The sequence below is a fragment of the Myotis nattereri genome (assembly GCF_964212035.1).
Source record: "Myotis nattereri genome assembly, chromosome: 21".
Classification (NCBI taxonomy): domain Eukaryota; kingdom Metazoa; phylum Chordata; class Mammalia; order Chiroptera; family Vespertilionidae; genus Myotis; species Myotis nattereri.
In genome coordinates this window covers 1804933-1945265 of record NC_138097.1, presented here as the reverse complement: position 1 = coordinate 1945265, position 140333 = coordinate 1804933, and the positions used below count along the sequence as shown (strand labels likewise).

At 55.7% G+C, this 140333-nt stretch overlaps 4 protein-coding genes across 5 annotated transcripts in view; 3 read left to right on the top strand and 1 right to left on the bottom strand.

Moving 5' to 3' along the window:
• ADAMTSL3 (ADAMTS like 3) overlaps window positions 1-29054 on the top strand; it is a gene marked incomplete at both ends in the record, with an annotated part of 105926 nt that extends 76872 nt beyond the window's left edge. The window contains 15 exon segments of the mRNA XM_081114674.1: window positions 2800-3080; window positions 7187-7316; window positions 8472-8664; window positions 8756-8935; window positions 12315-12468; window positions 16017-17055; window positions 17440-17567; window positions 18433-18561; window positions 22554-22736; window positions 25132-25315; window positions 26192-26387; window positions 27646-27740; window positions 28600-28785; window positions 28787-28871; window positions 28875-29054. Of these exon segments, the coding sequence (XP_080970800.1) occupies window positions 2800-3080; window positions 7187-7316; window positions 8472-8664; window positions 8756-8935; window positions 12315-12468; window positions 16017-17055; window positions 17440-17567; window positions 18433-18561; window positions 22554-22736; window positions 25132-25315; window positions 26192-26387; window positions 27646-27740; window positions 28600-28785; window positions 28787-28871; window positions 28875-29054 (3343 nt within the window).
• A 9164-nt stretch (window positions 29055-38218) lies between these two features.
• Window positions 38219-52087, bottom strand: SAXO2 (stabilizer of axonemal microtubules 2; the record flags this gene model as incomplete). The annotated part of the gene is made up of 4 exons (XM_081114880.1): window positions 51995-52087; window positions 48918-49097; window positions 42899-43101; window positions 38219-39174 (listed from the first exon to the last, which is right to left on the bottom strand). Exons 1-4 carry the CDS (start codon window positions 52030-52032, stop codon window positions 38219-38221), a joined length of 1377 nt encoding a protein of 458 aa, XP_080971006.1. The 5' UTR covers window positions 52033-52087.
• A 172-nt stretch (window positions 52088-52259) lies between these two features.
• Window positions 52260-116994, top strand: EFL1 (elongation factor like GTPase 1). The gene is made up of 20 exons (XM_081114673.1): window positions 52260-52546; window positions 52848-53016; window positions 53880-53947; window positions 57560-57644; window positions 60695-60828; window positions 61738-61875; window positions 62968-63182; window positions 64020-64143; window positions 66647-66723; window positions 67827-67963; window positions 68981-69103; window positions 70257-70356; window positions 70692-70843; window positions 71516-71694; window positions 72953-73091; window positions 98762-98893; window positions 103271-103418; window positions 104358-105322; window positions 113159-113343; window positions 116139-116994. Exons 2-20 carry the CDS (start codon window positions 52926-52928, stop codon window positions 116325-116327), a joined length of 3381 nt encoding a protein of 1126 aa, XP_080970799.1. The 5' UTR covers window positions 52260-52546; window positions 52848-52925; the 3' UTR covers window positions 116328-116994.
• Window positions 116995-134250: 17256 nt separating this feature from the next.
• On the top strand, window positions 134251-137423 carry MEX3B (mex-3 RNA binding family member B). 2 transcript variants are annotated; one of them, XR_013997310.1, is made up of 3 exons: window positions 134251-134634; window positions 135501-137085; window positions 137190-137423. XR_013997310.1 is itself a non-coding variant. In XM_081114875.1 (2 exons), the coding sequence occupies exons 1-2, from the start codon at window positions 134382-134384 to the stop codon at window positions 136991-136993; spliced, it is 1746 nt and encodes a 581-aa protein (XP_080971001.1). In that variant the 5' UTR covers window positions 134251-134381; the 3' UTR covers window positions 136994-137423. The 2 variants fall into 2 exon arrangements, 1 of the variants encoding a protein (XP_080971001.1); XM_081114875.1 differs by having other exon boundaries at window positions 135501-137423.
• The last annotated feature ends 2910 nt before the right edge of the window (window positions 137424-140333 follow it).

The window sequence follows — 140333 nt, the reverse complement described above, 5'->3', positions numbered from 1 at the left end:
GGTGCAGAGAGCCCACAGGTGCAGGGAGCTCACAGGTGCAGAAGCCCACAGGTGCAGGGAGCCCACAGGTGCAGGGAGCTCACAGGTGCAGAGAGCCCACAGGTGCAGGGAGCTCACAGGTGCAGAGAGCCCACAGGTGCACGGAGCCCACAGGTGGATGGAGCCCACAGGTGCAGTGAGCTCACATGTGCAGGGAGCCCACAGGTGCAGGGAGCCCACAGGTACAGGGAGCCCACAGGTGCAGGGAGACCACAGGTACAGGGAGCCCACAGGTACAGGGAGCCCACAGGTGCAGGGAGCCCACAGGTGCAGGGAGCCCACAGATGGATGGAGCCCACAGGTACAGGGAGCCCACAGGTACAGGGAGCCCACAGGTGCAGGGAGACCACAGGTGGATGGAGCCCACAGGTACAGGGAGCCCACAGGTACAGGGAGCCCACAGGTGCAGGGAGACCACAGGTGCAGGGAGCTCACAGGTACAGGGAGCTCACAGGTGCAGGAAGCCCACAGGTGGATGGAGCCCACAGGTACGGGGAGCCCACAGGTGCAGGGAGACCACAGGTGCAGGGAGCCCACAGGTGCAGGGAGACCACAGGTGCAGGGAGCTCACAGGTACAGGGAGCTCACAGGTGCAGGAAGCCCACAGGTGGATGGAGCCCACAGGTACGGGGAGCCCACAGGTGCAGGGAGACCACAGGTGCAGGGAGCTCACAGGTACAGGGAGCCCACAGGTACAGGGAGCCCACAGGTGCAGGGAGACCACAGGTGCAGGGAGCTCACAGGTGCAGGGAGACCACAGGTGCAGGGAGCTCACAGGTACAGGGAGCCCACAGGTACAGGGAGACCACAGGTGCAGGGAGACCACAGGTACAGGGAGCCCACAGGTACAGGGAGCCCACAGGTGCAGGGAGCCCACAGGTGCAGGGAGCCCACAGGTGCAGGGAGACCACAGGTGCAGGGAGCCCACAGGTGCAGGGAGCCCACAGGTACAGGGAGACCACAGGTGCAGGGAGACCACAGGTGCAGGGAGACCACAGGTGCAGGGAGCTCACAGGTGCAGGGAGCCCACAGGTGCAGGGAGCCCACAGGTACAGGGAGCCCACAGGTGCAGGGAGACCACAGGTGCAGGGAGCCCACAGGTGCAGGGAGCCCACAGGTGCAGGGAGACCACAGGTGCAGGGAGACCACAGGTGCAGGGAGCCCACAGGTGCAGGGAGCCCACAGGTGCAGGGAGCTCACAGGTGCAGGGAGACCACAGGTGCAGGGAGCCCTCAGGTGGACAGAGCCCCCCAGCACTTGTTCCCCAAGCAGAGCTACCCGGCCTCCCACCCTCACCCTCTCCTCTGTGGTCCCCTGACTTCCTGTGTCACTCCCACACTGAGTCCCAGGTGCTCCTGGCTGTGGAGTGTGAAGTCTGTGGGTCCCTCCTCCCCCCTGGCTGTGCATTCCCTGGATTTCCGAAAAAAACCGCAGCCCGGCTCGGCCTCCAGCCGCCCTGTAACCACGCCGTCGGTGTGGCCGGGAAGCTGCTGCTGGCCAGGGAGGAAGGGACGCGGATCTGAGCCGGCTCTCCCGGCCCCGAGGGAAGCCGCCGGAGTCCTGGGCGGAGATCACCATTTCTGGTCCGCGGCTGCCAGGGCCGGGCTCCGAACTGACACAGGGCGAGGGTGTTCAAGGGCCTTTGTTTGTTTGTTTTTAATTAGGAAAATAGAAATGATCGCTTCTGAGGCTGAGCCGAGGAACGCTCAGCGCTGGCCTCTTGGCTTTCAGCTGCGGACGTGTGGGCAGCGCATACGGCGCCTTCCCGTTTCATTATTTTTAAAAACAATTTGTAAAATATAATTTTATTGATTTCAGAGAGGAAGGGAGAGGGAGAGAAAGAGAGAAACATCCATGATGAGAGAGAATCATGGATCGGCTGCCTCCTGCACGCCCCCCACTGGGGATCGAGCCCGCAGCCCGGGCCTGTGCCCTGACCAGGAATCGAACCCGGGACCCTTCAGTCCGCAGGCCGACGCTGTAACCACTGAGCCACACCGGCCAGGGTGCCTCATGGTTTTAAAACAGTGGTTCTCAACCTTCTTAATGCCGCGACCCTTTAATACAGCTCCTCATGTTGTGGTGACCCCCAACCATAACATTATTTTCGTTGCTACTTCATAACTGTAATTTTGCTATAGTTATGAATCGTCATGTAAATATCTGATGTGCAGGATGTATTTTCATGGTTACACATTGAACATAATGAAAGCATCGTGATTAACCACAAAAACAATATGTAATTATAGGTGTGTTTCCGATCGATGGTCTTAGGCGACCCCTGTGAAAGGGTCGTTCGGCCCCCAAAGGGGTCGCGACCCTCAGGTTGAGAACCGCTGTTTTAAAAGCTCCTCCCTGGAGTCCCTGTGGTTTCTGAAATCAATAAAAAAATAATACATTTTTTAACATTTTTTTATTGACTTCCGAGAGGAAGGGAGAGGGAGAGATAGAAACATCAACGATGAGAGAGAATCACCCATTGGCTGCCCTCTGCACGCCCTCTACTGGGGATGGAGCCCACAACCCAGGCCTGTGCCCTTGACGGGAATCGAACCCTGGACCCCCTCCGTCCGCAGGCTGACGCTCTACCCACTGAGCCACACCGGCCGGGGCAAAAAACATATGTATTTTAACAACCTAGAGCATTCGGACCAGATTGGCTGTGGTGGGAATGAAGCTGTTTTTCCCCCCACAGGATGCTCGCCCCCACCCCCCCAGGGGCCTGCGAGTGACCCGTGTCCCCCCCTGGTGTCCCCGCAGGTTCATCCCGGAGCCCTGGTCCCCCTGCAGCGCCCCCTGCGGGCCGGGCGTGCAGGTGGGGGAGGTGCGGTGCCGCGTGCTGCTCGCCTTCGCGGAGACGGAGACGGAGCTGCCGGCCGAGGAGTGCGCGGGCCCCGCGCCGCCCACCCGGCGGCCCTGCCAGCGGCGGGCCTGTGGCCGCGGCGCCCCGGGCCCGGGCGCGCCCCTCCCCGCGGACGGCGGGCCGACCTTCCACTGGGAGTACGCGGGCTTCACCCCCTGCACGGCCACCTGCCTGGGAGGTACTGGCCTGGCTTCGGGTCGGGATGCTCGGGCGCCGCTGGTCGGAGAAAACTCCCCGTAGGAGCAGGGACGCGGGGCCCGGCCGGTGTGGCTCAGTGTGGAGCGCCGGAGCCGCTGGTGTCATTTCCCGGGTTGCGGGCTCGGTCCCCAGCAGGGGGCGCGCAGGAGGCAGCCGGTCCATGATTCTCGCCCAGCTAAAGGGTGTCCCAAAATTCACGCAAGAAGTACTTTTGATAGAAACACAGGTTTATAATTAAAAACTGTAAATTTTTTATTGATTCACAAAGTAGACAGTCTAGGGTTCTGTGTGGAATAGCACATCGGGTCCGTGGCCTCCCCGGCTTTGCTGGCACAGACGCAAAGTTGTGGTCTCCATGGGTCTCCCTTGCCCCTGCTCCTGGGCCATCATTGGTACTTGGGGATGCTTATCCAATGGGAGGGATTGGCATCCAAGGGCAACAGATATGAGAATCTGATTCAATAAACCAAGTCAAATTAGGCTTTTATTTGTTGTTGTTGTTGTTAATGCTCACGCAAAATGCAAATCTTGCGTGAATTTTGGGACACCCTTTATAATAATAAAAGCGTAATATACTCATTAGACTGGACATCCTTCTGGACATCCTTCCAGACAACCTTCCACACAAAGCCAGGGGTGCGAGGGAAGCTGGTGCCGGCAGCCGGGGAAAGGAAGGCCTCCGCTTGCACGAATTTCGTGCATCGGGCCCCTAGTCATTAATGTTTCTCTCTGCCTCTCCTTCCTCTCTGAAATCAATAAAAATATATATATATATAAAAAATAAACGCCGAAACCGGTTTGGCTCAGTGGATAGAGCGTCAGCCTGCGGACTGAAAGGTCCCAGGTTCGATTCCGGTCAAGGGCATGTACCTGGGTTGCAGGCACATCTCCAGTAGGGGGTGTGCAGGAGGCAGCTGATCGATGTTTCTCTCTCATCGATCTTTCTAACTCTCTATCTCTCTCCCTTCCTCTCTGTAAAAAATCAATAAAATATATTTAAAAAAATAAATAAATAAATAAACAATGGAACGCTCCAGAAGGAAAGGGAAAGGCAACGTAATCCACAGATTATCCTGAAAAGATGGAAGGGGAGGGAGTAGGAAGCGCCGTCGTGGAGATCAGCCTTAAAGAGTCAGAGGGGGCCCTGGCCGGTGTGGCTCAGTGGATAGAGCGTCAGTCTCCGGACCGAAGGGTCCCGGGTTCAATTCCCGGTCAAGGGCACGTGCCCAGGCTGCGGTCTCGATCCCCAGTGGGAGGCGTGCAGGAGGCAGCCGACCTTTGATGCTTTCTCATCACTGATGTTTCTCTCTCTTTCCCTCTCCCTTCCTCTCTGGAATCCATTTAAATAAATAAAGTTTTTAGAAAAGGGGCTGGAAGGGGAGGGGAGCTCCAGGTAGATAGAGTGGGGAGGGAAGGCTAGAGTGAGGGGCTCCCTTCGTGGCTGGGACTCGATAACACCCGAGAGCAGGGAGCTCCTATCTGGGGGTTCCTAGTCACCTGTGGGGGAACATGTGTGTGGGAACGGATTTGTAAGCGAAGGGACAGGCCTCTGAGGTCACGGGCTGGTATGCAGCTATGATACCGCTGACGGCAGTGCGTTCGGATCTAATGCAGGGTCATGCATAGACGTAGACGCGTGCCTGAGCGGTACTGATCCATGCAGGCCTACTCCATTCCCATGGTGGAGGCCAAGATGGCCGTCTTGGCCCCGGCTGGTGCGGCTCAGTGGATAGAGCGTCGGCCTGCGGACTGAAGGGTCCCGGGTTCAATTCCCGCTCCAGGGACATGTCCGGGTTGCGGGCTTGATCCCCAGTGTGGGGCGTGCAGGAGGCAGCCGATCCATGATTCTCTCTCATCATGGATGTTTCTTTCTCTCTCTCTCTCTCCCCCTCCCTTCCTCTCTGAAAACAATAAAAATATATTTAAAAAGAAAAAGACAGCCCTAGCTGGTGTTGCTCAGTGGATAGAGCGTCAGCCTACGGACAGAAGGGTCCTGGGTTCGATTCCCGGTCCAAGGCACATGCCTGGGTTGCGGGCTCCATCCCCAGTGGGGGGCGTGCAGGAGGCAGCCAGTCCATGATTCTCTCTCATGATGGATGTTTCTATCCCTCTCTCCCTCTCCCTTCCTCTCTGACATCAATAAAAATATATATTTTTTAACAACAACAAGTTGACGGACGATGCCTGGAGATTTCAGACTGGTCCTGCCATGGCCAGGAACCTAAGATTACAACCCAAGGAAGCAGGAAAGAGTTTAGTCAAAAAAACCTAAGCCTCACAGACACGTATTGGCTATCTCCTCTGGCAAACAAACACCGCGTTCTGTAAAACATTGTCGGGGGGCTGGATTGCAGCGTGGCGTTGGGAAAAAAGAACCGCAATCTCCCGACATAATGGGACCCACATTCCTGCCTGGAACTGGATACATTTGCGTATTTCCACCAGCCAGTCGGTTGCGGTGACAAATTTTCTCTGATTTTTTTTTTTTTTGTCGTCAAGCGTTTGATTTATCGTCTGTTCCGATCTGATTCCCCGATCATTCCTTCCATCGCGACGGACAAGGGGTGGCGGTGGGGGCGTGGGCTTTGGGGTGAGACACCCCTGTCTGGCCGGAAGGGAGTGAGGCCGGGAGGGTTTCTGTTTGGACGGGGAGGGGCCGCTGCTTGGGGGCGCCGGTGCCCGGTGGCTGTGTTGTATCTTGGAATCCTCTAGGACATGGAGAGACAGCGGAATTAGAAGGCAGGAAATCACTCCTTTAGTCTCCAATCGACCCCTTCTTTGGCGTCTTCATTTTGCCTCCAAACCTCAGTCTCCTTACTTTGTTTTGTGTGTGTGTGTGTGTGTGTGTGCGTGTGTGTGTGTGTGAGAGAGAGAGAGAGAGAGAGAGAGATTTTTTTAAAAAATATGTTTTTATTGATGTCAGAGAGGAAGGGAGAGGGAGAGAAACATCGATGATGAGAGAGAATCATGGACCAGCCGCCTCCTGCACGCCCCCCACTGGGGATGGAGCCCACAACCCGGGCCTGTGCCCCTGACCGGGAATCGAACCCTGACCTCCTGGTTCCTAGGTTGATGCTCCACCACTGAGCCACACGGGCCGGCTTGCTTTTTGTTTTTATGGTGTTTTAGTTTGTTAATCCTCCCCCCCAGGATTATTTTTCCATTGATTTTTAGAGAGAGCGGAAGGGAGAGGGGAGAGGGAGAGAGAGAGAGAGAGAGAGAGACAGAGACACGGATGTGAGAGAGACATGCGCCCCGACCAGGGCCGGGGATCGAGCCTGCAATGGAGGTACATGCCCTTGACCGGAATCAAACCCGGGACCCTTCGGTCCGAGGGCCAACGCGCTGTCCACTGAGCCACACCAGCCAGGGCCATGTCCTTCCTGTTAGAGGACCACCATGGAGATAGTGACCCTGCTCTTTTGACCTCACAAGGTGACGGTCGCCTCGAATCATCCGTTTGAAAGCCCTTTCCCCGCGGGAGGTATAGCAAGTAGACCAGCCGTTCTCAGCCTGTGGGTCATGACCCCTTTGGTGGTCACAGGGGTTGCCTAAGACCACCCTGCATATCAGATATTTACATGACGATTCATCACAGCAGCCACATGACAGCGATGAAGTGGCCACGGAAATAATGTTATGGGTGGGTCCCCACAGGAGGAACCGTATTAAAGGGCCAGAAGGTTGAGAACCACGGAAGGAGACGTATTGCTAATTACAGTGACAGTGAATGAGGAGGAACTCAGACATATGAGGACTTTGATGCAGGTTATGCATCCAAGTTAGCACCTGTGCAGTGATATGGAGAAAATGTTCATTTCAAAGAGGAAGGGGAAGGGAGAGAGGGAGAGAGGGAGAGAGGGAGAGAGAGAGAGAGAGAGACATCAGTGATGAGAGAGAATCATGGACCGGCTGCCTCCTGCCCGCCCCACACTGGGGATTGAACCCACAAACTGGGCCTGTGCCCTGACCGGGAATCGAACCCTAACCCTCTATCCCTCTCCCTTCCTCTCTGAAATCAATTAAAAAATTTTTTAAAAGACTTAAAAACAATCACTTGCACTTTTGTCTCTCTCCACCCTCCAGGCCACCAAGAGGCCATCGCGGTGTGTCTACACGTCCAGACCGGGCAGACGGTCAACGCCTCGCTGTGCGACTCGCTCCACCGCCCCCCTGCCATGAGCCAGGCCTGCAACACGGAGCCCTGCCCGCCGCGGTACGTCCCGTCTCCTGCGCCCGGGACGCGGGCCTGCGCGCGGAGCCATGGGGGTCTGCCCACGGCTGGCCTCCCGGCCTGCTCCCAGCTCTCCCTCCTCCGCTCAAGCTATGCTGCTGCCAGATTCATTTTTTAAAAATATATATATTTTTAAATGTATTTCTTTACTGATTTCAGAGAGGAAGGAAGAGGGAGAGAGAGATAGAAACATCCATGATGAGAGAGAATCACAGATCGGCTGCCTCCTCCACGCCCCAGGCTGGGGATGGAGCCCGCAATCTGGGCATGTGTCCTTGGCCGGAATCGAACCTGGGACCCTTCAGTCCGTAGGCCGATGCTCTAGCCACTGAGCCAAACTGGCCAGGGCTGTTTTTTTTTTATTATCCCTACCCAAGGAGTGAGACTACTTTTTTTCCATTGATTTTTTTTTTTTTAAGAGAGACTAGAGGGGGGAGAGAGAAACACGCCCCACACTGGGGATCGAGCCCGCAACCCGGGCCTGTGCCCTGACCGGGAGTTGAATGGGTGACCTACTCGTTCATGGGTTGGCGCTCAACCACTGAGCAACACCAGCTGGGCATGTCTTATTCTGTTTTTAAATTAAATATATTTTTATTGATGTCAGAGAGGAAGAGAGAGAGAGAGAGACATGATGAGAGAGAGTCATGGATCGGCTGCCTCCTGCACAGGGCCCACTGGGGATCGAGCCCTGTGCCCTGACCGGGAATCAAACCCTGACCTCCTGGTTCATAGGTCGATGCTCAACCACTGAGCCACATTGCCTGGGCCATTTCTTGCCTTTAAACCTCACCTTTGCCCTGGCCGGTTTGGCTCAATGGATAGTCAGCTTAGGACTGAAGGGTCCCAGGTTCGATTCCGGTCAGGGCACATGCCCAGGTTGTGGGCTCGATCCCCCGTGGGGGGCGTGCAGGAGGCAGCCAGTCCGTGATTCTCTCTCATCATGGATGTCTCTCTCTCTCCTTCTCCCTTCCTCTCTGAAATCAATACGAATATATATTTTTTAAAATAAACCTCACCTTTTTGCATCTGTGCTCCGGGTGTGACGTCTGCGCAGGATCTGAGGACCTGAGATCGTCCGCCTTTCACGTTGCACGCGGTCTCGTGGCACCGTCCAACCTCTCGCTTCTTCTCCAGGTGGCACACGGGCTCCTGGGGGCCCTGCTCCGCGACCTGCGGCGTGGGCATCCAGACGCGGGACGTGTACTGCCTGCACCCCGGGGAGACGCCCGTCCCGGCCGCCGAGTGTGGCGACGACAAGCCCCACGCCCTGCAGGCCTGCAATCAGTTCGACTGCCCTCCCGGCTGGCACATTGACGACTGGCAGCCGGTAGGCAGCCTGTACGCACTCCCCACCCCCCGCCCCCCGCCAGGCTCCTGGGGGTGAACCCCACCCCGACGCCCCTCCTCCGTCCCCTCAGTGTCCCAGGACGTGCGGCGGGGGCACCCAGCACCGGAGGGTCACCTGCCGGCAGCTGCTGACCGACGGCAGCTTCCTGACGCTCTCCGATGAGCTGTGCCACGGCCCCAAGGCCTCGTCCCGTAAGTCCTGCGCCAGGACCGACTGCCCTCCGCAGCTCTCCGTGGGCGACTGGTCCCAGGTGAGGGCCCTTCCCGGCTTCGCGGGCCCTGCTTTGTTTTATTAAAATGCTAGAGGCGCGGTGCATGGATTCGTGCACCGGTGGGTCCCTCGGCTGGGCCGAAATCCGCTCTCCAGCATCCCCCGAGGGGTCCCAGATTGCAAGAGGGCGCAGGCCAGGCTGAGGGACCCCACTGTTGCACCATTGGGGCCGGGGAGGGGCTGCAGGAGGGCTCCAGGGTGTGTCCAGCCCCTCTCACCCAGTCCCAATCAGCCGGACCCCAGCAGCAAGCTAACCTACTGGTGGGAGCGTCTGCCCCATGGTGGTCAGTGTACATCATAACGACTGGTCAAATGGTCGAACAGTCAAAGGGACAATTAGTATGTTGGGCTTTTATACATAGACTAGAGGCCCAGTGCATGAAATTTGTGCAAGAGCAGGCAGGCCTTCCTTCTCCCAGCTGCCGGTACCGGCTTCCCTCTGGCACCCGGGACCCGGGCTTCCCTCCGGCCGCCGGCAGAAACCCGGGACCCAGGCTTCCCTCGCAGCCCAGGTTTCGTCTGGAAGGTCATCCGGAAGGACGTCCGGAAGATGTCCGGTCTAATTAGCATATTATGCTTTTATTATTACAGACTAGGGGCCCGGTGCACGAAATTCATGCACTGGGTGTGTGTGGGGGGGAGTGTCCCTCAGCCCAGCCTGCCCCCTCTCACATACTGGGAGCCCTCAGGCATTGACCCCCATCACCCTCCGATCGCCTGATCGGCCCCTTGCCCAGGCCTGACGCCTCCACCAGAGGTGTCAGGCTTGGACAGGGAACCCCCATCTCCCCCCAATCACTGGCTCTGACCCCCGCCCAGGCCTGAGGCCTCTGGCCCAGGAATCATGCCTGGGCAGGGGACCCCCATCTCCCTCTGATCGCTTGCTCCACCCCCTGCCCAAGCCTGACGCCTCTGACCCAGGCTTCAGGCCTGGGCAAGGGGACCATCATATCCCCCCAATCCCCAGCTCTGCCCCCCACCCAGGCCTGATGCCTCGGCCAGAGGAGTTGACCCTCATCACCCTCCGATCACCAATCACCGGATCGGCCCCTTGACCAGGCCTGAGGCCTCCGGCAGAGGTGTCAGGCCTGGGCAGGGGACCCCCAGCTCCCCGTGGTTGCAGGCTCCACCCCTGCCCAGGCCTAATGCCTCTGGCCTAGGCGTCCGGCCCGGGCAGCGGGGACCCGCAGCTGCAGTGGGCCCGCGATCGTGGGCTCCGCTTTAGGCCCAGGCAAGGGGCCCCTAGCTCCTGGGACTGCCAGCTTCGACCATGCCCAGCTCCCATCGCTGGCTCCACCCCTACTTCCTGCTATCACTGGCCAGGGCGGCAAAGGCGCCTGATTCTCCGATCATGGCTGGGGGGCAGGGCCTTTGCCCTGCCCCCCAGCTCTTAGCTCCCCCCTGGGTTTCAGATCACTGTCAGTGGCAGGGGGCTTCTTCCTGCTTTCCCTTTCGCCTCCCTGCATTGTGCCTACATATGCAAATTAGCCGCCATCTTAGTTGTCAGTTAATTTGCATATAGCCCTGATTAGCCAATGAAAAGGGTAGCGCCGTACGCCAATTACCATTTTTCTCTTTTATTAGTGTAGATATTTTTATTTATTTCAGAGAGGAAGGGAGAGGGAGGGAGAGAGAGAAACATCCATTATGAGAGAGAATCATGGATCGTCTGCCTCCTGCACGCCCGCACACTGGGGATCAAGCCTGCAACCCGGGCATGTGCCCTGACTGGGAATTGAACCCATGACCCTTGGTCCTCGGGCCGATGTTCTAACCACTGAGCAGAACCAGCCAGGGCTCAGCCACTCTTTTAATTGAATTTCACTTTAATTTTTTTCCTAATAAAATTGCCTATATGCCTCATGGAAAATTTCTCATATAGGTCATTAAAACTTTAACTGGCAGGTACACACAATGATTATCAAATATCAATTTGCACAATGAGCATTCCATATTAATGATGTTTTATGTATAGCAGTTTGGATGATTTTTTAAAAAAAAAAACTTTCCTTTTATATACTTGTGTGTCTTTAATTCTTACCATTTTTTGAAATATGTTTTTATAGATTTCAGAGAGGAAGGGAGAGGGAAACATCCATGATGAGAGAGAATCATTGATTGGCTGCCTCCTCCTGATTCACGCTGGGGATCAAGCCTGCAACCCAGGCCTGTGCCCTGACCGGGAATCGAACGGTGACCTCCTGGTTCATAGGAGCATGCACAACCACTGAGCCACAATGGCCGGGAAATTCTTGGTCATTTTAATTTTTTTTAAAGCAGTCACCTTACTATATAAACAAATAGCTTAAAAATAAATTAGACATCAATTACAAGAGATGTTACAAAAGAAACATAACCCGACAATGAATTACAGGAAATTAATTACTATCAGGGAAAGAAAGAAGGGAGGGAAAGGAGAAGAGGAGAAAAGACAGGGAAACTATCCATGTCTTAAAAGATAATGGTGGCCCAGCTGGTGTGGCTCAGCGGTTGAGCATCAACCTAGGAACCAGGAGGTCACGGTTCGATTCCTGGACAGGGCACATGCCCGGGTTGCGGGCTCCATCCCCAGTAGGGGACATGCAGGAGGCAGCTGATCCATGATTCTCTCTCATCATGGATGTTTCTCTCTATCTCTCTCCCTTCCACTCTGAAATCAATAAAAATATATTTTAAGCCCTAGTCAGTTTGGCTCAGTGGATAGAGCGTCAGCCTGCGGACTGAAGGGTCCCGGGTTCGATTCTGGTCAAGGGCACATGTCTGGGTTGCCGGCTCAATCCCCAGTAATCGACATGCAGGAGGCAGCCGATCAATGATTCTCATGATTGGTATTTTTCCCTCTCAGCATCCCCCTTCCGCTCTGAAATCAATAAAAATATATTAAAATATATATATGTACTAGAGGCCCAGTGCTCACAATTCATGCACAGAGGGGTGGTCCCTTAGCCCAACCTGCACCCTCTCCAACCTGGGACCCCTCAGGGGATGTCCCACAGGGATCAGGCCTAAACCGGCAGTCGGACATCCCTCTTGCAATCCGGGACCGCTGGCTCCTAACCACTCATCTGCCAGCCTGCCTGATCGCCCCTAACCGCTCTCCCCTGCTGGCCTGATCGCCCCTAACTGCCTCTGCCTTGGCCCCTGCCACTGTGGCTTTTGTCCGGAAGGATGTCCGGAAGACGTCCGGTCTAATTAGCATGTTACCCTTTTATTAGTATAGATATGCATATGTATGTCTATTTAAAAACGATGGCGCTAGGGAACGGCCATGTGTCGACACTCCCGTGCCCGCAGTCCCCTCTGGCCTGGCTGTCTGCTGCGCAGGCTCCGTTCACGCTGTCGCCCCGTTCCCCCCGCAGTGCTCCGTCAGCTGTGGTGTGGGGACCCAGCGGAGGAAGCAGGTGTGCCAGAGGCTGACGGCCAAGGGCAGGCGGGTCCCCGTCAGCGAGGCCCTGTGCGGGGAGCTTCCGGGGCCCCCTCTCGTGCGGTCCTGCCAGATGCCGGCCTGCAGCAGTAAGTATGTGGACATCTGTGCGTCTTGTTCCAATGGCTTCCTATCATCCAAATAGCAACTGACTTTCATTGAGAGGAAGGGGGGGGGGGGGACAGGAGAGGGAAGGAGAGAGAGAGAAACATTGATTTGTTCTTCCACTTTTTAGAAAATATATATTGATGTCAGAGAGGAAGGGAGAGGGAGAGAGAGAGAGACATCCATGATGAGAGAGAATCAGGGATCGGCTGCCTCCTGCACGCCCCCCACTGGGGATCGAGCCCGCAACCCGGGCCTGTGCCCTGACCAGGAATTAAACCCAGGACCGTTCAGTCCCCAGACCAACGCTCTATCCACCGAGCCACACTGGCTAGAGCTATTGTTCCACTTCTTTATGCATTCATTGGTAGCTCCTTGTATGTGCCCTGACCGGGAATCGAACCTACAACCTTGGTGTAGTAGGCCGGCGCTCTAACCACTGACCTACCCAGCCAGGGCTCGATGGGGTATTTCTAATCTGTAGGTCAAGCGAGCCCATCAGAAGTTAGAATTGTTGTATGCAGCTTTAAGGACTACCTGCCCACAGGACAAATGTATTTTAGGTCTCTCTTTTAAAGAAATTACATCCTACGCCGGCCAGATGAGATAAGCATTTTTTTAAGTATTCAATTATTGCATTTTCAGGATACACGAGAGCATATGTGTTACATGTGCACATGTATGTTTGATGCACGAGGTTGACGAGAAAGGAATTGTGGGCTGTCCCTGCAGCACGTGAAAATAGGGCAGCACATGTGCAGGAAGGAGGTAGGGAGGGGGCCAGGTTTATCTTTCACCATCTTTCATTATTCACCTGGAAAGTGGCATTAATGATTTCAGGTACTTTACTGCGCTTATGGCAAGAAAAAAGAAATCCGAAACTGTTAATTTTTTTTAAATATACGTATTATTTTTTTAAGAGGAAGGGGAGAGAGAGAGAAATATCAATGATGAGAGAGAACCATGGGTCGGCCGCCTCCTGCACGCCCCACACTGGGGATGGAGCCCACAACCCGGGCCTGTGCCCTGACCGGGAATCACACTTCGACCTCCTGGTTCCTAGGTCGACGCTCAACCACGGAACCACACCGGCCTGGCAGTTAACTGTTATTTTAATACAGCTAGGGGAAATATATATATATATTTATTTATTTTCTTAAGTTCACCAGCAACTTGCAAAACAAAGCAAGAAACACAATACTAACCTTTAAAAAAGTAATAGCATTGCACCACCGGCGTGGCTCAGTGGTTGGGCATCGACCTAGGAACCAGGAGGTCACGGTTTGATTCCCGGTCACGGGCACATGCCCAGATTTCGGGCTCCATCCCCAGCATGGGGTGGGCAGGAGGCAGCCAATGCATGATTCTCTCTCATCATTAATGTTTCTCTCTCCCTCTCCCTCTCCCTTCTTGTCTGAAACCAACAAAAATATATTTTTTAAAAAAACTAATAGCACTTACTAAGCACTTGTTAAGTGGAGTTCCTTTTGAGCACCAAATCATTGATTTGGAGGCAGATATAGTCCTTGTTTAGAGACGAGGAATCCAAGATTTGGAGACGGTCTGAGACCTGACCAGGCCCCTGGCTGCCCGTTGGCCCCCGGGCCCGCTAACCACAGTCTGTCTGATCACTAAGCCCAGGCTCCTAGCCACCTCTCCCTGCTGACTCATGGATGACATGAATGGGGCCTTTTTTGGGGGGGCGGGGGGGCGGTGGTGCCCCTGGGAATTCTTTGAGAACAAATTTTCGAAATCTTGCGCTTCCGAGAATTTGCGATCCCCAGACGCCCGGTGCCCCGGGATCCTGGAATTCAGGACCGTCTGACCCGCCGTCGCGCTCCGAGCTGCGTCGTCTCGTTTTCGTGAGCTGTGGGTGGTTTTACAGCCCCGTGGCCAGACCACAGGCTGCCCAAGAGGAGGGAGGAATGAAAGCCATGCCGGCGGCTCCCGCTAAAATAACAGAATAACATGTGTGGAGACGGCGCGGTCAGGGGGGCGTGCCATGTGGTCCGAGATGACATCATACATGACTGTGGCAGCTGGCGGGGACCCGAGGAAGACGATAAGCCTTAAGGTGGAAAAAAGAAAGAAAATGACTAATATTTCTCCCGGCCCACGTGGCTAAGGGGTGGAGGGTTGAACCTATGAACCAGGAGATCAGGGTTTGATTCTGGTCAGGCCACAGGCCCGGGGTGCGGGCTTGATCCCCAGTGTGGGGCGTGCAGGAGGCAGACAATCCGTGATTCTCTCTCATCATGGATGTTTCTCTCTCTCTCCCCCTCTCCCTTCTTCTCTGCAATCAATTTTTTAAAAAAGGTTAGAATGGGAAATAAAAATTTAAAAAAGTCACCCAGTCCACCCATGCTGTGATCTGTATCCCACTCCCAGGAAACCATCCTAATCGGTGCGTTGGCTTTTAAACTTTTCCCGTGGAACCTCATGCCTCCCCAAACTGGGGCTTTGTAAAATAACACGTTTTCACGCATTGCATTGAAAGTTGCATTCTTTGCTGCTCAAGGCCTAAGATAGTTGTGCAACTTACTCTCAATACCTTTCGTTATTCAGGTTTTAATTCTCAGGTGGTTTTGTGTGTGCTTTGTTTTGTGTTTTATTGATTTCAGAGAGGCAGGGAGAAGGAGAGAGAGAGAGAGAGAGAGAGAGAGAAACATCCATGATGAGAGAGAATCATGGACCGGCTGCCTCCTGCACGCCCCACACTGGGGATCGAGCCCACAACCCGGGCCTGTGCCCTGACCGGGAATCGAACCCTGACTTCCTGGTTCCTAGGTCAACACTCAACCACTGAGCCCCATCAGCTGGGCTTCTGGTGTTTTCAAAGAGGAAAAAATATACATTTGTTGGACTGTGTCAGCCTTGAAATATTGCTGTTGAAAACTTTTATTCCTGAGATGTTTGTTGGTATTTTTTATTATTATTATTATTTTTATTAGAGGTCCGATGCATGAAATTCGTGCACAGACAGGGGGGTCCCTCAGCCCGGCCTGCACTCTCTCCTATCCGGTCCTACCTGATTGCCCCTAACCACTCTGCCTGCCTGCCTGATCAATCCCTAACCTCTCTGCCTGCCTGCCTGCCTGATCGCCCCTAACCACTCTGCATGCCTGCCTAATCCCCCTAACTGCTCCCCTGCCAGCCTGGTTGCCCCTAACTGCCCTCCCCTGCCGACCTGATCGTCCCTAACTGCCTCTGCCTCGGCCCCCACCACCATGGCTTTGTCTGGAAGGACGTCCAAAAGATGCCTGGTCTAATTAGCATACTACCCTTTTATTAGTATAGATTGATTGATTTCAGAGAGGAAGGGAGAGGGAGAGAGAGATAGAAACATCCATGATGAGAGAGTATCACGGACCGGCTGCCTCCTGCACGCCCCACACTGGGGATGGAGCCCGCAACCCGGGCCTGTGCCCTTGACCGGGAATCGAACCCGGGACCCTTCCATCCGCAGGCCGACGCTCTATCCACGGAGCCACACCAGCTAGGGGGGGCACTTGTTTCTTTGTTTTCCCCGCAGAGAGGAAAGCAGAGACACAGCCAACCCCCCGGGAGCAGGGTCCCCAGATCCTGGCCGTCCCGCGCGTGTACATCCAGACGCGGGAGGAGAGGCGCGTCCACCTGACGGTGGGCGGCAGGGCCTACCTGCTGCCCAACACGTCGGTGCTGATCCGGTGCCCGGTGCGCCGCTTCCAGAAGGCCCTGATCCAGTGGGAGAAGGACGGCCGCTGCCTGCAGCCCTCCGAGCGCCGGGGCGTCACCAAGTCGGGGTCCCTGAAGATCCACGGCCTGGCCGCCCCCGACGGCGGCGTGTACGGCTGCGTGGCCGGCCCCGCCCGGGAGACCTTGGTCCTCAAGCTCATCGGCACCGACAACCGGCTCATCGCGCCCCCGGCCCCCGGGGAGCGCTCCCGGGGACCCCCGGCCATGGGCCAGGGCCGAGCTGACACTGTGGGGGCCACCTGGCAGGCCATGAGGCAGATGTGGCAGGACCGCAATGAGCTGGATGGGCACGAGGGCCAGGTCCTCCGCGCCCTGCTGGGGCCCTGCCACCCCGGCCATGCAGGCCCCCCCGGGTCCTGGGAGCTGCAAGGCGAGCAGTTTGAAGCCGCCGTCCGGCAGGGCGCCTCCAGCATGGACACGGCCCGGTTCGACGGGCTGATCCGGAACCTGAGCCGGATGATGGAGGCCGGGCAGGTGAGCGACGACCTGGCGTCCAGGGTCATCTACCAGCTGGTGGCCGCGCGCCCCTGGAGGGCCAGCCCGGAGGAGGCGCCTGCCCAGGCTCCGGGGAGCGGGGACCCCGGGGGGCGTGCGCCCCAAGGCCCGAGGGGGAGACACGCGGGCGGGCTGACGGTCCCGCCGAAGGGACCGGAGCTGGTGAGGCGGCCGCAGCCCGCGTCGGTGTCATTCAATGCGACCGTCCGTGCCACGATCGGGAGCGCGGTGTACGTCACCAACAGGACGGCGGCCGTCCACCTGCTGTGCCAGCCGGTCGGCCCCGGCGAGGTCGCCTACGCGTGGACCAAGGACGGGGTGCCGCTGCAGCCGTCGGAAAAGTGAGTGGGGGGACCCGCTGCTTCCTTTCGCGAGGCCTGTGTGCTTCCTGTGTGTGTGTGTGAGGAAAATCTTCGTCTCCTGGCGAGAGAGATAGGCGATGGGATGGGGAAGCTCAGAGAGAAAGGGAGGGGGAGAGAGAGAGGAACATTGATGCAGCGCTGTCTGCCATTTCCACGCGTTTCAGCGAAAAAGAATGTCTTGTCCGCCCTCTCTGGCCTGTGCCACCCTCTGCCCGTTGGCAGGAGGCTCGCCGGGGTCCGCTTTGAGGATCCTTGCCCGCCGGTGTCTGCGGTGATGCCATCTCTTCTCTCTGTGTGACCGGCTGTGGTCCCAGGGCCCTGCAACGGGTCACGTGACTCCCGCCCCTTCTCTCTGTCCCCCAGGATCGTCCTGTCCGGAGCGGGGGTGCTGCAGATACGGAACCCCACGAGGGCCGAGCAGGGGCTGTACGGGTGCTCCGTGGCCAACCGGCTCGGCTCCGACGCGGCGAGCTCGCCCGTGCTGTTTGCAGGTAATGCCCCGCGGTGGCGCCTGGGCCGCCTGGGGCTGGGGTTTTGTTTGTTTGTTTGTTTTAATATAGTTTTATGGATGTCAGAGGGGAAGGAAGAGGGAGAGAGAGAAACATCCATGATGAGAATCATGGACCGGCTGCCTCCTGCACGCCCCCCACTGGGGATGGAGCCTGCAACCCGGGCCTGTGCTCTCAACTGGAATCGAACCCGGGACCCTTTGGTCCACAGGCCGACGCTCTATCCACTGAGCCGTGAGCCGGGGCCTGGTGCTGGTCCTGCTCGCCCACAGAGACATCATCCACGCCAGGCCTTCTCTCCGGAATTCCTTCCTTTATCAAATGTACCCGAGAGGGACTTGGCTATACCACCCCCATGCTCCCATGGCCCACCGATGGCCGTGGTCGTGCAGCCTTGTCAATATCTCTTTGTCTGTGTCCACCCATCTGTCCATCCATCCGTCTGTCTGTCCGCTAAGCCCCGCCCCTCCCGCCAGGTGTGCCTTTCCCTGCCACGAGGGTACCGAGCCAGCGGGGACCCGTCCCCGGCTCTCAGAGAGCGCGGCACAGTGGGCCCAATGCACACGTTTTACCCAAGAGCCAGAGCCCGAACCCAGCCCGGCCGGCGTGGCTCAGGGGTTGAGCGTCGGCCTAGGAACCAGGAGGTCAGGGTTCGATTCCCGGTCAGGGCACAGGCCCGGGGTGCGGGCTCCATCCCCAGTGGGGGGCGTGCAGGAGGCAGCCGATCCGTGATTCTCCCTCATCATGGATGTTCCTCTCTCTCTCCCTTCTCTGAAATCAATCAAAATATATTAAAAAAAAAAAAAAAGCCTGAACTAACATGGTTTCCTGTTGCCTTTGAATGAAGAGGCGCCCGTCATCTTGGTCAGGGGAAGGAACGTCACCGGATGGGAGCCTGGCCCGCTCTCCGTCGTGGTCGGAGGCACCGTGAGGGCGGCCCTGGGGGCAAACGTGACCATCCAGTGTCCCGTACGAGGTAAGTGTGGCCGCTCGCCATGGGAGGGCACGTGGCCTGTGGCCAGGAGATACCCTGACCATCTTTAAACACCTGATTGTCCAGCCCTGGCCGGTGTGGCTCAGTGGATAGAGCGACAGCCTGCGGACTGAAGGGTCCCGGGTTCAATTCCAGGTTGCGGGCTCGATCCACAGTGTGGGGCGTGCAGGAGGCAGCCGATCCATGATGCTCTCTCATCATTGATGTTTCTCTCTCTCTCTCTCTCTCCCTCTCCCTTTTTCTCTGAAATCAATCAAAAAATATATTTTTTAAAAATCCCTCTGGCCTCCCAACAAATGTGTGAGTTTTCTGGCAAAACGCACCCACCATTACCGAGTGGGCAGCGTCCCCTAGCCACAGGGAGGAGGGAGGCGGAGGGAGCTTTGCCGTGGCCACACCACAGACGCCTGGAGACCCCGCAGCCCTGCACCTGCGGGGGACGCTCCAGGGGAACTCTGACTTCCATGGAGAGAAACCTCAACGTTTAACATTAATTCTAAGCTAGAGCCCGGTGCATGAAATTCGTGCACAGGTGGGGTCCCTAGGCCTGGCCGGCAATCAGGGCCAATCAGGTTCCCTGTCTCCCTGCCTCCCCACCTCCCTGCCTCCTCCTTCCCTCGCTCCCTCAGCGGCCCCCCGCTGCTGGTCGCCGGCCATGTTCCGAGCCGCCGAAGGGCTGTGGTGGGGTCCTGGCTGCCCTAGGTCAGAGACGGGGGTGAGTGGAAACTGTTAGTTAGCGGAGCCGTCCCCATTCTGCCTGCCTCTGTCCTCTCCCCGCCTCCGCAGCCCCTCCGCCGTGGGCTGCAGCCCCGCCTCGCTCCCCCCCCCCCAGACCACCCCCCCCCCCCGACCCATTCAGCTTATTAGAAACTCGAGGCCCGATGCACAAAAATTTATGCAAGAGTAGGCCTTCCTTCCCCCGGCCGCCGGCACTGGCTTCCCTCTGGCACCTGGAACCTGGACTGCTTCCCTCCGGCTGCCACCCCCAGGCACCCGGGACCCAGGCTTTGCTCCGTCCCGGCTTCGTCCGGAATGCCGCCGGATGGACGTTCAGTCTAATTAGCACATTACCCTTTTATTATTATAAACTAGAGGCCCGGTGCACGAAATTCACGTACTTGGGGCGGGGTGGGGAGTCCCTCAGTCCGTTCTGCACCCGCTCGCAGTCCGGGAGCCCTCGGGGGATGTGCGACTGCCACAGAGGCGGGAGAGGCTCCTGCCACCGCCGCTGTGATCACCAGCGTGAGCCTGGCTTCTGGCTGAGCGGTGCTCCCCCTGTGGGAGCACACTGACCACCAGGGGGCAGCTCCTGCATTGACCATCTGTCCCCTGGTGCTCAGTGCATGTCATAGTGACTGGTCGACTGCCTGCCCCCTGGTGGTCAGTGCTCATCACAGCAAGCAGTTGAACGCCCTTAGCATATCATTAGCATATTACATTTTGATTGGTTGAACGGACAACTGGACGACCGGACGCTTAGCATATTAGGCTTTTATCATATAGGATGGCTCCATTTGGCCTTTTTTTTTTTTTTACGGTTAATCCTCACCTGAGGCTATTTTCCCATTGATTTTTAGAGAGAGTGGAAGGGAGAGGGAGAGACAGAGAGAAGCATCGATGTGAGAGAGAATCATGGACCGGCTGCCTCCTGCCCCCCCCCCCTACTGGGGATGGAGCCCACAACCCGGGAATCGAACCCTGACCTCCTGGTTCATAGGTTGACGCTCACCTGGTTGAACCCCTGAGCCACGCCGGCTCCGTGAGTGGAAGCAGGGACTCTACGTGATGTAGATGAGGGCGTCATCACTTTCACACGCTGGAACCCCGCTTTAGGACGTGGTGTGTTCGCGTTGCGAATGCAGATGAACCCCCTGCGTCGGTGGCATGCGCACCCCTGTCTGTGTCCTAGGTGCCCTTCGGACATTGCTCACGGCGAGTTACAATGAGCTCGCCGATGCGTCCCTCTTAGGCCAGCGGTTCTCAGCCTGCGGGTCGCGACCCCTTTGGGGGTCGAACGACCCTGTCACAGGGGTCGCCTAAGACCATCGGAAAACACATCTATAATGACATATTGTTTCTGTGATGAATCACTGTGCTTTACTGATGTTCAATTTGTAACCATGAAATTGGGGGTCACCACAGCATGAGGAGCTGTATGAAAGGGTCGCGGTGTGAGGAAGGTTGAGAACCGCTGCCTTAGACGGACTCACAGTCCTTCCCTACGGTCAGCTGTGCCGTATTTAACCGTGTGGTAGAGAGAGGAGTAGTGATGGTCTTCAGTCCCTGTGCGTTGAGAGTATTCGGACGTGCAGCTCTGTATTTCTAAAGCTTAAAAGGTCTAAGTCGCGAGAGTTATTCGTCTTGCTCTTAAAAAATTAGAGTGTCTGCCTTAGCCGGTGTGGCTCAGTGGATAGCGCGTCGGCCTGCAGACTGAAGGGTCCCGGGTTCGATTCCGGTCAAGGGCACTGACCTCGGTTGTAGGCTTGATCCCAGCCCTGGTTGGAGTGCATGGAGGAGGCAACCCATCGATATATCTCTCTCACACCCATGTTTCTCTCTCTCTCTCTCTCTCTCTCTCTCTCTCTCCTTTCCTTCCCTTCCCTTCCACTCTCTCTAGAAAAATATCCTCGGGTGAGGGTTAGAAAACAAATAGTTGCCCTGGCCAGTTTGGCTCAGTGGATAGAGCGTCGGCCTGCGGACCGAGGGGCCCCGGGTTCGATTCCGGCCAAGGGCACGTGCCTGGGTTGCGGGCTCGATCCCCAGTCGGGGGCGTGCAGGAGGCAGCCGATCAGTGATTCTCTCTCATCATTGATGTTCCATCTCTCTCTCCCTCTTCTTCCTCTCTGACGTCAATAAAGAAATATATATATTTAAAAAAAAAGAAAACCAATAGTTTCTGCCCCAGTCAGTGTAGCTCAGTGGGTAGAGCATAAGCCCTTGGACTGAAGGGTCCCGGGTTCGATGCCGGTCAAGGGCATGGACCTCAGTTGCAGGCTTGATCCCGGCCCTGGTAGGGGTGTGAGCGGGGAGGCACCCCAATCGATGGGTCTCTCTCACACCGATGTTTCTCTCTCTGTGTCTCTCCTCCTCCCTTCCCGTAGCTCAAAAAAATCAATGGAAAAATACCCTCAGGTGACGATTAACCAAAAAACAAAAAAATTTTTTTTTCTTCTAAATATGGATGTTTTAACCTCACCCTCTCTGCCCCCTGCTGGCGAGAAAGGGAAGTTCCTCCCTCTGAGAATCGATCGGTATCCGCATTACATCCCTCCCCCCACCCCCTGCCTGCCAACGCCCTATACGAGCATCATTTATCCCAATATCTCCGTCCCGCATGCATTCCCTCTGGCTTGTTTTTTGGCTCTTAAGCGCTTTGGAGATGCGGTCGACCTCGGCCTTTGCTTTAAAACGTTCTCGTGTCTGACTGGACTATTAGCTGTCTTCACGGGCCTTCATCACCCCCCTTCTGCGAGGGTGGGGAGGGCATTGTTGTGGCGCAGCGAGATTCTGTGGTCACACATTCCTCCTCGTCGCCTCGTCCCTGGCCCATGCTGCTCCCCGTCGGGTGGACGTGGGTTTTCATCATATAGTGGATGTGAGAGCCTGTGATTCAAGGTCTTGGTCGGAAATCCCTTTACCCACCACCCCCTTGCCCCCCAAAAAGGACCCTCTCTCCAGAAAAGTACATTTGCCCATGAAATCTTTTTTATTTAATCTATTTTTATTGATTTCAGAGAGGAAGGGAGAGGGAGAGAGAGAGAGAAACATCCATGATGAGAGAGAATCATGGATCGGCTGCCTCCTGCACGCCCCCCGCTGGGGATCGAGCCCCCAACCCGGGCCTGTGCCCTGAGCGGGAATCGAACCCTGACCTCCTGGTTCACAGGTCGATGCTCACCCCCTGAGCCATGCCGGCTGCCGTGGGCCTGTTCTTAAAGGCATCTGCCTCCGCCCTGTTTGCTTCCATCCCACAGGCGTCCCCCGGCCCACGGTGAGCTGGGTGAAGAGAGGCGGGCCGCTGGGGGACAACATCTCCGTGCTCCCCAATGGGTCCCTGCTGCTACAGAACGTCTCCCGGCAAAACAAAGGCACCTACGTCTGCAGGGCCTCCAGCGCGCTGGGGAAGGCGGCGGCCACGTCCGTCCTGCACCTGCTGGGTAAGTGTCCCGTCCGGGCTGGGCTTGGCGGGCCTCCCCGCCGACAGGGCACCCCGTTTGTGGGTTATGGCGCTGAGAAGTAGACGAGATGGGCGTGCGAGGCTTTGCACTATGAACTAAGGGCTGCTCGTCTCTCTCTGTTGATTTCAGAGAGGAAGGGAGAGGGAGAGAGAGAGACACACATCCATGATGAGAGAGGATCATGGATCGGCTGCCTCCTGCATGCCCCACACTGGGGATCGAGCCCGCAACCCAGGCATGTGCCCTTGACCGGAATCGAACCCCGGACCCTTCATCCGCAGGCCGACGCTCTATCCACTGGGCCACACCAGCCAGGGCTTTCCATTGATTTTTAGGGAGAGTGGGAGGGATGGGAGAGACAGAGAGAGAAACATCGACGTGAGAGAGACACACCGATCGGTTGCCTCCTGCACGCGCCCCATGCAGGGCCAGGATGGAGCCTGCAACCCAGATACATGCTCTTGACAGGAATCGAACCCGGGACCCTTTGGTCTGCAGGCCCGTGCTCTAGCCATTGAGCCACACCGGCCAGGGCAGAGCTGCTTGTCTCTTAGAAGGCGTAACTTTCCGCCTGAGAATCTAAGCTGGGGTGCAAATGCTCCCGTGCGGAATTGAGACCCTTCACGTTCGGCCTGGACACCCGCTTCCCTCCTGACCTTGACTGACCTTGACTGACCGTACCTTCCCCGCTCGCTGGGGAGTCCCGGCCTTCCCCTTGCTTCTCCCCTCTGCACGCCTCAGGCCCTTCCCCCCCACCCCCCCTCCCCATCCCGGATCTTCTGTGGTTCAACTTGTTCTCTCCAGATTGAAACATTTGTATTGTTAACCAGAGGCCCGATGCATGGAAATTCGTGCAAGAGTCGGCCTTCCTTCCCCCGGCTGCCGGCACCGCCTTCCCTCCTCCTGCCAGGCCCCAGCTTCGTCAGGAAGGACGTCCGGAATGACGTCCGGAAGATGTCCAGTCTAATTAGCATACTAGTATTACCCTTTTATTATTATAGATCCTCACCCGAGGATATTTTTAGAGAGAGTGGAAGAGAGAGGGGGAGACAGAGAGAAACCTGCATGTGAGAGAGACACATATCGATGGGTTGCCTCCTGCACACGCCCCGATCAGGAATTGAACCCGTGGCCCTTTGGTGCGCGAGCCAATGCTCTAACCACTGAGCAACAGTGGCCAGGGCCTAGAGCTCATCTTTTTTCTTTTTTAAAAAAAATATATGTTTATTGATTTCAGAGAACGAGAGAGAGACACATCCATGAGGAGAGAGAATCAGGGGTCGGCTGCCTCCTGCACGCCCCACACAGGGGATCGAGCCCACAACCCGGGCCTGTGCCCTGACGGGAATCGAACCCGGGACCTCCTGGTTCATAGGTCGACGTCCAACCACTGAGCCACCACGGCCGGGACTGATCCACTTTGCAGACATTGTCCCTGGAGAGGCCTCCCGCCTGTCCCTGGCTCCCCGCCCCTCCTCCCTCTGGCGGGGCGGGTCCTGGTGGGTCCCTCTGGCCTGCAGGGGCCCCTCCCCCGGGCTGTGGTCCAAGGGCCCGTCCTGGCCGCCGTTCCCACAGTTATTGCCATCGGTTCGTGAGGGAAATGGGGTTTAAAGGACCCCACTTGCAGGGAGCCAATGGGGGAAAGGGGACATATAGTGTCATACCTCTAACAATCAACAAGTACTTACAGTAAATAAAGTAAAGACAGTGAAGAATAAATGCATTAATTACACAAAAATAAAAAATGAAGGACCCCTTTGCTCTCCCTATGTGATGGCTGACTCTCTGTGCACCAGACACAGACAGGCTACACAGAACAGCTGGGGAGGGGGTTCCAGGCCGCTCAGTGGGACAGCTGGGGGGGGGGGGGAGGGTCCAGACCGCTCAGTGGGACAGCTGGGAGGGGGGAGGGTCCAGACCGCTCAGTGGGACAGCTGGGGGGGAGGGGTCCAGACCGCTCAGTGGGACAGCTGGGGGGGAGGGGTCCAGACCGCTCAGTGGGACAGCTGGGGGGGAGGGGTCCAGACCGCTCAGTGGGACAGCTGGGGGGGAGGGGTCCAGCCCGCTCAGTGGGACAGCTGGGGGGGGTCCTGCCCGCTCAGTGGGACAGCTGGGGGAGGGGTCCAGCCCGCTCAGTGGGACAGCTGGGGGAGGGGTCCTGCCCGCTCAGTGGGACAGCTGGGGGGGGTCCAGCCCGCTCAGTGGGACAGCTGGGGGGGGGGGTCCAGGCTGCTCAGTGGGACAGCTGGGGGGGGGGGGTCCAGCCCGCTCAGTGGGACAGCTGGGGGGGGGGGGGCCAGCCCGCTCAGTGGGACAGCTCTGGGAACCCTGATTGGCCATGCAGGCAGCATCACTCTCATCCTTCCCCCCCCAGAGCCCTCCTGGAGGCCGGGTCCCTGGACACCGTGTCCCGCCCCCTGCGGCCGCTCGGGAGCCCGCGTCCGGAGCCTCCGGTGCGTGGCGGCGGGCGGGCAGGAGGTGAGCGATGCCCTGTGCGGGCACCTCCCCAGGCCGCCGGTCCACTCGCAGCCCTGCCCCCGCCGGGACTGCCCCCCCAGGTACGTGCGGCCACAGCTTGACCTCATCGGGACCGGGTTCCTGCTGGTTTCAAAGGCACCGGAACCTGGACTAAGACTTCTTTAGCGGGGCCGGCCGGTGTTGCTCAGCGGTTAGCGTCGCCCCGGGAACCCAGAGGTTATGGGTTCGATTCCGGTCAAGGCCACGCACCTCGGTGGCAGGCTCCATCCCTGGCCCTGCTCAGGGCGTGTGCAAGAGGCAGCCGATCGATGTGTCTCTCTCACATCGATGTCTCTCTCTCTCTCTCTGTCTCCCCCCCCCCCTTCCGCTCTCTCTAAAAATCAATGGAAAAATATCCCTGGGTGAGGATTCAAATGCATATTTTTTTCTCCCCTTCAGTGAGTCGAAATCCACGTGGACACGTCCGCCCAATATTCCCCTCGCTCAGTCCTCGGGGGCCACACCGGCAACGGGTCTTGTATAAAAACTCGCAGGAGCCCTGGCCGGTGTGGCTCAGTGGATAGAGCGTCGGCCTGCGGACTCAAGGGTCCTGGGTTCGATTCCGGTCAAGGGCACAGGCCTGGGTTTTGAGCTCGGTCGCCCGTGGGGGGCGTGCAGGAGGCAGCCGATCCATGGTTCCCTCTCATCCTTGATGTTTCTCTCTCCTCTCTGAAATCAATAAAAATATAAGAAAATGAAATTAAATAAAGACTCGCAGGAGGCGTGACCCCTCCCGGTGTCGGTTTGGGAGTCTCTACAGGGGACTCTGTGGCCCCCTGAGCAGAGGGAAGTGTGGGCCGAAGGCAGGCGGCCCCTGAGCTGCTGGTCCTACCCCCCCCCCCACCACGTAGGGAGCGCCTACCCCCCCTCCACCCGACGGGCCGGGCGCTCCTGAGCTCTGGAGTTTCTGTCCGCAGGTGGGTCGCCAGCCCCTGGTCCGAGTGCTCCGCGTCCTGCGGGAAGGGGTCCCGCGTTCGGCAAGTGACGTGCAAACGCACCCAGGCCGGCGGCACCGCGTGGGGGATGCCCCCGGGAGCCTGCGACCCCCACAGCCGGCCTCCGGGGAGAAGCCCGTGCTCCGGACACCCGTGCGCCGAGGAGCCGGCGGGCCAGGTAAGACGCCCACGCCCCTGTTCCGACGGAGCTCCCATCGCCTGCTTCCAGTCGATTTTTAAAAATACATATTTTTTATTGATGTCAGAGAGGAAGGGAGAGGGAGACAGAAACATCAGTGACGAGAGAGAATCATGGATCGGCTGCCTCCTGCACGCCCCCCACTGGGGATCGAGCCCGCAACCTGGGCGTGTGTCCTGACCAGGAATCGAACCCAGGACCCTTTAGTCCGCAGGCCAACGCTCTATCCATTGAGCCACACCAGCCAGGGCTCTAGTTGATTTTTTAATGTTTTCTTTTCTTTCTTTTTTTAAGTTTCTGACCCAGGTCTGTGACCTTGTATAGGTCTTTATTAATGACCATTTTATTATCATTACTAGAGGCCCGATGCACGAAATTCATGCAAGAGCAGGCCTTCCTTCCCCCGGCTGCCGGCACTGGCATCCCTCTGGCACCCGGGATCCGGGCATCCCTCCTGTACCCGGGGCGGGCTTCCCTCACAGCCCTGGCTTCATCCGGAAGGACGTCTGGTCAAATTAGCATATGACGCTTTTTTTATTATAGCTTATTTGTTAATCCTCGCCCGAGGGTATTTTTCCATTGATTTGTAGGGCGAATGGAAGAGAGAGGGAGACAGAGAGACACATCGATGGGTTGCCTCCTGCCTGCACCTGGATGAGGGCCCGGCAGGGGAGGAGCCTGCAACTCTGGCACAGGCCCTTGACCGGAATCGAACCCGGGACCCTTCAGTCCACAGGCTGACGCTCTGTCCACTGAGTGACACCAGCCAGGGCTATTATTATTATTATTTTTTTATTGATGTCAGAGAGGAAGGGGGAGAGAGAGAGAGAGAGAGAGAGAGAAACATCCCTGATGAGAGAGAATCATGGATCAGCTGCCTCCTGCACGCCCCCTACTGGGGATCGAGCCCACAACCCGGGCCTGTGCCCTCGACCGGGAATCGAACCGTGACCCCCTCGTTCACAGGTCCATGCTCAACCACTGAGCCACACCAGCCGGGCAATATTATAATAGAAATCTTTGCCAAAAAAATGTTTAAAATGACAGGTAGGGGCCTGAAGTGGCCTGCTAGGGTTGCCATAGCAACAGACGACAGACTGGGCACCTCCAACTGCAGACACTGGTTTGCACACAGTCCCGGAGGTCCAAGGTCAAAGGTCATCGGGTGGTTCGGGCGCGACCCCCTTATCAGCCTGGGGGCAGCCCCTCGAGCTCACTGCCCTGTGCTTTGTTCCAGTGTCCCGGACGCTGCCTGGGTCGCGCCGTGAGGATACAGCCGCGCCCCGTCCTCTGTCCACACAACAGCTCTGACCCCCACTGTGATGACAGGAGGTACTGGCCCCGCCCCCCGCAGGGACTGACACCTGTCTGTCTCCTCTCCTCACTGAGCACTCCCAGTAAAACCACGATCTCTCGCAGTGACATCCTATGTAATAAAACCCTAATATGCAAACGACCACACAGCGGAATGACCGGTCGCTATGACACTCACTGACCACCAGGGGGCAGACGCTCAATACAGGAGCTGCCCTCTGGCAGTCAGTGTGCTCCCACAGGGGGAGCGCCGCTCACTGCTGTAGGCGGGCGGTAAGGAGCGAGGGGTCCCAGACTGTGAGAGCCCTGGACGGTGAGAGGGATGTCTGACTGCCAGCTTAGGCCCGATCCCCAGGGGGTCGGGCCTAAGCTGGCAGGTGGACATCCCCCAAGGCGTTGTAGGCCGGGCTGAGGGACCCGCTGGCCAGTGCACAAATTCATGCACCAGGCCTCTAGTCCGTATTAATACACATTATGCTGAAACAGGGATAGATGCATACTATTGATAATCACACATTATTTGTGTGTTTTTTGTGGTTTTTAGACATATTTGTATTGATTTCAGAGAGGAAGGGAAAGGGAGAAAGAGAGGTAGAAACATCCATGATGAGAGAGAATCATGGATCAGCCGCCTCCTGCACGCCCCACGCTGGGGATCGAGCCCGCAACCCAGGCATGTGCCCTTGACCGGAATCGAACCCGGGACCCTTCAGTCCACAGGCCGACGCTCTATCCCCTGAGCCACACCAGGCAGGGCCACATCGAAGTCTTGCTGGAGCAAACGAGACGACCTTGACCTTCGGCTCCGGGGCCAGCCCGAGCCTTCAGCGAGGTGTGGCAGCGTCCAGCCCGCCCACTCCCTGTTCCCCACACACAGCTGCAGCCAGAGCCCGTCTCCCCGAACGGACGATGCTTGGAACAGCCGCCCCGCTTCTCAGCAGACAGGCCCGTTTCCTGTTCTGCGGGAGGATGGAGACCACACACAGACTGATGTGTGCCTGGCAGATGCTTTTCGTTGCGTTTTGCAAGACGGATTTACAACCCAAAGCCGCGCATGTGTGTTGTGGGGGGAGGGAGGCGAGGTGCTTTCTCGCTAACATACCAGACGTGTTTTCTGGGAGCTGGCTTCTCCGACGTATACATCAGGTGTAAGCATGTCCCCCATCTTCATGCATAAGATTCTGTTTCTTCTGTTTCACTGGGACGCGTAGCTCCTCCTTCCATTTGACGGATTGGAATTGTTTGGCCATGACACACAGATGTTTCAGCCGACATCTGGAACACATCTTTCCACAGAACGGCCCATATTGTTGCAGGACAGGTTTTAGATAAGGAAATGGATGGACCGCCCTATTCGTTTGGATACTAAATTACCATCAAAATGTCCACACCAGCCCGAGCCGGTGTGGCTCAGTGGATAGCGCGTCGGCCTGCGGACGGAAGGGTCCCGGGTTCGATTCCGGTCAAGGGCACATGCCCGGGTTGCAGGCTCGATCCCCAGTGGGGGGCGTGCAGGAGGCAGCTGACCCATGATTCTCTATCACCATGGATGTTTCTCTCCCTCTCCTTCTCCCTTCCTCTCTGAAATCAATAAAAATATATTTTAAAAAAGAAAAGGAATTCACCCTGACCGGTGTGGCTCAGTGGATAGAGCATCGGCCTGCGGACTGAAGGGTCCCGGGTTTGATTCCAGTCAAGGGCATGTACCTTGGTTGCGGGCACATCCCTAGTGCCGGCGGGTGAGGGGGGGGGGGGTGTGCAGGAGGCAGCTGATCGATGTTTCTCTCTCATCGATGTTTCTAACTCTCTGTCCCTCTTCCTTCCTCTCTGTAAAAAAATCAATAAAATATATTTTAAAAGAGAAGAAAAGAAAAGAAAGGAATTGTGTCCCATGAAAGGCTTGCTCCCAGCAAGAAGCGACACCCACTTTCCCCTTTGCCATGTTTTTGTTGTTGTTCCCACTTCAGATCCGCCGCCGGGAGGAACTGCTCGGCGGGGGCCTGTGCCGCGTGCTGGCGCCCGGGCCCCTGGCGGCCCTGCTCAGCGGCCTGCGGCCGGGGCGTCCAGGCCCGCAGGCTGGACTGTGTGCACGCGAGCAGCTGCGCGCCGCTGGCCGAGAGGCACTGCCCGCAGAGCCGGAAGCCGGCGTCCTGGCGGCCCTGTGCTGGGCCCGCCTGCGGCCCTGTGCACCCCTCCCAGGTATCAGGACCTGCCCCCCAAGCCCCGTCAAACCAGACCCTCACGGGGCCGCCCTTGTCCATGTCCTGGCTGAGGGCTCGGTGGGAAGGGGTGTGGGATCTGGGTTCATCAGGAGACGAGCTGCTTGGAGGGGTGCAACTCATTGCGCTTTATTTTTGTGTGTTTTCTTAAATTTGTTTGTTTTTGGTTAAACCTCACCCGAGGACATTTTCCCACTGATTTTTAGAGAGTGTGGAGGAGGGGGAGAGATAGAGAGGATCATGGATGTGAGAGAGACACATCGATGGGTTCCCTCCTGCATTCTCCCCGACCAGGGCCCGGGCTGGGGAGGAGCCGGCCACCAAGGTCCGTGCCCTGGACCGGAATCGAACCCGGGACCCTTTGGTCCACAAGCCGACGCTCTATCCACTGAGCCACACCAGCCAGGATTCAGTGTTCTTTTTTAAAAAATTTTTATTCGTATTGAATTCTGAAAGAAAGGGAGATGGAGAGAGAGAGAGAGAGAGAGAGAGAGAGAGAGAGAAACATCAATGAGGAGAGAGGCCTTAGCTGGTGTGGCTCAGTGGATAGAGCGTTGGCTTGCAGACTGATGGGTCCCGGGTTCGATTCCGGTCAAGGGCATATGCTCAGGTTGTGGGCATGATCCCCAGTGGGGGGCGTGCAGGAGGCAGCCGATCCATGATTCTTGCTCATCATGGATATTTCTCTCTCTCCCCCCTTCTCCCTCATTTCCTCTCTGAAATCAATAAAAAAAAATAAAAATAGCCCTGACCGGTGTGGCTCAGTGGATAGAGCGTCAGCCTGCGGACTGAAGGGTCCCAGATTCGATTCCGGCCAAGGGCATGTACCTTGGTTGCAGGCACATCTCCAGTGGGAGGTGTGCAGGAGGCAGCTGATCGATGTTTCTAACTATCTCTCTCCCTTTGTCTCTTTAAAAAAATCAATAAAATATATTTTAAGAAAAAATAGGCATCCGTTTATTTTTGTTTAATATATTTCTTTATTGATCTCAGAGAGAAAGGGAGAAGGAGAGAGAGAGAGAAACATCCATGATGAGAGAGAATCACGGACCGGCTGCCTCCTGCACGCCCCCCACTGGGGATGGAGCCCGCCACCCGGGCCTGTGCCCCGACCGGAATCAAACCCCGACCTCCTGGTTCCTAGGTCGGCGCTCAGCCTCTGAGCCACGCTGGCCGGGAGAATCCAATGCTTTTTAACCCAGCCTCCCGTGAGTGGCGTGCGAATTGCATGTGGTTTTTCTTGTTTGTTTTGTTCGCAGGAACCTGCACAGACACCCCTGATGCCTGCACGTGTGTGACACCCCGAGTCTGTGCTCGCTGGGCCTCGGCAGAGGGAGGCGCTGCCGGCCGCGCCCCGCGATAGCCCTCGGCAGGCGTGGGATGCTGCTGAGGCGATGGGACGGGACGTCCAAGCCGATACCTCGCCCGAGTCGCTGGCTCCAAAACGCGCCTTTCTCTAAAAAGCCTCAGACCTCTAAATCCCGCCAGCCAATGCAGCCGGTGCAGTCACCCCTGCTACCATTTTTATAAATCTATTTGTATTGATTTCAGAGGGGAAGGGAGAGGGAGAGAAACATCGATGATGAGAGAGAATCGTGGACCGGCTGCCTCCTGCACGCCCCACACTGGGGATCCAGCCCGCAACCCGGGCCTGTGCCCTGACCGGGAATCGAACCCTGACCTCCTGGTTCTTAGTTGATGCTCAACCACCGAGCCATGCCAGCTGGGCCAAAATATGTATTTCTTAAAAAACAAAAAAACAAAACAAAAACAAAAACAAAACAAACCCCACAAAACTCTAGATTCTGCCATGAAACCCAGGCCCTTGCTCAGTCACCGCTGCTAACGTTTTGTCCTGTCATTTTTCACGGCCGTTGTCCTTCCAGCTCAGGTGGGTTCGATAGATAGCCCAGCACTAACCCAAACACCCCCGCAGCCGTGCCATGCCCGGGGGACCGTGTCCTTCCAACCCTGCAATCGCCGAGGCCACCCACGGGACGTCCCCCGCGCCTGCTCCCGGGGATGTGCCCCGACCGGGAATCGAACCCGGGACCGACCCCTGGGTCCACAGGGCGAGGCTGGTGTAGTGTCGGGCATCCTGAAGCCTCGGGGAGACCCGGGGACCGAGGGCTTTCCCTTCTGTCCAGGGTCAGGCCGTCGGCAGGTGCAGAAGGCATTTGCCGGTTATGAACTCTGGTCAGTAATTGTGGCCATGTTGGCGCTGACGTCTTTCTTGCGGATCCTGACGTGGCGTCTGCGAAAAAGACACGATCCCGCCGGCCAGGCCTGGGGCACGAGCCGGTCCAAGGACTGTCACGGGGTGAGGGTGGGGGCCCGCGTCTCAGGCACCAGAACCCGTGGACGGCCACGAAAATGCCGCTGCCATTTTCACAAGAGGACGGAGATCTGTCTGTGCCCGCACGCGGCATCTTGGGAGTCAAAGGAGAAGGGAAGTCAACCGTTTCTACCGACTCTGAAGCCCAGTCAATGCGTTGCGGACTGGGAATGCGATTTTTTGTGTGTTTTCTGAGCACTAAGTTCTTGCACACAATCTGGCAAAGCAAAGCCTTAGGGGACGGAATGTATGCAGAACGTGCTACTTCCGACGGTTTTTACTGGGGGGGAAATGATAAGAAAATCATCTAATTAGGATCGTTGGGGGCGGAAGCATCGTTGATAGTCCATGATTGTTTTTCGTGGGAACTGATGTTTCAATGCATCCCTCGGGAATGAGGGTTCAGCTGGAGGTGACAGTTGGGGGGGGAGGTTCGCGTGAGGGGGCGCTGGACACGCTGAGGGCTGGCTTTAGCTCCAGGATTGGGTTGGGCGAGGAGGGGAGCTGAGTTAGGGTGAAGGCTAGCGTTGGCTGTGGGACTTCGGATGACGGCCTGGTGAGGCGCGAGTTGGGTTGAGTTTAGATCAGGGGTCCTCAAACTTTTTAAACAGGGGGCCAGTTCACTGTCCCTCAGACCGTGGGAGGGCCGGACTATAGTTTAAAAAAAAAACTATGAACGAATTCCTCTGCACGCTGCACATATCTTATTTTGAAGTAAAAAAACAACAACACGGGAACAAATACAATATTTGTATTTGCATGTGGCCCGCGGGCCGTAGTTTGAGGGCCCCTGGTTTAGATTGAGGCAAAGGCTGGGGTTAGTGATAATGTCCGAGTGGACGTTGAATTGCTACTGAAGTAATGTGGGACCAGCATTCATTTGTAAACCCTGAAGCTGATTTTTTTTAAAAAAATCCTCAATCGAGGATACATTTATTGATTTTTAGAGAGAGGAAGAGAGAGAAACATCGATGTGAGAGAGAAACAAATGGGTTGCCTCTCGCATGCTCCCCAACTGGGGACCGAACTCGCAACCTAGGCATGGGTCCCGGCCGGGAATCGAACCGGCGACCTTTCTGTGTACCCAACAATGCTCCAGCCAACGGAGCCACCGGGTTGGGCGAAAGCTACATTTTTCAAAAATATATATATTTGCTTGTTGATTTCACAGAAGAAGGGTGGGGGGGAGAGAGAGAGAGAGAAACATCCATGATGAGAGAGAACCACCCATCGGCTGCCTCCTGCACGCCCCCCACTGGGGATGGAGCCCTCAACCCCGGGCCTGTGCCCTGACCGGGCCTCGAACCCCGACCTCCTGGTTCATGGGCTGACGCTCAGCCACGGAGCCACGCCGGCCGGGCGATGGTCGAAGGTTCTTAAGTTAAAAGAGAGACCGTGTGTAACATACCCTTTGTATGTCCGCCTAGGACCCAGCGCGGCGGTATTCTCTGTTGTGCAGTGTAAAGACGTGGGCACATATTTTTCCGAGTCACAAAATGTCTCCTCGGTTCCCCTCGGTCTGTAAGTTGCTGTTTCCCATGGGCGACGACTGCATGTCCCATCACCCAGAGGACATCCCTGCGTGCTGCGTGTCACTACTGCGCCTACATCGGAAGAATGTCTATCTTGCGTGCCCCTTCGGCAACTCAGAAATAAACTTACTTCTAGGATTCAGCCGCACCGGATGCAGGAGGCTTATTTGCGTTATGTGTTTTGGTGTTGGTAGCCTTGGGTCCTGTCCCCGTGGCTGCCTGTGTGTGTGTGTGTGTGTGTGTGTGTGTGTGTGTTTATTGATGTCAGAGAGGAAGGGAGAGAGAGAGAGAGAGAGAAACATCCATGATGAGAGAGAATCATGGACCGGCTGCCTCCTGCACGCCCCGCACTGGGGATGGAGCCTGCCACCAAGGTCCATGCCCTTGACCGGAATCGAACCCAAGACCCTTCCGTCCACAGGCCGACGCTCTATCCACTGAGCCACACCGGCCAGGGCTCTTTCTTCTTTTTTAAAAGTATTTATATTTTTTATTTTTCTTAGAGAGGAAGGGAGTGAGATGGAAAGAGAGAAACATCAATTCATTGTCCCACCCATTCATGCGTTCATCGGTTGATTCTTTTTTTAAAAAAAATTAATTTCAGGGAGGAAGGGAGAGGGAGAGAGAGAGAAACATCAATGATGAGAGAGAATCATGGATCGGCTGCCTCCTGCCTCCCATATTGGGGACCGAGCCCACAACCTGGGCATGTGCCCTTGACTGGAATCGAACCCGGGACCCTTCAGTCCACAGGCTGGTGCTCTACCCACTGAGCCACACCGGCCGGGGCCATCGGTTGATTCTTGTATGTGCCTTGAGCGGGGATCGAACCTGCAAACCTGCAACCTTGGTGTATTAGGACGATGTTGTAACCAATTGAGCTACCCAGCCGAGGCCCGTTTTTTTTTTTTTTTCCTTGTTTATTTTTCTTTCACTAAGGCACACATAGGGTCTAAGGCAGCGGTTCTCAACCTGTGGGTCGCGACCCCTTTGGGGGTTGAACGACCCTTTCACAGGGGTCGCCTAAGACCATCGGAAAATACATCTATAATTACGTATTGTTTCTGTGATTAATCACTATGCTTTAATTATGTTCAATGTGTAACAATGAAAATCCATCCTGCACATCAGATATTTACATGACGATTCTTCACAGTAGCAACATGACAGTGATGAAGTAGCAACGAAGATAATTCTATGGTTGGGGGTCACCACAGCATGAGGAACTGTATGAAAGGGTCATGGCATCAGGAAGGTTGAGAACCGCTGGTCTAAGGCGTGGAGAGCGTTTTCAGGAGGGAGGGGAAAAGTTAGCATCTTCATTTCCAGCCCAGAGCACTCCCCCTGATGGCTAATGATGTGGGGGTGTCTTTGCATATGCTACTGGCCATCACTGCCATCTTTTGTGGGTTGAATTGTGTCTCTTCCTGCCCTCCTCCCCGCCCCCTGCCAAACTTCCTAACTCCCACAATGAGACCTGATTTGGAAATAGGATCTTGCCCAGCCAGTGTAGCTCAGTGGTTGAGCGTCAGCCTATGAACCAGGAGGTCACGGTTCGATTCCCTGTCAAGGGCACATGCCCGGGTTGCGGGCTTGATCCCCAGTGGGGGGCGTACAGGTGGCGGCCGATCCATGATTCTCTCTCATCATGCATGTTTCTCTCTCTCTCTCCCCCTCTCCCTTCCTCTCCGAAATCAAGAAAAATATATATTAAACAAAATAGGCCAGGATGAGATGCTGTCGTGGTTCCCTAGGCCTTCAGATTGAGTATATTATAGTATTTTCTGTTAAAAAGGTAAGAATAGCCCTGACCGGTGTGGCTCAGTGGATAGAGCGTCGGCCTGCGGACTGAAGGGTCCCAGGTTCGATTCCGGTCAAGGGCATGTACCTTGGTTGCGGGCACATCCCCAGTGGGGAGTGTGCAGGAGGCAGCTGATCGATGTTTCTCTCTCATCGATGTTTCTAACTCTCTATCCCTCTCCCTTCCTCTCTGTAAAAAAAAATCAATAATATATATATATATATATATTTTTTTTTTTTTTAAAAAAAACGTAAGACTATGGAATTATGTACAGGTTAACCTGGTAAGACTTTATGAAAAGCTCCATTTCCAGAGGAAATTGGGTACAAAAACGACATCCTGAAAATTCCTCCCTTTTATTGATGCTTGATTAACGTTGCACAGACATATAGAATCTTACATTATCACCATTTTAATAAGTACAAAGGTAAGTTAAAACTAACAACTTGCAAGTAATTAAAAACAGCTTACACACCTGGACTCATTCTCAATGCCGTAGACGGTCTGAAACAAGCGTAAAGCTACAAAAGACTAAACATTAAAAAGCAAAAAGAAAAAAAGAAAGACTGAACGTTTGGATAAATCAGTCTTCCGTAACGCAATCACTTATCAAAACCACACGCGGCATGAGTGCCACTCGCTAGATTTCAGCGCGTCTGGCTGTGGTATGTTCTTTCCAGGTCACGAGGACGAGGGGGGACACAGTGAGCCCCACACGGAGCCCAGCTCTTTGGGGCTGTGACTCCTGGGCGTGGCGCTCAGGGGCGTGGCTCCCTGAGGGGACCCTGCAGATCTGCATCGTTCCTGAAACAGCGCTATCCACTGGGCTTCCCGTCTGGAAACGGTGCTGTCACTCAAACGACCTTACCCCCTCCAGTGGAAGCTCTGCGTTCTCTGTAACAACCCGGGTGCCTGTGGCGCCTTAGAGCCGGGGTGGGGAAGGTCCGGCCCGCGGGCCGTCTCAGGCCCACAGAGTCGTCTGGTCTGGCCCTGCCAAGGCATTAGCGGTGACCTAAGGAAGTGTTTGACCCAACATAGCAGGCTGATCTTTACTTTTTTAAAGTATATATCTATTTTTTATTGATTCCAGAGAGGAAGGGAGAGAGACGGAGAGACAGAAACATCCATGATGACGGAGAACCATTGATTGGCTGCCTCCTGCACACCTCCCTACTGGGGGGGATCCAGACCGAAATCCGGGCATGTGCCCTTGGCCGGAATCGAACCTGGGACCCTTTAGTCCGCAGGCCGACACTCTATCCATTGAGCCACACCGGCCAGGGCCTGATCTTTGTTTTGTTTCGTTTTATTTTAAAATATATTTTTATTGATTTCAGAGAGAGGGAGAGAAACGTCCATGGTGAGAGAGAAGCATGGATCAGCTGCCTCCTGCACGCCCCCTACAGGGGCTCAAGCCCGCAACCCAGACACGTGCCCTTGACCGGAATCGAACCCTGACCTCCTGGCTCATAGGTCGACGCTCAGCCACTGAGCCAGGCCGGCTGGGCTTTCAGCTGATACCGTGTGTGGCCCGAGAATGATGTTATAAATCTCTTAATGATGTTATAAATCTCCGCCTGGCCCTCGGCCGAGGAAGGCCCCCCTCCGCTGCTTTAGCGGGAAGACTCGGAAGTTGTGCTCCGGTTAAGGCAGCGGTTCTCAACCTGTGGGTCGCGACCCCTTTGGCGGTCGCACGACCCTTTCACAGGGGTCGCCTGAGACCATCCTGCAGATCAGGTATTTACGTGACGATTCATCACAGGAGCCACATGACAGTGATGAAGCAGCCACGGAAATAATGTTATGGTTGGGGGTCCCCACAGCATGAGGAGCTGTATGAAAGGGCCAGAAGGTTGAGAACCGCTGGGTTAAATCAACACAAACGAAACTAGTTTATAATCCGGTGAAGGCCGGCAAGTGGCTGCTGAGCAGGTAGTTAATCTCATCAGGAAAAGCAGAAAACGGACTAGCAGAGAGGAAGTGACTGAGCAAGGCTCCCTGACATCGGGCAGCACTTTTTTTGGTCTTTTTTAAAAAATATATTTTTATTGATTTCAGAGAGGAAGGGGGAGGGAGGGAGAGAGACATCCATGGTGAGAGAGAACCATGGATCGGCTGCCTCCTGCACGCCCCCTACTGGGGATGGAGCCCGCAACCCAGGCATGTGCCCTGACCGGGAATCGAACCCGGGACCCTCCGGTCCGCAGGCCGGCGCTCTATCCACTGAGCCACACCGGCCAGGGCTGGTCAGAACTTTTTTAAAGAATTGATCTCAGAGAGGAAGGGAGAGGGAGAGAGAGAGAGAAACATCCATGATGAGAGGGAGTCATGGACTGGCTGCCTCCTGCACGCCCGCTACCCGGGATCAAGCCCGCAACCCGGGCGTGTGCCCGTTGACCGGAATCGAACCGTGACCTCCTGGTTCATAGGTCGATGCTCAACCACTGAGCCACACCTGTTGGGCGATTTTCCAATTTTCTTGATTTAAAAACTTCACGAGGATTTGCGTTTGCTCTCATGCATTTTTTTTTTCTGACTTTAGACAGCGCCACATCCTCCGAGTCAGCCTCCTCCTCGGCTGGGAGGCGGCAGGCTGGGAGGCGGGCACGCTAGGAGGCCTGCCCGGAGGAGGCGGCGGGCGCGATCTTGCGGAAGAACTTGTGTCCTCGGGAGTTGGTCGTGTCGAAGATGTACCCCGGCGGGGAGGGGTAGCTGGCCGGGCAGACCTCCTGCTCCTTGGGGGCGAACTCGGTGGAGTACCAGGTCACGCCGTCGAAGGGACTGGAGCTCCGCACCGCGGCCTGGGCAGGCTTGCAGCTGGCCGTGGGCGCCAGCTGGTGGGGCACGTAGTGGGACTGGAAGGTGCTCACCCCGTCGAACGTCCCCGAGGGGCCGGGCATCTGCTGCTGCGGCCTCACGGGTTCCCGGGGGCGGCAGGCCTCCCACTCCGGGAAGTCCTCCTGGGTTGTGCTTCTCCCCTGGAAGGGAAACTTCTTTCTCCGCTGGGACGCGGGCCGGATGGGGACCGCGCGGGGGGCCTGGGGGGGCACCTGGTAGTCCCGGCGGCTGGTGGTGAGCAGCTGCATGGCTCCTGCCGGCGGGACGTACGCTGGCACCGGCTTGACGTGGGGGGGTGGCATCTCCCAGGGTTGGAAGCTGTCCCGGAACTCGGTGCGCCCCTCAAACGGCGCGTGGGGGGGCCCCCTGGCGCGGGGGGGCCTGCAGGCTTTTGCAGCTGAGCCCAGGAGCCCCCGGAAGGCGCAGCGGTGGGTGGTGAGACCCTGGAAGGGCTGGGAGCTGGGCTTGTAGGGGCGTTTCGGCCGCGTAGGCTTGGGTTCGAGCTCATAAGGCACGAAGTCCAGGCGGTGGCTGGTGTCGCCATGGAAAGGGGCCGTGGAAAGGGGGGCCGCGGCCCCCGGTTTGAAGCTCTGCCGGGGCTGGGCGGCCCGGGGCACGTAGTCGTCCTGGAAGGTGGTGGGGTTCCCGAATCTCACCGTCGGGGGGTGGTACGCGTGTTCCGGTTTGTAGAGGTGGCTTTTCTCAGGGGCCCAAGCTCTGTAATCATCTTGGAAGGGAAAAGAGAGCACTTTTAGTATTTTTTTTCAATATATATGTGATTGATCACAGAGATGAAGGGAGACGGAGAGAGAGAGAAACAGCCTATATAATAGAAACATGTAAATTTGACCGTCCCTCTGCTACGCTCACCAGCCAATCAGGAGTGAGTATTCAAATTAACCTGCCAAAGATGGCAGGTTAATTTGCATACACTGGCACCAGGCAGAGAGCAGAGCGGGAGAGCTGGTGGAGAGTGGAGTGGCGTGGGGAACTTGGCTCCCCAAGCCGCCAGACGGAGAGCAGAGAGGGACAGCTGGCAGCTTGGAGGACTCGGTAAAGTGGGAGGCCATGGGACGGAAACAGAGCAGGAAGGGAAAAAACCCAGAGCACAGGGAGCACCAGGAATTCTGGGAATCGTCGTTCTGATGGCAGACGGATCTCCTAGACCAGTGATGGTGAACCTATGACATGCGTGTCAGAGGTGACAGGTGAACTCATTTTTCTGGTTGATTTTTCTTTGTTAAATGGCATTTAAATATATAACATAAATATCAAAAATATAAGTCTTTGTTTGACTATGGTCCCAAATATCAAAAAATGTCTCCATGTGACACGGCACCAGAGTTAAGTTAGGGTTTTTCAAAACGCTGACACGCCGAGCTCGAAAGGTTCGCCATCACTGTCCTAGACACTAGAGCAAAGTGAGCCTGGAGCAAGTTCCTCTTGTGGTGGGGGATGGAGGGAAAGCAAAGGGGAGAGACCTCAGTAAAATCAGAGTGTCGAGGAAATATTAAAGGGAAGATATCCTAAAACTTCCAGGAAATCTCCACCAATGGAGCAAAGAAAAAAAATGCCTCTATTATTCTGTGAGCAACAAACCAAACTGGGTTGGGGATCTCAGACAGTTCGCTCATATGATTGCACAGACAGACAGAAACTCCCAGATTGGAGAGGGTGCAGGTCGGGCTGAGGGACCCCCAGTGCACGAATGTCGTGCACCGGGCCTCTAGTCAATGATAATAAAGAGCTAATATGCAAATGGTCATCACGCCCTCCACACTCCCAGGGAAACTGCTCAGACACTGGACACCGGGGAGAGAAGAATGGGGACCAGCCAGGCTGCGGCCCGGGAGAGGGACAAGCCGCCCGCCCACGGTCCCCTGCAGCTGCGGATGGCCTGGGCGAGGTCGGCCCAGGTCCTGGGTGCCTGCAGCCGGCCAGAGGGAGGGAAGCCCGGGTCCCGGGTCCCTGCGACCGGCCAGAGGAGGGAATCCTGGGTCCCGGGTGCGGGGTGAGGCAGAGGCGGTTAGGGGCGATCAGGCCAGCAGGGGAGCAATCAGGGGCTATCAGGCCAGCAGGGGAGCAGTTAGGGGCGATCAGGCCAGCAGGGGAGCAGTTAGGGGTGACAGGCCATCAGGGGAGCAGTTAGGGGTGACAGGCCAGTAGGGGAGCAATTAGGGGCGATCAGGCAGGCAGGCAGAGGGGTTGGGGCAGCTGTGGGCAAACTACGGTCCGCGGGCCGGATCCGGCCCGTTTGAAATGAATAAAACTAAAAAAAAAAAAAAAAAAAAAAAAGACCGTACCCTTTTATGTAATGATGTTTACTTTGAATTTATATTAGTTCACACAAACACTCCATCCATGCTTTTGTTCCGGCCCTCTGGTCCAGTTTAAGAACCCAGTGTGGCCCTCGAGTCAAAAAGTTTGCCCACCCCTGGGTTAGGAGCAATCAGGCAGGCAGTTTAGTGGTTAGGAGCCAGTGGTCCCGGATTGTGAGAGGCAGTCGGACATCCCCCAAGGGGGCCCCGATTGGAGAGCGTTCAGGCCGGGCTGAGGGACGCCCCCCCCCCTGCACCCTCCCATCCCCTCCCCCTTCCTCATGCACGACTTTCGTGCACCGGGCCTCGAGTCAATGATGAGAGAGAATCTTTGATAAGCTGCCCCCTGCACGCCCCACACTGGGGATCGAGCCCGCAACCCGGACACATACCCTGACCAGGAATCCATCTGTGGCTCATACAGAGGCCGACACTCAATGGAGCCACACCGGTCGGGCCAGACCTGTTCTTCCTCTCCATCTCCACCTTGCTCCCCCGCCCACCCCCCTTGGATACGGGTAACTTTCCACTTCTAGATTCCTCCGGTAACACCCCCCGGGAGAGGAGCAGCAGCGGAGCCTGACTGTTGGTGGTTTCTGAAAGCCTGAAACCACTGTGTTCTGGGGGAAGACAGTGCAGGACACGCATGTCCACCTCCCGGCCCCCGGGCCACATGCCTCGGTGATTTGCCCGTGTTAGCCTTTGCGTTTGACATGCCTGGTGTAGCAGATACGGCTGTGTTCCCAGGGGCCGGCTGGGATCTGTGCTATAACTCCCAAGATGCTAAAGTGAACCGTACAATCTGGAGTCACACCAAAGCAAGGGCCCTGCTCGCCCGCCCTGCGTGGCTCAGTGGTTGAGCGTCAACCTATGAACCAGGAAGTCACGGTTCGAATCCCATTCAGGGCACAGGCCCGGGTTGCAGGCTCGATCCCCAGTAGGGGGTGTGCAGGAGGCAGCTGAGCAATGATTCTCTCTCATCATGGATGTTTCTATCTCTCTCTCCCTCTCCCTTTCTTTTTGCAATCAATAATATATATATATATATATATATATATATATTTTTTTTTTTTTTTAAAAAAGAGAGAGAGGCAGGCCCTGACCGGTTTGCTCAGTGGATAGAGCGTTAGCTTGTGGACTGAAAGGTCCCAGGTTCAATTCCAGTCAAGGACATGTACCTTGGTTGCGGGCACATCCCCAGTGGGGGTTTTGCAGGAGGCAGCTGATCGATGTTTCTCTCTCATCGATGTTTCTAACTCTCTATCCCTCTCCCTTCCTCTCTGTAAAAAATCAATAACATGTATTTTACAAAAGAAAAAAAAAAGACCCAAGCCTGTAAAAATTTAGAGAGAGAGAGAGAGAGAGACTGGAGGCTGAGAAATACTGTTGAAGTGACTTCACCCCCAAATGTGTCTTTCTAAATGCCAGAAATTAATTGATAAAGGAGGGGCGTTATACACGGCAGAGTGGTAGAGTCCAGACAAGGCCACGGTCATGTGTATTTGAAAGGCCGAGACTCAAATGCTTGTGAGGACACCTCCTTTGAAGAGAAAAAGTCCTCACCCGTTAGACATTTCATCCAAGATGCCCAAGTCTGGGGCCAACCACTGCTCTCACATCCAGATACTGGTATTTGGTGAGAGCGGATGCCTGGGCTGTAGGCTAGCTGAGGCCTCGGGGACAACTCGGCAAAAAAAGATGGGTCGGTCAAACGTATTCTTTTAAAAAAATCTATAATAATAGAAGGGTAATATGCTAATTAGACCGGACGTTTCCAGATGTCATTCCGGACGTCCTTCCTGACGAAGCTGGGGCCGGAGTTGAAGCCGGTGCTGGCAGCTGGGGGAAGGAAGGCCTACGCTTGCACGAATTTTCATGCATCGGGCCTCTAGTATATACATATATTTATTGATGTCAGAGAGGAAGGGAGAGGGAGAGAGAGAGAAACATCCATGATGAGAGAGAATCATGGATCGGCTGCTTCCTGCATGTCTCCTACTGGGGATGGAGCCCGCAACCCGGGCCTGTGCCCTGACCGGGAATCGAACCTGTGACCTCCTGGTTCCTAGGTCGACGCTCAGCCACTGAGCCACGCCGGCCGGGCTGGCACTGTCCTTTTAGAAATGGGGTTACCTTTGTAGGTGGGGACAGTGTCCAGCTTCCCTTTCTTCACGTGTCGTCTCTCCAGGGGCCGGACTCTCGCCACGGGGTGCGCCGGATACGCGTTAAAGTCCTGTCTGTAGGTGGTGTCGAGATCAATGTCCCCCTGTTTGGGTCTGTATTCTTCTGGTAGGTGGCGAGGCGGGGGGACTACTTCGTAGGGGCGGTAATCCGATCTGAAATACAGAGATTGGACACATAGCCTCATAGATTCTTTTATTTCTAACTAGAGGCCCGGTGCACAAATTCGTGCACGGGCGGGGTCCCTGGGCCTGGTAGGCAATCCGGGCTGCTGGGGGGAGGGACTACGGGAGGTTGGCTGTCAGAGCCCACTGACCACCAGGGGGCAGCTCCTGCATTGAGCGTCTGCCCCCTGGTGGTCAGTGTGTATCACAGCTACCGGCTGGTCGTCTGGTTATCTGGTCATAATGGCCACTTAGGCTTTTATTTATACACTGAGTGTCCAGATTATGATGACCACCCCATCAGTACAATGAAGTGAATTAGTTATGCAAATAATAATTAATCATAAAACCTTAAGAGTATTTGCTTAGGAAGTTTTCAATATTCAGTATTTTTGGAAGTGTCAATGAAGTTCTGATGGGGTGGTCATAATAATCTAGACACTCAGTGTATATAGACTTGAGGCCCAGTGCATGAAATTCATGCACGGGGGTAGGGGGAGCCCCTCAGCCCGGCCTGCACCTTCTCCAATCCGGGACCCCTTGGGGGACACCCTTCTCACAATCCGGGACCACTGGCTCTTAACTGCTCACCTGCCTGCCTGCCTGATCGCCCCTAACTGCTCTCCTCTGCCAGCCTGATCACCCCTAACTGCCCTCCCCTGCCAGCCTGATCACCCCTAACTGCCCTCCCCTGCCGGCCTGATCACCCCTAACTGCCCTCCCCTGCCAGCCTGATCACCCCTAACTGCCCTCCCCTGCCGGCCTGATCACCCCTAACTGCCCTCCCCTGCCTGCCTGATCGCCCCTAACTGCCCTCCCCTGCCTGCCTGATTGCCCCTAACTGCCCTCCCCTGCCGGCCTGATCACCCCTAACTGCCCTCCCCTGCCTGCCTGATCGCCCCTAACTGCCCTCCCCTGCCGGCCTGATCACCCCTAACTGCCCTCCCCTGCCTGCCTGATCGCCCCTAACTGCCCTCCCCTGCCGGCCTGATCACCCCTAACTGCCCTCCCCTGCCGGCCTGATCACCCCTAACTGCCCTCCCCTACCAGCCTGATTGCCCCTAACCACCTCTGCCTGGGCCCCCGCCACCATGGCTTTGTCCAGAAGTAAGGCAAGACGCCCATAAAATGTCCAGTGGACCCGGCCTAATTAGCATATTACCCTTTTATTAGTAGAGATTGTTTCCATGCAGTATTGGAGTTTTCAAAGGAAAGTGTCAGAAGATATTAAAATAGTGACAGCTAATAAGCTACTTGAAAGAAGTAACTGGCCCGGCCAGCGTGGCTCAGTGGTTGAGCATCGACCTATGAACCAGGAGGTCAGGGTTTGATTCCAGGTCAGGGCACACGCCCGGGTTGCGGGCTCCATCCCCAGCATGGGGCGTTGCAGGAGGCAGCTGAGCGATGATTCTCTCTCATCATTGATGTTTCTCTCTCTCTCCCTCTCCCTTCCTCTCTGAAATCAATAAAAATATATTTTAAAAATACTTTAAAAAAAGAAATAACTGAACTCCTTTATGCTCTGCCCAGTGACTAAATACCTGGAGAAATAAGTATGGCAAGCATCCCAGTTTCCAAGGCATCATCAGAATGGGTCTTTAGGTAACTGCATCTTATGTAAGTAAAATCTTCCCACCGTTGAGTGTTTTTCCCTAACCTGTAAGGCAATCTCCGGTGAAAATTTTAATGGATCTGAAATAAATTTTAAATGTGCCCTCAGGGTCCACGTTGTCAAAATCCTTACCCATCCTACATCCTATTTAACGACTCTACTTAAAGTCTGGGCACATGCTCTCCTCCTGCTCAGCTTTAAATAATAAACTCGCACCTTTCTACATAAAACACATTCAGCCCCAGTCGATTTGGCTCAGTGGGTAGAGCGTTGGCCTGAGGATTGAAAGGTCCTGGGTTCGATTCCCGGTCAGGGCACATGCCTGGGTTGCAGGCTCGATCCCCAGTGTGGGGCGTTGCAGGAGGCAGCCGATCCATGATTCTCTCTCATCATGGATGTTTCTCTCTCTCCCTCTCCCTTCCTCTCTGAAATCAGTAATAAAAAAAATATACTTTAAAAAAAATCCAGTTACCTGCTTCACATCCTTCCTGTTTTAGCTCATTTTTCACGTCTCCCCGAAAAAGTCCAACCTCTCTTACTCTGGCTCTCCAGTTACCTTCATTGTTTTTATCATTGTTGCACTTTTTAAAAAATAAATATATTTTTATTGATTTCAGAGAGGAAGGGAGAGGGAGAGATAGAAACATCCATGGTGAGAGAGAATCATGGACCGGCTGCCTCCTGCACACCCCCTATTGGGGATGGAGCCCGCAACCCCGGCATGTGCCCTTGACCAGAATCGAACCCGGGTCCCTCCAGTCTGCAGGCCAACGCTCTATCTACTGAGCCAAACCAGCCAGGGCCAAAGCAACTTTTTAGAAAGAAGCAGTAAGGAGTGAGTGTACTTTTACTCATCGGACATGTCTCCAGAACATTTGACGTGTCCAGAATCATGTCAGCCTTTTGGGGCGGACTTCTACCAACTCTGACGTCACCTCAGTTGTGCGGTCGGAATGAGCTCTATGGAAAACGAAATGAGAACTGGTAACACCACCCGGCTGGCGTGGCTCCGTGGTTGAGCGTTGACCTATGAACCAGGAGGTCATGATTTGATTCCTGGTCAAGGGCACAGGCCCGGGTTGCGGGCTCGATCCCCAGTGCAGGGTGTGTAGGAGGCAGCCGATCCATGATTCTCTCTCATCATTGATGTTTCTCTCTTTCCCTTTCTGTCTGGAATCAATAAAGATCCTATATCATAAAACCCTAATATGCAAATTGACTGAACAGCAGAACGACCAGTCGCTATGATGCGCACTGACCACCAGGGGGCAGACGTTCAACGCAGGAGATGCCCCATGGTGGTCTGTGCACTTCTGCGGGGGGAGCACTGCTGAGCCAGAAGCGGGGCTTGCTGCTCCTTAGCACTGCTGTGAAGGCAGGAGCCTCCATTTGCCAGGAGCCAGGCTCACAACTGGTGAGCACAGTGGCGGTGGCGGGAGCCTCTCCTATCTGCTGCTGGTGAACGGTAAGGAGCAAGGGGTCCTGGATTGTGAGATCCCCTGACTGTGAGAGGGATGTCTGACTGCCGGCTTAGGCCTGGTCCCTGGGCCTATGCCAGCAGTCAGACATCCCCCGAGGAGTCCTGGACTGTGAGAGGGCACAGGCTGGGCTGAGGGACACGTACACAAACTTCGTGTACCGGGCCTCTAGTCTGTGTGTGTGTTTGTATACACACACACACACACACACACACACACACTAGAGGTGCACAAACTCGTGCACAGGTGGGGTCTGGCCAGCCTGCCCCGATTGGCCCCAATTGGGCCTGGGGGAGGGGCCATGGGAGGTTGGTGGGCTGGCCCCACCCCTAATCAGAGTGGGGGGGCCAGTCAGGGACAGGGCTGGCCAGGGGGAGGGGCCATGGGCAGTTGGCCGGCCGGCCCCGCCCCCTGGTTGAACTCCTGGTTGAGGGGACAATTTGCATATTAGCCTTTTATTATATAGGATATATGGAACGGATAACACTTAAAATGAATATTGTTGTAGAGCAAGCATGTCAAGCTCAAAGCTAACACTGGCCAAACAAACCAGGCTTGCGGCAAGCAGGCCACGAGTTTGACATGCTTATGGTAGAGTGTGTGTTTTTAAACCCCAAATTATTGAAATCTGACGGATGAGTTCCTTGAAAGCAGGAGCCTCTCGTGGAGGCTTTTGTACTTCATGCCCAAGACCGTGCCTTGAATATAGCGGGCACATGAACAGAACCAAGAACATGAAGCCAATGCATGGACAGATACACAAGGAGATCAAGAAGGCTCAGTCCGAATGAAAGGTGCAGGCTCAGGAGGACTTTTTTTTTTAATCACTCGCTGAATAAACATTGAGGACCTACTATGCGCTCGTAGGCATTGCGCTTGGTTTGTGGAAACAGAAGGCTGAGGTAAGCAAGGACAGACACACTTCCTGCTTTCACGGAACCAGGAGACCAACCCAACGATACATGATAGGCAGACGCCAGAAGAGCTGGCCTGGGGTGCTGGCCTGGGGGTGTCCACCTACTGGCCGCTGGGGTGTCCAAGGCATTGAGATGGATGCCTGAGTGCAGGGGCATTATCTAGGGTCAGAGGGCAGGGAGTTCCCAGGCAGGTAAACCCGTATCTTGGGAGGCTCTGTGGCAAGTTACCCCTGGGGCTTGCGAGAAATGAAACATGTCCTGTCCTATAGAATAAAAGCCTAATATGCTAAGTGTCAGGTCGTCTGGTCATCTGTTCAACCAATCAAAGCGTAATAGGCTGATGATATGCTAAGGCTGCTCAACCGCTCACTATGACGTGCACTGACCACCTGGGGGCAGACGCTCCAACCGGTAGGTGAGCTAGCTGCTGGGGTCTGGCTGATCAAGACTGAGCGAGATGGGCCGGACACGCCTTGGAGCCCTCCTGCGGTCCCTCCCCAGTTGGCCAACCTCCCGCGTCCCTCCCTGGCCCCGATCGTGCAGCAGTGGGGTTCCTGGGCCTGGCCTGCACCCTCTCGCAATCCGGACCCCTCAGGGGATGTCAGAGAACCGGTTTCAGCCTGATCCCGCAGGCCAGGCCGAGGACCCCCCATTGGTGCACGAATTCATGCACTGGGCCTCTAGTGGGATATAAGCATAAGGTCACAAAGGGCATTGTAGGGGAAAAAAGTTAGAGAAGCAAGTAGGGGCCAAGCCATGAAGGGGTTTTGGTAAAGATTTGGGTGTGTATGAAATCCAATAAATTCAATTCAAAAAATTGCAACCTGAAAGATAAAGCATTTGGTTTTTCTAGAAAAAGAAAGAAATATGATAGGAAAGTATAAGAGTATTTTAAGCAGGGAGGCCAAAGGATTCGACTTGCATTTTAAAAGAAGATCATCTTGCCCTGGCCGGTGTGGTTCAGTGGATAGAGCGTCGGCCTGGGGACTGAAGGGTCCCGGGTTCGATCCCGTTCAAGGGCACCTACCTCGGTGGCAGGCTCCTCCCCAGCCCGGGCCCTGGTGGGGCTCATGCAGGAGGCAACCCATGGGTGTGTTTCTCTCACATTGACATTTCTGCCTTTCCCTCTCTCTTCCACTCTCTCTAAAAATCAATGGGCCCTAACTGGTTTGGCTCAGTGGGTAGAGCGTCGGCCTGTGGATTGAAGGGTCCCAGGTTTGATTCTGGTCAAGGGCATGTACCTGGGTTGTGGACACAACCCCACTTGGGGGTGTGCAGGATGCAGCTAATGGATGTTTCTCTCTCATCGATGTTTCTAACTATCCCTCTCCCTTCCTCTATGTAAAAAAAATAAAATAAAATAAATAAAAATCAATGGAAAAATATCCTTAGGTGAGGATTAAAAAATAAAAAACAAATACTAATAATAAATAAAAATGATCACCCTGGCAGGCCAAAGTATAGAAAACAGTTCAGAGGAGCCACAGATATAACCGTCAGGAAACTACTACATTCTTCTAGGTCATGGTGACAGCAGAAAACAGATAAGTACAAGGGATGTGAGCAGGTCAAATCATCTCAGTAGAACTTCTATGTCCCAGCTCGTTGCCTGTCATTCAAACTCAGTTCTCGTCTTTCTGTTTTTTTTTCTCACAGGACGATCCCACTAGCTTCTTGTTTCTTGGATGGGTTCCAACTGACAGGCACCGAGGAGTTCCACTGAAAGGGTTCAACAACTTTATTCAGACCCAGAAGAGTTGGGAGGAAAAGAGGGGAAGCAAAGAGCCGCTCAATATTTACTTAAATGTCGTTATTCCTTCCATTTTACCACCGTGTGCCAGGGCTTCTTGCTTGGGTTTGAGACTCTGGGCTGGAGGGACGTTGCCATACGTGGGATATTTTTCCAAATATTCCGTGGTTGGGCAAAACGCGCCAGAATTTTCATAAATCCCTGTGCTTCCATGTGGACAACGATGTCGCCTGTGTAGACATAAACCAAACCGAAAGATTATTTTCATCTACAATCACATTTTGTGTGATAATTACATGATAGTCACATTTTGTGTGATAATTACATGATAGTCGGAGACCTTCAATAAAATCTAAGAGCATCTTTACTCCACAATTTACAATAGCTGAGACCTGGAAACAGCCCAAGTGCCCGTCAGCAGACGAGTGGATAAAAAGCTGTGGTACATCTACACCATGGAATACTACGCAGCTGTGAAAAAGGAGGAACTCTTACTCTTTGAGACGGCATGGAGGGACCCGGAGAGTATCATGCTAAGTGGAATAAGTCAGTCAGAGAAAGACACGTATCCCATGATCTCACTCATATAGGAGCCTAATTAACAAAATAAATTGATGGACAGAGTGGATCCAGAGCAATGGAAGCAGGGACCAGAGTGCGGAATCTCGGAGGGAAGGGGGTGGAGGGAGGTAATCAACCAAAGACCTTGTGTGTATACATAACTCCCGGCAAACAGTGGGGTCCTGAGGGCCTGGGATGGGGGTGGGGGATGGGGGCAGGCTGGAGGGGGTCGATGGGGGGAAAAAGGGGACATATGTAATATTTTCAACAATAAAGATTTTTTTTAAAAAGCGGCTTTACTCAAAACAAAACAAAAAACCTTCCACTGCCCTGGCTCAGTCGATTGAGATCCATCCTTCAGTACACCCAAAGGTCTCTAGTTCGGTTCCAGTCAGAGCGCATACCCAGGTTTCAGATTCATGCCCCACATGTTAATGTACCTTTTAATGTACATCCACTTATCTATCTATATAAAACCCTAATATGCAAATTGACCCAACGGTGGAATGACAGTTCACTATGACACACACTGACCACCAGGGGGCAGACACTCAACGCAGGAGCTGCCCCCAGCCAGCAGGCCCCAACTGGTGGCTGTGGGGGCAGGGCCAGTGAGCAGTGGCACCAGGCCAACCAATGCAGGTGCCGTGGGTCCCCCGATGGCCCCGCAGATCGGCCCTGATCACTGGCCAGGCCTAGAGACCCTATCTGTGCATGAATTTCGTGCACCGGGCCTCTAGTTAATTATGAACAACTAGAGGCCTGGTGCATGAAATTCATGAAACAGGGGGCGAAGTCCCTCAGCCCGACCTGCACCCTCTCCAATCCAGGACCCCTTGGGGGGATGTTCGCTGGCTCCTAACTGCTTGCCTGTCTGTCTGCCTGCCTGCCTGATGGCCCCCTAACTGCTCCCCTGCTGGCCTAGTTGCCCACTAACTGGTCCCCCGCTAGCCTGGTAGCCCCCTAAATGCCCTCCTGCCAGCCTGGCCCCCCTTCACTGCCCCCCTGCCAGCCTGATCCCCCCCAACTGCTCCCCTGCTGGTCTGGTCACCCCCTCACTGTCACGAAGGTAGTCGGGCATCCAGAAGATGTCTGGTTGACCTGGTCTAATTAGCATATTACCCTTTTATTAGTATAGATCAGCTGTGGGCAAACTAAAGCCCATGGGCCGGATCCGGCCCGTTTGAAATGAATAAAACTAAAAAAAAAAAAAGACCGTACCCTTTTATGTAATGATGTTTACTTTGAATTTATATTAGTTCACACAAACACTCCATCCATGCTTTTGTTCCGGCCCTCCGGTCCAGTTTAAGAACCCATTGTGGCCCTCGTGTCAAAAAGTTTGCCCACCCCTGGTCTAGATGAAACTGGGGGAGGGGACTGCTGTCCATCAACATGCAGGTGATTTCCCTTTGGAGGAGATTACAACAGGGGCCTATTGGTAACATTTACTTAACCAGCATTCTCTAATCCCTGGGTCAACAGGGAAGCCCAGAGGGCTGTTGACAGGAGCGAAGGTTGCTAGGCAGGACTCACAGACCAGTCCTGGGTCTCAAGGTGGCCACCACTACCTTTCCGGTGACTCGGACCCAGGAGTGCTGCTTGGGCGGGAAGGGGAATAAGGAGCTAAAAGAAGCCCCAAACAGGTTGAAAACTCAAGAATTGCACACCTTTCACGAGGGGGGGCGGGGGGGAGGCGAGCTGGGAGGGTGTGGCTCAGTGGTTGAGCCTCTACCTATGAAGCAGGAGGTCACCCTTCGATTCCCGGTCAGGGTACAATCCAGGTTACAGACTTGATTCCCCAATGTGGGGTGTGCAGGAGGCATCTGATCCATGAGTCTCTCTCATCATTGATGTTTCTCTCTCTCCATCTCCCTTCCTCTCTGAAATCAATAAAAATCCTATATAATAAAAGCCTAATATGTCAATGACCAAACAGCAAAACAACTGGTTGCTATGACACACACTGACCACCAGGGGGCAGATGCTCAACACAGGAGCTTCCCCCTGGTGGTCAGTAGGCTCTCACAAGGGGGAGCGCTGCTCAGCCAGAAGCCTGGCTCAGGCCTCTCCTGCCTCCCCTGCAGGCAGGCAGTAAGGTGCAAGGGGTCCCAGACTGCAAGAGCGATGGGGGCATCGGGCCTAAGCCCGCAGGCGACATCCCCCGAGAGCTCTAGGACTGAGAGAGGGCGCAGGCCAGGCTGAGGGACAACCCCCCCCCCGCCCCAGTGCACGAATTTCATGCACTGGACCTCTAGTATATTAAGAAAAAAAAAGAATTGCACACCATTCTGTTCTATTCCTTATCCTCGATCTTTCTTTCCCTCCCCTTTAAATAAAAAAATCTGCGGACATCCAGGCTCCCAGGCGGATCCGATCCCTCCACTTTACCAGCCTTAATCCTGCCACACCTTCACGTCTATGACCTGCCCGGTCGGATGGCCGGTCAGTGAGCGCCCGGGACAGGGCGCCTACACAGCAGAAACGTCTAAACCGCGTGTAAACCCCGGTCACCGGCGGCGTGGCCCGCGGTCCCCGCCCTCCCGCCGCCCGCGCCGCCGCTCACCCGCACGTGCAGATCTGACACAGGCACCAGCTCCGCATGCTCCTCGCCAGCCGGGTCCACTGCGCGGCGCCTCCGAGCAGCCGCTGCCCTAGTTCCGACGCGCCTGCCGTCGCCCGGGCAACGCGGGCGCCCGGGAGACGGACGCGGTGACGTCAGCACGCGCGGGTCTGACGTCGCGCGTCTCCAGCCCCGCCCGCGCGCAGGCGCACTGCCCCCGCGGAGCTCCGGACGCCTCGGACGCGCGTGTGCGACCCGGCGAGGGTTCAGAACAGGTGGGTGCGCCCCCCGGCCCCGCCGCTGGGATCGGGGTCCCCGTCGGCCGTCTCCGGGCGGGTGGGGGGCCCGGACGACGGGAGGGGATGGGCCGCTTCCCCGCGCGGACCCGGTTCCCACGCGCTGAGGAGAAGGGGGCGTCGACTTCGCGGAAGAAGGGGATGCGGGACCCCAGATCCGCGCGGGGTTCGGGGGGGGTGGCCCGTGACCCCAAACTTTCCCTCGGGCGCCGTGCGCCGTCCGGGGCCGCGGACGTTTTCCTCGGGAAGCGCGTTCGGGGTGAGTGCGGGGCGGGGAGACGTCGGCGGGGGGAGAAGGGGGTCTCCCTGGGGTCCCCTCCGTGCACCCCGCGCCCAGCGCCGCGGGGAACCTCCCAGCCGCCCCGCGCGGGGTTTTGTGGGGGGAGCCGAGCCCGCGCCCGGTCGGGGCAGGTGTGCGCGTCAGGGCGGCGGCCGGACTTGGGCCCCGCGGAGGGTGGGGGTGTCGCTTCCCCCGGGACCTTGCCCCGGGTTCCGGGGTGCGGCGCCCGCGAGCTGTCCCGTCGGCAACTTGCCAGCGTTTTTACTTTTTCATTAAAAAGTGATTTGAACGCCCCGCCCCGGAGCCCAGGTGCCCAGGTGCCCCCGGTCCCGCGTCCCGGCCCCGGAAGCCGGCGGCCATGGGGCCCCACAGTTTGGAGAAGATGGTGCAGCTGCAGAGGAACCCCGCGAACGTCAGGAACATCTGCGTGTTGGCGCACGTGGACCACGGTGAGGAGCCGGGGACCCTTCCTGTCCTGTCCCGGGGCCGGGGGTGCGGGGGCGGGGCTCCGGGTGTCAGCGGCGTGAGGGGCGGGACTTCCTGCCTTTGATGTCCGGGACTCGCATGCGCGGTGAAACATTGCAAATACAGGCAGATGCCCAGTGATTTGCAATCTGGCGTGTTGCCTTGTTTTTTGTCTATCTATCTATGTATCTATCTATCATCTATCTAATCTATCTATCTATCTCTCTAATTTATCTCTAATCTATCTACCTGTCATCTATCTATTTATTTATTTAAATTTCAGAGAGGAAGGGAGAGGGACAGAAAGAGAAACATCCATGGTGAAAGAGGATCATGGACCAGCTGCCTCCTGCAGGCCCCCCTACGGGGATGGAGCCCGCAGCCTGGGCCTGGGCCTGTGCCCTGACGGGAATCGAACCCTGACCTCCTGGTTCATAGGTCGATGCTAAACCAGGGAGCCACGCTGCCCAAAACTGTTGCCTTGTTTTCTAAATGAGAATTTGAGTTTTTAAAACTCAGGAGTTAGCCCGAGCCGGTGTGGCTCAGTGGATAGAGCGTCGGCCTGTGGACTGTAAGGTCCCGGGTTTGATTCTGGTCAAGGGCACGGACCTCGGTGGCAGGCTCCTCCCCAGCCCGGGCCCTGGTCGGGGCACATGCAGGAGGCAACCCATCGATGTGTTTTTCTCACTAGGATGTTTCTCTCTGTCTTTCTCTCTCTTCTACTCTCCCTAAAAATCAATGGAAAAATATCCTGGGGTGAGGATTAAAAAAAAATTATTATTATTATTAAAAATAAAAGATAAATAAAAACATAAATAGATTAAAATTAATACTGTTATTTTAACAGGCAAAACTACCCTGGCCGACTGCCTCATATCCAGCAATGGAATCATCTCCAGCCGCCTGGCAGGCAAGGTATGTAGTTGCAGTGGATGAACACTTGTTGCGTCTCAGCAAGTAGCAGCCACCTATGGTGTGATGAACGTCTGCTGTGTGCTTAGCGATCCTGTAAGCGCCATGCGTCAGGCGATATCCTGGCACAGTTGTGGCCGTTTTCCCAGGCGGGTGAGGTGGTTTGAGGGGAAAGCAAAGAAAGCCTCCACCAGGGGAAAATAACACGGGAAAAGGCTCCTTGGCGAGGTCTGCGTGATGGGAGTGGAAGGTTGGCATCTACACCAGGAGAGAACACGAACTGGCAGAGGGTGTATCAGATGATCGCAGACCTTCAAGGCTCAGTGACGTGCCACAGGTCGGCTTCTGCAGCCTGTGGGCCGTGATGGACATCATGTTTTAGGAAAGGAATTCAAGAGATCTTCGTTTCTGGCTGCACTGTGAAAGGACGGGGAATAACTTACTTGCAATACAAAATAGCGATGTTGCCCTGGCCAGTTTGGTTCGGTGGATAGTGCGTCGGCCTGCGGAATCAAGGGTCCCAGGTTAAATTCCGGTCGGGGGCATGTACCTTGGTTGCGGGCACATCCCCAGTGGGGGGTGTGCAGGAGGCGGCTGATAGATTTTTCTCTCTCATCAATGTTTCTGACTCTCTATCCCTCTCCCTTCCTCTCTGTAAAAAATCAATAAAATGTATTAAAAAAAAACCCAACAAAACAAAAATAACCAAAATAGCGATGTTCCTCGCCTTAATGAGTTTAGAATATAACCAGCAGGATGCGTCAGGTGACTGGGAACAGAGAGAAGGGGAGATGGAGAAGCAAAATAGAATCAAAAAAGTACACACAGAAGACTGAAAGAAGAAATGCACACGTCTATATATGTAAAAGCCTAAGCCACCTTTGCAACCGGTGGACCAGTAGCTATGACGACGCACTGACAACCAGGGGGCAGACGCTCAGCACAGGAGCTGCCCCCTGGTGGTCAGTGCGCTCCCACAGCCAACCTCCCGCGGTTCCTTCCTCGGCCCGCAGGCCCCGATAAGCCCCAATCGCTGTCCAGGCTGAGGGACCTCACCTGTGCACGAATTTGTGCACCAGGCCTCTAGTAATAAAAGCATAATATGCTAATTAGACCTGATGTCCTTCCGGATGACCTTCCAGACAAAGCCGGACCGCGAGGGAAGCCCGGGTCCTCGCCGCCTGCCAGCGGCCGGAGGGAAGCTGGTGCTGGTAGCCAGGGGACGGAAGGCCTACTCTTGCACGGATTTCGTGCATTGGGCCTCTAGTATAGAATACCACGAGAACGAGACTTTTTGGAGGAAGGCCTGTCTTTCTTTTTTTAAATATATTTTTAGAGACGAAGGGAGAGGGAAAGGGCGATGGAAACATCAATGATGAGAGAGAATCTCAGATTGGCTGCCTCTTACACACCCTCTACTGGGGGTACAGTCTGCAGCCCAGGTGAGTGCCCTTGACCGGAATTGAACCTGGGACCCATCAGTCTGCAGGCCGACAATGCTCTGCCCACTGAGCCACACCGGCCAGGGCTGGAGGAAGGCCTTTCTGAGAAGTTGGAGAGGTGAAGAGGAGCCAGGAGTGGGACCTAGGGAGAGGCAGACAGGAAACCAGGAGATGGGAGACCCCTGGGAGAATTTCACGCATGTGCAGAGCGCACACATGTGCAGAGCACACACATGCACCAAGAGTAACTCACTCAGGTGTGTCTCATGCCCTGACCGAGAAGATTGAGGGCTGACAAGGTTGGTGTGTTTGGCCAGAGGTCATTGGTAGCTTTTAAGCGTTTGTTTTGCTAGAAGCTATGGGACATGAAGCTTTTCTGGAAATTAAAGAGTGAATACGGGATGAATCCACGTGGCAACCCATGACAACAAGTTACTCTCAAGGCTTCTGAACGAAAGAAATGAGGAAATCTAACGGGTGTAGAAGTACCCTCACCAGTCTGGCTCAGTGGACAGAGCATCAGCCCAGGTTCTGAAGGGTCCCGGGTTCGATTCTGGTCAAAGGCACATATCTCGCTTGCAGGCTCGGTCCCCAGCCCTGGTCCGGGTGCATGTGGGAGGCAACCCATCGATGTGTCTCTCTCACATCGATGTTTCTCTCTCTCTTTCTCCCCTCTCCTCCACTCTCTCTAAAAATCAATGGGGAAAACATACTCCGGTGAGGATTAACAACAACAAAAAGGATGAAGTTTTCAGAAGTGTGACAGTGGAGAGAAGTAGGGCTGGGCAGGGAATAGACCGTCCTGCAGCGGGCGGAGGGGGTAGCGAGGTGCTCAGGGCTGGGCTGGAGAGAGGGGTTCTCCGGTCCATTGAAGCCCCCGTCAGTACGAAGCTCTGTAGCGCCCCGGGAACGAGATGCAGGCCCGTGTGTGGGCGTTTACGCTTTATGAAAGCCACCAGCTAAATAAATGGCCGTGTTAGGAACATCTCCTACCTTCTCATTCTCCTTCTGTTGTTTTTGGTTAATCCTCACACCCGAGGATATTTTTCCATTGATTTTTAGAGAGAGTGGAAGGGAGGGGGAGAGACATAGGAAGAGAAACATCCATGTGAGAGAGAATCATTGGTTGGTTGCCTCTCGCTTGCGCCTCCAACGGGGCCAGGGATTGAGCCTGCAATGAGGTACAAGCCCTTGACGGGAATCGAACTGGGACCCTTCAGTCCACAGGCCAGTGCTCTATCCACTGAGCAACACGGGCTAGGGCTACCCTATCATTCTTTTTTTATTATTATTATTAATTTCAGAGAGGAAGGAAGAGGGGGAGGGAGATAGAAACATCAATGATGAGAATCATGGATCAGCTGCCTCCTGCACGCCCCCCACTGGGGATCGCGCCCACAACCCAGGCATGTGCCCTTGGTCGGATTCGAACCTGGGACCCTTCAGTCCACAGGCCGACACTCTATCCACTGAGCCACACCGGCTAGGGCCTTATTATTCTTTAAAATCTAATTTAGGGAAAGGAGTGAAGGCGTCCCTGGCTTCCAGAGACTCCTGTTGGAATGTCTGTTCAGACTTTGTCAATGAGCCTGTGAAGGGAAAGAGTGGCCGTGCTCTTGGTGAATGGAAGAACGTTCCCCCAGGCTGCCTTCTGTGAACGGCTCAGGACCACCCGTCGTTCACTCACGGCTGGAATCTGAATGAGCAGCCCCCCCGGAGGCTGTGTGGTCTGCCTGCATTTGCAAACTAGTTCATGTCTTTCAGTCTGACTGTGTTCTCTTCCCCATGACAAACTAACGTTCTCCATCCCTCCCCCTTAAAATGTCCAAGGGCCTTTATTTTAAAAGGTAAGCACGTAAGCCCGGCCGCCGTGGCTCAGGGGCTGAGCGTCGGCCTAGGAACCAGGAGGTCAGGGTTCGATTTCCCGGTCGGGGCACAGGCCCGGGTTGCGGGCTCCATCCCCAGTCGGGGGCGTGCAGGAGGCAGCCGGTCCATGATTCTCTCTCATCATGGATGTTTCAGTCTCTCTCTCTCCCCCTCCCTTCCTCTCTGACATCAATAAAAATGTATTTTTTTTTAAAGTAAGCAAATAACGCAAAAGTCCAAATCATTCCACTTGAATGTGACGTTCCAGTTCCGTGGGCAGTAAGGGTGCCTCTGTTTGTTCCCACAGTTACGGTACATGGACAGCCGGGAGGACGAGCAGATCCGGGGCATCACCATGAAATCCAGCGCCATCTCCCTGCATTATGCACAAGGTGAGTCCGTCTCTGTTTTAAAGAAAAAGAGTTCTGGACCTTCCGTTCTCTTCCCGGGTTCATCGCATGCCTCGGTTTCTTTGTGTTGTACTCCACATGACGTCGAAATGACGGAACTTTTTTTTAATAAATAAATGGGAGATGGTGATGTAACCATGAAACAATGTGCGTCGAGTCCGACGTAACCTGAGGACTGCCTGCAGTGTCACTGTTGTCAGAAGCCATGGTGTGCAGGCCTGGCAGGACCTTGGCTCACTGGTTCTCCGACTCCAGGGCCGACTCCAGGGCTTGTAAACCGGCTCCCCGGGCACCTGTCTCGGGCCTCCTCATCCCCGGAAGGCAGATCTGACTCTCCCGTCCTCAGAGCTCCCAGGAATTGCTTCCCATGCTCCCCTTCACCTCAGCTTCGTCTTCCAAGAACGTGGCACAACGGGTTCTTCCGGGTCTTTGTGTAATAACAGGCCACAGACAAAGAAGCATCGCTGATGGGCAGCTTGTAAGACGCCACGTGATGAGTAGCAACCCTACGCTTGTCAGAGGGGCTGCTGGGCTGCCGTCTCAGCTCCAGAGAGCGCCAGGCAGAAACGGTGCTCGTGGGTGAAGGCATCTGGGGGTGGATCAGTGTGACCCTCCCAGGACAGCAAGCTGCCCTCACGGCCCCAGCGCACTTGGGGGTCCTTCGCCCAGTGTTGTGCCACCCGCCGCCCGCAGGTCTGGCCTCCCGGGATGAAATGCGGGCCATCCTGAGCAGCGTGGCCGAGCGTGTGGCTTTGGGGTTAGATGGGCCCGAGCTTCCCCGCTGCTGTTCTGCAGTGCTTGATCTCGGGCGGGAACCTCAGAGCCGGTTCTAGCCGCGTGTCCTGCAGAAAAACATCGAGCTTTCTGCGTCCTCGAGTTCCGCTCTGTAAAACTGGGCTGATGGGAGCGGCCACCACAAAGGGTGGTTGTAGGCCGACGGGAAGCAGTGCCTGTACACGGCTTGGAACGGTGCCAGGCACACAGGCCGCCCCGGATGCGGGCCCGGCCTTGGTGGTTGTTTTATCATCATCAGTGTCACCTCGGGCCGAGCCCCGTCATCGGGCTGTTAAAGTCCCCGGGGGGAGCCCGCGACACGCCCCGTAACTTACCATATGCAGCCCCGTCATCGGGCTGTTAGAGTCCCCGGGGGGAGCCCGCGACGCGCCCCGTAACTTACCATATGCAGCCCCGTCATCGGGCTGTTAGAGTCCCCGGGGAGAGCCCGAGACGCGCCCCGTGACTTACCGTGTTCAGCCCCGCAGAGTCTGGAGCCCACAGGCTGAAGGGCAGAGTATAGAGAAGGAGCGAAAGTCCAGTGTCTGGGGGTGTTGGAGCGTTCGAGTAATTGTTTTACCTTTGGAAGAGAATGATCACATTAGCAGTGAGTGGGGATAAGGGTAGAATGCTAACGAGTTACCGTTTTTCTTCCTGGTTCACTTACGTTTTAAGGTTCAGTCTGTAACCTGGGGGCGGGGCCAGTCACTCTGCCGTGCCTGGGCCTGACATCAGCTTAGTGGGATGGGGCACTTCCAGCTGAAACGGCATGTGTGGTCGCTCGGCTGTACACGTAACACGCGTGTGTGTCGTGAGCCTGGAGGGGAGACTCCATGCGAGAGCGCTTAGCACACGGCTTGGCACGGAGCCGTCACTCCCTAAGTGTTTGTAGAATTGACTCGAACTCTCAACTGAGCAGACCCGCCCCTGCGCTTTGAGGTTTTGAAGGGAAGTCGTCGGCCAGCTGCTGTGTCTGTTGAAGTCGGCATTTCCCGTTTGGGCCCCTTTGAACAACCTTCCCTCTCGGGCGTCGGTCCTTGTATAGTCTCAACTTCCTAATCTGTGAAATGGGTATAGCAATATGTACCTAATAGGCTTATTGTAAGGCTTCAATAGTGTGTGATCAGCACATTACATTTGTTTGCTTAGCACAGTGCCCACCTCACAGGAGGCTAAGCAAGTGGTAACTATTAGAATAATAAAATCTGAATATTTTATTTTATTTATTTATTTATTTATTTGGGAGGAGGGGGTGAGAGAGAGAGAGAAACATTGATTGGTTGCCTCCTGAAAGTTGGGCCCAGGAGGAACCTGCAGTCCCTCCCCAGCAGCCAGCCCCCATCACCCTGGTCAGGATTGGGCAAGATGGCCCCGATTGGCCCCAATCGCCGGCCAGGCCGAGAGACCCCACCCATGCACGAATTCGTGCACTGGGCCTCTAGTAAAAACCTAGGTATGTGCCCTAGGCTGGGAATTAAACCCACAACCCGCCCTAGCCGGTTTGGCTCAGTGGATAGAGCGTTGGCCTGCAGACTGAAGGGTCCTGGGCTCGATTCCTTGTCAGGGCACATGCCCGGGTTGTGGGCTTTATCCTCAGTAGGGGATGTGTAAGAGGCAGCTGATTAATGATTCTCTCTCATTGAGGTTTCTATCTCTCTCTGCCTCTCCCTTCCTCTCTGAAATCAATCGTATATAATAAAAGTGTAATATGCTAAGTGTCCAATCATTCCACCAGTTACTATGATGCGCACTGACCACCAGGGGGCAGACACTCCAACCGGTAGGCTAGCTTGCTGCTGGGGTCCGGCTGATCAGGACTGGGCAAGACAGACTGGACATGCCCTGGAGCCCTCCTGCGGTCCCTCCCCGGCAGCCAGCCCCCATCACCCCAGTCAGGATTGGGCGAGATGACCCTGCCAGGCTGCGGGGCCCCCCCCCCACCTGTGCACGGATTCGTGCACCGGGCCTCTAGTAAAAATGTATTTTTGAAAAATAAAAGTAAACTCAACCTTTTGGTCCCATGGCTGACACTCTAACCACTGAGCAACCCAGCCAGGGTAAGCCCGAATGTTTTATATAAACACTGTTTGGAATCAGTAGTTTCGTCCACGGGAATTCCAGATGGACTGACAGCTGCGGGCGGGGCCTCTGCCTTCTGTAGCCTGACATCAGCTCTGAGCGCTCTGCCTCTGGAACGCCCGAGGCCGCGCATTGTATACCTGCACGGCTGACAGCGGCCGTCCCGCCCTCCATTCCAGGTGGCGAGGAGTACCTCATCAACCTCATAGACTCTCCGGGTCACGTGGACTTCTCCTCCGAAGTGTCCACGGCCGTTCGCATTTGCGACGGGTGCATCATCGTGGTCGATGCCGTGGAGGGAGTCTGCCCACAGGTAGGGGGGGCTGTGGTGTGGAAATACGTCGCTGGTGCGGGGAGGTGCGGGAGGAGGAACTGACCGCTGATGGCCGTGTGCACTTAGACGTTTCACTGGCAATCGCAGGTTTTACATTAGACGTTCAATAACCTCCCAATCTGTGGTGGAGTTTCCTCACCTAAGTTTTCAGGGTGACTTTAACTTTAGATTCTTTTTTTTTTTTTTAATACATTTTTATTGATTTCAGAGAGGAAGGGAGAGAGAGAGATAGAAACATCAGTGATGAGAGAGAATCATGGACCGGCTGCCTCCTGCACGCCCTACACTGGGGATCCAGCCCACAACCCGGGCCTGTGCCCTGACCGGGAATCGAACCCTGACCTCCAGGCTCGTAGGGTGATGCTCAACCGCTGAGCCACGCGGCCGGGCGGGCTCCTCACTGTCTTTTACACAGTTTCATTTATTCTCCTTAAGCAAATGGCCAGTTCCACGAAGGGAAGGATGATGTCTAGTCTGTACTTCTTTGCTGATGTGTTCTACACTTTGTGAATGTCTAGTGACCACCTGTGTCTGACGGGCGTAGTCCGAGTTATAAAGGAGTATGGAAATGAGCTGATGATTATTTCTTTAAAAAGTAGATTTGTATTGATTTCAGAGAGAAGGGAGAGGGAGAGAGCAATAGAAACACCTATGATGAGAATCACTGATTGGCAGCCTCCTGCATGCCCCTACTGGGGATCGAGCCACAACCCGGGCATGTGCCCTTGACTGGAATTGAACCCTGGACCCTTTAGTCCACAGGTCAATGCTCTACCCACTGGGCCACCCAGCTAGGGCAGAATAAGCTGATTATTAATCAAGATTTCTTAAATGTGCTTTAATTATTTCAGATCACAAGTTTTCCACTTTCCTTTCTGTTTCCATCAGACACAGGCAGTTCTGCGCCAGGCCTGGCTCGAAAACATCCGGCCCGTGTTGGTGATCAATAAGATCGATCGCCTGATCGTGGAGCTGAAGTTCACCCCTCAAGAGGCCTACTCCCACCTCAAGAACATCTTAGAGCAGGTATCGCGTTCTTTACTGTGGTCGTTTAAAAATCGGGGCTCGAAGAGGAGCTGCAAGGAAGTTGCTGGGTGGAGTCTGAGGCGCGGCTCTGGAAAATTCACTTCCTTAGAATTTACTCACTTTCCCACTTACGAGTCACACGTGCTGGCATCCTCAGAGTACAGCAGAGGCGGCAGCACACACCTCCTCTCGGGGTCCCGCCGGCTGGGAGCGTCCTTGCGCGTGAGGCTCGGACAATAGGTTTTAATGCTCTTTAATGTTTGAAATCTTGTTCTGGTTCCACAGGGAGGCGATGTTAGGAGGCTGTTTGGTTTTTGTGTTTTGTTTTGTTTTTTAATTTTTCCCCAGAAAGATTGGATAGTTTCTGAGTTGGATTTTAAAAAAATATATATTTCTTTATTGATTTCAGAAAGGAAGGGAGAGGGAAAGAGAGAAACATCCACGATGGGAAAGAATCATGGATCGGCTGCCTCCTGTACACCCCACTGGGTCTGGAGCCCACAACCGGGGCATGTGCCCTTGACTGGGAATCAAACCCTGACCTCCTGGTTTATTGGTCGACGCTCAACCACTGAGCAACACAGGCCGGGCGTGGATTTCTGAATAGTAGCTTCCATCGTCTCTCTGAGGTCGGAAATAAGATGACTTGAGAGTGAAAGTCGTTGGGAGTTAGAGGTCGGGAAGGGGGCCTGCGGAGAGTGGTGACAAGTTCAAATGCGTAGCTGATGTGCGACATGGCCGGGCTAAGGCCGACTAAGGCTGTGAACTAGGATGGTGGGAGCCCTGAGCTCCCGGGGACACCAGGCCTCAGCCCTGGAAAACAGGTAAAGGTACCACACGTTCGTGTTTGCATTAAAACGGTCATCACAAGAATGCCTGCAGAAGCCGCCCAGTCTAGCTGTGCTGGCGTCAGAAAGAACCGCTTGGTAACACGGAAGTTATTCATCGTTGTCAACGTCAGCCTCGCCTGAGCCCAGGCGGTGACGGACTGACTGACGGTGGTTCCGGGCGTGGCCAGTGCTCGTCGCGGGGCCTCCCGCCCTGGGCGCCAAGCAGCCGATTGACCCTCTGCCCTTTCACCCTCTCTCCTAGATTAATGCGCTCACGGGAACTCTTTTTACTTCCAAAGTCCTAGAAGAGAGGGCGGAGAGAGAGAGCGAGGCCCCCGGGACCCCGGGCGCCGACCCGGCGGAGCAGGTGTACGACTGGAGCGCGGGCCTGGAGGACACGGACGACTCCCACCTGTACTTCTCCCCGGACCAGGGCAACGTGGTCTTCGCCAGCGCCATCGACGGCTGGGGCTTCGGGTGGGTCCCGTCCCGCAGGTCCGGTCTCGCTGTGGGTGCCAGACACAGCTGATGTGTGTGTTTGATATTTTTCATTGATTTCAGAGAAGAAGGGGGAGAGAGAGAGAGAAACATCCATGACGAGAGAGAATCACCGATCGGCTGCCTCCTGCACGCCCCCTGCTGGGGATCGAGCCCGCAACCTGGGCCTGTGCCCTTGACCGGGAATCGAACCCAGGACCTCCTGGTTCATAGGTCGACCCTCAGCCACTGAGCCACGCCGGCTGGGGCTACACAGCTGCTACTTTAAGTGGAACTTTGTATTTTGAGATCATTGTAGATGCACCACAGTTGTAAGAAGGAATACAGATTCTCTTTTTACTGATCCCTGAGGTAGCAGCCACACGGGGCAACCAATTGATGGTTCTGTCTCGTCTCTCCTCCCCTCCCTCCCTTGCTCTCTCCCTCCCTCCCTCCTTTAGTTTCTCTCAGTAGAATCCATAAGAACATGTCCCGGGTGAGGATTAAACACAATAAAAGGCACCATGGCATGGATTCTGCTTCATGGGGAGGTAGAGAGACGGGACAAGACATGGGCCCTGGAGCCAGACTGCGTGGGCTGCTTCCCAGCGTCACGTGCTCCCTGTGCCACGTCTCTGCTCCTTTGTCCCTTCCTGTAAAGGGGGGGTGGGGGGGTTAGCGCCTGCCTCGGGGGAGAGGGAACGAGTGCAGTGAGGGGCACATTCGAGGCACTTTGGACAGAACGGTGCCTGCAGGGGAACCCCAAGTGGTAACGATGGTCACTCTGACTGATGTCACTAATGACGTGAACACTTGCTTTTTTTTTTTTTTTTTCAGAATTGAGCACTTTGCCCAAATCTACAGTCAAAAAATTGGCATAAAAAAGGAAGCTCTTTTGAAAACATTGTGGGGAGACTATTACATAAATATGAAGGCCAAGAAGATCATGAAGGTGGATCAGGTAATGGGCGTATGCCCCTTTTGTTTTCTTGTTATTTTTTTATTATTGCTGTTTTTAATTCTCACCTGAGGATATTTGTAGGGAGAGTGGAAGGGACGGGGAGAGACAGAGAAACATCGATGTGAGAGGAACACATCGACGGGCTGCCTCCTGCATGAGCCCCGACCAGGGCCTGGGCCGGGGAGGAGCCTGCAACCAAGGTACGTGCCCTTGACCGGAATCGAACCCAAGACCCTTTGGTCCTCAGGCCGATGCTCTATCTACGGAGCCACACGGCCAGGGCTCTCTTTTGAATGTGGGTTCCTCCCCTTAGGGACCTGAACTGTGACCCCTTTAATGGTTGTAATTCGGCTGTGACTCATGGGGGCAGTTCCTGAAGGATGTTTCACCGTCTATGTTTGGTTTATGCTCATGAATCTTATATTCAAGTGCTGCTTAAATAGAGCGCTTCACATACAGGGAGCAAAGAGTTGCTTTCTTTTTTTTTTTTAGAGGAGAAAAATCTCAGATCCTAGTCACTTGAAGACATTTTTTAAAAATACTTTTTATTGATTTCAGAGAGAAAGGGAGAGGGAGAGAGAGAGATAGAAACATCAACGAGGAGAGGGAATCATGGATCGGCTGCCTCCTGCACGCCCCACACTGGGGATCGAGCCCACAACCCAGGCATGTGCCCCAACCAGGAATCGAACCCGGACCTTCTGGTTCATGGGCCGAGGCTCAACCACTGAGCCACACCGGCCAGGGCTCTTGTATTCTGCCTGACTAGATCTCTCCATCCCTCAGCTCTGATTATACAGTCTGCGTAATGTAGCTCCTTTCCTGCTTGTTACTATGAAGCACAAAGCCCCACCGTGTGAGCCTCTCCCCTGGGCCATGGCAGGCCTTGAATCAGCAGCGTATTGAAGGGGGGCCAGTGCAGGGAGGGGGGAAGGCGGGGGCCTGACTGGAGGTTTGATCTCGGCCCCAGCCCTCACCAGCTGCGCCCTGTGCCTCAGTGTTTCCGTCTGTGAAATGGAGGCAGCAGGCTGGCCTCAGAGGGCGGGTATGATAACGATACGAAGCCATCCAAGGAAAGCCTGGAGACCGTCCTGTCCCGAGTGCCCTGTCATCAGTGTGTGCTGTGAGCGTGTCAGCGTTCACATCAGCAGTTCTCAACCTGTGGGTCGCGACCCCTTTGGCGGTCAAACGACCCTTTCACAGGGGTCACCTAAGACCATCCTGCAGATCAGATATTTACATGACGATTCATAACAGTAGCAACATGACAGTGATGAAGTAGCAACAAAAATAATTCTATGACTGGGTCACAGCAGGAGGAGCTGTATTTAAAGGGCCAGGAGGTTGAGAACCGCTGGTTTACACAATCCCTCTCCTCAGATCGGACGTGGCGTCTGTTTCTAATTTCCAGATGTTTTTTGTAAGTAAGACTCCGGCGGACATCTTTGCATAAATCTTTTGTCTCCGTGATGACTTTTTTTTTAACCGAGCACTCAGAGGTAACGACTCAATTTCTCACTAACTTGTCACTAGCTCTTCTGAAAGGCCGTCTTGGCTGATGGTCCATCTAATTGTGCATGTGAGAGCACCGTCTCATGGGGCTCTGGCATTATTTTGCATAGTTCGATAAAAGAAATGGTAGGTATTTTTGTTCTTAATTTCCTCTTCCTTGAAGTTGATTCTTTTTCAGGTTAGGAATATCCTTTAGCCCGGCCGGCGTGGCTCCGTGGTTGAACGTCAACCTATGAACCAGGGGGTCCTGGTTCAATTCCCGGTCAGGGAACGTGCCTGGGTTGCGGGCATTCAGGAGGCAGCCGATCCATGATGCTCTCTCATCATGGATGTTTCTCTCCTTCTCCCTTCCTCTCCGAAATCAGTAAAATATTAAAAAATGATGATAATGTTCTGTAGCATGAAGTTCATGGCGAGGCCTGTACATGCAGAGTCACGTGTTCGCTCTCCGCTGGGCGCTCCGTGGCGTTTTGAGGGGCGCAGGGGGGCCTCCGCAGTGACGTGTCCCCCAAATGGTCTCATCATTGTGAAGCCGATAGTCCCCATAGTTCCCGCAAGGAGAGAATGGTGGGTTATTGTACCTCCTTTCCTCCCCTCTGCGGTTGAGTAAATATCTTCTAGTAGAAATGAGGCGTGTCGATAATAAAACATGTCAAGAATGAGTATTCAGCCCCGGCCGGTGTGGCTCAGTGGATAGCGTGTCGGCCCGAGGACTGACGGGTCCCAGGTTCAGTTCTGGTCAAGAGCACGTACCTCGGTTGCAGGCTTGATCCCTGGATCTGGTCCAGGTGCACGTGGGAGGCAGCGAATTGATGTGACTCTCACATTGATGTTTCTCCCTGTCTTTCCCCCTCCCTTCCACGTTCTCTAAAAAAAAAAAAAAAAGAAAAATATCCTCAGGTAAGGATTAACAACAACAAAAATAAAGGATAGTATTTAAGATCCCCTATTAAATACACGGAAACCTGAGCGTGTACATTCTCTTTTACAGGCGAAAGGAAAGAAGCCGTTATTCGTGCAGTTAATCCTGGAAAATATATGGAGCTTGTACGATGCTGTCTTGAAAAAGTAAGACTTACAAACTGGTGACTGTGGGCAGGTAGAATGTGCCTCAGTTTCCAGTTGCCTGAGTCCTGCTTGCGGAAGCTGAGAGAGACGGGGCAAGTGAGGAGCGAGAGCCTGACGATGAGTTGGTGACAGGGCTGGGAGGCGATTTCATGGAGCCTGTGCGACCCAACTCAAGCGCAGCAGGCGGCAGAGGAGAGAAATGCTTTATAGAGGCCGCGGGGCAGGGAAGAAAGGATGGAGGGAAACACTGACCTGGATTTTTTATTGATTTGGGAGAGAAAGAGAAATGTCAATTGGTTGTTCCACTTCTTTTTAACATATTTTTATTGATTTCAAGAGGAAGGGAGAGGGAGAGAGATAGAAACATCCATGATGAAAGAGAACCATGGATCGGCTGCCTCCTGCACGCCCCCCACTGGGGATGGAGCCCACAACCCAGGCCTGTGCCCTGACCGGGAATCGAACCTGGGACCCTGCAGCCGGCAGGCCGATGCTCTGTCCACTGAGCCAAACCGGCCAGGGCTGGACCTTTATTTTTAAAAACCCAGTTTGAAATAAAATAGTCATTGTAGCAGAAAGGTGCCTGCTAGCTAGACATTAATAATGGGAACCTTGGGCACACACATGCTGGGGACAAGTGCAAAAGAAAGCTTGCCTCAGCGAGTTCAGTGTCTGGGTTATTCCCGAGATGGGTCCCTGCCCTCTGAGCATGCATTTGTGACCCTGCTTCACCCATTGGCATAGTTGGCTTAAGGAGGCTGTGGTCTGGTGCTGCAGGACAAATCTGTAATAATAAAAGCGTAATATGCTAATTAGACCGGCCAGCCGAACGACCTTCAGGACGAAGCCAGGGCTGCGAGGGCCGAGCCCCTTGCAGGGATTTCGTGCACCGGGCCTCTAGTTTTAGAGAAAGGTTCCTTTAGGAGTGGGCGGGTGGAGACGGGGCCTCCGTGCTGTGGCGGGAGCCCCTGCAGTCCTTTTCAGATGTTGGTAGAAAAAGTCATGCATGAGGAGTAAACGCTGTCAGATAATGGTGAGGTCCCTGTCCTCTCAGCTCCTTCACGCCTCTGTGACCTTCCACCCCGCTCTTGTGCTCGCTGCAGGGACAAAGAAAAGATTGATAAAATCGTCACCTCCTTGGGGTTGAAGATCGGGGCCCGGGAGGCGCGGCACTCGGACCCGAAGGTCCAGGTCAGCGCCATCTGCAGCCAGTGGCTGCCCATCTCCCAGGCTGTGCTCGGTATCCTTTCTGTTTGTGGATTTTAATGGGATCATCGTTTTGACAAAATGGTGGAGGGGGGGTGTTTACTGGCCCCCAAGAAATCCTCGGGAAATAATGCATCCCGCTCCAACTGAGCTTGCTATGTTCATGTCTTAGTGTTCTATGAGACTATTTAACAATGATTATACTGCCCTGGCCGGTGTGGTTCAGTGGATAGAGCGTCAGCCTGCGGACTGACGGGTCCCGGGTTCGATTCCGGCCAAGGGCATGTACCTGGGTTGCGGGCACATCCCCAGTGGGAGTGTGCAGGAGGCGGCTGATGGATGTTTCTCTCTCATCGCTGTTTCTAACTCTCTATCCCTCTCCCTTCCTCTCTGTAAAAAATCAACAAAATATATATTTTTAAAAAATTCTTATACTAATATTAGTATTTATTCTAATACAGTCTATATGTTCTTCTAGGAAGATATTCTTTTTTATTTTTGTTTGGTAATCTAAAAAAGAGGCTTCCTTTTACTAAAATTTATATATAAGTAGATAATTTAGAAGTTTTAGGTCGCTGTTTTACTTAGTACTATATATTCTTTAGTGTGTTGATATTCCTCATTATGTTTTTAATTCCCAAAAGACTTCATTATAAAGTGGCATACATTTACTGAAGTAATTTTATAGATGAATTTCATCTCTCTCTCTCTCTTTTTTTTTTTTTTGTGATCCTCGCCCAAGGATATTTTTCCATCAGTTTTTAGGGAGAGTGGAAGAGAGAGGGAGAGACAGAGAGAGACATCCATGTGAGAGAGACACATGGATGGGTTGCCTCCTGCATGCGCCCCGACCAGGGGCCGGGCTGGGGAGGAGCCTGCAACCAAGGTCCGTGCCCTTGACCGGAATCGAACCCGGGACCCTTCGGTCCGCAGGCCACCGTTCCAGCTGGCCAGGGCTCATTCCTTGTTGCCGCAGGATTTGGTGTACGTTCTGGTCTCGTCCTTGGAGATTGCACGCATCAGTGTTGGAGTCCTTAACAGCAGACCGCAGCCATGGTGTGTCAGAAGCTCCCCAGCCCCCTCGACATCACACCCGAGCGCGTGGAGAAGCTGCTGTGCTCGGGCTCACAGACGTTCGACTCACTTCCGCCGGAAACCCAGGCGCTGAAGGCAGGTGAGGGACAGAGGAACGTGCGCGCACCCTCATCTTTAAAAAGAAATACACTTTTTTTTATTTCAGAGAGTGAGAGGGAGAGAGAGAAACATCCATGATGAGAGGGAATCATGAATCGGCCGCCTCCTGCACGCCCCACACTGGGGATGGAGCCCGCAACCCAGGCCTGTGCCCTGACCGGGAATCGAACCCTGACCTCCTGGTTCCTAGGTCGACGCTCAGCCCCTGAGCCACGCCGGCCGGGCCTCCGAACTTTTCAAGGCTTCCCCAGGCAAGACTTCCGGACCATGTTCCATTCTGACTTCCGGAATGTTTTTTCTCGTTGGAATTTGACTGGTGGGCTAACTTACGGGTAAAATCTTTTGATGTGGGGCGATTTTTAAGAAAAAATCACTAACCGATTTTATCCCTTCAGTGTTGGCTAAGAAAATGTCAACATGTGCTTTGAATTGTGAACAGTTTATAGATGTGGGCCCTGGCAGGCGGCTCCTCGCACAACCAAAGGCTGCAGGTTCATTCCCAGTCGCTGGGCTGCAAGTGCAAGCCCTGGCTTTGGTGCATACAGGAGGCAGCTGGTCCATGTTTCGCTCTCGCACTGATGTTTCTCCTCTCTCTCTCTCTCTCCCCCTCTCTCCTTCCCTGCCCCCCTCTCTCCTCCCCTCCCCCCCTCTCTTTCTGTCCCTCCCTCCCCTCTCCCTCCACCATCCTTCCTCTAAACATATCCTCAGGTGAGGATTAAAACTTGAAATGTATCAAAGGTTTTGTTGATTCAGGGAAAATTGACATCTTTTATAATAATGGTCCTTAGTTTATATCTAAGGTTTTTTACATTGCTGTCATTATAATATTCTATTTTTTATTGATGAAGGTATTACATATGTGTCCTTATCCCCCTAGTGCCCCCCGCCCCCCTCCTGCCCTGTTAATGCTGCTTTTCTTTCCTCGTTTTTGCCAATTCTGCTTGTTCTTTTTCCTGTTTTCCGGCAGGTTTACGGTTTTCCAAATGGACTTTTTATGGTCGTTGGAAAAGGTTATAGGCTGCTTACATATTTAGATGATGCCACAGTGAAAACATCTTAATTGTTCTCCAGAAAAATCTGGATCTTTCACTAAGGGAAAAAAATACTGACATGCTTGCTTTCTGCTCGCTCAGCTTTTATGAAATGCGGGAGTGACGAGACCGCGCCCGTCATCATCTTTGTGTCCAAAATGTTTGCTGTCGACGCTAAGGCTTTGCCTCAGAACAGGCCCAGGTACGGACGGGGCAGGGGCGGGGGCGGCGTACACGCGCTCAGTGGTAGGGTGGGTCCCCGAGAAAGGTCCCCACGGGCGTGCGAGCTGTGTGGGCACGTGGGGCCTGTGGGTCAGCTCATGTGCTCAGGGTGCCTGGGGCCCGCGTCCTCCGAGGAAGACTCAGGGGCCTGCTCTCCCGGTGCCGCCGCTGGGGAGGGAACTGGGGAGCCTTCTGCCCCGAAGGGTCCAGGGCCTGTTGTCGACCGGTCCCGGCACATGAGTGCTGCTGGTTCCCTACTCGTCCGCGTGAGAGACGCTGGTGCCGCCCGAAGCTGACGTGCGTGGCGTCCCGCAGGCCTCTCACTCAGGAAGAAATTGTGCAGAGGCGTGAGCAGGCGAGACAGAGGCACGCGGAGAGGCTCGCGGCAGCTCAGGACCCGGCGCCCGCGGGGCCCACCGCCGACGGGAGCACCCCTGAAACGAGTCCGGACGGAGAGGAGCCGAAAGGTACAGCTTTCCCAATGGGCTTTGGTGCCAAATATATATATATTTTTAATGTCAAATGTCTGTACTTTTTTCTTCAATATATTTTTACTAGAGGCCGAATGCACGAAATGTGTGCACAGGCAGGGTCCCTAGGCCTGGCTGGCACTCAGGGCTGATCTGTGGGGCAACTGGTGGGATGATCGGTGGGAGGGGCCCGCTGGCACCCACCTTGGCCGGCCTGGGGCCTGCGGACTGGGGGCAGCTCCTGGGCTGAGCGTCTGCCCCCTGGTGGTCAGTGTGCGTCATAGCAATGGGTCCTTCCACCATTTGGCCAATTTGCATATTAGGCTTTTATTATGTAGGATAGGATTGATTTCAGAGAGGAAGGGAGAGAGAGAGATAGAGACAGACATTCACGATGAGAGAGAATCATGGATCGGCTGCCTCCTGCACGCCCCCCACTGGGGATTGAGCCCACAACCCGGGCCTGTGCCCTGACCGGGAATCGAACCCTGACCTCCTGGTTCATAGGTCGACACTCTATCCACTGAGCCAAACCAGTTAGGGCTATTCTTTTATTCTTGCTGTTTCTGTCCTGGAACTGGGCCAGATATCCATCTATTCACTGTCCCTCTGTGTCCCCCGCCCGGGGGAGGGCGTGCTTGGCACTCATGACCCCTTTGTTCCTGGCAGGGGGTGAGCCGCAGGCGGGGAGTGTGACCCCTAGGCCCGCGCCGCGGGAAGAAAGCAGCCAAGAGACCAACCAGGAGACGTTCGTGGCGTTTGCTCGCGTGTTCAGCGGCGTGGCCCGCAGAGGAAAGAAAATCTTTGTCTTGGGGCCCAAGTACAGTCCGGTGGAGTTTCTGCAGCGGGTAAGACCGGAAGCCAAACTCAAGTATTCGTTTCCCGGTTCTGGTGGCTTTTAAGTTGGCGAGATCGGCGATCACCTTATTGGTAGATTTCTCGCATCTAGAAAGGCACATGGAGGTGAATTCTGTGTCTCCTCTCGCGTGGCCTGGGTGACATTCGGTAGACCTGTCTCACTCGGTAGCATTTAGGGAAGGGAACTGCCATATGAACCATGTGTTCTGGCCTTAAAGGTTGTGAGGCCTTTCCCTCCGAGGCCGGAAGAAGGAACGGGGAGGACACGGCATGCTCCTGCCAGGGCGAATCTTCGGGAAACGGAGATGCGGAGTCTGGGCGACACTGACAGGCGTGGGCACGCGCAGGGGGCAGCAGCAGGCGCCCGCGGGCAGTCCCAGGCGCCGCTCAGGAAGGTCTGAGCCGCTGAGCAGTGGCTTCCAGATGTGCCCGAGCCAAAGGCAAAGGCCCCCACCAGCTGGAGCCGTGGCGGGACAGGCTCGGGTGCGGGAGGCTGAGGGTGCCAGAGCCCCGGGAGCCGGTCGGGTCCCCAGGAAGCAGGGAGGCGGAACCTACTCGTCAGGGTCCACGCAAAGCCCTGCTGAGGCTCTGGGTGGCGTCGCTTTAAATCAGTGCCTATTAGGGTTATTTAATTTAATTAATTTATTTTTAAATATTTGTATTGATTTCAGAGAGGAAGGGAGACGGGGAGAGGGAGAGAAGCATCAACAATGAGAGAGAATCATGGACCGGCTGCCTCCTGCATGCCCCCTACTAGGGATCTAGCCCGCATCCCGGGCATGTGCCCTTGGGTAGCATCAAACCTGGGACCCTTCAGTCTGAAGGCCAACGCCCTGTCCACTGAGCCACACCAGCTAGGGCCGGGGTTTGACTGTTTTTAAAATATATATATTTTTATTGATTTCAGAGAGGAAGGGAGAGGGAGAAACATCATGATGAGAGAGAATCATTGATAGGCTGCCTCCTGCACGTCCCCTGGGGACCGAGCCCATGACCCGGGCATGTGTCCTTGACTGGAATTGAACCCGGGACCCTTCAGTCCACAGGCTGATGCTCTATCCACTGAGCCACACCAGCCAGGGCAATTTTTAAATCCATGAGGCACTATTTCAAATTTGCATGCTTCACAGTTACATGAAATGTGACCGCCCCACGTCTCATTTATGAATGAAAATAACTTTGTACATATGAACCGATGTTTCCATTTCCTGCTCCCTCACTTACCGGCGACCATTCTCCCTCTCCCAGGTGCCATCGGGCTTCTCCACTCCCCTGGACGAGCTGCCCGCGGTCCCCCACATGGCGTGCTGCACGCTGGAGCACCTGTACCTCCTGATGGGGCGGGAGCTGCAGGACCTGGAGGAGGTGCCGCCAGGAAACGTGCTGGGTAGGTGCTGCTGGGCGTCCGTGTCCTCCGAGCGGCCTCTGTCACCCGCTCACTCGGCGGGGTCTCTGAAGGAGAGGCCGGCTCTTTCCTGCTGTGCTGAGACTTCGCGCAGTGCATGTGAGTCATTAGCGTGTAGTCAGCACCTTGGTGTGACTTACGGTCGTTCTTTTGTTGTTGTTGTTAATCCTCCCCCGAGGATATTTTCCCATTGAGTTTTAGAGAGAGCGGAAGAGAGAGGGAGACAGAGAGAAACATCGATGTGAGAGAGACACATCGATGGGTTGCCTCCTGCTCGAGCCCCGACCAGGGCCTGGGCCCAGGGAGGAGCCGGCCACCGAGGTACGTGCCCTTGACCGGAGTCTAACCCGGGACCCTTGAGTCCGCAGGCCAACACTCTATCCACTGAGCCGCACCGGCCAGGGCTGTGGTAGTTCTTTCAAAAAAAAAAAAAAAAGTAAGTGCTGCTCACGTTGTCTGTGAACGCTCCGAGCTGGGGCCTTCTGTCTGCGAGCAGCGGAATTCCTGCTCCCGGCCCTTCTCGCTCTGAGTTCCGGGACCTGTTCTGGCCGAGTGTCTTGGAGACGGATCTGCTGCCATCGTTGGGGAGTTCCCTTCCTGGTGTCGTCAGGACGACCAGTAGGTTTTTAATTTGGCTCCTCGGTTTGGTGGGTGACCGGTCAGAGTGGCTCCGTCAGCACGTCTGGAGCTCGTTTCCCGCCTCACAGCCAGAAGCGCCGTCTCAGGCCCGTTTCCCTGCGTCGTCGTAAAAACCGGGGCCTCGGAGCAGGAGCGCCGTGTCCTCCGCCCCGTGTTTCCTAAGAGCATCTCGTCACGGCTGGGAGTGAGTTTAAGACGGGCCGGGGCGGGGGGTGGGGGGGGATGGGGGGGGGAGAAGGCCAGGGTTCCGGCTTGTTAGTGCGCAGAAGTGACCGCCCGAGAGAGAGGCGGCCGCAGCCGGGGTAAGGGACGTGGACTCCAGCCCGCAGGGCGCTCGGCTGCGGTGGCCGAGACCAGGTTTGTCAGCACAGCTTCTCGCGTGGTTTTTCTGTTGGTCCTCCATCCCCTGATTGATTGTTAGAGAGAGTGGAGGAGAGGGGGAGAGACAGAGGAACATCGATGTGAGAGGCCCATCGATGCGTGGCCTCCTGCACGCGCCCCGACCAGGGCCCGGGCCAGGAAGGAGCCTGCAACTGAGGTCCGTGCCCTTGACCGGAATCGAACCCGGGACTCTTCGGTCCACAGGTCGACGCTCTGTCCACTGAGCCACGCTGGCCAGGGCTGTGTGTATGTGTGTGGGGGGCGGGGGAGGGTTAACTTAAGACAGGTTTGTCTTTTGGGTGAAAAGCATAAGCCGGGTGGCTGATCTGGTTGAAACAGTCCGCGTGGTCCCTCTACCTGCTGCTGCCTAAGGACCCCGAGCCCAGCGGCTCCACTGAGACAGCGGGTATTTCCTCACGCCCTCAGGCCTCGTGGTTTGCTGGGCAGCTCCTCCTCTGTTCCGCGTGGCGTCACCTGAGGTGCTGAGAGCCTGGGCACGACAGCTACTCGAAGGCTCTGCACCCCGTGTCTGAGGGTGACACTGGTTGTCTGGGGGCCATCGGATGGGAGTGGGACTAGGGCTGGACCTGTGGCTGTGACTTGTTTTTAATGAATATGTGTTTATACGTATTTTGTTAATCTCAGAGAGGAAGGGAGCGGGAGAGACAGATGGAAACATCATAACATCCATGATGAGAGAGAATCACGGACCGGCCGCCTCCCGCACGCCCCCCGCTGGGGATCGAGCCCTTGACCTGGGCCTGTGCCCTGATGGGAATCGAACCCTGACCTCCTGGTTCATAGGTCGACCCTCAACCACTGAGCCCCGCCGGCCGGGCCCATGTGACTTTTCCATGTGGCTGCTTGGCCCCCTCACCATTTGCTGGCTGGTGAGCGTCCAGTAGGAGAGGAAGGAGTTGTCATGATGGCCCCTCCTGAGCCCTCGGCCCCACTCCCGCCCCGTCCCTTCCTCAGACAGGAGTGAGTCGCTGACTGGCTCGGATCCAAAGGCGGACACTCACTCCACCTCTCGATGGGACCCGCGTCAGAGAGTTTATGGACGTGTTTGAAAGGGCCACACCACGAATCCGAGATGACTCTCGTTTCTCTTACACGTTAACGGGCCCGTGATGGGGCGCAGATGACACGTTACAGCACGGAGCGATGTCTGTGGCGCTCGGGGCCGGCCTGGGAATGCTGTTTCATTTGTGAGCCCTGTTCGCTCAGGGAGACAGTCCTCACTCCGTTTTCAGAGGAAATAGTGGAGAGCCAGGTGCCTGGTGCGCGTGTGCTCCCATCAGACGGGAGACAGTCGGGGTTATCGGATGCCGATGCCAGGCTTGCTGGCGGCGGGAGTGAGCGCATCGCCTGGCGTTCGGGGCAGGCCTCTCGCTGGCGCGTGGAGCACGCAGACGTCACTCTGGAGCGAGGCTGTTACTCACTGGGCGAACTGACGCCGAGCCGTCCGCGTGGGGCGGGTTTCTGCGGCCTGCGGACAGTTCATTGAGAGTTTAGAATTCTGTAATTCCAACCTGATGTCTGGAGAAGTGGGTGTAGATGAGCCTGGCAGACCTCCCATGCCCAGCACACAATGGCCTCTTGTTCAGTCTCCTCCCGAGAAAGGAAACGTTTGCCGCAGGCCCGGTTCACATGCGAGGGGAAATTGAATTAGGGTTCCAGGTCTGCAGCCCTTTCTTCCTCGCTTCCAGATCTCTTCCATATGGTGAAATCTTTACGATTTCAGGGGCGCACTTTAAGAGGAAACCTGATATTCCCCTTTTTACAGCGTGAGGGAAGCAGTGGGTGCTGCCCAGCCTTCTTCTGAACTGGTTCCAGTTCTGCCAGGGGAGGTTGCTGGGCTGACGGGAAGTCAGTGTGGTTTCAATGAGTGAGTGTGTGTCTCCTTGTAAGGTGAGGAACTGAGGAGTCAGAAGCCTTTGAAGGGTTTTACTGGCAGATTTTTAAAAAATATATATTTTTATTGATTTCAGAGAGGAAGGGAGGGGGGGAGAGAGAGAGAGAGAAAGACATCAGTGATGAGAGAGAATCATGGATCGGCTGCCTCCTGCATGCCCCCTACTGGAGACGGAGCCTGCAATCCGGGCATGTGCCCTGACCGGGAATCGAACCTGGGACCTCCAGGCTCATTGGTCGATGCTTAACCCACTGAGCTACACCGGCCGGGCCAGCCTCTCTTCTGTTAACTTCTGGGAGACCAGCTGCTCTTGGTGGCACACGTGAATCCCAGCGTGCCTGGGGACCGCTCATCTGGTCCATTTCCCAAAGCTTTGGGCATTTGGTGAGCCTTTTCCTCTGGTGACATAGCCTTACCCTAATTGTCACCTTTCTTCGGACATTTCACTTGACATTGGAAGGTGGAGGGCGTAGGAGAGGGAGGCGGGCATATCGATCCATGTGGGATAAACCTTCCTTTCTCAGGATCCAAAGCGGCTTAAAAGAAAACAAACAAGAGGCGTGTTTTGTACACGCAGTGAAGTCCTGTGTGCTCTGGAAGGATGAGCCTTTGTTTGTTTAATTTCGTGGCGCAGTCGTTCTTCCACTTGTCTTTTCGGCTTCGTCTGTGCTTGGTCCTGCACCTCCCACGTGGTTGGATTCCCACTGGGGCTGCTTGAATCTCCCGGGTTCTCTCCAGGCCAGGGGTGGGCAAACTTTTTGACTCGAGGGCCACAATGGGTTCTTAAACTGGACCGGAGGCCAGAACAAAAGCATGGATGGAGTGTCTGTGTGAACTAATATAAATTCAAAGTAAACATCATTACATAAAAGGGTACGGTCTTTTTTTTTTTTTAGTGTTATTCATTCCAAACAGGCGGATCGGGCCCGCGGGCAGTAGTTTGCCCACGGCTGCTCTAGGCCCTTCACAGTGTGGATTGCAGACCAGCCAGAAGGCAGCCTCTTGTCTGAGAAGGGCACTGTCGTGGGAACTCCCAGACCGGAGTCTGTGCCGCAGACAGTGCGCTGGGTCACGTGATCTCTGTGCCTGCAGACAGTGCGCTGGCTCACGTGATCTCTGTACCCACATACAGTGTGCTGGGTCACGTGATCTCTGTACCCACATACAGTGTGCTGGGTCACGTGATCTCTGTGCCTGCAGACAGTGCGCTGGGTCACGTGATCTCTGTGCCAGCATACAGTGTGCTGGGTCACGTGATCTCTGTGCCCGCATACAGTGCGCTGGGTCACGTGATCTCTGTGGCCCTCCCTCTTCCTTTGGCTGGCTCTCCAGGAACCTCCCCCCTGCCCGTGACCTGGCTTTCCCATCGCCTCTATTGCTTGGCCGTTCTCCATATTGCCTCTGCCCACCCCTCCGTCTGTGGATGGCTCGAGGTGACACCCAGAAAGCCTTCGACAGCCCTGGCCAGTGTGGCTCAGTGGATAGAGCGTTGGCCTGCGGACCAAAAGGTCCTGGGTTCAGTTCCGGTCAAGGGCTGGACCTCGGTTGCAGGCTCCTCCCCGGCCCGGGCTGTGATCGGGGCACGTGCGGGAGGCAACCCATTGATGTCTCTCTCACATCGATGTCTCTCTCTGTCTCTCCCTCTCTCTTCCGCTCTCCCTAAAAATGAATGGAAAAATATCCTCGGGTGAGGATTTAAAAAAAAAAGAAAGAAAGCCTTAAAGGGGTAGGAACTCCACCCCCTGGAGATCTCTGTCCTTGGATTCCCGAGGACCGTGGCATGGCTGTGCCTCCGGAGGGCCAGGCGGCGTTCTCTCTCTTGAGCCAGTTCGGAGGCCTCGTCACGTTCCCCGAAAGCGCAGTTAGAGATCCCCGCGCCCCCCCCCCCCACACACACACACACACACACACTACTGGGCAGAGGCCGAGTGGCTGAGTCTGAAGCCTGGGCAGCCTGTCCAGCGCCAGCCAGGGCCGCAGCTGCCCCCGACGGCCACCAGGGGGCAGCCGTGCCCACCGCCCGTCCTGCCTGCAACCAGAACAAAGACCAGGTGTCCCAGGGAGCCTGTGCAGGAGTCCGGCCCCGGGCGGCCCTCGTGGGACATCTGTCGCCTTCACCTGGGACTCCTGGTGATGAAGACGCCGAGCCGGTGGTGGGTGGGCTGTGCGTGCTGCGGGCTGTGTGCTTTGTGGACTGAGCTCGAGTGAACCCGCACAGGGTGCGTCTGGGGCTCTGTGACCTGCCCCGGCCCAGCCCGGTTCCTGCTCGCGGGGGGGGCGGCGTTTGCATCATGGGGCTTTACAGACGCCCGAGTCGTGGAGAGAGAGGAGGTGAGCGGCGCGCAGCCTGCCGCTCGGCCTGAAGGAGGACTTCAAAGCCGCATTTACATTTATGTTGGCCGTGCTCTCTCCCTCCCGCCCCTCCCGCCTCCGTCCGAATACTAGCGGCATTGTTCCGGTTGTATGTTTTTCCCCTCTGGCTTCCTCTTCATCTTGGAAACTGGGTAACGGCTCCTCGGGTAGTTTCTACTTGGAAAAAGCATTATCATGAAAATATATGCGGCTCCGCGGCCCGGGACCGCTCGCGCCCGAGCCCCGCACAGTGAGCGGAACGCCGGCGCAGGGCTTGCTGTATGCGCCCCAGGTGACCGGCGTTCATCTGCGGCAGCTCCACGCCTGATTGCATGGCTGGTCATATTTCAAAGGGCCTGGGCTGTGGGCTTCCCTGCTGGCAGCGCTGTTGATCCTAACCGGGCCCTGTGACCTGGCTCTGTAAGGGGGGAGAAATCAGATCCCCTTGCAGAATCAAAGGCCAGCTCAGCCCCCTCCCCTGGGAAGCAGTAGGCGGAGAGGAACCTCTTCTGTCAGATCTCCACAGAAGCAGCAATTAGTCCGTTTATTGGGGAGCAGTTGTTTCTCTTCAAAGCCACACGCCTGCCATTTTTGCCAAAACGACAGTGGCAAAATTTCGTTTTCGAAACAATTTGCACAATGCCCTTGTCTCTGCGTATCTTTCGTTAGCCGATAACAAAGGGCGTGACCCTTCTATGCACTGGAGAGGCGGACACATCCAGCTAGATGGAGTCAGCATTCCCGTAGACCTACTGCGTGCTGGCTGTTCAGTCAGTTCTGTGTATGTTTCTCATTGAAGCCTCACCACAAACACGAGTCGTAAACTTACCTTCATTTGCAGTTGAGAGAACTGAGACTCAGAAGGGCTTTGTGTGTGTTTAATGTATTTTCATTGATTCCAGAGAGGAAGGGAGAGGGAGAGAGCTAGAAGCATCCGTGATGAGAGAGAATCGGGATCGGCTGCCTCCTGCACGCCCCCTACTGGGGATCAAGCCCGCAATCCGGGCCTGTGCCCTGACCAGGAATCAAACCCGGGACCTCCGGGTTCATCGGTCGATGCTTAATCACTGAGCCACACCAGCCGGGCAAGGGGCGTATCCGCGTTACTGAGCCCGGGCGTGTCACACAGTGGGTGCACGTGACGAGGACACGTTGCGGTGCGGGTGTGAGTGAAGGCGCATGACTGTCCTCCCCCCGCCCCCAGCTGCCCCTTTGGGGCACAAAGGACTGGAGTTTTGAGCAGGAGGAAGCATGTATGGGAGATGGAGCAGATGATGTTACGGCTCTGCCCTGGTTTGCTGGTGATGGGGGTACAGATGGGGAAATGGAGGCTGCAGCTCAGAAAGGCAGGATGGAGGTCCTGCTCGCACTCACGTGAACCTCCAGCCTCTGACCCCGGTCACGTGCTGCTCTGTCGCTCCTGGCGTTCACCGTGGCCACCAGGAATCCGTCTCCCGCGGGCCTCCCTCCGAGGGCAGACGTGGAGGAGAACGCGAGGCTGTGTGTGCGAGCGCAGGTGCGCCTGCGCGTCTTCCACGCGCACATACATTCGTCTGTCCACAGCCAGAGACCTGACGAGCTGCAGGAGTCTGCAAGCCACAGAGCACTGGTCTTGCCCAGGCAGGCTTTCAGAATCCCGTTTTTTGAGTACCTGTCAGTGTTTCCTAGATTTGTGTGGCCCGTAACAGTTTGATTTTCTGCATAAGTGCAATATATCCATCGTGCTTTTGGATACTAAATTTGACAATCAATTTACTTTATGAGGTTATACCAGTTTATAACTGAAACCGGGTTATGTTAAACACATGCCAAAATACGAAATAGTCTTAAAAAAACAACAACCCTAACAAATAGAAGGTTGTATATAAATTGGATTTATTGATTCTGCCTCTAATTGATAGAAAAACATATCCAAAATTTACATCGCGACCAAATTTAAATTTATTCTAAGATGTAACAAATCTGTAGATTTGCTTCACAAACATCATCATAGAATTTCTTGTGTGTTCCCTATTTTGTTTTCTATTTTCTCAAGTATGCTCCATGTGAATACAGGACTATGGGTTAGTGGAGAGGAAGATGAATATTTAAACCCATTAACTCTATCTTCCTCTTTTAATAAAGTGAGCTATATTATTATATATATACTAGGGGCCCAGTGCACGAAATTCGTGCACTGGGTGGGGGGGGGGAGTGTCCCTCAGTCCAGCCTGCCCCCTCTCACATACTGGGAGCCCTCAGGCGTTGACCCCCATCACCCTCCAATCGCCTGATCGGCCCCTTGCCCAGGCCTGACGCCTCCGCCAGAGGTGTCAGGCTTGGACAGGGGACTCCCATCTCCCCCCGATCACTGGCTCTGGCCCCCGCCTAGGCCTGAGGCCTCTGGCCCAGGAATCGTGCCTGGGCAGGGGACGCCCATCTCCCTCTGATCGCTTGCTCCACCCCCCGCCCAAGCCTGACGCCTCTGACCCAGGCTTCAGGCCTGGGCAAGGGGACCATCATATCCCCCCAATCCCCGGCTCCGCCCCCCACCCAGGCCTGATGCCTCAGCCAGAGGAGTTGACCCTCATCACCCTCCGATCACCAATCACCGGATCGGCCCCTTGACCAGGCCTGAGGCCTCCGGCAGAGGTGTCCGGCCTGGGCAGGGGACCCCCAGCTCCCCGCGGTTGCAGGCTCCGCCCCTGCCCAGGCCTAACGCCTCTGGCCTGGGCGTCCTGCCCAGGCAGTGGGGACCCGCAGCTGCAGCGGCCCCGCGATCATGGGCTCCGCTTTAGGCCCAGGCAAGGGACCCCTAGCTCCCGGAACTGCCAGCTTTGACCGTGCCCAGCTCCCATCTCTGGCTCCACCCCTACTTCCTGCTATCACTGGCCAGGGCGGCAAAGGCGCCTGATTCTCCGATCATGGCCCCAGGGCCGCCTTTGCCCTGCCCCCCAGCTCTTAGCTCCCCCCTGGGTTTCCGATCACTGTCAGTGGCAGGGGGCTTCTTCCTGCTTTCCCTTTCTCCTCCCTGCATTGTGCCTACATATGCAAATTAGCCGCCATCTTGTTGGCAGTTAACTGCCAATCTTAGTTGGCAGTTAATTTGCATATAGCCCTGATTAGCCAATTAAAAGGGTATCGTCGTACGCCAATTACCATTTTTCTCTTTTATTAGTGTAGATGTGTGTTTCTTTATTGATTTCAGAGAAGAAGGGAGAGGGAGAGAAAGATAGAAACGTCAATGATGAGAGAGAATCATGGATCGGCTGCCTCCTCCACTCCCCATACTCAGGATCAAGCCTGCAACCCAGGCATGTGCCCTTGACTGTACTCGAACCCGGGACCCTTCAGTCCACAGGCCGACGCTCTATCCACTGAGCCACACCGGCCAGGGCTAAAGCGAGCTATCTTTGAACTAAGTGCTCACTGAACGTTTATGGAACGAAACCTGGGAAAGAGCTTGGCCTTAGAGCAGCGGTTCTCAACCTGTGGGTCGCGACCCCTTTGGCGGTCGAACGACCCTTGCACAGGGGTTGCCTCAGACCATCCTGCAGATCAGATATTTACATGACGATTCATCACAGGAGCCACATGACAGTGATGAAGCAGCCACGGAAATAATGTTATGGTTGGGTCACAACATGAGGAGCTGTATTTAAAGGGCCGGAAGGTTGAGAACCGCTGGTAGTCTGAGGCTGCTAGAAGGTCCCGCAGGTGAAGGGAGCTGGGACGGAGCCGGCTGGGCCTCCAGGCAGCCCCCACAGCGCCACAGGCCACGCCCACTTTCAGAAGAAAGAGCAGCTGCCGTGTGCTGTGAGCTAGGGCCCCCCCACAAGGCTTCATGAAACTCCTCAGCGAAGTTCTTTCTCAGGACACTGCTGCTTACATTTATAAAGGCAAGCGTTTCCGGTCCCCGGGCAGCAGGGGGCAGGGGAGCATGGCTTGGCCGCCCCGGCCGCCAGCAGTGTCAGCCACAGCAGTCTAGAGCTGGAGGCGTGGGGGCCCGTGGTAGGTGGAGAGGGGCGGGGGGGGGGGGGAACAGGGGCAGGAGCTGGAGGGCCGTGGGAGCGGGGGGAAGTGGACACTTGGTGAGCATGTTCAGGTGACTGAGCGTGTGTACTTGTTTTGTTTTTCTTTTTAAAATACATTTTCATTGATTTCAGAGAAGAAGGGAGAGGGAGAGAGAAACATCAAGATGAGAGAGAAACATCGATCAGCTGCCTCCTGCACACCCCCTACTGGGGATGTGCCCGCAACCAAGGTCCATGCCCTTGACCGGAATCGAACCCGGGACTCTTCAGTCTGCAGGCCGATGCTCTATCCACTGAGCCACACTGAGCCAAGCAAAGTAATCTGTGCTTCTGGTAAAAATCCACACCACACACCCATGTCAGAAATTAAGAGTCTCGGCCACTCCTGTGATATAACCGTTGATGGCAGTCAGCACGTGTCCTTCCACGCGTGTTCTTCATAGAGCACACGCGTGCACACAGTGTTTGCCTCTTTCGCTGTTTCATCAAATTAGCTTTGAATATATCGTGCGTTTGGCACAGCTCAGCAGCTGTGCTGAGTTCGTGGTCACAGACGTCAGGAAGCACAATGCAGCCCCGGCCGCTGTGGCTCCCGCTGTGGCTCAGTGGGTTGAGCGTCGGCGTGTGGACTAAAGGGGCCCAGGTTCGATTGGGGTCAAGGGCACATGGCCGGGGGCGTGCAGGAGGCAGCCGGTCCATGATCCTCTCTCTCATCCTGGATGTCTCTCTCTCTCCCTCTCCCTTCCTCTCTGACATCAAAAAAATACATACTTTTTAAAAAGAGGCACAGTGCGCGGTGGGTGTGCCTCATCTCCGCCCGTGGGCCAGCTACCACTTTTCTGGGACATATTTTCAAATGTGTCAGCATTGTCGAGCCCTTTATCAACCCGCATGAGGACGCTCCATTGTCCGTGTGGCCATGTTATCACCAGCACTGAGCCTCAGAGATTTTAACTTGGCCACAGTCATAACACTCCTCTTTGTCTGAAAGACTACACCCAACTCTTGAAAAGTTACTTTTCAACTGGATTGCACACTTTTCCAACGTCCTTGGGGAGGGCGAGTGGCTTGAGCGAGAAGCTGTGGCGGCTGCCCAGTGTTTCGGAGCCGGGAGGGGCGGGGGACATCTGATGAAAAGCCGCCTGGCCTGCGAGGGCCCGGGGAGATGGGGGGCTGGGGCTGGGTTAAGGTCTCCCTGTTTGCTGCCTCCCGTCCAAGGTTTTTTAAGGGGGGGATCACCGAAATGAATGAGTTTGGGGTTTCACGTCCAAATCCATTTTTAATTCCTCCCCCTTATGTTTTTATAGCACCGTGTGCTTTTGCAAATGCTTTCATCCATGGCATGTGATCTCTCCAGCCTGCTTTCAGCGTCTCTATTTCAAAGGCCAGTCATGGCGAGGTTGGAAGTAATACCTATTAGAAGAGGGACTCAGAGAACTTTCAAATCATTTCCAGGTGTTTTCAGTGAATGATGAAACTTGAACCTTTCTTGCCTATAAAAGGAAATGTTACTGCTTTAAGTAATCTTCTCAGATGTTAAGGGCTCCAAAGATTTCAATTTGTTGTTGTTGTTGTTGTTGTTGTTATTTTTTTATAATAAATACTAGAGGCCCGGTGCACAAAATCCGTGCACAGGTAGGATGCCTAGTGGCTGGTGGCTGCCGGCCGGGGCCTATCTTCCCCGGCTGCCGGCTGCCTGCCAGAGCCTTCCTTCATTCCACGCCGCCCCCTGGCGGTCAGTGCATGTCATAGCGAGCGAGCGAACTTCCGGTCGGTCGAACTCCCGAGGGGACACTGCATATTAGGCTTTTATATATGTAGATGTATAATCTGCTGAGATGTGGTTAATGAATACTACGTGTAGGGAAAGGTTTGGATGTAGCCAAGCGGAAGAGATGGTATGAAGAAAACTCCGTTTTCCTTCAATGCCTAAGGTGGTTGGAAGTGAATCTTAAATAATTTTAATCACAGAAAAAGACCTCTTTTTAAAAAAAAATCGCAGTAGGGCTGCAATCCAGGAAGGGAAAGATGAAGGAAAATCAGAAAATACATTAATAGCTGTGCAGTGTGTATTTTGGAGACTTTATTAGGATTTTGTTCGTATACCTTGTTAAAATGTTCTATAGACATTAAAGACAATTTGTGACATTCCCCACCCCCCCATAAGTCATTGCTATTACTTACATTACTCAAGACCTGAAAACGATAGTACTTTTTTAAAAATATATTTTTATTGATTGGAGAGAGGCAGGGAGAGGGAGAGAGAGAGAGAGAGAGAAACATCAATGATGAGGGAGAATCATGGACCGGCTACCTCCTGCACGCCCCCTACTAGGGATCGAGCCTGCAACCTGGGCATGAGCCCTTGACCGGGAATCAAACCCAGGACCCTTTAGTCCACAGGCCGACGCTCTATCCACTGTGCCAAACCAGTAGGGCAAAACGATATTGCTTGAGACAGAAGTAAGCCCCCTGCTCTCATTCTACTTGCCAACCCTTCCTTATACAAACAGATGCGTGCGTCATCGCGGTGCCAAAGAACTTTCCAGTAAATCTACAGCCCCCCTCCCTCCTTTCTTTTTTCCCTCCCCTCCCTATTTTGCCAAGTCTCAGGATCGGGCACAGCTCCTCGTCACTCACAAAACAAACGCGGACTCTTCCTTCTCCTGGTGTGAATGCTGAGGACTCATAGAAAGATGCACATTTCACAAAACATCACCGGCTTCACCAACAAAAGCAATAGGACTGTCCTAGCCGGGCTGGCTCAGTGGACAGAGCATCGGCCCGCAGACCAAAGGGTCCCGGGTTCGATTCAGTCAAGGGCATGTACTTCAGTTGTAGGCACCCCCCTGGCCCAGGCACGTGCAGGAGGCAACCAACTGATGTGTTTCTCTCTGTCTTTCCCTCTCTTTTCCACTCGCTCTAAAAATCAATGGAAAAATACCCTCGAGTGAGGATTAAAACAAAACAAAACACACGCCCTGGCTGGTGTGGCTCAATGGATAGAGCGTCGACCTGCAGACTGAAGAGTCCCAGGTTCGATTCTGGTCAGGGCACATGACTGGGTTGTGGCTCGATCCCCGGGGGGTGGGGGGGCGCATACAGGAGGTGGCCAATCCATGATTCTGCTCTCATCGTTGATGCTTGTATCTCTCCCTCTCCCTTCCTCTCTGAAATCAATACACATATATTTTTTTAAAAAAGCACTAGGACTATTTGAAATAGACTTCTTGTGAGAAACCAGCCGCGGGAGCCGGTTTGGGGAGACGGGGCCCGTCCTCCCTCCGCCTGCTGACGAGGACGGAGAGAAGTGTCGTAATCACAGAAGTTCCTGGATGGCCCCGCACCGTGCGCTCTGAGCGCCGAGGTGCCAGATCTGCAGGCGGCTTGAAGGTTGTCGCTGGGCATACAATAGGCCCTTGTGCGCTCGGTCTGTGAACGGGGGCAGCTGGCAGCCAGCGCCGAGACACGCCCGAGCGCAGGGATCCCCGAAAGCTGGACGTCTGCCCGGAGGACAGCGCCAGGCTATCTCCCGTCCCCGAGGCGCGGGCCAGCCAGCACGGCGGGTTCCTAACAAAGGGCTCACCTGGGCAGGTGGCTGGGGCCAGTCACGCTCTGTCCTCCGGGGTCTGGTTTCCTGCCTGCCAGGCTGTGCCCTCCAGGACCTGGCAGATGAGGAAAGAAATGAGGCAGGCGGGGACGGGGGCTAAGGAGAGGGACTCCCGCTCATTGCCATCCTTACAGCCAGTGGTTAGTGGTGCTTCTTCTTTATTTGTAGACTAGAGGCCTGGTGCACAAAATTCGTGCAAGGGGCTCGGCCCCCGTCCCCACCACGGCCAAGGGCCTCTGCCTCAGCCCTCACAGCCCCAGCTTCGTCTGGAAGGTCATCCCGGAGGACGTCTGGTCTATTTAGCATATTACGCTTTTATTATTATAGCTATTTTTTATTGATTTCAGAGAGGAAGGGAAAGCCAGAGAGAAACATCAGTGATGAGAGAGAATCGTGGATCGGCTGCCTCCTGCACGCCCCCTACTGGGGATCAAGCCCCCAATCCGGGCCTGTGCCCTGACCGGGAATCAAACCATGACCTCCTGGTTCTTAGGTCGCCGCTTAACCACTGAGCCACACCAGCCGGGCAGAAGGATTCTTCTTAATCTAATTATTCTCTCTTTGAGATTGTTGGGAAAGTCTCCCTTAGGGTGGCCATCTGGAAAGGTCTGAGCGCTGTATGACTCTGTAGAAGCTCTGCTGTGGAGACACACAGGATTCCGAGCAGTAACTAATGCCCCGGGGCCCTGGCTGGTGTGGCTCAGTGGATAGTATCAGCGTTGGGACTGCAGGATCCCGGGTTCGAGTCCCGATCAAGGGCATATATCTTGGTTGCAGTCTCCATCCAGGCCCATTTCAGGGTGTGTGGGGGAGGCAGCCAATCGAGGTGTCTTTCTCACATCGATGTTTCTCTATGTCTCCTGCACTCTCAAAGCTAGTGGGAAAATGTCCTAGGGTGAGGATTAACAAAAAAACAAAAGAAAATAAAAAAATAATGCTCCTGGTACGTGCAGGACTCAGCGGGATGTCAGGAAAATTCAGACTGTAACTATCTACACATATTCGCAGCCACTCCAAGAATGCTGAAGGGCAGCAGTGAACTTGTAAACAGTTGTTCTGATGTGGAGAAGATGGCAGGCTGCAGTCAGGTGGCCTGTGACCCCGAGCTCGCTTCCTGCTTCAGGTGGGGGTTTGGGGTTAGTGACCCCGAGCTCGCATCCTGCTGCAGGTGGGGGTTTGGGGTTAGTGACCCCGAGCTCGGCTTCCTTCTGCAGGTGGGGGTTAGTGACCCCGAGCTCAGCTTCCTGCTGCAGGTGGGGGTTAGTGACCCTGAGCTCAGCTTCCTTCTGCAGGTGGGGGTTAGTGACCCCGAGCTCAGCTTCCTGCTGCAGGTGGGGGTTAGTGACCCCGAGCTCAGCTTCCTTCTGCAGGTGGGGGTTAGTGACCCCGAGCTCGCTTCCTGCTGCAGGTGGGGGTTTGGGGTTAGTGACCCCGAGCTCAACTTCCTGCTGCAGGTGGGGGTTAGTGACCCCGAGCTCAGCTTCCTGCTGTAGGTGGGGGTTTGGGGTTAGTGACCCCGAGCTCAGCTTCCTTCTGCAGGTGGGGGTTTGGGGTTAGTGACCCCGAGCTCAGCTTCCTTCTGCAGGTGGGGGTTAGTGACCCCGAGCTCAGCTTCCTGCTGCAGGTGGGGGTTTGGGGTTAGTGACCCCGAGCTCGGCTTCCTGCTGCAGGTGGGGGTTAGTGACCCCGAGCTCGGCTTCCTGCTGCAGGTGGGGGTTTGGGGTTAGTGACCCCGAGCTCGGCTTCCTGCTGCAGGTGGGGGTTTGGGGTTAGTGACCCCGAGCTCAGCTTCCTTCTGCAGGTGGGGGTTAGTGACCCCGAGCTCAGCTTCCTGCTGCAGGTGGGGGTTTGGGGTTAGTGACCCCGAGCTCGGCTTCCTGCTGCAGGTGGGGGTTAGTGACCCCGAGCTCAGCTTCCTTCTGCAGGTGGGGGTTTGGGGTTAGTGACCCCGAGCTCAGCTTCCCGCTGCAGGTGGGGGTTAGTGACCCCGAGCTCGGCTTCCTGCTGCAGGTGGGGGTTTGGGGTTAGTGACCCCGAGCTCGGCTTCCTGCTGCAGGTGGGGGTTTGGGGTTAGTGACCCCGAGCTCAGCTTCCTTCTGCAGGTGGGGGTTAGTGACCCCGAGCTCGGCTTCCTGCTGCAGGTGGGGGTTTGGGGTTAGTGACCCCGAGCTCGGCTTCCTGCTGCAGGTGGGGGTTAGTGACCCCGAGCTCAGCTTCCTTCTGCAGGTGGGGGTTTGGGGTTAGTGACCCCGAGCTCAGCTTCTCGCTGCAGGTGGGGGTTAGTGACCCCCGGCATCTTGGCCCTGAGAAGGAGCCGCCCTCCTCCTGCTCCTTCGTTCACACCTGACTGTCAGTCAGGACCCAGCTACACCCGCCCCTAGGACCAGCCCACAGGGCAGCTGAGCCCACCGCTCAAGGCAGGGGGACGGGAACCTGCATCTCCCACCTGCCAGCCGCACCCCCACCCTCCGGGCGTCCACTCTCCTGGCTGCTAACATCGATGGGTTTTGCTCGTTGCCAAGTTTTGTATAAGCTGAACCATAGGGAATATATATACTCTCTCTCTTTTTTTTAATGTATTTTTATTGATTTCGGAGAGGAAGGGAGAGGGAGAGAGATAGAAACATCAATGATGAGAGAGAATCATGGATCGGCCACCTCCTGCACGCCCCACACTGGGGATCGAGCCTGCAGCCTGGGCCTGTGCCCTTGACCGGGAAGGAAACCCTGACCTGCTGGTTCATAGGTGGACATTCAACCACTGAGCCACGCCTGGCAGGCAGATATATTTATTACAGGCTAGAGACCCAGTGCACGAAATTTGTGCACAGGCAGGGTCCCTAGCGGCTGCCGGCTGGGGCCTCCCTTTCCCCAGCCGGGGCGGGGGAGGGGTGGCGGGCGGTTGGCCAGCTGGCCCTGCCCCCTGGTCGAACTCCTGGTCGAGGGGACAATTTGCCTCTTCGGCTTTGATTATATAGGGTAGTTTCTCCTACTCTATGAGTTGACCTTTATGGTCTCCCTTGATGAACAGCAGTTCTTAATTTTAGTGCAGTCTAATATTTTCCTGTTTTTTTATGATTAGTGGTTTGTGTGTGTGTCCTTTGAAGAAACCTGGTGACTCCAAAGTCATGAGGCATCCCTGTGATCCTCCTGTCACCTTTCTTGCTTTACGTATGAGATTAGGCCTGTCATCCACCTGGTCTGGGTTTGTGTCAGTGGTGTGAGGTCAGATGGTTTCTTCAATGTGGACATGATGTTGATTTAGGTAGAGTCGTCGTCACCACCACGTCACCTTTGCCGTATGTCGCCCTACATGGCTGACATTCATCTGATTCTTAACTTTTCATTTTTCTTAAATGATCATTTATACTCTCAACACTAACACTACTACAGTTTTTAGTTGTATTCCTCTTATTTTTCATTTGTGTCATTCTATCCACATAAAATTTTATATCCTGCCTTTCTGTGCCTAAGTGGTCTTCAGAACTCAATTTACTCGTGGCTGTGTGGTATGTAATCTGGTTCACCAGTCCTCTGTGATGGGCAGTTAGGATGTTCTTATTAATGAAAACCGCCACATGGCAGAAATGTCCTGGCCCGTCATTTACAAGAGGGTAGCAGATGACCACGAGTTCATAACAGTTAGTGTCTCCTTACCCCGACCCTCTAGTACTGACGCCTCTGTCCTTTCGTAAGGGGGTTTGATCGTTTCCGCCAGTCCTCGCCAGCTGTGCTTGTAGAATATTCTAAAATTAAGACCCGTCACTGCTCTACTGTGAAACCTCACTAGTATTTAAACTGATGTTAACGTAAAAATGCAACCTGGAGGTAGTACTTCACTCATCCGGGAAGTGATCCGTCCACAGGAACAGAGCTGCGCTGGGCGCTGTGGCCTCCCAGGGAAGTAATGCTGGCCCTGGAAAAGTATCGCCGTGCATTCAAAGGGCCTGTGTCTGCTTAGACTCTGGTTAACATTCTAATATTGTTCCTTTCCCTGCGGGATGGCACCTCCTCAGTAGGATCTGATCTCAACTAGACTGTGTCAGCGTAGTAACCGCCACATCAATATGCAGACGCATGGCCGTCCTCCCCCAGATCTCAGGCTCCGGGGCTCAGGGGTTGGAATATGTTATCAGCAATAATGTGACTGCGTTTTTAAAATGTTTAGCAGGCCCCGGCCGGTGTGGCTCAGTGGATAGAGCGTCGGCCTGCAGAGCAAAGGGTCCCGGGTTCCATTCCGGTCAAGGGCACAGACCTCAGTTGCAGGCTCCTCCCTGGCCCGGGCCCCGGTCGGGGCACATGCAGGAGACAACCCATCGATGTGTTTCTCTCCCTCTCACTTTCACTCTCCCTCAAAATCAATGGGAAAATATCTTCAGGCGAGGATTAACAACAACAAAAATAATGTTTAGCAGCACTTACCATAGCAACATTCCGGAAAATGGAATACGGGGCCTCAGGGGTCATCATCTCTGTCTCCGCCATGTGCTCAGCACCGATCTGTAAGCGTCGCTCGTCGGTGGGTGTTTGGTGACGGAAACCTAAAAAGTGAAAAGCACAGGAACCCTCTCAAATCAGGACCCAGGAGACTACGCGGTTCTCCAGCCCCTCCCAAGTCCATCTCCCTGGCATGGCTTGGAGGAGGGCGGGAGCCCTTGGGGACGTGTTTGTGACAAATGGCACAGGACACGGGTGGCGTCGGGTGGCGCAGGGCGCTCTGAGCCAGGTGGCCTGTGAGCGGAGCCGGGGGTGAGGGCGTTTCTGTGGAATAAGATTGAGAGGGCCCTTCGCTCCCAGGCTCTCACCTGCCCACTCCCAGGGCCTCGATTGACCTCAAGAAACATTCCAGCCCCGGTCGGACGGGAATCTGAGCCTCCCTCCGCGGCCGGGCACCGGGGAGCCCGGTCTGCAGCTCAGGGCGAGAGCACCGTGTCAGTCAGTGTAGGGCCTACGTCGATCCATGCGAATGTCGTGTGTTTGCAGCATAAACTGCCAGGTTTATCGCCGAGTGATCATTCAGACGGTGCCAGCATTCACGGCACACAGGCCACAGAAAGGCTCTTTTCCACTCTCCGGTTTAAAAACAATTTTTTTTAATAATTATAAAAATAGCACCTATACTAATAAAAGGATAACATGCTAATTAGACCAGGTCAGTCGGTCATCTTCCGGATGTCTGGGTTCCTTCTGGACAAAGCGATGGTGGCGCGGGCTGAGGCAGAGGCAGCTAGGGGCGATCAGGTCAGCAGGGGAGCAAGCAGTTAGGAGTGAGATCAGGCCAGCGCGGGGGAGCAAGCAGTTAGGGGTGAGATCAGGCCAGCGCGGGGGAGCAAGCAGTTAGGGGGCAATCAGGCCGGCAGGGGAGCAAGCAGTTAGGGGGCAATCAGGCCGGCAGGGGAGCAAGCAGTTAGGGGTGAGATCAGGCCAGCGCAGGGGAGCAAACAGGGGCGATCAGGCCAGCAGGGGGGAGCAGCAGCGATTCTCAACCTGTGGGTCGTGACCCCTTTGGCGGTCGAACGACCCTTTCACATGGGTCGCCTAAGACCATCCTGCATATCAGATATTTACATTACGATTCATAACAGTAGCAACATTACCGTGATGAAGTAGCAACGAAAATAATTTTGTGGTTGGGTCACAACATGAGGAACTATATTTAAAGGTCCAGAAGGTTCAGAACCACTGAGTTAGGGGGCGATCATGGCTGGCAGGGGAGGGCAGTTGGGAGTGATCAGGCCGGCAGGCAGGCGAGTGGTTAGGAGCCAGCAGTCCCGGATTGTGAGAGAGACGTCTCAGATTGGAGAGGGTGCAGGCCAGGCTGAGGGACACTCCCCACCCCCCCCGCCCCAGCACAGATTTCGTGCACCAGGCCTCTAGTATAATATAGTGAACATCCACCTGGAAATGACATTGAAAGGTAATGGACCTGCTGACCTGATTTCAGAGCCTCAGTGCAATACCTTAGCTGTGACATCAAGGACACATAAAAGGGGAGTGATGGACAATAAAACCAAGTCCATTGCCCTGTGTGCATATTCCGGTTTGACGTCCGGATAGCACGATCGAGTCAGGCTCTCACACGCAGCCCCATGAATGTGGCAGGTACAGATGCAGTTGGTTTTTTAAGGTTTTTAAATATCCTATATAATAAAAGCCTAATATGCAAATTGTCCCCTCGACTGGGACGGGAATTCAACTGCTCCCTATCACATGCGCTGACCACCAGGGGGTGGCGCAGACCATGGTGGGTGTCACAGCGCTGGAAGCGGGCAGCAGTGAAGGCACTTCCCGCTCTGATTGGCCCTGATGAGAGCCGTACTGAGGCAGGATGGTAGAGCAGATGAACGGGCGGTGCCAAGCCAAGGCGGGTGCAATTGCCCCACCTGATCACCCCATTGAAGGTGGCAGGGGCGGGGCCGCCATCCAGCTATCAGGTGCTGAGGGAGAAAGGGCAAATGGCAATATTAAAATATTTCTTCTAATTATTTTTCCTTTCATTGTCCACAAATCCATGCACCAGGCCACTAGTGTGTGTGTGTGTGTGTGTGTGTGTGTGTGTGTGATTCAGAGAGGAAACAAGAAGGAGATAGAAACATGGATGATGAGAGAATCATGGATCGGCTGTCTCCTGTACACCCCACACTGGGGATGGAGCCCAAAACCCAGGCATGTGCCCTTCACCATAATGTAACCCAGGACCCTTCAGTTCTCAGCTCTGTCCACTGCTGTGCCACTGCTGATGGTGCACCATTGGTGCATTGTTGTACTTCTCCTCAGTATGGTTTTGAGATGCGCAACCAGAACTCTTCACTGGCGAGCTGCCAGGCCCGGCAGACTATGCTGAACATCGCAGGATAGTTCTCCCACACGCAGGAACGATTTTTGTTCCATCTCCCGCATATGAGTGAGATCATGTGATAGTTATTTTTCTCTGACTGGCTTATTTCACTTAGCACAATGCTCTCCAGGTCCCTCCATGCTGTTGCCAACGGTAAGAGTTCCTTCTTTGTTAACCGCAGCGTAGTATTCCGTGGTGTAGATGGACCACGGTTTCCTAATCCACTCGTCTGCCGATGGGCACTTAGGCTGTTTCCAGATCTTAGCTGTTGTAAACGGTGCTGCTATGGAACATAGGGGTGCATATGTCCTTTCTGATTGGTGTTTCTGCTTTCCTGGGATAGATTCCTAGAAGTGGGATCACTGGGTCAAATGGGAGTTCCATTTTTAACCATTAGAGGAAACTCCATAACGTTCTCCACAGTGGCTGCCCCAGTCTGCACTCCCACCCGCAGTGCATGAGGGTTCCTTTTCCTCCGCATCCTCACCTGCACCCTGATTCGCTTCCAATGGGATCGGTGGGAAGATGGAGACGAGGACATCGAGGCAGGAGCGGAGGACACTGGCTTCCTCTCTGCAGCCACAGGGCCTAGAGCAGAAGGGGACCTTCCAGAGCCCAAGGTCGCATTTCTTACTTTTATTTTTTAATATATTTTTATTGATGTCAGAGAGGAAGGGAGAGAGAGAAATAGAAGCATCAATGATGAGGATCACTGATCGGCTGCCTCCTGCACGCCCCCCACTGGGGATCGAGCCTGCAACCCGGGCCTGTGCCCTGACCGGGAATCGAACCCTGACCTCCTGGTTCATAGGTCGATGCTCAACCACTGAGCCGCGCCAAAGCCAAGGGTTTTAGATCCCCAGCACCCTGGGACCCTGTACTTAAAAAGAACGAAAACCGTCATACTTGGTGAATCCTCACGACTCTTCCCGAGCAGTGCTCATGCTCTCCCGGCCGGAGGCCTCTGGGTGTCCACGACATAGAGCTTCATTCCTGGGGAGGCGTGGGGGACGCATTACCTCGGCTCATTGCACAGACCACAGTGGCCAGGTTCGTGCGTCCTGGGTGTGGTGATGTCAAAGTTGGCTTGAAATACAACTTTGGCCCGGCCAGTGCGGCTCAGGGGTTGGGCATCGGCCTATGAACCAGGGGGCCAGGGTTCGATTCCCGGTCAGGGCACAGGCCGGGGTTGTGGGCTCGATCCCCAGTGTGGGGCGTGCAGGAGGCATCACTGATGCTTCTCTCTCTCTCTCCCTCTCCCTTCCTCTCTGAAATCAATTAAAATATATATATTTTTTAAAAAGAATAGAAAAAAGTTGTCAGCAGGAGGCCATCCGTCTCTCAGGCCCCACCCCGTCCCTTTGGCGCCATATCGTTAATAGATGATATGTAAATGAGGCTCCTTATAGGGAAACATTGGGGAGAGCCCATAAGACATTGGCCCGTTGGCAAAATGCTGGTTTTTGGTGAAGAAGCTTTTGAAGGGTGAGGGCCCGGCCGGGGCCTGTGTGTGCCGAGCGGAAGGCTCAGCGTTGGCTCCGTGTCGTGCCTGACGTGCAGCGTGTGAGCTGCTGTGCACACGCTCGTGTATCTCCTTGTGCTTGTGTGGGGAGGACGTGGTCAGGTATCTGCAATCAGACAAAAGTCCCTGGTGTTTGTGTAAAAACGCCTTGGTGTTTAGTAAGTTGCTTTCATTCCGTATTTTCGTCTCGCTTATATAAATAAGCCTTATGCCTTTTTTTAAAAAAAAATTAAAGGTCTTATGAAGAAAACCAATTTTAATAAACTTTGAATTCATGACATTGGGATGCTACAGTCCATTTTTTATTTAAAAAGAGAGAAAAATGGAAATTATTAAAGTTGCAAAACCCATAGGACAGAAACCAGAAGAAAAAATGTCAGTTCTGCCCTGGCCGGTGTGGTTCAGTGGGTAGAGTGTCGGCCTGTGGACTGAAGGGTCCCAGGTTCAATTCCGGTCAAGGGCATGGACCTTGGTTGAGGGCACATCCCCAGGAGTGGGTGTGCAGGAGGCAGCTGATCGATGTTTCTCTCTCATCAATGTTTCTGGCTTTCTATCCCTCTCCCTTTCTCTCTGTAAAAAATCAATAAAATATAAAAAATAATAATAATTTTTTTAAAAAGTCAGTTCTTTCTTAAAATAGAAGTAGAAAGAGACTCCATCGGTTGATATCACCTCATACAACTTGCATTTCACATCTTATGCCTTTTTTTATAAACATTTTAAAAAATTGCACCCTCTTTAATCCTTGAAATAAATCAGCGCCACAGTAATTTTAGATTTTTTCCCCCCCAAACCATCACTTCTATCTCAGAAATTCTGAAACTATCCCTTGTAGCAAAGTGTCCTTCACCTGCACCCCCAATTCCAGTGGAAAATGCTTCAGCAAATGTGCTTACTGTGAAGGAAGTTTTCCTCCTTAATTGCTATCATCGTTACTAAGGCAACTGGCCTGAAAGTAAACAGATAAGAAATGATGTGGCCGTTATGTGTAATGTGTAAATGATGTGTACCGATAGGGGAGGGAAATATGTCAGAATGAAAGTAGCCACAATTTGAACGGCGGGATTACGGGCATACTGTTCTTTTTTCAAAATTGCAAAGTGCTGATATTACATTATTTTTAAAACAAAAGCTTATTTTAAGCTGTATTTTATATAAATACTAGGTTGTACACTTAGGAATTATCTAGTAATTTATCGAGAAATCCTCAAAGTGATTTTATTTTATTTATTATTTTTTTAAAATATATTTTATTGACTTTTTACAGAGAGGAAGGGAGAGGGATAGAAAGTTAGAAACATCAATGAGAGAGAGACATCGATCAGCTGCCTCCTGCACACCCCCCACTGGGGATGTACCCACAACCAGGGTACATGCCCTTGACCGGATCGAACCCGGGACCCTTGATTCCTCAGGCCGATGCTCTATCCACTGAGCCACACCAGTTAGGGCTCAAAGTGATTTTAAACTATTGTGATTTGCCCCCAAAAAATCATAATGGACTCTTTCCTGGATTTTAAAATGATCTATAATAATCAAAGCGTAATATGCTAATTAGACTGGCCATCCTTCCGGACGACCCTCCAGACAAAGCCGGGGCTCCGAGGGAAGCTTGGGTCCCAGGTGCCAGAGGGAAGCCGGTGCTGGCAGCTGGGGAAGGAAGGCCTGCTTTGCACGAATTTCGTGCACCGGGCCTCTAGTATTTTAAGATAAGGGAAAATGGTGACAGGTAGTTTCTGACTATCTCTGAAGCATCGCTTTTTCATAAATACTTCAGCTGGACGAGGAATACTGTGGCGTTGACTTTTCTCTGGTGGTTTTTAGGGAAATTACAGTCATGCTCACAGATCTAGGCACGTGTAGGTAGCAAGAGCAGACTTGGTCGTGTGAGCAGCGAAACGTAAGCCGGAAGTTCACAGTGACAGCGTTCGGATGGCACCACCGTCTGCAGCCTGCGTCCCGGGCCACAGAGGAGGCCCCGCTCTGCCCTCTCACTGAAACGGGGCCGTGTGCGCAGGAAGGAAACGCCTGCCGGTCCGAGGTCGGAGGCAGGATGGATGCGGGGGGAGGGAGGATTTACTGCGGGGCTTTCCCGAGCCCCTGACCTCCGGGAGATGCTGTTCCTGGTAGGCGTAGGGGGCACCCGGGCCTGTCGCGTCGTGGTGCCGTGGCCAGGTGTAGCCCTCTCTGTGCCGGCCGGAGAGGCACGGCCATGAACTTGGACCCAGAGCCCGGCCAGCGGGGCTCCGTGGCTGAGCGTCCACCTAGGAACCAGGAGGTCCCGGTCCGATACCCAGTCAGGGCCCAGGCCCACGTTGCAGCTCGATCCCCAGTGTGGGGCGCGCAGGAGGCAGCCGGTCCAGGATTCTCTCTTGGATGTTTCTCTCTCTCTCCCCCTTCCTCTCTGAAATCAGTAGAAATAATATTTTTTAAAAATGAGTAAATAAGTAAACTCGGATCCTGACCACATCCGGACCCCGGAGGACAGGGACTGCGTGTAGCTCCTCGGAGACGTGTGTCTGACCGGGTCTCCTGCCCACGAAAGGCCTGGAAAGGGGAGGCCTGCGCCCTGTGCCGTGAACTGAGCAGCCGAAGGAGCTAACGAGGGTCAGTGTGAGGCAGAGAAAGGCTCACAGGACCTGGCAGATGCTTCAGACCCCGAAGGGCCGCTGGTGAGAGTAGCAGTAGCGTGTTCCTGGGGACCCTGGGGGGGCTGGACAGAGAGTGGACAGTGGGGGGCCACAGGCTTCAGCGTAATGCAAAAGGTTTCCTTTGTTTTTTAAAAAAAAATATTTTTTTTTAATTTCAGAGAGGAAGGGAGAGGGAGAGAGAGAGAAACATCAATGATGAGAATCACGGATCGGCTGCCTCCTGCACGCCCCACACTGGGGATCGAGCCTGCAACCCGGGCCTGTGCCCTGACCGGGAATCGAACCCTGACTTCCGGGTTCACAGGTCGACCTTCAATCCCTGAGCCACGCCGGCCGGGCCATAATGGAAGGTTTTCTTACAGTTGGAGCTACCCCCACAGGTAGCGAGATGGTGAATTCTAGGTGCCTGCAGGCGGGGGTGCTGGAGGGGGTGCCACACTGTGCGGTCAGACCGGGACACCTCTGACCCTCCCGCCTCCGCCTGTCCCCCAGCTGGAGGCTCATGGGTGGCATCCACGCCTCTCTCCTTTGCGCCCCCTTGTCGCTGAGCCCGAGAGGGGGGAGTGGGTGCTGGTTACACGCCTGTGCCCCTTTCCCCGAAGCAGGTGGCCTCCCCTCCACACCTGTCTTCATCTTTATCTGAACCCAAAAGCACTGAAAATGGGCTTCATTGGTTTTACAATGTTGTCTGCTCTGCTCTGGGTGTGAGGTTCAGGGCACCCCTCCATCTTTCTTGGGGGGGCCCTCTCTCTGCTCCCATCCCCTCGGAGACAGACAGACACGCCCTTTAGAGCAGCGGTCACCAACCTTTCGGAACTCAGCAACTACACATGGCCCTCGGACCGCTGGTAGCCGACCGACCGCTGCCTTAGAGTCTGAGGCAGCCACCAGCCAGGAGCCACATGCAGGTCGATGTGCCAAAGAGATGATTTCATTAGAGACTCCTCTTCCTCAAATTAATATGTTTTAAAAACTACACGTGATCAGCCGAAACCGGTTTGGCTCAGTGGATAGAGCGTCGGCCTGCGGACTGAGGCGTCCCAGGTTCGATTCCGGTCAAGGGCATGTACCTGGGTTGCGGGCACATCCCCAGTGGGAGATGTGTAGGAGGCAGCTGATGGATGTTTCTCTCCCATCGATGTTTCTGACTCTCTATCTCTCTCCCTTCCTCTCTGTAAAAAATCAATAAAATATATTTAAAAAAAAAAAACTACACGTGATCATTAGAAATAATTTGTGTTTTCAGACCTACGTATCTGGACACGATCATTTCTGCGGTCAGGGTAGACGTGTGTCGGCATGATTTGATGTGACAGGTTTCGTTCATTTCGAAAATGAAACCAGCAGAATTTCTGTATCTTTAATAAATAGATTTTTATTTATTCCAGAGAGGAAGGGAGAGAGAGAGAGAGGAACATCAATGTTAAGAGGGAATGATTAATTGGCTGCCTCCTGCACGCCCCCTCCTGGGGATTGGGTCGAACCTGGGACCCTTTAGTCCACAGGCCAATGCTCTATCCACTGAGCCTCACCGGCCGGGGTGAATTTTGGGTCTTTTACTGCAATCACACTGTGTCCAGGGCTCCAGAGGTCGGTGCCGTCGGCCTCATTCCTGGCAGCATGTTCTTAGTGTGTTTCCTGCCACGTGTACTGGGTTGATGCTCTCGTTTCTCTCGTGTATATTTGGAATTTATCCCCTTTTACTGACCCGCAGATCTCTCCTCCCTGCAGGAATCGGGGGCCTTCAGGACTTCGTGCTGAAATCCGCAACCCTGTGCAGCGTGCCCTCCTGCCCGCCCTTCATCCCACTTGGCTTCGAGGCCACCCCGATCGTGAGGGTGGCTATCGAGCCAAAGCACCCAAGTAAGACAACCTCGTTCTTAAAAGCATGGGTGTTCCTGCTGCTGTTTATCCATTTACTTATTTATTTACTGGAGGCCCGGTGCATGAAATTCGTGCACGGGTGGGTGGGGGTGGGGGAGGTTCCCTCAGCCCAGCCTGCACCTCTACAATCCGGGACCCCTTGGGGGACGTGCGACTGCTGGTTTAGGCCCAGGGATCAGACCTAAACCAGCAGTCGGACATCCCTCTCGCAATCCTGGACCGCTGGCTCCTAATCACTCACCTGCCTGCCTGCCTGGTCACTCCTAACTGTGCTGGCCTGATCACCCCTCACTGCCCCTCTGCCGGCCTGGTTGCCCCTAACATCCCCCCTGCCAGCCAGGTCACCCCCAGCTGCCCCCTTCTTGCCGGACTGGTCGCTCCTAACTGCCCGCCCGCCACGCACCCCCCCACCCCCAGGCCTGATCGCCCCCAACTGCCCCCCACCCCCCACCGGCCTAGTCATCCCTCACTGCCCCCCCACCAACCTAATCACCCCCAACTGTCCCCCCCTGCTGTCCTGGTTGCCCCCAACTGCACACACAAACCCCCCCCCCACTGGCCTGGTTGCCCCTATCTGCCCCCCACACCCGATGGCCTGGTCACCCCTCACAGCGCCCCTGCCAGCCTGTTCGCCCCTCACAGCCCCCCTGCCAGCCTGGTTGCCCCACACAGCCTGGTCATAGGCAGCCATCTTGTGAGGGTGTGAGGGTTAATTTGCATATTACCGCTTTCTTATATAGGATTTTTAAATATATTTTTATTGATTTCAAGAGGAAGGGGGCGGGGGAGAGAGAGGGAGAGACATCCATGATGAGAGAGAATCACAGATCGGCTGCCTCCTGCACACCCCCCACTGGGGATCGAGCCCGCAACCCGGGCCTGTGCCCTGACCGGGAATCAAACCCTGACCCCCTGGTTCCTAGGTCAGTGCTCAGCCACTGAGCCACACTGGCCGGGCCATGACACTCTTTAAATGCATCACGTGGGACGTGAGTCCTCCATGCTGTTTCGGCCGTGTCCTGGGAGCGTTCACGCAGGCCTGTCACTGAGGTGAGCCTCCAACCAGGAGGCCACAGGACACCGACTCTTCGAGGGATGCCCCCGCTCTCCCGGGGACGAGACCTCCGTGGGCACCTTTGCTCCTGGGGAGGCTGCGGCCTGCGGTGCGGGGACGGGGCCATCACTGCCTCCCGCCTGGGAGATCAGAGCATTGCTTCTCACGGCAACATGGCCCCAGTGTAAATATCTCCAGAATGCCGTCTCCATAGGCTGTATTTTTTTTTTTTAATATATATTTTTATTGGTTTCAGAGAGGAAGGGAGAGAAAGATAAACATCAGTGATGAAAGAGAATCACGGATCGGCGGCCTCCTGCACGGCCCCTACTGGGGATCGAGCCCGCAACCTGGGCTTGTGCCCTGACCGGGAATCGAATCCAGGACCCTTCAGTCCGCAGGCCGACGCTCTGTCCACGAGTCAGACTGACCACGGCACAAATCATTATTTTCAGCAGGAGGCCCTGGAGCATGGTCCTGGATTGATTACCACCTCGAATGCTTCTTTTGCCTTCTTGTTGATATTTTGGGGACTGTTTAGTGAAGAGCCCTGTTGCAAGTCTAGGCGTGCAGTATGTGCAGTGGACTAAGTTCCGGTAGGGAGTTTCTGTGCAGTAAGTGCAGTGGACTAGGTTCCGGTAGGGAGTTTCTGTGCAGTAAGTGCAGTGGACTAGGTTCCGGTAGGGAGTTTCTGTGCAGTAAGTGCAGTGGGCCAGGTTCCGGTAGGGAGTTTCTGTGCAGTAAGTGCAGTGGACTAGGTTCCGGTAGGGAGTTTCTGTGCAGTAAGTGCAGTGGGCCAGGTTCCGGTAGGGAGTTTCTGTGCTGTAAGTGCAGTGGACTAGGTTCTGGTGGGGAGTTTCTAATCAGTAAGTGCAGTGGACCAGGTTCCGGTGGGGAGTTTCTGTGCAGTATGTGCAGTGGACCAGGTTCCGGTCGAGAGTTTCTGTGCAGTATGTGCAGTGGACTAGGTTCCGGTCGGGAGTTTCTGTGCAGTATCTGCAGTGGACTAGGTTCCGGTAGGGAGTTTCTGTGCAGTATCTGCAGTGGACTAGGTTCCGGTAGGGAGTTTCTGTGCAGTAAGTGCAGTGGACTAGGTTCCGGTGGGGAGTTTCTGTGCAGTAAGTGCAGTGGACTAGGTTCCGGTCGGGAGTTTCTGTGCAGTAAGTGCAGTGGACCAGGTTCCGGTGGGGAGTTTCTGTGCAGTATGTGCAGTGGACTAGGTTCCGGTAGGGAGTTTCTGTGCAGTAAGTGCAGTGGACTAGGTTCCGGTAGGGAGTTTCTGTGCAGTAAGTGCAGTGGACTAGGTTCCGGTAGGGAGTTTCTAATCAGTAAGTGCAGTGGACTAGGTTCCGGTGGGGAGTTTCTGTGCAGTAAGTGCAGTGGACTAGGTTCCGGTGGGGAGTTTCTGTGCAGTAAGTGCAGTGGACTAGGTTCCGGTAGGGAGTTTCTGTGCAGTATCTGCAGTGGACCAGGTTCCGGTAGGGAGTTTCTGTGCAGTAAGTGCAGTGGACTAGGTTTCGGTAGGGAGTTTCTGTGCAGTAAGTGCAGTGGACTAGGTTCCGGTAGGGAGTTTCTGTGCAGTGTGTGCAGTGGACTAGGTTCCGGTCGGGAGTTTCTGTGCAGTGTGTGCAGTGGACCAGGTTCCGGTAGGGAGTTTCTGTGCAGTGTGTGCAGTGGACTAGGTTCCGGTCGGGAGTTTCTGTGCAGTGTGTGCAGTGGACCAGGTTCCGGTAGGGAGTTTCTGTGCAGTAAGTGCAGTGGACTAGGTTCCGGTAGGGAGTTTCTGTGCAGTAAGTGCAGTGGACTAGGTTCCGGTAGGGAGTTTCTGTGCAGTAAGTGCAGTGGACTAGGTTCCGGTAGGGAGTTTCTGTGCAGTAAGTGCAGTGGACTAGGTTCCGGTAGGGAGTTTCTGTGCAGTAAGTGCAGTGGACCAGGTTCCGGTAGGGAGTTTCTGTGCAGTAAGTGCAGTGGACTAGGTTCCGGTAGGGAGTTTCTGTGCAGTAAGTGCAGTGGACTAGGTTCCGGTAGGGAGTTTCTGTGCAGTAAGTGCAGTGGACTAGGTTCCGGTAGGGAGTTTCTGTGCAGTGTGTGCAGTGGACTAGGTTCCGGTCGGGAGTTTCTGTGCAGTGTGTGCAGTGGACTAGGTTCCGGTAGGGAGTTTCTGTGCAGTGTGTGCAGTGGACCAGGTTCCGGTAGGGAGTTTCTGTGCAGTGTGTTCAGTGGACTAGGTTCCGGTCGGGAGTTTCTGTGCAGTATGTGCAGTGGACTAGGTTCCGGTAGGGAGTTTCTGTGCAGTAAGTGCAGTGGACTAGGTCCCGGTAGGGAGTTTCTGTGCAGTAAGTGCAGTGGACTAGGTCCCGGTAGGGAGTTTCTGTGCAGTAAGTGCAGTGGACTAGGTTCCGGTAGGGAGTTTCTGTGCAGTAAGTGCAGTGGACCAGGTTCCGGTAGGGAGTTTCTGTGCAGTAAGTGCAGTGGACTAGGTTCCGGTAGGGAGTTTCTGTGCAGTAAGTGCAGTGGACTAGGTTCCGGTAGGGAGTTTCTGTGCAGTAAGTGCAGTGGACTAGGTTCCGGGATGGAGTTTCTGTGCAGTAAGTGCAGGGGACTAGGTTCCGGTAGGGAGTTTCTGTGCAGTAAGTGCAGTGGACTAGGTTCCGGTAGGGAGTTTCTGTGCAGTAAGTGCAGTGGACTAGGTTCCGGTATGGAGTTTCTGTGCAGTAAGTGCAGTGGACTAGGTTCCGGTAGGGAGTTTCTGTGCAGTAAGTGCAGTGGACTAGGTTCCGGTAGGGAGTTTCTGTGCAGTAAGTGCAGTGGACCGGGTTCCGGTAGGGAGTTTCTATGTGCTGAGTGTCGGAAGAAGTGTATAGATCCGCTTTGGGATCTTGCTGAGCACGTAAGTGTCGCACGTTAGCTGTCTATACAAATCAGTTACCAGGATGAGTTTTCTTCTCATCACCACTTGCAAGGAAAATAAAGTGTTCTTTTAAGAGTTTATCTCCTTGTTCTTTTCCTTTCAATGGCAAGGATATTCTCTTTTTAAAAAAAAATAGATTTCAGAGAGGAAGGGCGATGGAGAGAGAGATGAAAACATCAGTGACGAGACACAATCATCGACGGCTGCCTCCCGCACCACGGAGGGAGCCTACATCCTGGGCTTGTGCCCTGACCGGGAATCGAACCGCGACCTCCTGGTTCCTAGGCCGACGCTCTGCCCCTGAGCCACGCCGGCCCGGCCGGGGCCTTCTCCTTAGATTGTATTAGTCTGACGTCGTGTAGCTCATCAGCGTGTCATCCTGTCCATCCAGGTGAGATGCCCCAGCTCATCCGAGGGATGAAGCTGCTGAACCAGGCCGACCCCTGTGTCCAGATCTTAATCCAGGAGACGGGGGAGCACGTGCTGGTCACCGCGGGGGAGATCCACCTGCAGCGCTGCCTGGACGACCTGCGGGAAAGGTCAGCGGCCCGTGGGGAGGGACGGGCCAGCGCGGCTCCAGGCCCTGGGCGTCAGTGCTTCCCGACCGTCACAAACCGCAGTCCCCGAAACATGACCTGTCACGTGTTAGCGGGGCGGAGGGTTAGCTTTGAACACCTGACATTCACTTCCGCCCTTGAATCATTTTGCATTTTTATTTTTTATTTTACTATTATATTCTTAAAATCCTCCCCTGAGGATATTTTTTTCTTTGATTATTAGAGAGAGTGGAAGAGAAAGGGAGAGACAGAGAGAAACACCGATGTGAGAAAGACACATCGAGGGGTTGCCTCCCGCGTGCCCTTGACGGGAATCGAACCCGGGATCCTTCAGTCCGCAGGCCGACACTCTGTCCACTGAGCCACACCGTCTAGGGCTCATGTGTCAAATCTTATTAAAGCATTTATTTCCCATTCAAAACATTCTTATCGAAATAGGTGGATTATTTATTTATTTTATTTTATTTTTTTTAATATATTTTATTGACCTTTTACAGAGAGGAAGGGAGAGAGATAGAGAGTTAGAAACATCGATGAGAGAGAAACATCGATCAGCTGCCTCCTGCACATTTCCCACTGGGGATGTGCCCGCAACCCAGGTACATGCCCTTGACCGGAATCGAACCTGTGACCCTTCAGTCCGCAGGCCGACGCTCTACCCACCGAGCCACACCGGTTTCGGCAAGGATTATTTATTTTGAGAATGAACAAAACAGTGAAATCCTACTGCAAGGAATGTTCCCATTAGACTTTTCAATCCGAAATGAAAGTGATTTATCTCTCAGAGTAAAAGAACTTTATGTTTCTGTGTTTTGTTGTTGTTGTTTTTCCAGAATTTTCATTGTGTGATATTTCTGGTGGGCGTTTCAGTGCTATTTTTGTTACAACCTTCTGTTACGTTTCTCCTGGATCTGTCTGTAGGTTTGCAAAGGTCGAAATCAGTGTCTCCGAACCCATCATCCCCTTCAGGGAAACCATCACAAAACCCCCCCGAGTGGACATGGTCAACGAGGAGATCGGCAGGCAGCAGAAGGTGGCCGTCATCCACCAGGCCAGAGACGACCACAGCAAAGTCCCCGAGGGGGTCCAGGTGGACGCCGATGGGCTGGTCACCATGACAACGCCCAACAAACTGGCCACGCTCAGCGTCCGGGCCGTGCCCCTTCCGGAAGAAGTCACGCGGCTTCTGGAAGAAAACAACGACGTGATTCGTTCCATGGAGCAGCTGACGTCGTCTCTGAACGAGGGCAGGAGCGCTCAGCTGACCCAGAGGACCCAGGAGAGAATCCTGGAGTTCAAGGGCAAGCTGGAGCAGCACCTGACGGGCAGGAAGTGGAGGGACACCGTGGACCAAATCTGGTCGTTCGGCCCCAGAAAATGTGGGCCCAACATATTAGTGAATAAAAGCGCCGACTTCCGGAGCTCCGTGTGGGCAGGCCCCGCGGGCACCGCCACCCAGGAGGCCAGCCGGTACCGGGACGTGGGCAACAGCATCGTGAGCGGCTTCCAGCTGGCCACGCTCGCCGGCCCCATGTGCGAGGAGCCCCTCATGGGCGTCTGCTTCGTCCTGGAGAGATGGGACCAGAGCAAGTTCGAGGAGCCAGGAGCCAGCGAGAGTCGGGATCCGGGGGGAGAGGGGGCTGGGGGAGCGGCGAGCTGTGCCCCGGGAGACGGGGGCGAAGGGCGGCGAGGCGGCCACCCTGAGCCCGGTGAGAAGAGGGCGGCGCAGAAGGCGGAGCCGGCCCTGGCGGACTGCTACGGGCCCCTGTCGGGGCAGCTGATCGCCACCATGAAGGAGGCCTGTCGCCTCGCCCTGCAGGTGAAGCCGCAGCGTCTGATGGCGGCCATGTACACCTGCGACATCATGGCCACCAGCGACGTGCTCGGTAAGGAGGATTATGGGAAGGCTGGGTCAGAAAACGGCATCTCGCTTCATGTTGTCTTTTTCAGTATATTTTTATTGGTTTCAGAGAGGGCGGGAGAGAGAAACATCCATGGTGAGAGAATCATGGATCGGCTGCCTCCTGCACGCCCCCCACTGGGGATGGAGCCCGCAACCCGGGCCTGTGCCCCGACCGGGAATCGAACCCTGACCTCCTGGTTCATAGGCCGACGCTCAGCCCCTGAGCCACGCCGGCCGGGCTCTCCCAGTGTCTCTCCCTTCCGGGGGGGGGGGGGGTCCCTTAGGCCCTCAGCAGCCTGGAGCCCGGGCACGGGGTGGCTGTTGACTTGGCCAGGTGGCACTGCACGGAGACTCATTTCCGCGCCTGTAAAGAGGGTGGTAATTCCTTGGACGTTGAGAACGTGAGTGTGAGAGCACAGTACAGGCCCCACAGCCACCCTGGCTCCCAGGGGCTGTCTCCCTCTGGCGCTGGGGGCACGGCCTCAGCGGAGCGGAGGGTGGACGGGGAAGTGCCCGGAGGAGAGGGGCCGTTCGTGGTGTCCTCCGGCACCTAGGTCCTGGGAGTGGAACTGTGGCTGTTCTTTGCGGCAGGCTCTCTGGCCGGTTCAGCCCTAGAAGCAGAAGTCCCCGTGGGTGTTCCCCTGAAGCTGTGTAGGCCTGCCTCGCCGGGAGGGTCCTCGGGGAGGATCGGGCGTCCGAGCAGCATTGCAGGGACAGCCGGCTGGACAGTCACAGCTGTGGGTGGAGCCGGCGTGCGCCGGGAGGCCCGTCCGCAAATGGGACACGCGGTGCTCAGTGCCTCCCCGCCTTCCTGAGCGCCGGTTCCTGTAGCCGTGGGACCCCCTGGGACCCAGCCTAGACCGCTCCCCGCTGCTGCTCTTCATGTTCATCGCCAGCTTCCTTAACGTGAGCAGGCAGCGGGAGCGGGAGAACCAGGGGCTCTGGCTCCCGCGGTTCCCGCAGACCTCAGGGCTCTCCCCCGGGTCCTGCCCCGAGAGGTGCCCGTGCCCATGTGATGGCTTCTGTTGGGGGCAGCGCGCAACCAGATCCAGGGTCTCCTCCGTGTTGAGCAGAAAGTCTCGTCTCCTGCTGGTTCCCGCCGTGCGGACCTCCCTTCATCCCTTTGACTTGCACTCACACTTCATTTTTATAATCCTTCACCGGAGGATATTTCCCATTGATTTTTGGAGAGAGTGGAAGGGAGAGGGAGAGACACAGAGAAACATCCATGTGAGGGGAACACATCGATGGGTTGCCTCCTGCACGCGCCCTGAACAGGACGCAGGCCAGGAGGAGCCTGTAACCCAGGTCCGTGCCCTTGACTGGAATTGAACCCGGGACCCATCGGTCCACAGGCTGATGCTCTATCCACTGAGCCACACGGCCAGGGCCTCGCAGTCACACTTTCTGCATTTGTTTTCTAGTTTTGTGTCCAGGGGAACCCTCTCCAGATCCCCCCGCTGTCACTGACAATACGATTTTTGTTTCCTTTCACCATTCCCGTCGCTGTCTGGTGGACATACTCTGCTTGGTCAGCTTCCCTCTTTTTCTTTTTTTAATCCTCACCCAAGGATATGTCTTTATTTATTTTTATTTTTTAAATATATTTTTATGGATGTCAGAGAGGAAAGGAGCGGGAGAGAGAGAGAGAAACATCAGTGAGGAGAGAGAATCGTGGATCGCCTCCTCCTGCTCGCCCTCTCCCGGGGATGGAGCCCCCAACCCAGGCATGTGCCCCGACCACGAATCAATCGGTGACCTCCCTCCCGGTTCATAGGCCGATGCTCAGCCACTGAGCCACGCCGGCCGGGCTGGTCAGCCTCTGGACACACCCCTCAGACCAGCTGGTGACCACATGCACTGCCTGGCAAAGAGCTGTGTTTGGGTCTGATCTGCTTTTCTTTCCCCTGAGGTGGTGGCAGCCCCCTTGCTGGAACTGGGGGATCCCCCTGAGCTCATTCTCTCACTGCTCTTGGGGAATTCTCTGGTCTCTAGTCTCCAAGATCCGTCAGAATAGCCAGCTCTCTGCTTCTCGTGTTTTCCTTTTGCTTCCTGAATCGCCTGCTGCACCTTGGCCGGTGTGGCTCAGTGGCTAGAGCGTTGGCCTGCGGATCAAAGGGTCCCGGGTTCGATTCCAGTCAAGGGCATGTACCTCGGGTGCAGGCTCCTCCCAGGCCCTGGTCGGGGCACGTGCAGGAGGCAACCCATCGATCTGTCTCTCTCCCATCGATGTTTCTCTCTGTCTCACCCCCTCCCTTCCACTCTCCCTAAAAATCAATGGAAAACTATCCTCAGGGGAGGATTAACCAAAAAAAAAAATTAAAAAATAAGTCGCCTCCTGCAGCAGAAGGAGTGAGGAGGCCTTGTGTTCCCAAGGCAGCTGCCTCCTGCCTGGCACTCGGAGCTCTGCCTCGAAGGCCGGGCTCTGCCGACAGTCGCTTTAGTTCCCCAACGACCCCCACAGACTCTCCATTGGTCGAATCCACTCCACAACCTCACCCTTCCCCAAACTAAATGGTGTCCTGGTCAATTGGAAGTCTTTTTTTAAAAAAATATATTTTTATTGATTTCAGAGAGGAAGGGAGAGGGAGAGAGAGAAACATCAATGATGAGAGAAAATAATTGATCGGCTGCCTCCTGCACGCCCCCTACTGGGGATGGAGCCCACAACCCAGGCATGTGTCCTTGACCAGAATCGAACCCAGGACCCTTCAGTCCGCAGGCCGACGCTCTACCCACTGAGCAACACCATCCGGGGCTTCGTTTGAGCCCTTACCCGGTTATCCCGATTCTGGCCGAGCGAGCGTGTGTTCCCCTGCCCACTCCCGTCCGCTCTGGCTTCGCTCCCGTGCCTTCCGCACCTCGAGGTTGCTGACGCTGAGGACACAGCCGTGAGCAGCACACGGCCTCGCCCCGAGGGCGTCACCCAGCGGGGCCGGTCGCTGGCCTCCGATGAGCGTGGCCGGGTCGGTCTGCACGGCCGCCAGCAGCCACACTCCCGGCCCAGCCCCAGCTCCATCTCACGCCTGTCGGGGCCCATCTGCATCCTGTCGCCACATCTGCTCCATTAGCCATCGACGTAGCCGTCGGCTTCTCCGGGCGGCGGGAGGACGGGGTAGAGGGACCTGGCGTGTGAGACCCAGGAGCGCCCACCATTGCTGTGTGTTACCAACAGTAGCAGAAGCCGCAGCCGAAGGAAAGACGACCTTCCTTGGAAATCTGCCTTTCCCTTTCCGTCGCCTTTTATAATTTTTGTCCAGAATAGTCCGTTTTGTGTCCGCGCATCCTCATGGGAGAAGCAGGCCTGCGTTTCGCTCTGCATTTATTACCGATTCCGTAGGCCCGCGTCCGTCTGGCCCCTCAGTGGTCATGATGTTCGTTTTTAATCTCCGCATGATGTCGTGTCAGTTTGAGATGCTGTCAGTGACTTCCTGTCGCCCCCAAATCGGGATCCACGTTGTTTCCTGTTTGTTTACTGTTAGAGAAAACGTGGCTGTGCACAGCTGTTTCCTTTCCTAAGCTCGGGGGGGAGAGGGGGGAGAGGGGGCCCCCCATGACTTTAATTCCCACACTTCCGGCTCTGAAAATGGTAGAACCTGCAGACGGGTCTTCCTGCCTGTGATGGAGGGAGAGGCGCGAGTAATCCTATATAATAAAGAGCTGATGTGCTAATTAGACCGAACGGCAGAACGACCGTCTGGATGAGCTTCCGGCCGAGCCCCTTGCACGAATTCCGTGCCCCGGGCCTCTCGTGGCCTGTGACACCCAAAGGAGCACACAGGGCAGTGCAGCCCCAGTGGCGACGAGATTGCTCTGAGTGTGGCTGTCACGGGAGACTGTGGGGGCAGTTGCTTTTGAACGGGCTTGGACCGTAACGAGGATTCGATGATGGGGACGGCCGGAGTGTGTCCCGGGCGGCAGAGACTGAACGAGTGGGGAGCCTGGCGTGGCCTGTGGGCGCGGAGTGGCCTGCCTGAGCGCGGGGTCCTCGCTGGTCTGGGGGTCCCAGGGCTGAAGTAGAGGCTCACAGGGCCCAAGGGCCTCGCGTACTGGCTGAGACATTGAGGGTGAGATCTGTTTATTTTTATTTGTATTGATCACAGAGAGGACGGGGGGGGGGGGGGGAGAGAGAGAGAGAGAGAGAGAGAGAGGAACATCCGTGATGAGAGAGGATCATGGATCGGCTGCCTCCTGCACGCCCCCCACTGGGGATGGAGCCCACAACCCGGGCCTGTGCTCTTGACAGGGAATCGAACCATGACCTCCTGGTTCACAGGTTGACGCTCAACTTCTGAGCCACACCAGCCGGCCGGGCGAGGTGAAGTCTTTAAAAGGGGAGCCCTGGTCAAAACCGTTTCAGTCGACTGACTGTTGTGTTGCCATTTATTCCTGGTTGGATGTCTCGCCCTCGGTGCCTGGCTTACAGCGGGCACACAGCGAGCCACCTTCCCTGTGTGCGTGAGGTGTGATGGGACAGCTGCCCAGCTGAAGGGCTATCAGAATATTAGCAGTGAGCCCTGGCTGGTGTGGCTCAGTGGATAGAGCGCCGGCCTGTGGACCAAAGGGTCCCGGGTTCGATTCCGGTCAAGGGCACGGACCTCGGTGGCAGGCTGCTCCCCGGTCGGGGCCCTGGTCAAGGGCACATTCAAGGAGGCAGCCCATCGATGTGTTTCTCCCACATCAACGTTTCTCTCTGTCTCTCCCTCTCTCTTCCTCTCTCTCTAAAAATCAACGGAGAAATATCGTCGGGGGAGGATTAAAATATACATATGTTTGCAGTGAGAGGCCACAGGCTCATAAGTCCCCATTGCTGCGGCCTCGCTAATTCCACCGTGGGCACAGTGGCCGGTTAGCGGGCCCCGGCGCAGCCACGCTCGGCCACACCTGCCTGAGAGCCAGGCACATGGGGGGGGGGTGATTAGCTGCTGCCTTTGTCCCGGGACCACATACATCGCTGCACCCCCATCTCAGGGTTTAGTTTTACTGGAATTAAAACCGGCTCAGAGCCCATGATTGATTACACTTCGCTTCAGTTACAATTACTGACTCAAGCCGCACCACCCGTGGCCGAGGGGCGGGGCTGCTGGCCTCTGGCCGCTCTTCACGGCCCGTTTTCTCCACTTTAGTCATCCTTTCTGCCTGCCCCCTCCGCGCACGCGCGCACACACACGCTCATACACACACACATTGATGTCCACACACTCACACACACACACACACTGATGTACACACACACACACACACACACACACTGATGTCCACACACACACACACACACTGTCCACACACACACACACACACACTGATGTCCACACACACACACACACACTGTCCACACACACACACACACACACTGATGTCCACACACACACATACACACACTGTCCACACACACACTGATGTCCACTCACACACACACACACACACACACTGTCCACACACACACTGATGTCCACACACACACACACACACTGATGTCCACACACTCACACACACACACACACACACACACACACTGATGTCCACACACACACACACACACACACACTGTCCACACACACACTGATGTCCACACACACACACACACACTGATGTCCACACACTCACACACACACACACACACACACACTGTCCACACACACACTGATGTCCACACACACACACACACACTGATGTCCACACACTCACACACACACACACACACTGATGTCCACACACACACATACACACACTGTCCACACACACACTGATGTCCACACACACACACACACACTGATGTCCACACACTCACACACACACACACACACACACTGTCCACACACACACACTGATGTCCACACACACACACACACACTGATGTACACACACTGATGTCCACACACACACACACACACTGATGTCCACACACTCACACACACACACACACACACACACTGTCCACACACACACTGATGTCCACACACACACACACACACTGATGTCCACACACTCACACACACACACACACACACACACACACTGATGTCCACACACACACACACACACACACACTGATGTCCACACACTCACACACACACACACACACACACACACTGTCCACACACACACTGATGTCCACACACACACACACACACTGATGTCCACACACTCACACACACACACACACACACACACTGATGTCCACACACACACATACACACACTGTCCACACACACACTGATGTCCACACACACACACACACACTGATGTCCACACACTCACACACACACACACACACACACACACTGTCCACACACACACACTGATGTCCACACACACACACACACACTGATGTACACACACTGATGTCCACACACACACACACTGATGTCCACACACTCACACACACACACACACACTGTCCACACTCACACACACACACACACACACACTGATGTCCACTCACACACACACACACACACACACACACACTGTCCACACACACACACACTGATGTCCACACACTCACACACACACACACACACACTGTCCACACACACACACACACACACACACTGTCCACACACACACACTGATGTCCACACACACACACACACACTGATGTACACACACTGATGTCCACACACTCACACACACACACACTGATGTACACACACTGATGTCCACACACTCACACACACACACACACACACACACACACTGATGTTTTGTATTTAATAAGCCACCTTAAAACTTTTCTTTGCCCGACCGGCGTGGCTCTGGCTGAGCATCGACCTAGGAACCAGGAGGTCAGGGTTCGATTCCCGGTCAGGGCACAGGCCCGGGTTGTGGGCTCCATCCCCAGTGTGGGGCGTGCAGGAGGCGGCTGATCCATGTTTCTCTCTCATCGAGGATGTTTCTCTCTCTCTCTCTCCCTCCCTTCCTCTCTGAAATAAAAAATATATATATTAAAACAAAAGACTCACTGGAGGAGAGGGGAGAGATTGGCCGGGGCAGGGGCCTGGGAAGGGGCTACGTCTGGAGCGTTGTCAGAAGAGGCGATCAGGAGCTCCCGAAACCACAGACGAGTCACGGAGAATGCGGGCTAAGAGAGGGCATGAGGCCAGGAGTGGGGAGATGGTGGTGGAGTTTCAGCAGCTTTCACAGCCGGGCGCCTGTGGAGTGAGAGCACACACTGCGGAAGTGGGGGGCCGCCCAGGCGGGAGGGCGGGGCTTCGAGGGAGGGGATTTCAGAGAGGAAGGGAGAGGGGGAGAGAGAGACATCCATGATGAGAGAGAATCATGGGTCGGCCGCCTCCTGCACGCCCCACACTGGGGATGGAGCCCGCAACCCGGGCCTGTGCCCTGACTGGGAATCAAACCAGTGACCTCCTGGTTTCTAGGTCGATGCTCAACCACTGAGCCACACTGGCCGGGTCATGCTTTACTTTTTAAATAAACACGTATAAAGCATCCATGCCTCTGGAAACCAACATTATTATTATTATTATTACTACTTTTACTATATATTTTATTGATTTCAGAGAGGATAGGGGAGAGAGAGAGAAATAATCAGTGATAAGAGAGAATCATGGATCAGTTGCCTCCTGCACGTCCCCTACTGGGGATGGAGCCCGCAACCCGGGCCTGTGCCCTTGACTGGGAATGGAACCCGGGACCCTTCAGTCCCCAGGCCGCTGCTCCATCCACTGAGCCACACCGGCCGGGGCGGAAACCACCGTGATGGGGAACAGACCTACATTCGCGCGTGGATTGTCACCGGCCCGTGAGGCAGCGCGGCCTCGTGGGGCTCGTGGAGCTAAGAGACTCGGTGTTGCAGGCCGGGTCTACGCCGTCCTGTCCAAGAGGGAGGGCCGCGTGCTGCAGGAGGAGATGAAGGAGGGCACGGACATGTTCATCATCAAGGCCGAGCTGCCCGTGGCCGAGAGCTTCGGCTTCGCCGACGAGATCCGCAAGAGGACCAGTGGTCTGGCCAGCCCGCAGCTCATCTTCAGCCACTGGGAGGTAACCCCCCCCACCCCTTCCTTCCGTCGCGGATGTGCCCCTGCGGCCGCGAGCCCTCCCCCCCGCCCTCCCAGCCCACCCCCGCCACCCTCCCCGGGCCCTTTGGCCTCCTGATGGCGCTGCTGGTCGGAGGGACGGGAGGAAGCAAGCAGACGGTCTGTCCATCCATCCACACTGAGGGGCCTCGATCACGTGTGCTTGTCACACACCCCGTCCTCCTCATCTGATGTGAAATTTAAAACAGAATATCCCCGCCTTCCTTCCCCCTCAAGATACGGTGTAGATTTTACAAGGAAGGCAGACTTTTTCTAAAGTAAAGCTTTAAGGAACGTTCTGAGGAAGAGTATTTTCTAGCCTGGAGAGGAGAAGCTGATCTGTCATCAAAAAGGAAGACGTCCCAGATCCACAGCGCAGGGCGAGGAGAAAGGGGGGGGAACACGTGGCTTTTAACTTAGGGAAGAATCATAACGGGGAGGGGTGGGCAGTCCGGCCTCTTTTTTAAAAAATATATTTTTATTTTATTATTTTTTAAAATATTTTTTATTGATATTTTTACAGAGAGGAAGGGAGAGGGATAGTTAGATGAGAGAGAAACATCCATCAGCTGCCTCCTGCACACTCCCCACTGGCGATGTGCCCGCACATGCCCTTGACCGGAATCGAACCCGGGACCCTTGAGTACGCAGGCTGATGCTCTATCCACTGAGCCACACCGCCAGGGCTTAATATATTTTTATTGACTTCAGGGAGGGAGGGAGGGAGAAACATAAATGACGAGAGAGAATCACGGATCGGCTGCCTCCTGCACGCCCCCCACTGGGGATGGAGCCCGCAACCCGGGCCTGTGCCCTGACCAGGAATCAAACCTGTGACCTCCTGGTTCATAGTTCGACGCTCAACCACTGAGCCACGCCGGCCGGGCAAGGATGAGTCTGTTAACAAGTAACTTCAGAGGAAAATAGAGTGAGGACGGGTTTGCTCCAGGTTCGTGCTGCCCTTTGCCATCCCTGCCACCTGTCACCTCCCGTTCCCAAAGCCTCTCGTCTCGGAGAGCCCTGGAGGCGACATTGTAATTACCCGTCACTGATCTGGCATTTTCTGCCTGTTTCTGGTTTCCCCTGTCGTTAGGCTTCGCAGTAACACAGTGGTTGGGATCTGGCTTCTTCCTCCCCGGCACTTTCCCCACTTGTATCCGACACCATGTCATTTACAATCAAGAGCTTTTGAGAGGAAGTGCTTCCAAAATACAGAGAAAATAAAGCGGCAGGCATTTCCCACGAGGAAACCTTTGCAGTCAGCGATCGCATCGCTTCTCTCTCTGCACCTTCCCCTTCTGAGAAAAGGCGCTAATAACAAGCGCAGAGAGAGACGTGTTCCAGCCCCACGTGTGCCAGCCCCGCCTCAGGATGAGCTGCTTAACACCCAGATCAGGCTGAGGGGCGGCCGGAGGTCACGCAGGGCGAGGGACATGTGGTGACAGCAGCGAAGGAGTACATTTTCCGCGTGCAGCTTCCCACCTGCTGGCCGCAGTCGTGGTGAAAGTTGGGCCAAAAATGAACTGGAGCTCCCGAAGCTCTCTCCTCCTGGGCTCTTATTGTTATTACTGGAGGCCCGGTGCACGGATTCGTGCACGGGTGGGGTCCCTCAGGGCGGTCTGCAGGGATCGGGCTGAAACCCGAAGTCCAATGCCGCCTGCAGCTCCCACCTTCCGTTCCCGCTCACCCTGGCCCCACTGTGCCTGCCGCGGGCTCAACGTCCAATCAGTTCCGATCGGGAGAGGCTTACGCTGCTGCAGCAGTGCTCGCCAGCCATGAGCCCTGCGTCTGGCACCCTCCCAAGGGGAGTGGCCTGCGGGATCGGGCTGAAACCTGCTCTCCAATATCCCCTGAGGGGTCCCGGATTGCGAGAGCATGCAGGCCAGGCTGAGGGACCCCACAGGTGCACGATCCGGCCAGGGAGGGGCCGTGGGAGGGCTCCAGGATGTGTCCAGCCCATCTCGCTCAATCCTGATCAGCCGGACCCCAGCAGCAAGCTAACCCACCAATCAGAACGTCTGCCCCCTGGTGGTCAGTGCACATCATAGCCACTGGTTGACCAGCTGACTGCCTTCTGGTGGTCAGTGCATGTCATAGCGAGCGGTTGAGTAGCCTTAGCATATCATTAGCATATTACGCTTTGATTGGCTGTTCGGTTCTGCTGTCCGCTCTATTTGCATATTACCCTTTTATTATGTAGGATTATTTTTTATCCAAGCCAACAGCCAGCTGGCCTTTGGGTGCCTTCCTTCCTGAGCATTGGAAAGGGGCATCAGATCCCCCAGCAGGCAGGTGCATTCTGGGTGAGCCCGTTAGGAAGGAAATGCCTTGGTCTCCCAGCTCTCAGCAGGCTCTGCCCAGCAGCCTCCAGGGGCCCCTCTGTCTGTGGCTCAGCCTCTGGGGTCACCTTGTGGGGGGTCACTCGCTCAGGGAATTCCCAGGAGCCTGTTGGGGTCAGTGGTGACTCCGCTTCAAGGTGTCAGCCACTGAGCCAGCTGGCCGGCCGGCTCTTCCTGGCTGTGGCCATTCCTCCAGGCCTGACTGCTCAGTGTTTAAACCTTATTCTTGAACTAGAGGCCCAGTGCACAAACTTCGTGAGAGGCTCGGCCCTCGCAGCCCTGGCTTCGTCCGGAAGGTCATCCGGAAGGACGTCCAGCCATCCGGTCGAATTAGCATATTACGCTCCTGTTATTATAGATGGGCCTCTGGAAGGAAAGCAGACTTGCCTGACCCAGCACATGCTGTCGCCTCCCCCCCCAGGTCATTCCCAGCGACCCCTTCTGGGTGCCGACCACGGAGGAGGAGTACCTGCACTTCGGGGAGAAGGCCGACTCCGAGAACCAGGCCCGCAAGTACATGAACGCGGTGCGCAGGCGCAAGGGCCTGTCCGTGGAGGAGAAGATCGTGGAGCACGCGGAGAAGCAGCGGACCCTCAGCAAGAACAAGTAGCCCGCGGGCGGCCTGTCTCCAATAAACGCCCGGGGGCCGGGCTGCCTGGGACGCTCTGCTGCGTCGTCTGTGTGCGCTCGCTGCCAGTACTTCGCCGGCCGCAGGGACGGGGGCCAGAGAGCTCGCTTCCTTCGGGTTCTCATTGATCAGGTGCAAGGCAAGCGGGAGCGCAGCGTCCGGTGACGGACTCCCACCCGGGCCCCCGCCTGTCCCCGCCTCACACTCCCTCACATCCAAACACGTCCCGTAGCTCAGCGCCCAGTACTGTCTGGAGAGACCCACTTTTTCTTTTCTTTAATGTATTTTTATTGATTTCAGGGAGGGAGGGAGAAACATCCATGATGAGAGGGAATCACGGACCGGCTGCCTCCTGCACGCCCCCCACTGGGGATCGAGCCCGCAACCCGGGCACGTGCCCTTGACCAGAATCGATCCCGGGTCCCTTCAGTCTGCAGGCCGACGCCCTAGCCACTGAGCTACACCAGCCAGGGCGCTTTATTTAGTCCAGGTCACTATTGTAGCCAATCCATCTTAAGGTTCATTTGTCTAGAAAACAACGCGATGTTCACTGGTTAGCCTGTAAACCCATTTTTATATTCCCTCGCAAATCGCATCACTCGTATTTACATACATGTTCAGGAAAGTTAGGCTCCATACGTTTTTCTTTAAAAAAAAAAAAAAAAAAAAGTCAATTTTTATATCGTTCTGGGCCGTTTCTTCTTAGCCCTACTCAGGATATTAGCTAACGTGGCAGGATTATTGCCTTGATTGTAAGCCTTTTTCGGAAACCTGTTGCCTCGCTCTGAGAGATTTCCATGGAAGGAACAGATGCAATTCAGTAAAAAGTGGATTTTGTAATTTTTGATGTTGCACTGATAGTTTGTATAGCCACTTAAAGAAAGGATTCTTTTTCAAAACACATAAGATGGTTAGACCAGACCTTGTTTTTGAAATGTTTTTACTGATTTTTAAAAAATAAACTAGATCATTCTTAATACTAGTTGTAGACATTTTAACTTTACTTTTTATTTGTTTATTTAATATTTTTATTGATTTCAGAGAGGAAGGGAGATAGAGACAGAAACATCCATGATGAGAGAGAATCACTGATCCGCTGCCTCCTGCACGCCCCACCCTGGGAATCGAGCCCGCAACCCGGGCATGTGCTCTTGACCAGAATCGAACCCAGGACCCTTCAGTCTGCAGGCTGAAGCCCTATCCACTGAGCCACACCGGCTAGGGCTCACTTTGATCTTTAGGGTCCTGGCGTCGGTGATCCAATCTCCTCGGCCCGGACTTAGGGCACAGTGATAACTAACCGAGTTGAACGGGTCCTGATATCTGGGCTAATTTAAGAAGGTTCCACAAGTGGGGTCATCTGAAAACGTGGATCACGTGGGAAGAGCCAGCACCTCAGCCTGCAGCCTCTGTAAGGAACACCACTCAGAGCGCAGGCGTGCTGTTACAGTATTCTTAGCCCTGGCAGGTGTGCTCAGTGGGTAGAGCGTCGGACGGCGGACCACAGGGTCCCGGGTTCAATCCGGTCAAGGGCACGTACCTCAGTTGCAGGCTCCTTCCCAGCCCGGGCCCTGGCCCAGGCGCAACTATCGATGTGTTTCTCTCACATCGGTATTTTGTCTTTCCCTCTCTCTAAAAAATCAATGGAAAAATACCCTCTGGTGAGGATTTAAAATAATAATAATGAAAAGAAATGAAATAAAATAAAAATCAGAAATTTTTTAAAAATTAAATTAAGAATAAAAGTATCCGTAGGCTCTGTGCTCCATCAGCAAACGCTGGGCTCAGTGGAGAAGAGGCGGAGCCGGAGGGAGGGGCCCGCAGTCCTGGGGCAGATGTGCTGCGGGGCTGCGGGGGGCGCGGCCTCTTCCCTCTGCATGTCCAGGGGCCAGGGGGGAGCGGGAACAGGACCCCGAGGAGGCAGGCCCAGGGGTGCAGCTCAGCCGCCACGGGAGGCACCGGCCCTGCCCTGCCGTCAGTGATGGGGCCCCATCACTCAGCCTGTCCTCACCCCGGGCCCCAGTGCCCCCCCCCCCCCCCGCCCTGACCGCACCGCTGATTCAGGGGCGTGAGCCCGGACATCCTCAGTCCCTGTGAGGGACGGGGGTTCCTGTGCTTACCGCAGGGGTGGCTTCTTTTTAAAATATATGTATTTTTATTGATGTCAGAGAGGAAGGGAGAGGGGGAGAGAGAAGCATCCATGATGAGAGAGAATCATGGACCGGCCGCCTCCTGCACACCCCCCACTGGGGATCGAGCCCACAGCCCGGGCCTGTGCCCTTGATGGGAATCGAACCCGTGACCTCCTGCTTCACAGGTCAACGCTCAACCACTGAGTCTCTAGGAATGTCTGGCTTTTTAAACAAGTCTCTCGTTTAAAGGCCTAGAGCGGGGAGTCTCAGCCGGGGGCGATGGGTCCCCAGACACGTGGCAGAGCCTGAAGACGCTCCCGTGGGGGAGGCCGCGTGGATTCCGGTCAAGGGCACGTAGCCCATCGACGTGTTTCTCTCACATCGACATTTCTGTCTGTCCCTCTCTCTAAAAAAAATCAATGGGAAAATATCCTCTGCTGAGGATTTAAAAAAATAATAATAAAAAGAAATAAAATAAAACTGGATTTTGTAATGTTTGATGTTGCGCTAATCACTTGTATTGCCACTTGAAGAAAGGATTCTTTTTCAAAACGCATCAAATGATCAGACCAGACAATGTCTTTTTAAAAACAAACTATATCATTTTATTGATGCGGCCGAACATCCCCCAGCCCCCAGGACACCCCACAACACAAATCCCCCTGACCAGATGGGCCGGAGGGCGGGGAGCGGCAGGCTTCCGCACCCGTGTGAGTTCCCCTGCGCCCTGCCTGGGACTGGCTCCCTGGCCTGGTGGAGGGGAGAGGCTGGGGGCGGGGGGTGGGGCGGGGGGGGCAGTGATGGAGGGGCCCAGGGCCCAGGCTGCACTGAGGGCAGAGAGTTAGTATGTGCCAGGTCGCCAGGGCGTCTGGGAAGTGTCCTGTGTGTATCAGCCCAAACCCCGTCGTACAGGGGAGGTGGGGGGATCTCTGCTTGGGGCGGACCTGCCCAGCATCTTCCCCTCGCTGTGGAGCAGGGAACGGGCGGGGGGGAGAAGCTGCGCTCCCCCAGGACACGCCCTGGAGCCCTCCCGCAGCTGCTCCCTGACTGGCCAACCTCCCGTGTCCCTCCTCGGCCAGCCGGCCCGATCGGCCAGACACATGCGTCACTCGGAACCCCGAGAGAATCATCGGAAGGAGCCGCTGCTTGGGGGCCTGTGGACCAAGGCTCTGCTGTCCCAAGGCTATGGGACACCCACAAAACTCCCCCAAGATCACAACGAAGCAAACCATGGCCGGCCGGCGTGGCTCCGTGGCTGAGCGCCGACCTAGGAACCAGGAGGTCACGGCTGATTCCCGGTCAGGGCACACGCCCGGGTTGCGGGCTCGATCCCCAGTGGGGGGCGTGCAGGAGGCGGCCGATCCATGACTCTCATCCTCATCATGGATGTTTCTCTCTCCCCCTCCCTTCCTCTCTGACATCAATAAGAATATATTTAGGGCATGGGGGGAGTGGCCGGGGAGAGGTCAATGGGTAAAAAAGAAGACATATGTAATACTTAATAAAGAATTTTAAAAGATAAAACAAAAAAAATATATCTATATATATCAAATAAAAGCCTAAGTGACCGTTACAGCGGAACGACCAGAACGACCGTTCGCTATGACATGCACTGACCACTGGGGGGCAGACGCCAACGCAGGAGCTCCCCCCTGGTGGTCTGTGTGCTCCCACAGGGGGAGCGCCGCTCAGCCAGAAGCCGGGCTCACGGCTGGCGAGTGCAGCAGTGGTGGCGGGAGCCTCTCCAGTCTCCACGGCAGCGCTAAGGAGCAGCGAGCAGGCAGGCGGTAAGGAGCAAGGAGTCCCGGACTGTGAGCCGGCAGTCCGATATCCCCCAAGAGGTCTCGGACTGCGAGAGGGCACAGGCCAGGCTGAAGGACCCGCCCCCCGCCTCCAGTGCACAAATTTTGTGCACTGGGCTTCTAAAAATATATATATATATATTTTATATAATAAAATCCATATCCTATATAATAAAAGCCTAATATGCTAAGTGTCCAGTCCTCCAGTGACCATTTGACTGTTCAACCAATCAAAGTATAATATACTAATGACATGCTAATGCCGCTCAACCACTCACTGTGATGTGCACTGACCACCAGGGGGCAGTCGACTGATCGACCAGTTGCTATGACATGCACTGACCACCAGGGGGCAGATGCTCTGACTTGTAGGTTAGTTTGCTGCTGGGGTCTGGCCAATCGGGACTGAGTGAGATGGGCCGGACATGCCCTGGAGCCCTCCTGCGGTCCCTCCCCAGCTGGCCAACCTTCCATGTCCCTCCTCAGCCGGCCAGCCCCGATCGGCCCAGGTTGGGAGTGGGCAAGATGGGGCCAGGAACTGATTGGGCGCGAGCCTGCAGCAGGCGCAGTGGCCAGGATGAGCGGGAGTGACAGGTATTGGACTGCAGGTTTTGGTCCGATCTCCGCAGGCCAGGCAGAGGGACCCCACCCGTGCATGAATTTGTGCACCAGGCCTCTAATATATATATTAAAACACAAAATGCTCATCAAGATAGAAGCAAAACATCTCGGCGTGTGGACCAAAGGGTCCCGGATTCTTTTCCAGTCAAGGGCATGTACCTTGGTTGACATCACCACCCTCGCCCGGGCCCTGGTCGGGGCACATGCAGGAGGCAACCAATCGATGTGTCTCTCTCACATCAATGTTTCTGTCTCTCCCTCTCTTTCCCTCTCTAAAAATCAATGAAAAAATATCCTTGGGTGAAAATTAACAAAATTTTTTAAAAAATATCCTATATAATAAAAGCCTAATGTGTAAATTGGCAGAATGACCAGTTGCTATGACCCTCACTGGCCACCAGGGGGCAGACGCTCAATGCAGTAGCTGCCTGCAGGGACTAGGCCAGCCAAAGCGGGTGCCAGCGGAGGCCCCCAAACACCCTGCCGGTTGCCCCACAGATCAGCCCTGATCACCGGCCAGGCCTAGAGACCCTACCTATGCTTGAATTTCATGCACCGGGCCTCTAGTATATCCCATATCATAAAAGGCCAATATGCAAATCAACCAAACGGTGGAACAACTGGTCGTTATGAGGTGCACTGACCACCAGGGGGCAGACGCTCAATGCAGGAGCAGCCACCTGGTGGTCAGTGCGCTCGGCTGCCGGCTTAGGCCCGCTCCTGGCATCAGTTTGACATCCCCTGAGGGCTCCCGGACTGACCCCCGCCCCCCAAGTTCACGCATCTCGTGCACCAGGCCTCTGGTATATATATTAAAACACAAATGCTCATCAAGATAAAAACAAAACCTCCTGCTGGCACAGCCAAGCCTTGCACAGACCCTCCCCACAGCTCTACCCCCAAACATTGTGGGGACCGTCCTGTCCAGCCTGGGGCCTCCCGCCGGCTGCATTAGAGCCGAACCGGAGAAAGCGCTTTGTCCCCCCAAATGGATGACTTCTCGAGGGTTGGCCTCACCCCCCACATCGCCTCCAGGCCTTCCCGGGGCCGCCCCTTAGGAGCGGAGGTGGGATTTCTCGGGCCGGCCTGGCGTCCGGGAAGAGAAGCCGCTTTCCCATGGCTCATCGCCCTCCTCGGTGGTGTGGCCGCCGTGGCTGCCGTGGCTCCGGGAATGCCCGTGGCCCGTCACGCAGGTCTGGGCGCTGCGGCCGGCCCTTCCTGGACTCGCAGGCCATCCGGGGCCAAGCAGCTTTGAGAAAGGCCTGAGGTTCCCGAAACGCGAGGGGAGGGGGGGCGTCTGGTCCCCGCGGGGCCCCACGTGGGTGAACATCTGGTCCGAATTAGGACGTTCGAGATGGTTTGCAAAACATGCCGCCCTGTGGGAGGACTCCGCTCGGATCCGGGGCCGGGCACAGCGTGGAAGGCATCGTGGAGACCGTGGGGAAAACCCCAACAGGCCTGTGTGTTGGGTGATAATAAGAAATTGCCGTTCGCCCGGCCGGCTTGGCTCAGTGGCTGAGCGTCGACCTATGAACCAGGAGGTCAGGGTTCGATTCCCGGTCAGGGCACAGGCCCGGGTTGCGGGTTCCATCCCCAGTGGGGGACATGCAGGAGGCAGCCAATCCGTGATTCTCTCCTCACCGATGTTTCTATCTCTCTCTCCCTCTCCCTTCCTCTCTGAAATCAATAAAATGTATTAAAAAAAAAAAAAAGAACCACATCTTGGTTTTATCTAGGAGCCGTGAGCAAGTTTTCACTCAGACGCGTGTGAAACTGGTAAACGGTCTCCCCGTATCCGCCTTCACCGTCCCCAAAATAAACAACTGAGAAGCGACCACGTGAGCGTGTGCCGCCCGAGTGCGCCCATGCGCCCGACACCTGAGCCCATGGCCCTGGAGGGGAAGCCTCGCACGGCCTGCCCCCGTCAGCCAGTCTGCGTCCTGGCCATCACTGCCCTCACCTGGGGCCCCCCACGGGCTCGTCTCCTGGAAGGAGGAGCCAGCAGCACCATCACCCACTTCCAGGGCCCTTATTGCTCGATGGCTCCGCCACCCTGAAACGCAGTCGGCCGACTCCTCAGACACGGGCTCCTGCACGCAGGCTCTCAGGAGCGTGGCCTGTCGTCTCCCTGCCCCAGGCTGACCATCAGCTGTCGAAGGCAAGCATGTCGAACTCGCGGCCCGCGGGCTGCATGTGGCCCACCATGAATATCTTTGCGGTCCAGCCAATATAACGGTACATGAGAAACATTTTAATAAAAATGTTGTAACTTGATTTTTACAGCATCCTGTCATACGTAATCCTATACAATAAAAGGCTAATATGCAAATTGTCCCCTCCGGAGTTTGACCGCGCGCTATGACGTGCGCTGACCACCAGGGGGCGTTGTGGAATGAAGGAAGGCCCTGGCCGGCAGCTGGCAGCCGGCAGCCAGGGGAAATAAGGCCCCGATAGGCCCTGATTGTCGGCCAGGACTAGGGACCCTATTCGAGCACTAATTTCGTGCACCGGGCCTCTAGTTATTAATAACGAGCTACAACGTTCGCTAATGGCTGATGACTGTCATCGTGTTGCATTTGCATCCCTCACGCGCAGGCGCACCGTCTCTCCCCACTGACACCGGCAGCGAATGTTCCAGCAGCCGGTGGCCACGTCCTCGGTCTGGGACTGACCTGCGTGGTGTGGCAACAGGAAATACCTCGCTTCCGGAGAACGAGAGAAATGGGTTTATCTGCGTGACGCTTATCCATGTGTGCAGTGACTCAGGGTCTGGTGAGTTAACGTCCAAGGAAAAGTATTAATTTTTATTAAAATGTTCTGTTACTTTATGTGAGTGATGACTCGTTTATCTCAGCCCTTTGCATTCGGCACGGCTCCATCGAGATAAACCTGCGTTTCTATGAAAACGGAAGCTTCTGTTTTTTCGCGGCCACGTCCACGCAACCTTGTTTATCTGGCCCGTGTCCGCCTGTGAGTGGGACACGCTTGCCCCGCGGTGTGGACTGAGCCATAAGCGTCTTCATGCTGCCGACTCCCCTAAAGTCTGTAAATTCTGCAGAGAAACCCCGTCCTGTTGTCGTCACGACAGAAAAATCACCGAGTCGTCATCGCCGTCTCTGTCTTCCTCAGGCTTCCCCGTTTTCGCAGGAGAAGCTGGTGTTTCTTCCTCAACAAGACGAGGAATCGAACCCAGGACCCTTCGGTCTGCAGGCCGACACTCTATCCACTGAGCAACACCGGCCAGGGCAGCCTGTCAGGATTCTTTAGCCTCTTCAAGATATAACCAGAGCTCGGCCGGTGTGGCTCAGTGGCTGAGGGTCAACCTAGGAACCAGGAGGTCAGGGTTCGATTCCCGGTCAGGGCACAGGCCCGGGTTGCGGGCTGGATCCCCAGTGTGGGGCGTGCAGGAGGCGGCTGATCCATGATTCTCATCATTGATGTTTCTCTCTCTCCCTCTTCCTTCCTCTCTGACATCAATGAATAGCTAGCTATACTAATTAAAGGGTAATATGCTAATTAGACCAGACGTCTTCCGGATGTCCTTCTGGACAAAGCCACGGTGGCAGGGGCCAAGGCAGAGGTGGTTAGGGGTGATCAGGCTGGCAGGGGAGAGCAGTTAGGGGCGATCAGACCAGCAGGCAGGTGAGCGGTTAGGAGCCAGTGGTCCCAGACTGTGAGAGGGTTGTCCCCCAAGGGGTCCCGGATTAGAGAGAGTGCAGGCTGGGCTGAGGGACACCCCCGCCCGTGCACGAATTTTGTGCACTGGGCCTCTAGTATTTAAAAAAAAGAAAAAGAAGAAGAGGATGACGAAGTTTTGGGGAGGAAATTGCCTCCGCTGCCCCTGCAGGACGGGCAGTGGATGGGGCGGGGCCGCTGTGGCCTCCGGAGGGTCATCCAGGAGCAGCGGCCGGGTCGGGGCAGACGCTCTTGCTTGGCCCCTGGGCTTGTCGGTGACTGGCAGGGAGTTCAGCCATTTCCTCCCTTTCACATCAAAACGCAGCCAGTGGCTGGGTAATTAGAAACTCCGCCTGTTGCCGCGGCCGGATCACAGGACGCCCCGGGTCAGCCAGCGCCCCCTCTTAGCGTGGCTCACTCCTGGGCCGGCTTCCCGCGGCCTCCCGTCCTGCATGTCTGTCTCTGCCTCGCTGCCACGTGCGGCGGGAATGTGCCGTCACCGCGAAGGCCTCACATGATTTCCCTTTTCTCCCTTTTTGTAATCCTCACCCGAGGATATTTTTTCCCACTGATTTTTAAATATTTTTTTTATTGATTTCAGAGAGGAAGGGAGAGGGAGAGAGAGAGAGAGAAACATCCATGATGAGAGAGAATCATGGACCGGCTGCCTCCTGCACGCCCCACACTGGGGATCGAGCCCACAAACCGGGCCTGTGCCCCGACCAGGAATCGAACCCTGACCTCCTGGTTCCGGGTCGGCGCTCAGCCAGCCGGGGCGGTTGGAGACTTCAAACAGCGCGGCTCTGGGCTGCCTCCCCGCTCTCCCCTCCCCGCCCCGCACACACCAGCAGGTCAGCGGCTCCACGACTTCTGTTTCCCAACGTCAGCCAAGAAGCAGGAGAGCAGGCGTTTTCCAGGGGCGCTCGTGAGTGAGGGGGTGCCCCTTGCCCAGGAGAGGGGGTGCCCCTTGCCCACGAGAGGGGACCGTCAGCAGCAGGTGAGGGAGCGGCCCACACCGCACCGCCTTCTCCCGGCGCCCTCGGGCGGCCTGGCCTCAGCATGGCTGTCCCGGGGCAGGAACCAGGGAGAGCTGCGGGCCTACTGGGTGCAGGTGCGCCTCTGCGCATGCCCGCCAGCTCACGGAGGTCTCTTCTCCTCGCGGCCCCCTCGGGTCTCTGTGTTTTGTTTGTTAGTGTTTTTATTTAAATACTAGAGGCCTGGTGCCCGAAAATCGTGCACGGGCATTGAGGGGGAGGGTCCTGCAGCCTGGCCTGCACCCTCTCCAATCCCGGACCCCTCAGGGGATCGGGCCTAAACCAGTAGTCGGACATCCCTCCTACAATCCAGGACCGCTGACTCCTAACCGCTCACATGCCTGCCTGCCAGCCTGATCGCCCCCTAACTGCCTCTACCTACCTACCTGATTGCTCCTAACCCCCCTGCCTGTCTGCCTGATCACCCCTAACCATCTCTGCCTACCCTAACTATCCTCTGCCTGCCAGCCTGATCACCCCTAACTGCTCCCCTGCCAGCCTGATCGCCCCTAACCGCCTCTGCTTCTGCCTCTGCCACCACGGCTTTGTCCAGACGGATGTCCAGAAGGTTGTTTGGTCTAATTAGCATATTCTGCTTTTATTAGTATAGATTTTTATTGATCTCAGAGAGGAAGAGAAAGGGAGAGAGAGAGAGAAACATCCATGATGAGAGACAATCACAGACCGGCTGCCTCCTGCACGCCCCCCACTGGGGATCAAGCCCGCAACCCGGGCCTGTGCCCCGACCGGGAATCGAACCTGACCTCCTGGTTCCTAGGTCGACGCTCAGCCACTGAGCCACACCAGCCGGGGCCTTTTCTTTGTGTTGACAACTGTCTGCCACACTCGGGGGGCGGGGGGCGGGGGCGGTGACCAGCGTTGAGCTGACCTGCTCGCCACAGCTTAGCTTCGCTGGGTTTCAATGACATTCAACACATGAAGGGGAAGAAATCCACGACCCCACGCCGCCCTATGTTTAGGACAGGCCTGTGTATGTGTGTGACCGTCTCCTATTTGAACGCTCCCGTTTGGGCGACGGTTTCTTTTAAAAGAACTATTTTCTCCCTTTTTATAGAAACAGCTGACTTTGAATTTGTGGTTGGTTTTTTTTTTTTTTCTTTTGAAAAGGAGAGAGACTGCGTTTGAACTTTAGAACTGAAAGATGTCTGATCCGGAGCAACCACATGAACAAGGTTTTAAGAAATCCTACCAGGGGCTGGGGGGCCCGGCCGGCGTGGCTCAGTGGTGAGCGTCGACCTAGGAACCAGGAGGTCGGGGTTCGATTCCCGGTCAGGGCACAGGCCCGGGTTGCGGGCTCCATCCCCAGTGTGGGGCGTGCAGGAGGTGGCCAGTCCGTGATTCTCTCTCATCATAGATGTTTCTCTCTCTCCCTCTCCCTTTTCTCTGAAATCAATAAAAATATATATATTTCTTTAAAAAAAGGAAATCCTACAAACGCCCCGCACCCCCCCAAAAAACGAAATAGAGGGGTTGTCATCTGAGTGGCTCACAGTTCATCGCGCCCTCACTGCGGCTGCGGCCCTGACCACAGACACGTGACCAGGGACTCCGATGAGGATGTGGGCTGAGTCAGGCCTTGTGCTTGCCCGGGCCCCGCTGGCACAGAGGGCAGAGCCCACGGAGACGCCCCCTTCCCTCGCTGCCTGCCCTGCCCCTGCCCCTGCCCCAGGCCAGGGCTGTGCCCAAGGCCAGGCCAGCTCCTGGGCTGACACCACAGAATCTGCCTCCTGGTGCGGGGGGGACCGGGTGGGGCGGGGGGAGCGGCTCACAGGGGGGGCACCATGGGAGGCAGCACCCCGGCAGGTGGGGGTTCAATGCTCCCGGGAGCCCCAATGGTGGGCCGGACAGGGTCTGCCTTTGGCTCTGGAGGGAGGGTGAACTTGGGATTTTTTAAAAAATATATTTTTATTGATTTCAGAGAGGAAGGGAGAGGCAGAGAGAAACGTCCATGATGAGAGAGAATCGTGGACCGGCTGCCTCCCGCACGCCCCGCACTGGGGATGGAACCCGCAACCCGGGCCTGTGCCCTGACCGGGAATCGAACCCTGACCTCCTGGGTCCTAGGTCGACGCTGAGCCACGGAGCCCCGCCGGCCGGGCTCAACCCCCCACTGTGATTTACGGTTTCGTGCCTCTGAAACTCTTGGTTTTACTCAAGTCTGGAGGCGACGTCACGCAATCAGCTCACAGGATTCCGTGGGCAGGGAGCCTGCCCCGCGCTGGCAGCTCTGAGCTAGTGAGCCATGGGGGCGGTGGGCGCAGACAGCCAGGCCCCTCCCTGGCTTTAGGAAGAAACACATCTGCCTTCCTCGCTGTCCCGGCAGGAAACCGTAAATCAAAGGCAGGGACAGATCAACACCTGCTTATCAGCCCGCGCAGGGGTCCCGGTGTGACGAGGGGCTTATCTGTGTGTGATTGGGGTCCGTCTCCTCATCAGATTGTAAACTCCCCGACTCACTGGCCTGGACGGCCCTGCGCCCCAGGTCAGGGCAGTGCCTGGCACACAAGGCGCGCGGCTCAGTACTGTGTCACCAGCCCTGGCCGGTGTGGCTCAGTGGATAGAGCGTCGGCCTGCGGACTGAAGGGTCCCGGGTTCGATTCCTGGTCAGGGCACATGCCCGGGGTTGCGGGCTCGAGGTGTGCAGGAGGCAGCCCATCCATGATTCTCTCTCATCATTGAAGTTTCCATCTCTCTCCCTCCCTCTGCCTTCCTCTCTGAAATCAATAAAAATATATTTTAAAAATATATGCTGTGTAGCCAGGGAAGGAAGAAGGGAGGGAGAGGGAGGGAAGATAGAGGGAGGAAGCTGCTGGTGAGAACTGTGGCCAGAACTCATCATGACCATCCTGTCCAGTGACACAGAGGGTCACTCGCCACATCTTCCCATTTAAAACAGAGCTAAGGATAGTGCCGATCGCCATGGCCGTTCATAGCGCCAACGGCTGCTTTATGCTTTTTAAGTTATCGTGTGTATTAGAGGCCTGCCCTGGGCCCTGTATATATATATATTCTATACTAATAAAAGGGTAATATGCTAATTAGACTGGGTCGACCGGACATCTTCCGGACGTCCAACTTCCTTCTGGATAGTTAGGGGGTGACCAGGCCAGCAGGGGACCAGTTAGGGGGCGATCAGGAAGGCAGGTGAGTGGTTAGGGGTGATCAGGCAGGCAGGCAGGTGAGTGGTTAGGGGCGATCAGGCAGGCAGGTGAGTGGTTAGGGGCAATGGGGCAGGCAGGTGAGTGGTTAGGGGCGATCAGGCAGGCAGGTGAGTGGTTAGGGGCGATGGGGCAGGCCGGCAAGTGGTTAGGGGTGATCAGGCAGGCAGGTGAGTGGTTAGGGGCGATGGGGCAGGCAGGTGAGTGGTTAGGGGCAATCAGGCAGGCAGGTGAGTGGTTAGGGGTGATCAGGCAGGCAGGTGAGCGGTTAGGAGTCAGCGGTCCCAGATTGAGAGAGGGAAGCCGGACTGCCAGTTTAGGCCCTTTCTCGCAGGGATGGGGCCTAAACTGGCAGTCGGACATCCCCCAAGGGGGCCTGGATTGCAGAGGGTGCAGGCTGGACTGAGGGACCCCTCCCTCCTCCAGTGCACGAATTTTGTGCACTGGGCCTCTAGTCTATAATAATAAAAGGGTAATATGCTAACTAGACCGGACATCCTTCCGGGCGTCATTCCAGACGTCATTCCAGACAAAGCCGGGGCTGGAGCAAAGCCCAGGTCCCAAGTGCCTGCTGGCAGCCGGAGGGAAGCCCGGGTCCCGGGTGCCAGAGAGAAGCCGGTGCCAGCAGCCGGGGGAAGGAAGACCTACTCTTGCACAAATTTTTGTGCACCGGGCCTCTAGTATATATATATTTTAATTGATTTCCTAGGTCGGTGCTCAACCGGGCTCCATGAATTATTACATCTCATTCTTGGAAAGCACACTGAAATGTCCCACCTCTGGGACATCTTCCCAGGACCCTACTCTCTGGGCACCCCCCCCCCCCCGCTGTGCTACTGGGCGGGGCCATGAGCTGGTTCAAGGGGAGGGACAGCCCCTGCCCCACCTTGCTCCGTTCTGCATCGTCAGCATGGCCCTGACTGAAAGCGGACAGACACCTTTTTCCATGAGAATGTGTGTCTTTTCCCAGCTACTGACTCAGCAAAAGTGAGCAAGATGGGAGCAAGGCCCCTGGAAATGAGGGTGAGGTGGTCTTGTTAATTGCGCTGGTTTTTGCCTTTTCTTTTTAAACATATTTTTAATAGCGGCCCGGTGCATGAGATTTGTGCACTGGGGGTGGGGGTCCCCGGTTCAGGACCCCTTGGGGGATGTCCACCTGCCGGCTTGGGCCCGATTCCCCAAGGGATGGGGCCTACGTCAGTACTCAGACATCCCTCTTGCATTCTGGGAGCTCACAGTCCAGGACCCCTCACTCCTTACTGTCTGGAGGCGGGAGAAGCTGTGCTCACCAGCTGTGAGCCCAGCTTCTGGCTGAGCGGCGCTCCCCCTGTGGGAGCTCACTGACCACCAGGGGCAGCTCCTGCATTGAGCGTCAGCCCCCTGGTGTTCAGTGCGCGTCATAACAACTGGTCAGTCCACCATTCGGTTGATGTGCATATTACGCCTTTATTATACTAGTGGCCTGGTGCACGAAATTCGTGCGGGGGGGGGGGGGTGTCCCTGTGGTATTGGGCCTAAACCGGCAGTCGAACATCCCTCTCCCAATCCGGGACCACTGGCTCCTAACAGCTCACCTGCCTGCTGGCCTTCTCGCCCCCAACTGCCCCCCCTTGCCAGCCTGATCACCCCCAACTGCCCCCCCTTGCCAGCCTGATCACCCCCAACTGCCCCCCCCACCAGCTGGATTGCCCCCAACTGCCCCCCACTGCCAGCCTATTTGCCCCCAATTGCCCCCCCCCCCCACCAGCCTGCCCGTCCCCAACTGCCCTCCCCTCCTGGCCTGATCACCCCCTAACCGCCTCTGCCTTGACCCCACCACCATGGCTTTGTCTGGAAGGACGTCTGGAAAGTCTCCCAGAAGGTCTCCGGTCTAATTAGCATATTACCCTTTTATTAGTATAGATAGGATTATTGATTTCAGAGAGGAAAGGAGAGAGAGATAGAGAGAAAGAGAGAGAGAGAGAGAGAGAGAAACATCCATGATGAGAGAGAATCATGGACCGGCTGCCTCCTGCACGCCCCCCACTGGGGATGGAGCCCGCAACCCGGGCATGTGCCCTGAGCGGGAATCGAACTGTGACCTCCGGGTTCCTAGGTGGACGCTCAGCCCCTGGGCCACGCCAGCCGGCTTTGCCGTTTCTCACTTTATGATAACTGAAGTTCTCAATGACCAGACTACACTCTGTCAGCTTCTCTTGTGCTAATAAAAATAAATAATAATAATATGGCCATATCGGGGACGTCCTTGGGGAACGGGTCCTGTGTCAGGAAAAGTCGTTAAATTCCAGGGTCTTAAAGGAGCCTGGGAAAGTCTAACCAGAGGCTCTGGGTCGGGTGTATTATCTGTTTAAAAACAGCACCAGACCCTGGATGGTGTGACTCAGTGGATAGAGCGTCGGCCTGCGGACTGAAGAGACCCGGGTTCGATTCCCAGTCAGGGCACATGCCTGGGTTGCGTGCAGGAGGCAGCCGATCTATGATTCTCTGTCATCATTGATGTTTCTGTCTCTCTCTCCCTCTCCCTTCCTCCCTGAAATCAATAATAATATATTTAAACAAAACAAAACAAAAACAAGCCCTGACCCGTGTGGCTCAGTCGACAGAGCGTCGGCCTGTGGACTGAAGGGTCCCGGGTTCCGTTCCGGTCCAGGGCACATGCCCGGGTTGCGGGCTCGATCCCCAGTGTGGGGCGTGCAGGAGGCAGCCGATCTGTGATTCTCTGTCATTGATCTTTCTCTCTTCCTCTCTGAAATTAATAAAAATATATATATTTTAAAATTCCTAGAAACCCAGAGGCCAGAAAGTAGCCTGTTGGGTTGGCAAGATGCAAATGCTGAGGCCTTGGGGGGTGGGGGGGGGGTAGGGGAGGAGGGGGGTTTTCCTGTCTGCCTCAGGCTTCCAGGCCCTGCTGAGTGGAGTGGAGGGAGGGAGGGCTCAGAGCTGAGCCTCCCGCTGTCCTTATCCAGCCGGGACCCCTTCCTGGGAGCCCCCCCACCCCGCAAGAACCCTCAAGGGCACTCCCTCCTCACTCTCAACTTAAGTCCACAAACCAGGTCAAAAAAATACAAAGATTCACCGCCTGCGTGGCTCAGTGGTTGAGCATCGACCTGGGAACCAGGGGGTCACGGGTTCGATTCCCGGTCAGGTCAGGGCACCTGCCCCGGTTGCGGGCTCCATCCCCAGTGTGGGGCGTGCAGGAGGCAGCCTGTCCATGATTCTCTCTCATCACTGATGTTTCTATCTCTCTCTCCCTTCCTCTCCGAAATCAATAAAAAAAATATATTAAAAAACACTAAGATTCTGTCCTGGAGATCTGGGTTCTGGGTGGTGGGTGGCTCTCTGGGGGGGACTGGATCCCCCATCCCGCACCCCCCCTCCCGCACCGAACATCCCCTTTGAAGAAAAACACGCCAGGCTCCCCTAGGAAACCTCTCTCGTGCTAATTAAAAATAATAATAATATGGCCACATCGGGGACCAGAGGTGACATAAACATCCCCAGGAAATAGGGGCTGGTGGCCGCAGGTCCCCAAGGAGCCCGTCAGCACCTCTCCCCCGAGACAGCGCCGGGCGCGCGGGCGCGGAGGGGGCACCTTTGTCTCCCGCAAAGGAAAGGCGTTGGCTCCTCCGTCCACGGAGGACGCGGCGCTGTCACCTGCTGTCAGTCGTCCATCTGCCCCGTGGCGCTCCTCCCTGGCCCAGGGGCGCGCACTCGGGGAACCCCCTGCCCGCCTTCCAGCCCCGTGGTCACCCCGCGGCACCACGCGGCCTCGAGGGAGCCCGTCCCACCGCGCGGCCACATGGCCTCATTGTCTCCGACTGGCAAACCGGGCACAGGGGGCGCAGCCAGCCCGGCAGCGGCGCAGGAACAAAGGAGCGGCGCGCGCGCGGGCACCTCCAGGCCGGCGCGGAGGGGGACCGGGCGGAGAGGGGACCCGGCAGCGCCCCGGCCCCGGCCCCGGCCCGCCCCTCAAAGCCTCCTTTCTTCTCCATCCCTCCAGGATCGGACCCCGGGACCGCCGGGAGGGGGCGCAGCGAGCGATCCCCGTCCCCGGGTCCCGTCGCCCCCTCTCCCCGCTGCCCCCTCCCCCCCACCCCGAGAAGCGCACAAAGAGCGGGGCCCCGCGAGCGCACGCCTCCCCTCGGGGCGGGGCGGAGGGCGGGGCTGTGCGCTCCCCCGCGCCCGCCTTAAAGGACCCGCCGCTCCTCGCGAGCACTGCGCAGGCCCGACCGCGAGGCGGGGAGGGATGGGGCGCGCACCCCGCGTCCCCCGCTGGCGCGGTGGCCCGCGTTCCCGCAAGGGGCAGGGCACGCGGGGTCCGGGCCGGCGCGCGGGGCGGGTGCGGGACCCGGGCACAGTGCCTTCCGGAGGCGGCCGGCCAGGCTCCCCCGATACAGCCCGATTCGGGGTTTCGGATGCACAGTTTCGGGACGATTGGGGCGCAGCGCCGGCCACGGGGACGGAACCGCGGGCGGGCGCGCGCGCGCGGGTGGGGATGCGGCCGGGCGGATGCCTTTGTGTCGCGTGCGCCTTCGCGCAGGTGGACAGCCCGCGCCCGTGGCCGCTTGGCCCGTGCGCACCGGGACCTCGAGTCCTGCTGCGCGCCCCCTCTTGGCCCCCCTCCCCATCGCACCGCCGTTTTCATCGCACAATAGGCCCCGCTCGCAGCCGCACCTCCGGTCCCGGGCGGGGCTGGCTTATTGCTGGGCGCTAACGGGACTTGGTAGGGACCGCGCTCCCAGCCGAGCCGGCCCGTCATCAGCGGGGGACGCGCGATCTTTTCTCGCTCGGGCGCGAGCGGGGGGACCTGGGGACAGGGACGGGCCACGGCTGGAAGGTCCAGGCCAGTGTCCCGAGCCTGCGGGTCCCGCATTAGACAACAAAGAGAGGCGTTCGCGGCGGCGGGGGCGGGGCGGCCGGGAGGAGGAGGCGGAGGAGGAGGAGGAGGGGGCCGGGCTGCGGCGCGCAGGGTTGGGGGCGCTCGCGCTCCGCCGGCCCAGCCCGCGGCTCCGCCCGCCCCCCGCCCGGCGCGCGCCAATCGCCTCCCGCAGCGAGAGTGTCAGCGGCATCGTCGTGTCCGCGCCCGCCGGTGACGTCGCGCCTCCCCTCGCTCCCCTCCGGAGCCGTCTGGCCGCGGAGGCTCAGTCCAGAGGCGGGGAGCGGAGAAGGAAAACGCGCCGAGTGAGGGCGGGCGGGCGGGAGGGAGCGGAGGAGCCGGGGAGGGGCCCCCGAAAGGACGCCGCCGGCGCTCGCCCGCTCGCTCGCTCGGCTCGCTCTGCTCCTCTCTCGCCGCTGCGTCCGGCCAGCCGGGCACCCAGGGGGGGCGCGCGCGCGGCCGCCGCTCCAGCTCTGCCCCCCGCCCCGCCCGCCCGCCCGCAGCCCTGGGGTGGGGACCCAGGCGGGGGCTCCCGCAGCCGCCACCGGACGCGCCGCGCACGGAGCGCCCCACTCCTTCCGGCGCCGAGCGGGGAGCCGCGGAGCCCGCTGCAGCCGGCCGGCCTCCCCGGCCCTGAGCGCCCCGCTTCCCCGGCCGCCTTTGTGGACGCAGCTTCGGGGCCGAGGCCGGCGGGGGCGCGGCGCGCACGGCCCGGCGATGCCCAGCTCGCTGTTTGCGGACCTGGAGCGCAACGGCAGCGGCGGCGGCGGCGGCGGCGGCGGCGGCGGGGAGACCCTGGATGACCAGCGAGCCCTGCAGCTCGCGCTGGACCAGCTGTCGCTGCTGGGGCTGGACAGTGACGAGGGCGCCTCTCTGTACGACAGCGAGCCGCGCAAGAAGAGCGTGAACATGACCGAGTGCGTGCCGGTGCCCAGCTCGGAGCACGTCGCCGAGATCGTGGGCAGGCAAGGTGGGTCCGGCCGAGGATGGGGAGCCGGCGGGTGAGACCGGGGTGTCCGGCCACCGCCCCGCGGGGAGGGCGCGGGAGGCACCGGGGCGCGCGGAGCCGCCCGGGGAGCCTCGGGGAGGGAGGGCGAGCCGCGCCGAGGGCCGGCGCCCCAGACAAAGAAAGTGCGGGCAGGCGGCCTCGCAGACCCACGCCGCGGCCACGGCGGGATGCCCCGCGCCTGCTAACACCACCGCCTCCTCCCCGGGCGCCCCCCGCCCCGCCGACCCCCGGGAAAGGCAGTTCCAATGGGCGATGCTTGGGGGAGGGGGGCCTTCGCCAGTCCATTGGGAGGGGGAGGAGGAGGGAGAGCAGGGGATGGAGGCGGATTCTGCATTTCTGCAGAACATAATGGAGCCCAGATGAGGAACAATGGGCCCCGGGACTGGCCCCCTTTCCCAGCGAACCCCCCGCGCCCCCCAGCGCTGGGGGACCCGGGCTCCGGCTGTCTCCCCACGACCCCCTCCGCCGCGTCTTCAGGGCGCACGGCGCGCCCCGCGGGGGCCCGGACGCATCTCCCTTCCCGGATGACTTTGCTGGGATTCGGGGGTTCGCTACGGGGCGACTGCAGTCGCCAGGGAAGGGCCGGGCCGCGCGAGGGCTATTCCTCGAGCGCTTCGCTGTGGGGGGAACCCGCTTCCCGGCGCGCGGGGTCCGGGCGGGAGCCGCCCCCTTTTGTGCCGCCGCTGCCGGAGGGGTCCTGCCGCCGTGCCGCCGTCCTGGACCACGGACCGTCCCGCGTCCCCCTGGCTCATCCCCGGGGGTAATGGGCGTGTCTGTCTGTCTGTCTGTCTCTCCCCGTCCCGACCCCCCTGCCCCCCCCCCCCCAGGTTGTAAAATCAAGGCGCTGCGGGCGAAGACCAACACGTACATCAAGACCCCGGTGCGCGGGGAGGAGCCCGTCTTCGTTGTGACCGGGAGGAAGGAGGACGTGGCCATGGCCCGCAGGGAGATCATCTCGGCGGCCGAGCACTTCTCCCTGATCCGCGCCTCCAGGAACAAGAACGCGGCGCTCAACGGCGGCGGCGCCGTGCCGGGCCCGCCCAGCCTGCCCGGCCAGACCACCATCCAGGTGCGGGTGCCCTACCGCGTGGTGGGGCTGGTGGTGGGGCCCAAGGGCGCCACGATCAAGCGCATCCAGCAGCAGACGCACACGTACATCGTGACGCCCAGCCGCGACAAGGAGCCCGTGTTCGAGGTGACGGGCATGCCCGAGAACGTGGACCGCGCGCGCGAGGAGATCGAAGCGCACATCGCCCTGCGCACGGGCGGCATCATCGAGCTCACGGACGACAACGACTTCCACGCCAACGGCACCGACGTGGGCTTCGACCTGCACCACGGGGCGGGCGGGGCCGGCCCGGGCAGCCTGTGGAGCAAGCCCACCCCCAGCATCACGCCCACCCCGGGCCGCAAGCCCTTCGCCAGTTACCGCAACGACAGCTCCAGCTCCCTCGGCAGCGCCTCCACGGACTCGTATTTCGGCGGCGGCGGGGGGACCGGCGGGGGCGGCAGCGCGGCCGCCACCCCGCGCCTGGCCGACTACAGCCCCCCGAGCCCCGCTCTCAGCTTCGCGCACAACGGCAGCAACAGCCACAACGGCAACGGATACGCCTACGCCGCGGGGGAGCCCCCCGCGCCTTCTCCCCCCGACGGCTGCGCGGAGCTGCCGCCCGCCTTCGACCCCGCGCCCGCGCCCCCGCCCGGGGCGCCCCTGCTCTGGGCGCAGCCGTTCGAGCGCTCGCCCGGCGGGGGTCCCGGGGCGCCCGCGGCCTCCTCCTGCTCTTCCTCCGCCTCCTCCTCCTCCTCCGCCTCGTCTTCCTCCGCGGTCTTCCCCCCTGGGGGCGGCCCCGGCCCCGGCGCGCCCGCCAACGCCAACCTGGGGCTGTTGGTGCAACGCCGGCTGCACCCGGGCGCCGGCTGCCCGCGCCTGTCCCCGCCCCTGCCCCTGGCCCCCGGGGCGGGCGAGCACCACCTGGCCCGTCGGGTGCGCAGCGACCCGGGCGGAGGGGGCCTGGCCTACGCGGCCTACGCCAACGGGCTGGGCGCGCAGCTGCCCGGCCTGCCGCCGTCCGACAGCTCGGGCTCGTCCTCGTCCTCCAGCGCGTCCTCCAGCTCCTCCACGTCGTCCTCGTCCGGGCTGCGGCGCAAGGGCAGCCGCGACTGCTCCGTGTGCTTCGAGAGCGAGGTGATCGCCGCGCTCGTGCCCTGCGGCCACAACCTGTTCTGCATGGAGTGTGCCAACCGCATCTGCGAGAAGAGCCAGCCGCAGTGCCCGGTGTGCCACGCCGCCGTCACCCAGGCCATTCGCATCTTCTCCTGAGCGCGGCGCGCGCGCGCCGGGGCGCACCCCGGGGAGGGGGCCCCCGCGTCTCCAACCTCATCCCCGGCGCCCGCCGGTCCCCGCGGTGCCCGGTGGGTGCCGGACCTTCCTCCCCGCCCCGCTCAAGGTCAGAGAGGAGCCCGGGAAGCTGGATTACCCGCACAGTTTTACATTTTTTTTTCTTTTTCCAACAAAGGGACTTGCCAGGATTTCTGCAAAGATTCCTGCGGCTCGGGACGCACCTGCGAAGCACCCGAAAATGCATGCTCTATACATAATAGGAACGGCGACCTTCTAGTGATAGTTTGTACACTGTACTTAGTAGCAAGCTTCCGGAGGAAGAAGAAGGAAAAAAACAAACAAAAACCCACCCGTTTCTCCATTTTCTTCAAGTAGGAAAACCACGGACAGTCATTCATTAGGAGGAAGATGCTGATGATAGTAGTGCTATGGGATGTGTGGCCTGTTTAGTGTGTCCCCCCTCCCTGTGGCTGGGTTCCCACCGAGGCTTGTTCCAGAACACCCGTGGGGGCCCTTCCCGGACTGTTCTAGAACCCCGTGGGTCCTTCCCGAAGGTTCTAGAACGCCGTGGGTCCTTCCCGAAGGTTCTAGAAGGGCCGGGAATTCCGGAGACACCCCCTTCCCCCCTTCCCCCCCCATACTGCAGCTTTATGAAAGTTAGAGAAAACTGTAACATATCTCTTATATATTAAAAAAAAAAAGAAAAACCAGAAAAAAAAACGTTTAAAAGTTTTAAAAGAGAAATCGCAATTACTACAGATTGAAGTATTTTATTCTTTTTTGACTTGAAAAATTATATTTCATATTGCAAAGATGTTTACAAGTATTTTAATTTAAGTTCAGTGAACTTTTTTGTAGCTGGGTTAAATCTTTTTTATTTTTTAGTACGGCCTCCTGGCGGAAGAACAAAACACTGTATTCTTTTGATAATCACGGCGCTGTGACGGGATGACAATAAAACCCGTGCACACGTGCCACGTTTCGAACAGTATTCTGTTGGGATGGAGAGTTTTTTATAGGTTCGGACGGATCTTCTCGCTCCACTTCGCCCAGCATTTTTGTATTCAGTGACAGAAAACATAGTTTATTCTATATTATTACAAGGAAAAAAAAACAAAAAACAAAACACAAGCAAAACGGAAACACACACACGTCGGAAGGGACTGCCGAAGCTTTCTAACCACATTTGTAATAAGTAGAATGCAGTGCAACGTTCCGGGGAATCTGTTACGCCACTATCTATAGTTTTAGTATTTCTATTTTAATACATTTGTTTACCACTCGTTTATGTATATGTAGGTGACGTTACTTGAGCTTAAATGTACTTTACTGAGCAAAGTTTAAAAAAAAAACACAAAGTATATTTTATTTTATGATAAAGGGCCTTTAACCTCATGGTCAAATACTAATATTATATTTGCTGAGACAAGATTTGAAATTGTATCAAGAGTTTTATTTTTCTGACATTTAAAGTTCTACATAATAAAGGTAAAACTTAAGTCATGGTGCTACTTCATTTTTTAAGTATTTCTATATAAATAAAATATGGAAGAAAATCTAGATTGTGTGGTGACTTTCTTTTTTTTTTGAGCCTTTTTGGGGGACCTTGTGTAAGGAACCGTTCTTCAGTGGCGGGTTGAGATCTCTGACGTCCAGGCGTGTGATGTCAGTGGTTTTATCGATGGGCTGGGCTTTTTAAGAAACGGAGCCAGAGTTGCGTTCGGTTGGATGGATAGGCCGTGGAAGCAGTGTTTTCTTTGTTGATGTTGTTAATTCTCACCCGAGGATATTTTCCCATTGGTTCTTAGAGCGAGCGGAAGAGAGAGAGAGAGAGAGAGAGAGACCCATCGATGGGCTGCCGCCTGCACGCACCCCCACCAGGGTCCAGCCGGGGAGGAGCCTGCCACCGAGGTCCGTGCCCTTGACCAGAATCGAACCCGGGACCCTTGGGTCCGCAGGCCGACGCTCTACCCACTGAGCCAAGCAGTTAGGGTGGCAACAATCTTTTTAAAAATTTGCAAGATTCTATTGACTCGGGGCTTACTGCTCCATAGGACAGGGCGGGCACAGAGCCCGGGGCCCATGATCCTATAGGGTCCAAGGAAAATGTTTAATGTTTCTTTTTTAATTCAAAGAAAAAATAATTTCAAAAGGAAATGAAAACATTCAAAGGCGGCCAAGATTTCGTTTTCAGGCCTACACAAGCCTATTACATTTTGCCTAAACCATTAAGAACATCCCCAAAGCATTTAAAGTTATATCAAAATACATTTGAATATATTTTTTTAATGTAATATATTTTTTTTTTATTGATGTCAGAGAAGGAGAGAGAGAAACATCCATGATGAGAGAGAATCACGGACCGGCTGCCTCCTGCACGCCCCCCACTGGGGTTCGAGCCCGCCACCCGGGCCTGTGCCCTGACCGGGAATCAAAGCTGGGACCTTTCAGTCCGCAGGCCGGCGCTCTATCCATTGGGCCACACCGGCCAGGGCTAAATTTTAATATCATTGTGGCCTGAGCTTGAGTGGTAACCTCTGAACCAGGAGGTCAGGGCACAGGCCCGGGCGGCGGGCTCCATCCCCAGTGGGGGGCGTGCAGGAGGCAGCTGATCCATGATCCTCTCTCATCATGTCTCTCTCTCCCTCTCCCTTCCTCTCTAAAATCAATAGAAAGACGTTTTAAAGAAATGATGATGGGGGAAAGGAGCCCAGGAAAGAAAAAGGCCTGGGACCCAGGAAGGTCGGAGTCCTGCCCAGCCTGCCTGGGCCCCGCAGGGGGAGGGGGCGGCCATGGGGCTGTGTTTGCTGTGAGTGTCATGAGGGGTCGCTTCCCGGGGGGAAGGGCGGGGGGCTGAGGGTTTCTGGGGGAGGACTTAGCGGGATTTGCAGGTCTTAATAGGCTCCCACCGGCAGCCTCGCTAATCGGTGTTGACGGGCTGGTGTGAACTGTTTGTTGTTGTTGGAGAGGAGTTTGTGTTTGCTGTTTGGGCCTCACCTGCTCCCCGGCCTGGGGCGCTGGGGGGGGGCACCGCTGTCCCTGGGCCTGAACCCCCCTCCCTGGAGGTGAGTGACCCTGAGGACTGACCAGACCAAGGAATGGCCAGCCAACTGCCCGGCCCAGCGGCCCCTGCACGGCCCTGTCTGCCCAGAATGGGGCGGGCTTTTATTTCTTTTCTTTCTTTATTTCTTTTGTGAATTCTCACCCGAGGATATTTTTCCATTGATTTTTATTTTATTTTTTTTATTGATTTCAGAGAGGAAGGGAGAGGGAGAGAGAGAAACATCCATGATGAGAGGGAATCATGGATCAGCTGCCT

Coding starts and splice junctions, on each gene's coding strand:
- EFL1 (XM_081114673.1), top strand. CDS start 52,926: ATGGGGCCCCACAGTTTGGAGAAGATGGTGCAGCTGCAGAGGAACCCC. Junction 60,829..61,737: donor TGGAGGGAGTCTGCCCACAG/GTAGGGGGGGCT, acceptor TGTTTCCATCAG/ACACAGGCAGTTCTGCGCCA. Junction 103,419..104,357: donor CTGGACGACCTGCGGGAAAG/GTCAGCGGCCCG, acceptor ATCTGTCTGTAG/GTTTGCAAAGGTCGAAATCA.
- MEX3B (XM_081114875.1), top strand. CDS start 134,382: ATGCCCAGCTCGCTGTTTGCGGACCTGGAGCGCAACGGCAGCGGCGGC. Junction 134,635..135,500: donor CGAGATCGTGGGCAGGCAAG/GTGGGTCCGGCC, acceptor CCCCCCCCCCAG/GTTGTAAAATCAAGGCGCTG.